The 123,594-nt window shown below is 49.3% G+C and overlaps 3 protein-coding genes and 1 long non-coding RNA gene across 9 annotated transcripts; 1 reads left to right on the plus strand and 3 right to left on the minus strand.

Annotated features, from left to right (window-relative positions):
- Positions 1–1,820: 1,820 nt before the first annotated feature.
- Positions 1,821–78,421, minus strand: Brd4 (bromodomain containing 4). 4 transcript variants are annotated; one of them, XM_048342463.1, is made up of 19 exons: positions 78,326–78,421; positions 32,350–32,668; positions 29,181–29,318; positions 27,803–27,938; positions 25,768–26,057; positions 24,893–25,255; positions 24,195–24,323; positions 19,093–19,302; positions 18,458–18,657; positions 17,760–18,055; positions 16,573–16,683; positions 8,338–8,390; positions 7,857–8,217; positions 6,489–7,076; positions 4,334–4,702; positions 4,119–4,249; positions 3,815–4,020; positions 3,499–3,733; positions 1,821–3,297 (listed from the first exon to the last, which is right to left on the minus strand). In XM_048342463.1, exons 2-19 carry the CDS (start codon positions 32,632–32,634, stop codon positions 3,229–3,231), a joined length of 4,170 nt encoding a protein of 1,389 aa, XP_048198420.1. In that variant the 5' UTR covers positions 32,635–32,668; positions 78,326–78,421; the 3' UTR covers positions 1,821–3,228. The 4 variants fall into 4 exon arrangements, with proteins under 4 accessions (XP_048198420.1, XP_048198421.1, XP_048198422.1 ...); XM_048342464.1 differs by lacking the exon at positions 78,326–78,421 and having other exon boundaries at positions 4,334–4,496; positions 4,590–4,702; XM_048342465.1 differs by lacking the exons at positions 32,350–32,668; positions 78,326–78,421 and adding an exon at positions 28,521–28,648 and having other exon boundaries at positions 29,181–29,306.
- On the plus strand, positions 39,875–41,196 carry LOC125348871. Its single transcript, XR_007210414.1, has 2 exons — positions 39,875–40,463; positions 41,153–41,196. It is a non-coding gene; the product is annotated as an uncharacterized LOC125348871 (long non-coding RNA).
- Positions 78,422–83,021: 4,600 nt separating the features above from the next.
- Positions 83,022–97,671, minus strand: Akap8 (A-kinase anchoring protein 8). Its single transcript, XM_048342485.1, has 14 exons — positions 97,503–97,671; positions 95,911–95,949; positions 94,139–94,171; positions 93,531–93,810; positions 92,633–93,149; positions 92,052–92,181; positions 91,840–91,886; positions 90,635–90,668; positions 88,909–88,996; positions 86,886–87,027; positions 86,162–86,255; positions 85,660–85,790; positions 84,323–84,418; positions 83,022–83,699 (listed from the first exon to the last, which is right to left on the minus strand). The coding sequence occupies exons 1-14, from the start codon at positions 97,519–97,521 to the stop codon at positions 83,244–83,246; spliced, it is 2,106 nt and encodes a 701-aa protein (XP_048198442.1). The 5' UTR covers positions 97,522–97,671; the 3' UTR covers positions 83,022–83,243.
- A 182-nt stretch (positions 97,672–97,853) lies between these two features.
- Positions 97,854–121,623, minus strand: Akap8l (A-kinase anchoring protein 8 like). 3 transcript variants are annotated; one of them, XM_048342487.1, is made up of 15 exons: positions 121,515–121,623; positions 113,472–113,546; positions 110,096–110,128; positions 109,810–109,867; positions 109,627–109,707; positions 107,584–108,037; positions 107,210–107,306; positions 107,066–107,133; positions 106,697–106,760; positions 105,777–105,885; positions 104,205–104,346; positions 104,016–104,121; positions 103,200–103,330; positions 98,488–98,583; positions 97,854–98,232 (listed from the first exon to the last, which is right to left on the minus strand). In XM_048342487.1, the coding sequence occupies exons 1-15, from the start codon at positions 121,525–121,527 to the stop codon at positions 97,924–97,926; spliced, it is 1,836 nt and encodes a 611-aa protein (XP_048198444.1). In that variant the 5' UTR covers positions 121,528–121,623; the 3' UTR covers positions 97,854–97,923. The 3 variants fall into 3 exon arrangements, with proteins under 3 accessions (XP_048198444.1, XP_048198445.1, XP_048198443.1); XM_048342488.1 differs by lacking the exon at positions 109,627–109,707; XM_048342486.1 differs by having other exon boundaries at positions 109,627–109,867.
- Between the last annotated feature and the right edge of the window lie 1,971 nt (positions 121,624–123,594).

Genomic DNA, 123,594 nt, shown 5'->3' on the forward strand with positions numbered 1-123,594 from the left:
CTCTGGGCCATATTTAGCATCATTCCTGAACTTTGGCAAAAAAAAAAAATTTTTTTTTTTCTCCTGAAGTCTGCTAGTATTCTACCAGTTGAGCCAGAGTTCCACTTGTTTTTTGTTTGTTTGGGGGGGTGTGTGTGCTTAATTGGATGTAAGAGTGGAGATTAAGTCTCACAGACTTTCTAGCTGGCTTTCAACTGCCATCCTCAGATCTCTGCCTCCTGAGCAAGATTACAGGCATGAGCCACTGCATCTCCATTTAGGGGTGGGGAGACAAGGTTAATCTGTATAATTTACTCGACCTCACACTTTCACTGGTGTTCTATGACTGGTGTTCTATGACTGGTGTTCTATGACTGGTGTTCTATGACACACAGTTCCACTTCCAGCTTTTGATGGTAATTGGAATCCCACCAGGCTTTTCTGCTCAGGCTCTGATCTCAGCCTGCTGAGTAGCAAGGATTGCAGATGCTGTCATCCCAACTTTTCTTCTATGTATTCCACCGGGACCTGAAATTTAGAATCCTCCTGCCTCTGCCTCCCAAGTGCTAGGATTACAGGAGTGCATTGCTACACTGGTTAGGTTTTTGTTATACACCCCCATAACTCAACAGTTAATTCAAGGTCTGATGTTCCCAGGGTTTCTCTTCAGTCCTCCAATCTGTCCACATGGCTGGTGGGTTTCAGAATCACTCTTCTTTCCAGCACATGCACACCCTGTTCCCAACTCCTTCCAAGTCTACTTTCTAAGAGAGAGCAAGTCGCCACAGGAGAGGAACTTTATAATTCAGTACAAATGTTTATTTTTGCAACGAGAACTGCACAAAAAAACCCTTTAGTGTGTAAGTGAAAAGTATGAATTTCCTTCTACAAATATCTAAAGTGTTTAAATACAAGTCTCAGATTCACTGACATAATTACTGGCCAAGCAACCTGTGTATATAGTACAGTGAGCTTGTACACACCTCTTATTCTTGTATAGGACTAAGGTTTCTAGTACTGTGGGAGGAGCTTGAAAATGGCCAGAGAAATTAAATAGATCCCAGTTCTAATTACAACCCAGTTTGAGGAAACACCATCAAGGAAGGTATGGAGGCCATGGCAGAGTTTAAAGTCTTTAGCAGGAAGGTTCAGACAAAGCCATTTCTCAGAAGTCTCTCAACAAAAAGGAGCAAAACCAGGAAGGTGGGATGAGAAAGAAGAAACCACAATGTTGTCCTAACCCAGTGGGGTACCTTAATCCTCCCTTGGCTGAGAGACAGTCAAAGGCTCTTTAAAAAATTTCCTCATTGAAAAAGGGAGATGTGGGCTAATAAACAGGTCTAGAAAGGTCAATGCATGTTTCTGCATAAGTCACACACTTGTATCTTAAGTCCTAGGGACTGCCCCTACGGGTTCCTTCATGGAAACATGTGTGGGTGTGCTAGGGAGGGGAGGATCCTATCAGAGGGGAATGTACGTTTATTTAAGAGCATCTGCTTAAACTAACCCTGAGCTGAGATGAAAGGCGGGGTAAGCAGGATAGCCCAGGCCACAGGAGAGTGAGAACAGAAAGAACATGGGCCTGGAGTTGGTGAGGGGCCTGTTGGGGTCATCACCCCCAGAGGCCAGGACCCATAGGAAGAGCGGGCACCCAGGCTCCATGGCAGCAGCCCTGAGCCGGAAGGGCTCCTTCACAGGAAAAGTCAGGGCCAGGCCACAGAGGAGTTCAGGGTTCTGTGGTGACTGTGGGAAGTTTCTGGGAAGGGGGGGGGGGCATACACCCCGAGGCCTGGCTTAGGCAACAGGTGGTTCACAAAGAAATGTCAGGGAGACGCCAGCAATTAAAAAAGAGAGACGTGTTTATTCCATGATCAGTACAGATGCATGTTCACCATATCCAAGTCAAACCAGTCAGTGACTCCCGAGTTTGGCCAACACTGAGGCACCAGCGTCATGGTGTTGAGTGGGTTCTCATGGCACGCATAACCTCACCAAGGGTTTTGATTATAAAATTTAAAAAAGAAAAAGAAAAAGAAAAAAAGGATGGGAAAGCGGCTGGCCAATCAGACTCAGACAGGGTGCGGGGAGGGGACCTCGGCCTCCCACCAGGTCGCCCCGGGCCCACCCTATCCCCAGCCCCCTTCCTTCCTTTCTTGGTAAAAAAAAGATTTGACATTAAAAACAAAGCCAACAAATGAGGGCAAGGGAGGACAAGAAATCTCAGCGTTTTGATTTCATAATTAATTAAAAATAGACTAATAAAAGTTTGAAACTGAATAAAATATAGGCAGGAGTTTTTTTTGTATGTATGTTTTGTTTTCCTTTTTTTTTTGTTTTCTTTTTGTGTTTTTTTTTTCCTTTTTTATACCAGTTTGGTGGAGTCACCAACAAACTTCAAACAAAGATATGCCAGCTATGTTCACTACACAGTACAGCCACGGTCACGCCCTGGCCGAGAAGACCAGCACACCATTTCCAAGAGAAGCAGTGCCATTGTGTCTGGACAGGAGATAATTAAAAATAAAATAGATTTCAACAACAAAAATATATATAGAAAAACAAAAACAAAAACCCAGCAACACAGGTGGGAAGAAACTGACTTTGGTTGGCGGCCTTGCTCCCGGGGCGAGGCCCGCACGCACGCACGGCTGGCCGCCTCCGTCCCAGAGGCCACGGACACACACACACCTCCACGGCACTATTCCCTTTTGCACAAGCGAACACTTACAGAGAGCGGCTCTCGATTAAAGGCTTGTGGGGGGAGGGGAGGGAGTCTGTTCAAGGCAAAGTCAGTGCCAGCAAGGGGGTGGGCCGGTGCCCTGCCCAGCAGCCCACCGGGCCTATCCGAGCCTCCTGGGGGCGGGCGGCCATGCTGCAGTGTAGGCGAGGACTTCCAATGGGCAGGGCGCCACGGACGTCACGTTCTCACGAACAGGAAACCAGTCAGGGTGGCAGCAACGATGTCTGTGTATACTGTGTAGACATTTGGCGGAGAGAAGGGCCTCTCACCCCGTGCGTGGGGGCGCGGGTCTCAGGTCCTGCCGGCACACGCACACCATTGAGGTGTGCTCTGGGCAGACGTCCTCTGGCTGGCTGTAAGGCAGGCGGGCTCCACGCTCCTCTGCTCCCGCCAGGCCCGCCCCGGGCACAGCATGCATAGGGGCCAGGCTGCCGCTTCCTCCACTGCCCTAACACTATGGAGAGTCAACGTTTCCCAGAAAAATCAAAGTCACAGTCACCTAGGTGCTCTCAGAAGAGGTTCTCTTCAAATATCGACAAGAGGTCGCTCTGGAAATTCATGTCAATCGTGGCTTCCATCTGGAGGGAAAGAGGAAGCAGGGGGGTAGTGAGACAGGGCCTGTGCAGCTGTGCCCATGCGCTGGGGCCAGTTGCTTTGGTGTCCACCCTGGTACTGCGGGATGTTGAAGGGGAGCCACCTCTGCCTCCAGAGGTTGGCTAGGACCACCGCCCCCCCCAGCTGTCAGGACCCCCCTTTGGGTGCCAGGACCCCTGGCTCACCGCTTCCCGCCGCCGCCGCTCCTGCTCCCGCTTCCTGGCCAGCTCCCTCTGCTGATCCAGCATGGACTGGGGCTGGGAGCTCTGGGCCTGGGGGGCTGCAGCTGCAGCCACAGCAGCTGCCTGCTGCTGCTGCTGCTGTTCCTGCCGCTGCTGCTGCTGCTGCTGCTCTTGGCGCCGCCGGGCTTCCTCGTGGACGCGCCGTGCCTGCTCCAGTGCCTCCTCGTCCTCTCGGTTCCTGGGCACAGCAGGACCCCCTGGTCAGCCCGGGCCCCTGGTGTGGTCCTTGAGACCGCATCCCACCTAGACCCCAGCCCACCTCATACGCTCCTGCCGAAGCCGCTCCTTCTCCTTCTCCGCGTGCTCGGCCTGGGCCTTCAGTGCCTTCTCCCGCTCCTCCTTCTCACGGGCCACACGGCGGAACTGCTCGAAGCTCTCACTGGAGGACTTGGCGGTAGAGGATGGGGCAGTTGGATGCTTCTGGACCAGGCTGGCCCAGGAGCCCATGTTCTTGATCTTCAGGTCCTGTGGAGCAGAGGCCAAGGGTCAGTAAGGGCTTAGTCCACGGAGGAGCACCATGGGGCACTAGCAGCAAGGGGGCTCCACCCAGCAAGGGCCTATACCTTTTTGGGTGCCACTGGAGTCTTTGGCTCCTGCTTCTGTTTGTCCTTGTCAGGGGCCCCGGGTGGGGGTGCTGTTTGCTCAGGGGGCCGGATTACGGGCCGCCCGACGTCCACAGGCTTCATCTCAGGCCCTAGAAGACAGAGAGCCCATGGGCAAGGCATGCCCCACCCCGCCAGCCCTCGGCACAGGTCACCCCACAGGCAAAGGCACTTACTCTGTGGCAGGTGGACTGGGGCCTTGATGCTTTCTGGGTGCTTGGGGGGCTCTGGCCGCAGCGAGGGGCTGAAGGGCTCGCTGCGGATGATGGGCGAGTGGGTCTTCTCCTCCTTCACCACCACCAAGGGCTGGGGTTGGACCACTGAGGGCGGGCGCAGCTCCTGGAATGGCATAGGATCACAGCCGGTGAGGTGGCCAGGCTTCCCAACTGTAGCCTGGCCTTGATGCCCTGACCCCGCCCACTGGCCTCTTACCTGCTTCTTGGGCTGGACACTTTGCTGGGGTGGAGACTGGTGGGCGAGGCTCTGGAACTGGGGCATCTGGGGGGAATGTATCATAAGCGGGGAGGGGGCTTCACGGAGGTGACCTAGGAGAGGGAATGAGCAGGGCGTTAGGTCACCAGTGCTGGCCACCTGGGCCTTCTGAGAATGGCAGGGGAGGAAAGGACGAGTGGGATGGAGAGCCCCTAACCCTAGCACAAAGAACAGGTTCAGTGATGCCAGCGCTGACTGGGTGCAGGCTTCCTGGAGTCCTGCATGACTTTCTGCATGCCCCGTCTCCGCCAACTTTGAAATATATACATCTCATCTCATCTCATACTTTGGGTCTGATGTGGGTGCCAGAATCTCTAGTAGATTGTTCTAAAGTAGGATCTGTCCCTATGCAGCCTAGGCCAACCAGGGGCTTGCAGATCAGCTGGGGCCCAGCTCCTGGAGGGGATGGGGTGGTGGTGGGTCCTCAGGATCCTGCCTATAGTTGTGTTCCTAAGCCAGCCTGCTTCCCCTGGCAGAAACTTGGGACCTGCTCCTATCTGGGTGGAGCAGGGAGTCAGGGCCTAGGGCCCACAGCCCACAGCCAGCCAACAACCTGCACTCAACCAAGGGTGTAGGCCCAAGCACCTAGAGCAGCAGTTGGTGCTGCTATAGCTGCCTCTCTGCAGCCTTGGTTTCAGGTCTGCCTCGCACCAAGCAACCTAACTCAGCCCATGTGCCAGCCTTCCACCGCCCTCCTCTAGGCCCTGCCTCCCCAGTGTCCACCACCCACAGCCCAGCCTGTGGCTGTGCCCTCAGAACACCTGACACTGACCCAGACACAGGAAGACAATCCAGACTGTGCTTTCAGCAACAGCCTGCTTAGAGACCAGTACCCATGGCCCAGTGGTCCGGGACTGGCACCAGGAAGCTGGCTGGGTGAAACCTGCTGAGTCTGGGTGGGGCTTTTGGCTGAAGCCCCCAGCTGAGTTCCAGCACTCTCTATCCTTTACATTGAGCCTTTGGCTTCAGGAGGCCCTGGCTCTTATGTCTCCAATCCATCCTCCCTCAGGGCTGCTCAGCCTGCTCAGAGTGAGACGGGCACAGCTGTGTGGCGGTCCAACCTGGCCCATTTTCCCAAGGAGGAGGGGCAGCTGCTCTTGGCATGAGGCAACTGAGAATCTACTCAACACTTGGCAGTCCATGCAGGGCTTAGGAACAGTCATAGCCCTGCTTTGCTACTCAATTTGGGGGCTGGAACTTGGTACTCCCCCAAGCCCTGGGTTCTGCCCAAGCCTGGGTGCTGCAACTGTGCCCCTCAACTACCACTTGGTTACACAGACAGCAAGGCTGGGCCAGGACATTCTGGCTTCACACACTTGAAAGATGGAAGTGAGTGGCTTGGCCCACACTGCCCATGGGCATGGTTTTGGGGTTGCCATTCAGCTTTAGCCCCAGTGTTCCCCAGGAAGGTCTTCACACTGTTGGAGGGGGAAGAGGGCTCTAGATGCTAAAAGCAAAAATTGCCTGATCCCAAGTAGCAGGCCAGCATGGTCCTCGTGCTGTGTCCCACATCATGTCCCCTAGGAGACTGACACCAGCCCTGGAAGGTCACCAGGAAACTCCCTCATTCAAGCTTCCCTTTCCAGCAGGATTTCGGTACACCATGAGGCTCCAGAGTGCAAAGGGAGGCCTTACCCTAGACCATCTTGGTTTGCAAGGCAGATAAATGTCCCAAAAGGCATTGCCAGCATTCTCTGGGTGCAGGCCCTCTCGCCCAGGACCCCTGGGGCGTGACTCTGAGCCCACCACAGTCTGAAGCAGACAGCCCACTGGCTTTTCTGCATCAAGACTCCAGGCCCACCACCAGACAGCCCTGAGCCTGAGGCAGGGGCTGCTTACCAGTTGAGTAGGGGTCTGACTTGTGGTGTCGAGGCGAGGGATGGTGCTGGATGACTTGCTGGGGCTTGGCGGGCTGAGGTGGGGGTGGCTGCTGGCCAGGGGGCGGGTGAGGGGGCTGCTGGCTGGGGGGCGGTGGGGGCTGGATGTGGGCAGAGAACTGCATGGGTGGCAAGTGCACAGGCCGGGGTGGGGGCTGTGGCTGCTGCTGGGGTGGGGGCTGTGGCTGTGGTGGGGGTGGAGGTGGCGGCTGTTGCTGGAGCTGCTGCTGCTGCACAGAGGGGTGAGGTGGGGGTGGCAGGGGGGGCGGGGGCTGGGACTGCACCTTCACGGAAGGGAGTAGCGGCGTGGGGGGCTGCACCTTCTGCAGCTGCTGTAGATACAGCTGCATCTGCATGGAGGTGAGGGGCGGGGCAGGGGGCTCTTCATCCTCCAGCAGCACTTGAGGCGGTTGAGCCATGGGGGGCTGGGGAAGTAGGGGGGGCTGGGCCAGGGCAGGTGACACGGCTGGGGGCCGGGTGGGCTTGGGGGGCAGGGCAGCTGCTCGGTTGCTGGGCCGCGATGGCTGCTGGGGCAGTGCATTGTGCAAGGCTGGAGACAGAAGAGAACAGTAGTGAGGCACAAGGGCAGGACCTGTCCTGTCCTGAGACCCCCTTTCCCCAGCAGTCTCTCCCAGAATACTGGGGAGCAGAGATCACACCAGCGAGCCCTGCACAAGCAGGCAGGACACGTTCTGCCCCACACTCTGCAACACCCCTCTAGTGTCTCCCTGTTCTGTGTAGCCCCCTAGTCTGCCCTCTGGCTCTAGTCATCTGTCCACCAGACTGTCCCTGGACAGCCAGCTCATCCTGTCTGGCCAGAGGGTGATCTTTGTCTGGATGACTGCCTGACACCCCGAAACTGTGAATGTCAGAGAGGTCCCATCCTTTTGAACTAATCCAATGCCTAGCTCCACTGAAATGAGTACAGACTCAACTTTGTGTGTTGGTCCTGGGGCTTGAACTCAGGGCCTGGGATCTGTCCCTGAGCTCCACCATCAAATGGAACTCCATCACTTGAGTCATAGCTCCATTCCCACTTTCTGGTGGTTAAGTGAAGATGAGAATCTCCCAGCTTTCTTGCCTTGGCTAGCTTTGATACTTGATCATCAGATCTCAGCCTCTTAAGTAGTTGTTGTTATTACAGGCATGAGCCACCAGCTTTGACTCATCTCCTGACTCAGACACCTACGATCCCAGAGGACCTCCCTCAATTTCCAACATGGCCCCGAGATGCTGTTGACCTCAGCTTCTAAGGCAAAGGGGTTTGCCCAAAGTATTCTTTCATGGCACAGCAGAACCAGGGCAAGCAGGGGGCTGTGCCATGGCTCACCTGGAGGAGAGACAACGGCGTGCTGGTTGAGATGGGGTGGAGTGCCGTGCTCAGGAGGCTGGGGTAGGTGAGGGGGCAGCTCGGGCTGCTGCAGGTGTAGGATGGGCTGGGTGAAGTGGCCGATGGGATCGAAGACACTGCCTGGGAGCTGGGGCTCCAGGACTGGCACCTGGGCGGTGATGAAGGGTGGGGGCGAGGACTTCATGGCTGGCGGGGCCGGCTGCGGCATGGAGGGCGGAGGTGGTGGGGGTGGGGGCTGCTGCGGCTGCGGTGGTGGGGGCGGTGGAGGCTGCTGGGGTGGCGGGGGTGGCTGTTGGGGCGGTGGGGCCTGGGCCGGCTGCGGATGGTGGTGGTGATGGTGCTGCATAGACGAGAGAGACACACAGGCCAATATCAGGCAAGGCAGAACCAGAGGGGGCCAGAGCCCAGGCCTCAGGGCCAGCTGTCACCTAGGGAAGGACATTCACCCTGAGCCACATACCTTCTTCTGGTCCCTCCCAGGGTGCCCCTTCTTTTTGGACTTCGGAGCCATCTCTGCAGAGAAAAGAGAAGGTGGTGAGGCTCTGGAGGAGCAGGTCATAAGCTGGCTTTGGATAAGGAGAAAAAGGCTGCAGAAGGCAGTCCAGGACGAGGGTGGGCGATACTGAGCGAGGACATCCAAGATGGGTTCAGATCAGTGAATAGTGGTTCATCATGGAGGAGAGGGGAGGGAAGAACATGGAGGGTGACCCCCACCCTCTTGCCCCCCAGTTTTCCAGGAGCTGTGATGGGAAATACTCTCCCCTGGCAAGCTTCAGACCACTGGCGCCATTCAAGATGGATCCTCAGGCTACGCCAGAAGCTGAGCTGCAGACAGACTTCCCAATGCCCACCCAGCACACAGGTTGGACATTTGAAACAGCCCTCATTCATTGGAGATGAAAGTGGGGCCCTGAGAGTATACTAGTTCAGGGTTATACTCCAACCAAAGTCTAAGTGATAGGGACGGGTGGCACGGTTCTCCAACTGCATGGATCTTTAAAGCCCTGGCTTTTCCATCTTCCCAGGTGAAGCAGAGCAACTCCGGCTGGGGCTCGCAATAGGGTCCGGCAGAGGCAGTCAGACTCACGAGACAAACAGCCAGAGACCAGAGAGTGGGAAGGTGGAGGACCTGTGTGCATACTTCGGGCGGGGGGGGGAACCACTGCCATAGGAGACACAGGCCACCCTTCAATGGGGAGACAGGCCTGAGGGACACCCTTCTCTGGGACAGATAAGGCAGTGCAGAGAGGCGTAGTGCTCTGGCTGGGGGGCCTGAGGCTTGCTGCTGGCAGCTGTGCTGTGCCCACTCTGCAGCCACATAAGGTTTATGCTAAACTACTTCCACTTGCTGTATGGTCCTTCACCAAAGGGACAGTGTTCAAGCCCAGGCTGGGGAGAGCTGGAATGGGCCTTTGGGACTGCTGGCACTGAGGCACCGCCATGGCTGAGCCTGGCTTTCCCTGAGCTCCCTGTCAGGAGAACCAGCTCTCCATGCTGGTCAGTGGGCAACATCTTCCTCAACACAGCTACTTTGTGGCAAAGGCCTACTAAGTTTCTGTGAGGCGTATGGGCCCTTGAGGGGCAGCATGCCACCTAAAGGGAAGCAACAGGACCCTGTGCTCTGCACGAGCTAGAGACGAGACACTGACACACACCTCGGCAGCCACAGACACACGTCCTTGGAACAAATGGCACAGGGCAGCGAGTGAAGACATCTAGGACATGTGAACTCAAGTCCTGACCTGGGTGCCAGGCTCAGAACCCTCTGGGTGAGACAAAGATCTGTAGCACTGGCTGGAGACCCAGAACTGCAGGGAGGGGCGTGCAGGGAAGGCAAGGTCTCAGAGGCTCCAGGGGAATGGGAGGAAGAGGCTGGGTCTTCTCCCAGCCCGTTCCAGTGCAGGCAAGTGGTGGGGAGGACAGGGTGTGGAGAAGGGAAGCTAGGGGACGGGGCCCAGCCACCAAGTGAAGTCTAAGGAAGGGGCCCAGATGCTGGCTTGAGTGCAGACAAAATGTGCGGTGAGGTGCTTTTCATCTACATAATAGGGTGGTGGCTCCATCCCCTCACCAGAGCAGGCATGGGAGCAAGCAGTGGAGCTGTGGGAATCCAGGGAGACCATCTGCAGCCATGGAAAGGTCAGAGGGGGCATCCTGGGTCCAACGATATTAGGAAGATGGGACGTGGGGCAGCCCCACCTGGCTCCTGAGGCCCAGATCCCAGTGTCAGTTACTAGTAAGAAGACAAGACAGGAAGCTCACAGCTTCACAACACTCCAGCCCAAGACACCCCCACACAAAACTCTCTAGAAAGGGTTTACATGGAGATGGCCTTAGGTACTGTGTGATCTTTATTCCATGACAATCTTCAACTCAACACAAATTGCATCTTTATACAGGATGGTAATTGTACAAAGAAATAAAAAGTTTTTGCAAAATCTGATTTAAAACACTGATTTCTTCCACCCCACCCAGCCCCACTCCAGGGGAGGCCGAGAAGAGGGCTAAAAGGCAGGGCAATGGGGGGCAGAGGGAGAAGAGGGGAGGACCAGTCGCCACTCTGACCAGCTCTCCCACAGGTCTCACAGGTAGCTGGTGCAGAGGCCCTTGGGTGGCACCTCCTATTGCCCAGAGAACAGTTAGCTGCCGACAAGTTAAAATGGTTGCCCATTGTCTTTCTGGCTGTATTCCCAGGGCACCAAATATAAGTGACTTTTTAAATTTTGTGCTGGTACTGGGGTTTGAACTCAGGGCCTCAGGCCCTCTACCACTTGAGTCACGGCTCCACTTCCGGGTTTTGATGGTTTAACTGGATGTAAGAGTCGCATGGACTTTTCCTGCCTAGGGCTGGCTTCAAACTGTGACCCTTAGATCTCAGCCTCCTGATAGCCAGGGTTACAGGCCCGAGCCACTGGGGGTTGGCTACAGTGAGTTTAAGTCTAGAGAGCTTTCAAGTTCTACAGGTCCTGAGTGAATTCTGTCAGCTGGAAGCCTCAGAGGCAAGGAAGACAGGATCCCTGGCCAGCAAGGACAAGAGGACCCTGGCAGGAGGGCTGGCCGGTGGCTATAGCTGGTATGGTGCACCCACTTGTGTGGCAAGGGGCAGGGATGACGTACAGCCTAGACACTGAGAATCTAGGCTGTTGTTTGGTCCAAGACAGCAGAAATCTTCCCAGAAAGATAATGTCAGCAGCTTCCCAACTGTCCTGTGGGAACCTCTGGGCATGAAGCCCCTCATCTCAGCCAAGACAAGTTCACCAGGAGCACGTCAGGCGTAGGCCAAAGGGCAGCTGAAAATAGTCTGTTTGGCAAACGGAGCTGACTGGAAACTGGATGCCTGGAGAGGATCAGGAGCGGCCTGCAAACTCACGAGCACTACTGCAGGGTCCTGCGAGGGTCTGGGGAGGCTGCGGCTTGATCCTGGGGCCACAGCAGGTCTGGGCAGAGAGGAACCCAGGGACTCAAGGAGCTAGGGAGGCAGGAGAGGTGGTGGCATGTCCTCAGCCTGCCTTCAGCCTCAGGACAGAGCAGGCTGCGAGGTGTCCGCTGCGAGACGGCCGGGTCCCCCAGAGGTACACATGAAGTACACTTGAAGCAAGAAAGAAAAACAAAGAGCCAGGCCCAGAGCGCGGAAGCTGCTCCTGAGACTTCTCACACCAGGCTGCTTTTTGTTGAGATGCTGGATTCATGACCAAAAAAGGGCCAATATTTATTTTTAGAGCAAAAAGGGGGAAAAAATAGCCTATTTGGTGTCTGTGGAAGGGCTTAGCTGATGTGCCACCCTCGTCTACCCAGCCAGTCCCAGCGCTGATGTCCTGCTAGGGGACTGAAGACATGGAGGAGGCTGGTGCACAGGGGGACAGAAGGGAGCTGGCCTTTTGTGTCTGCATGTACCTCACCAGCAGCCCAGAAGATACTTTCCCTATGTGACTTGAGGGAAACAGATAAAGAAGCCAGGAAAATGCCCGCCATGTCAGCTTAAGCGTTCAGAAACACAGGGACAGGAGGACTTCAGGAGGCTGCGAGTGGCTGTGTGGCCTCCAGCTGATCAAGCAACCAGGATGGCATCACTCAGCCCTCAAGGGTCGGAAGCGCCCACTCCTGGTTTGGGAAAGCCTGGATGGTCAGAGCACTCTTCCTGAGGCAGAATCAGATCTTCCCTGGGCTAAATAAAGTCACCACAAGGTCCCAGAAGGGAGCAGTTAAGGTCCAGAGTCTCAGACAAAGAGGGAAGGGACCAAGAGAGGAGACACACTCTGATCGGGTATAGCACACAGAGCAGCACCAGAGTGGGCTTGGGGGAGATTGTCATCACCCTTCAGAAGGTGTCACCCACCCAGAGGTCCCAGGCAACCAGGGAGGCTGGGTGGGACAGCCCCAAGTCTTTGTACAGGGAGGCCCAGGCGGCCAGGCAGGCAGCCTTCCCAAAGGTGGGAACTAGGCGTGTGCTGCCAGACATGACTAATCCACCCCGGGGACAGGCCCAGGCCTCTGAGGAATTCCATAACTTGATGGAGTCCTGTCCCTTTCACAGAAGAAAATGGACTTAAGCTATAGCTTGCTGGGAAGGAATCTGGAACTGAAGACCGTTTTATTAAGAGTCCGTGTCCAATGATTAGGCAGGACCTACATAGAGGAAGAGAGAAATCAGTGTGAGAGAAATGGTGTGGAATGTACCATTCAAGTCACAAGAACAGAAGAACTGCAGACGGAGCCAGTCTCTGTGCTCTGATGGCCCAAAGGGCACAGGAGAGCAGCACTAGAGATAGGGAGCTCCGCCCCGCCTGACCTTCCTCGGGTGGGGACAGACCCACCTCCATGGATCCACTCTGCACCAACATATCTGAAACCACCCTGGGCCTGCCCATGATTCCAGACAAACTATGTCCCTTAACAAGCTCCATATGTGTCTGCCTGCATGTGCTCCTGTTCCCTCCACTGCTCCACTTGCCCCCTGCCCTGTCCCACCAGCCAGGTACACGAGGCTCACAATCATCAGGTGTATCTGGTCCCAGCCCTCCCTTGTGTGGTCCAGTCCTGCCATACTGTAGGGCAGGACTTCTGCTGAGGGAGGCAAATGGTGGGGCCTGGCCACTGCACCCCTTACATATTCATCAAAGCACAAACTATAAAGAAGAATTTGTGACATGTAGGTGAGAACAGAGGAAGGAAAAGAGAAGAAAGAAACAAGAGAAAAACAGCAAACAGGTTGAGGAGGAAATGTTTCTCCTCTCCCTCCTTTTCCAGGGGCTCTAGCAGGGCTCCTGGACCAGGGCAGCATTGGGCTGGCTCCCACCCACACAGCAGTGGCGCCTCAGAGTCATGGATGTTCCCCCCCCCCCCATGCCTGGGAAAAACCCGCCCACCCAGCCTCTCACTGCTGGCCACGTTCCACAAGGCTGGCCCTCACCCCAGGGAAGCCCGGAGCCCTCCAGCTGCAAGGCTGGGTGGTGTAATTGTGGGGTTGTCACCTGGTTGTGTACCCCCCACCTTCTGAGAGTACACCATGGCCCTGGGATGGGCTGAGTCCCTCTCAAAGACCCTCAAGACCCTCCATGGAGCCAGGAAGCTGGGGCTGGCAGTGTGGTCAGAGCAGAGCATCCCAACGCATGTCTGCACTTCCCAGCTCCAATCTTTCCAGATCAAGCATTCCTCTTTCCCCTGGAGCTACTGAGGAACGCCCACATTGTTCAGTCCTGGGAAAAGGAAACCAAGAGTCTGAAATAGCTGGACTACATTCCTGGGCAAATGAAAAAGCAAAGCAAAATCTGACGGACCCTCTCCAAACCACCCCTGCCCATGTTGGGAGGCGGGGGGGGGGGGGGGGGAGAGGTATGGCTCCTGACAGGGAGACCACTGTGTGTCTACCATTTGGGAAGAGCCAGCCAGCAATGTGCTAGTGAAGGTCTTCAGGAACTTTCCGGACTGAAGGACGTCCTAGGACACCCTCTGCCCCATGTGCCAGCAGACCTCACATGGGGCTGGGGAGAGCAAGTCACAGCTCTGTGCACAGCGTGCTTGGGGTAACAGCAGGAAGATCCTCTCCACAGATCCCCTAGAAGGTGGGAGTAAGATGGCACCCAAGGATGGTAACTGCCTGGCCCAACACTAATCCCTTGAGCGGCTAGAACCGAAGCTCAATGGAAGATCATACAACCCAAGCAGTAGCTGGGCTTGGTATGTGCTGCAGGGGAAGAGACCCAACTGGGCAAGCATCCCCACCCTCCCTGAGCACAGCTGCCCTAAGCTGATGCTTAGGATCCCAGAGGTACAACCCAGTGCCCTGAGCAGCTCATGGATTGCTGCCAGAGGATGGCCTTTTGTACCTCCCTTCTGACCCCAAGGTTAGTGCTTCTCTTCAGTTTCTTTTGGTGATTCATGTCCCAGGGCCATGTCAGCAGAAATAACCCTTGGTACAAGTGACAAAAATAGGTCTTTGAGGGATTTAGGCTCTAATCCAAATGGAAACACAAGAACAAGGAAGGCTAAACAAGCCTCCAAAGACCAAAGGGAAATACCTTCCATGGCCAGAGCTCCCAGGCACAGCAGCCGGTAACCAGTCACACAAAGTGCAGCTGCCCAAGCCACCCGAAGAGGAGGCGACCACACTCTGTGACATGAGTGTGGGCTGCGGCTCACAGCCTCTCGGTAGGCCGCTCCTAAGTAGCACTGTCCAGCTGGCTGACAGAGCCCCTGCTTGCTCACAGAAGGCGACGGAAAAGCCACAGCTCCATCAGCAGTGCTGCTGGCCAGCATGAAGACAAAGAGAGACAGGCCAAACCCACGTGGGAGGGCATATGGGAAGAGCCCAAGCCAGGCAGCTGAGCAAGTGGCCAGGGCTGGACCGCCTGGGCCTGGGAGCCAGCAGGCCAGCAACTTCAAGGCTGTAAATCTCACCCTCCTCCTTCCCGCCAAGACAGCTGTTCCCAGGGCTCTCAGATTACTCTTTGCACAATCCTCCCACTTTCTTTAAAGGGATGGGGAGGGTTTAAAAAATTCCTAGTAGCAGGAGGGGTGCAGGGCACTTACATGGGAGCCCAGGAGGGTTCCTGCCTACAGCAGACAAGCAGGCTGTGGGGGCCAGGGAAGAGACTACAGCCATAGACTGGCAACGAGCTGTTTTAATGACCAGCTCAGACCCTAAGGTGAACCTGAAATTTGGTTGGCAGGGAAAGGGAAAAGTCAGAGTTACCAGGAATGCTACCACAGACCAAGAGTACAACCATTAGCCCCATCCGCCCTGCACAGGGTAGGCCTGGCCCAGCCGGCCAGGCAAGTGGCACTCCCTACTGGCTGAGGAGACTGAAAAGGAAAGGGTGAGTGGAAGGATGGGGCGGGAGGCTGTAGGCTGGGGCAGCCTCGGCATTCATTACTGTAGAGATGCCACCAGCAACAAGTATCCCAGGGCATAGAATCCTGGGGAGACCCCAGTGTCTGTTCTCCTTGCTCTACTGTGTCATACCTCAGAACTGGGATTTCTACTCCATCATGAGGACCAGAATTTGTTTCCAGTTAAGAGTATCATTGGAGGAGGGGAGACCCACGGAAGAACACATCAGGAATGTTTTTGCCCAACCAAACACACACCTCCCACTGTGGACCCCAGCCCCCAGCCTACCTAGTAGAAGCATGCCAACACCCCAGGGCTGGCTCCCAGGCACTCTGTAGTTTGCTCAGCCTGAGCTGCCCAGTGCCAACCCCACACACGAGCCATATGCCAGGCCTTTCATGTACCCTACATTCCCTTGTGCACATGAGGTGGCACTCTGCTTCCTCCACATCCAAGTCCAGCTCCCAGCACTGCCCCTTGCCCCACCTCTGGCCCTGCAGTTGATGCTCAAAAGGTGGGCTCAGATGGGGTGCCAGTGCAGGCCCACAGAGCTTCACAGGGGAGTGTCCGAAGTGCAGGCCAAACCAAGCCCCAGTGATCCTGTAATCCTAGCTACCTAGAAGGCTGATCTGAGGATCAAAGTTGAAGGCAGACTAAATAGACAATCTGGCAGATTCTCATCTCCAATTAACCACCAAAAGCCAGAAATGGAGGAATACTCTAAATGTCAGAACTCCAGCCACAATAAAAAAAAGTTGAGTGGGAGCTTGAAGCCCTGAGTACAAATCCTGGTACTGGTGTACAATATGTGCACGTGTGCACGTATGGGGGAGGGGGTTGTGTGCGCATACACACATATACAGAGCACAGGATATACACACCCAGGCATGTATGGAGTCAGGGCAGAGCCAGCAGCAGCTGGCACAGCAGGCAGGGCCCGCACTGTGAGGAAGAGCAGACAGGAGCTACAGCTCAGAGTCCAGGTGACAAGCTATAGGACTGAGGATGGACCCCACTATGAAGGCTGCCAGCTGCAGACAGCTCAGCTCCACTCTTGCCAGACATCTGCCAATCAAGTACAGCCCCCGAATGTGGTCCTGCATGTGATTATGGTGGGCTGCACAATCTTCTCTGGGATAGAAGGCTTGGGAGTGGGGGGGGGGGGTCACCTTGTGGTTGATACCACTACCTGGGGTCCAGTCCCATGTCACCCAGGAAGCCTCCGTGGGGACAGCATTAGGGCAGCAGTGGAGATCTATCTCTGGGCTCTCCAGCAGCAGACACAGAACCAAGCTGGTGCTGGTGTCCATGCCAGTGCCTGGCAGACTGGGGAGTTTCTGACAAGATCTTAAACAAGAGTCCCCTGACCTGTTTCCGAGTCTTCACTATCTGAGGAGCTGGACTCGCTGGTGCTCTCTGACTCTGAAGATGAGAAGCCTTTCATCTTGGAGGAGCCGGCAATCACGTCCACTTTCTCAGCTGCAAGCCAAACAACAGGAACAGTGATGACGAGGCAGCTCCTGACGGCCACCGCCTCAGGCCCTAAATGGTTCCAGTTTCCCACTGGTAGCCTACTGCAAACTTCCCAAAACATGGCCTGTGTTTCCACTTCCAGGGTGATCTGTTCCCTTTGGAGGATTTCTCAAGGATGCAAGAGGCCAGGTGGTGGAGTCATTTCCCAGCATGAAGTACTGCTGGTCTTGTGTAAAGCTAACCTACAGCAAAAAGTATGCCTGGGGACAAATAAGGACAAGGAAAGAGCCATAGTATGACTAAAACCCCAGTGGACTTCACCAAAGTGGACCCTGAGGACAGACTCAAGGACATGGCAGCCAGTGTGGGCTAGATAAAGGGAGAGTGTAAAATGTCCTCCTGTAGATAACCAAGTCCTGAAGTCCCAAGAGAAAGGAATGGCTGCAAGACTGTCTGTACCAGCTCTACCAGAGGAGGAAAGACCTCGTGTCATTGCTCCTAAAATCCAGTTATGTCTTCTTCCTGGCAAGACTCTACACAGCAAGTAGTTAGGAACAGAAGCAGCTGCTGTTCAGAGCCAACACTCAAAACAATTTTAGGCTGGGCACAGTGGTACAACCCCAGCTGATTGAGAAGAACATGGCTCCAGACTAGCCAGAGCAAAAAGTCAGCAAGATCTCACACCTCGCTAAGTCAGTCAGGTGTGGTGATGTGCTGTGTGATCCAGCATAGCTGGATCACGAAGCTCATGGTCCAGGCAAAAGCATGAGATCAGAACTGAAAAATAACTGAACTGCAAAACAGGGACACATACATGTCTCTCAAGAGGTAGAGTGTCTGCTAGCAAGCATGAAGCCCTGAGTTCACACTCCAGTCACACAGTCCAGTCAGTCTCTCTCTCACACACACCCCACCCACCAACCACAGAGAGGTTCAGAAAGGCGGCAGAAGTCCAGGGCCTGGTGAGGTGCATTATCTTATGCTTCTAGGGTTACTATGTCAAGGGCAGGGGTTATCTATCTAGAGAAAAGGCCTGATAAGTCGCAGGATGGAGCAGGCCGGTGAAGAGAGCTCAAGCGTACCTTGGGGTTTCCTTTTCTTCCGCAAACAGGAGGTGACATAGCGCTCCAGCTCACGCAGTGTGGAGGGCTTCAGGGTCTCAAAGTCAATCTCAATCTCGTCGGGGTTTGAGTTCTTGAGCGAGGGCTCCCGGGACTGGATGATGTGCACCACTCGGCCCAGCTTCTCCCCGGGGAGCTTGTTGATGTCCAGGCTCAGCTGGCGCTTTTCCTCGTAGGACATGGGCTTGCACTTGTCCTCCTCCTCAGACTCGTATGCAGGTGGGGGCTTGCTCTTCATGGGGGCCGGCTCCTTCTTGCTGCGAAGGGATGAATGGTGCACACCATCAAGAACGGGTCCCTGAGGAAGCCAGGCACTCATCCCTCCACATATGGAGAGAGAAGGGGGACACTTCCCATGTCCCGCCTGGCTGGTCTTCACACCACATTGGACTCAAGGAACACCCTGAGAGCCATGCTGAACTGCGCCAGGGGCTGTGGGAGTTGGGGCTCTGCTCAGGTGTACTCTGCTACCTCTCACTCAACACCTCAAACTCCCAGCTTCATCTGGAGAAAAAAGGCCAGAGAGCACAGTGGCCTGCTTCAGGCACACTGCCCAGCCCATTCTACCCACCAGGCAGAGCTGCTGTGAGCTGTCCTCAGCTGGCCTCTGCACCCCAGCCTCCCTGCCTCCGCCCAGGGCCGACTCTGGAAGCACAGACCTCACATTGCTGTTACTGCTGTTGGTCTTTTTTGTCTTCTTGGGAGGAAGTTCCTTGGCTTTGCTCTTTTTATTCTCCTCTACTTCCTCTTTCTTTTTGTGCTTCTCTTTTTTCTTCTCCTTCTTGTCTTTCTCCTTTTTCTTTGGTTTGTTCTGCTGGGGCTGTGAGAGGGCTGCCAGCTGCTCATGCACGGCTTTGAGCTGTGGAGAAGACAGGCCTGGCTGATGGCGCCACACCACGCAGGACCACACACAGCCCCAGGTGTCAGGGCAGGGGCATGGAGCAGAGGGGCAGGGCCAGCCCTTGGCCTGTGCCCTGCCACATGCACCAGATCCCCAAAGAGCCCAAGGCCCATCTAGTCCCTCAACGCCAGGACTGCAGTGTCCTTTCCACCCAGAGAGCTGCTCAGGCTGACAGATGCGAACCCCAGGATTGTTCCCTCAGGGGCTGGGTGAGAGTACACACAGATGCTAGGTGCCACAGACCTAATGACCGGCAGGGAGGGAGGCTCAGGAGGCACATTCTAGCTCAGTCTCACCCCCGGCATATGCATGATCATGTGCTTGAAAAGGGAGGGCCACATGGGGCTCTGGGAGAACAAGAGTAAGAACACCCGGGGCCTATGGGTGCCCCACCTGCTCCTGGAGCTCGGCCAGCCGCTGCGCTCGCTCCTCTTCAGAGTCGTCAGTGGAGCTGTCACTGTCGGAGGAGCTGTCACTGCTGCTGTCACTGGATGAGGGTGGGGCCACCACCTTGGTGGGGGGTGGCACTGCAGGTGAGGACACAGCCACCACTGGCTCCTCAGGCTCATCTGGCATCTTGGCAAAGCGCATTTCAAACACATCCTGGAGAAGGAAAGCCATGCCCACCACGAGGGTCACCTCAGCCACATCAGATACTGGGGCAAGTAATAGGGAGTGAGAAGGGAGAGAAGGCTGCAAGGCTGAAGACCTCTCTCTGCTACTAATATGGACAGCAAGGGTATGTCTGAGGCCCTGTGACAGTCTTTTAATATGCCTTTCTGAAACTGCTTCTCTCTCCTTGTTGGTTGTGAGGCTCAAACTCAGGGCCTGGGCTCTCTCTCTCTAAGCCTTTTTGTTCAAGGCTAGGGCTTTGCCACTTGAGCCACAACTTATTTCCAGCTTGTTGGTAGTTAGTTGGAGAGAAGAATCTCATGGACTTTCCTTCCTAGGTTGGCTTTGAACCACAATACTCTGATCTCAGTTAGTAGTTAGGATTATAGGCATGAGCTACCAACGCCCAACTCAACTTTCGCTTTAAAGAGTCAGGAGGGTCCTGATGTGGCTGGACACTCACTTCCAGGGGGACAGTGGCCAGGTAGGCTGCAGACTCTCTGAGAGCATTAGTCTGGGGTTCCTAAATGCGAAACCCCAGAAACTCTTCTTTAACACCCTAACACTCTGCTCAGGTCTGCAGCTTGCAGAACAGGAGGCTCTGTGGCCTTTAGTTCCCACTGGGGCAGTAAACAGTGAGGACTGCAGGCTGAGACCTTCCCAGAAGAGGGAAGAGAACTGGCAAAGGAGTGAGAGTGTGCCTGAGAGCACACAGCCAGGTGCTGTCTCTGCACTCCACTGATAAAACAGGAGCACTTTCAGTGAGCAGGGCGGGCCCCTGGCTGCGGCCCCTCCATGGAGCACAGGACAGCAGTGTGGGCACACTGAGGACACAGGGAGTAGTCAGCTGGGGAGGTACAGCCAAGTGAAGCTGAAGCCCGTAGTTTCTAGGCACAGGACTGAGTCGTGGAGCATCCTGAGGCCACCTAACTCTAAGATCCAGAGATCTGAAGTAACAACATGGGGTACGCATGTATGTAGCCAGCCAGCTGGCAGAAGCCCAGGGACTCCATGACCAATCCAATGATGACTCAAGAGGGTATAGGGGCAGAAAGAGTAAGGAGGTTTCCTAGCAGAGTTTACTTGCTTTAAGCATGGAATAGAATGACCAATATAGCAATTCACACGACTAAAGGGACTTCCCCCCAAATCTCAACAATGATGATTCAGAGAGGAGAGCAGAGGGCTGGAGTCTGCTCTAGGATCCCCTCCTGAAAGTTTAATAAACTTATGTGGGCTTCCTCTCCCAGACAGGCAGGAAAGGGGTCTTCACAGCAGGCACCGGGCATGAATGGTGGCACTGCTTTCCTCCCAGGCAGGTCCTGCTCTGTGGAAGCAATCTGGCCTGCCAAGTGCTAATGGACAGTAACTTCCTAGCCAACTCAGAAATAAATCCTTGAGCAGGCTATAGGACAAGGGCAAAGATTCACATGAGGGGTACCTAGATGTGGCCAAGGAAACCAGACCAGGCAGAGAAAAGGTTTCCTTACCAGCATGCAAGTCCCCAGTGGGGGAGCACCTGGTCTCAGGCCTCAGATATGAGCTTCAAGCTTCTGTAAGTTCGGGGGGGGGGGGGAGGGGCGGAGGAGAGGAGGTGGTGCGGGCAGAATGGTCAAATGCGCATGAGGAGGGTCAGGGAAGTAATGGCTCTCCTTCCCAGGACAGAGGTGCTTTGGGCCCCTTGTCTGTCTGTGTTCAGTCTTTCGGCCAACTGTGAAAAGACACTCTCCTTGCCACAAACATATCTGTGCTCTTCTTTCACAGACTGGCTGTTATGCACCTGAAGCATGAGGCCTCCTCCCGTTCCCTGCATGTTCAGGGCATGCTCAAGGTGATCAAGGCCAAGATCAAAGAGCAACGAGTACAGACAGGGGGCCAGGTTTGGGTTTGGAGAAACCTCTATCAGCATCTGGGCTGCAGGCTTCCTGGCTGCATCAAGTTGTGTGTGGCCTCTCCTCTTTCATGGGATGGAGCTCTGCTCAAGCCTGAGCTGGTGGCAGCAAGAGAAATGCAGGATAGCAGGAAAATCTTGCTAAGGGACTGACAGACACACATCTACCCCCTGTGTTCTGTTGTGTGCTAGAGGAATGGTGGGCTCCTTCCTGTCTGCAAGAAACACAGAGCCTGCTGGGAACACACCATGAACTATTTGTTCTGAGTACTCAGGGACCCCAAGTCATGAGTAACTAGAAAGGGAAGATGTGTTAGGCCCCAGAAGCAGATCGCAGGGATGGAAAACAACAACAGGGCAAGTTGTACACAGGGGCTGCTGTGAAGCCAGCAAAACAGAATACTATTGTCTACCAGGGGAAAATGGGGGCCTGAAACCAATTCAAGGTGGGTTCACCTCTGGCCAGCACCTCACCATGCCCACCCCACTCCTCTGTGGTCTGGTCACTCAAGCTTATTGACCTCAGCACAGCACCCTGGTTAGAGAGCAGGAGTTTCTTTGTGCCAGTGTGTGGACCAGCCTCATTTCCCTGTGGCTGCTATCGGATCCAGAGAAAGCACCCCTCTCCACTCAGTAACAAGACAGACATGTTTAGATGCTAGGTGTCCTGCCCCAATGACCCTTTCAAACCATAGCCAAAGGTTAGAGGACACAGCCACATGCTGAGGATGAGGCTTGAGTATAACACGAAATGGCACACACACAGACCTATGTGAGAACTTTCTACCTCTGGGTGCAACACCAGACACCAATGCAATTAGCAGTCTGCTTTTCCTCACTACAAAAACCAACTGCATAATGCTGTTAACTCAATACCCGTTCCTCCCTCAGATAAAAACTCTGGTGCTTACAAGGACTGTAGTCACCAGTAAGCTTCACAATTACTCTTCAGAACAGAGCAGAGGGCAGGCAGCTCTGCACCCACTGCTGTGCTGCCAACCTTCAGCCTGAGCCATTCTTGGGACGAGAACTAGAACATTAGTAGAGAGCCTTTTCTTCCCTCTCAATATAATAGTTCAAAACAGCATTCTTTGGTGCCGATGGAGTGCTTGTTTGGGCAAACAAGGACATGGGTACCCAATGTGGGCAAAGCTACCCCTACCCCATCTTCCCAGGAGAATGGGGGCAGGAGGGTAAGGGAGTCAGGCACGCAGACAATGTAAGGCACTACTGCCACCTGGTGGCCTGGTTCAAGAATTGCAGTAAAACTACAAAGTGCTAACTTTGAATGATGGGAAAGGCACAAAACAAAACAAAAATGGCTTAGAGGCTGTCTTTATGACTACAATACAATACAGACAACACCAAACTGAAGGAGGCAAGGGAAGCGCCCATCACTCATCAAAGCAAACAACAACAAAAACACCCAAAGAACAATAAGCCTTACAAACAAAAGCCTTTAAGAATCCTTCAAGTCTGACAGTGGCTCTTTTTCCTCCTCTCCCTCTCTCCTATGTGTATATCAGAGATTAAAAGACAGGGCTTCTCCCATGCTGTCATTCGGTCATGCTCCCACAACAAGTGGCAGTAAGAACGAGCTCATCTGGTCTCACAAGAAAGTGTTTCTCCCTCCACAGGAGTTGGTTCTCTGAAACAGAGGCCGCCAAAGGCTGCAATACAGTGTGGTAGGAGAAAGGAACCCTGCACAGACTTGGAATACATGTGAGAAGCTATGAGGGCTGGGGTGCAGATAGCGTGTGGGACTCTGGCCCATGCTGTACAGAAACACAGGTCAAAGGCTTCATAAGTCCTCATATCTGAGCAGAAAACACAGGCTGCTTTCTGAGAGAGCCACATGCAGAGGAGTCCTGGGACCCGCAGTCAGCTCTCCTGCACCTCGAGACAGCCGGTCAACCTACCCACAGCCTTAGGGTGAAATGATTGGGAATTCTTATAATCTTACATGGTTCCTTTTAAAGAATTTTTTTTTGAAAAAGCAGACTTTTGGGGGCTGGGGATATAGCCTAGTGGCAAGAGTGCCTGCCTCGGATACACGAGGCCCTAGGTTCGATTCCCCAGCACCACATATACAGAAAACGGCCAGAAGCGGCGCTGTGGCTCAAGTGGCAGAGTGCTAGCCTTGAGCGGGAAGAAGCCAGGGACAGTGCTCAGGCCCTGAGTCCAAGGCCCAGGACTGGCCCCCCCCCAAAAAACAAACAAACAAAAAAAAAAAACAAAAAGCAGACTTTTGCAAAAGCATGAAACTTTAACTTTATTCTCCCAAGAATTTCACTGAGATCTTACTGCTACTACCTAAAGAGAATGAGTCCCTGCTGAGTCAATGTGTGCATTTCCAGTAGCACCACCTAGACCCTCAGCTTGGAGGAAGAGCCTGTTTCACTGAACATCTAGAGACAGTCACCCTACAGCCAGAAGGCAAAGGTTGCCAACGGCTCTGTCTGGTGAGCAGTTACTGTAGCTCATACCAGTATATCTGGCATGAGTATCATCCCCCATCCTGCCCTGTCAGTTGAGACAGCTGTGTTTTGAAGAGATCAGGATATGTATAGCACATGCACAGCACATGCTCTCCAAACAAGGGCAACAGAATGCAGGTAGATGAGGGGGTGGCAGGGGGGAGTGTCCAGTGGGAAAATCCAGAACAAAACCAGTCTTTTTTTTTTTTTGCCAGTCCTGGGGCTTGAACTCAGGGCCTAGGCACTGTACCTGGACTTTTTTTTGTTCATGGATAGCACTCTACACTTGAGACACAGTGCCACTTCTGGCCCTTTCCATTTATGTAGTACTGAGGAATCAAATCCAGGGCTTCGTGCATGCTAGTCAAACACTCTAACACTAAGTCACACAATAATTAAATAACCTTGACTTAAAATGAATGCACTAGCCTGGGGTTATGGGAAGGAAAGCAAGAGAAAAACAATCTGATAAAGCTCACAAGGGGTTTGGTCCACCCTTCTTGCCAGAGCCTCACCTGGAGCTTGCGGGCCATGGCCACCACCTCATGGTCTGGAGGGTTGTACTTGTAGCAGTTGGAGAACATCAGTCGGACATCAGCACCAAATTCCTGAGCATCTCGGTACTCACGGGATTCTAGTTTAGACTGGGAAAACAAGACAGGTCCTGGTTTGCCATGCCTGTCTGTGTTCTACTGGAGGTGGGGTGGGGGTGGGGTGCGTGGCTTGGTATGATGGCCAGCAGTTTTCAGCACCGAGTCTTACTACTGAGATCACCACTATCACTGGCTAAAGAGAGCAAGGGAACACAGAAGCCCAGGAGGCAAAGCTGAGCCAGGACTGAAGAGGGAAGGCAGGAGGGCTAGGCCCAGTTCTCCTGTGCACTGTTCCCTACAATGCTTGTCTCATGTTTGGGTAGTCTTATTCCACTCCCAGAAAGAGGAAAATGAAAGAAAAAACAACAAACAAACCCAAAGGGCTTCAGAACACTTAGGTAAAACTTCATCAAGTACAGGGTGTGCCTCCCACAGGAGACAGAAAAAGCCTTATCACACAGAGCCTGAGAATTCTCTTGGAGAACCTAAGAGACCTCTGGGAGGAACAGAGGACACTACATGGACCCCACGTGTCCAGCAGGGGGCGCTGGGTGCCTGGGCTGGTGCAAAGTTGACCTAGCCACAGTCAGTATGGGGAGGGGGTTGTGGGCTCAGCTCACCTTGATTGTGCTCATGTCCATGGGGTGCTTAATGATGTCGCAGTAGTCATGCAGGCCCAGTGCCTCCACATCCACGGGCTTGTAGAAGGGCCAGGCATAGGCCGCGTGCTTCTTGGCAAACATCTCCTTGAGGATGCCACTGCAGCACTTGAGCTGCTCTGAGACCTTGCTGCTCTTCTCTGGGGCAAGGTGCTGCTGTGAGTCAGGCACGTCCTTCTTTGGGGGCTTTACAGGTCGGCTGCTCTCCCGCCGCGGTCCCAGCTTGGCGGTCTTGGGCTCTGGGGCCAATGAGGGAGGCTCGTGGATGGGGTCAATGGTTGTGGGGGTGGTGGTGTCTGCTTTCCTCTTCACCCCCTTCTTTGTCTGCCAGAAGCAGAGGCACAACAGGCTCAGGCAGCAGTTCTACCAGCTCAAGGTCACCACTCCCTATCTAGGGTCCCAACACTCAGGGGAATTGGGCCCAAAGGTCATCTGCCAGGGGAAGGAGTAGGACAGGAAGACGCTGCTGCTGGAAGGACATCAGCGGCAGAAGACATGAAACCAAGTCCAGGACTTGCTCAACACTGGAGACCTGCCTCAGCTATCCCCCGGGAGGAATGACTCAAGCTAAATGGTACCTACAAACAGGTCCTGGAGACAAAGAAGGGGGCAGAAACTCATGGGACCTACATACCTACATCCCGTTTACACAACACTTGAGCCAACAATGTGTCTACTTGGGCTCTGATATAACTGTATCAACATACCCTCAGCAATACATGACAGTGCTAGGGAGCCAGGATGGGCTCCACACAAGCCACCAGTAAGGCCGGGCCCTCCTAACTTTGCAAGCCCCTGTCCCACTGGCTGCAGCCTGCTGGCGCCAGGATCCTTACCTTCACAGGCTGGGGGGTGGCAGCAATGATGGGTGGGTGGCTCTGCACAGGCTGCGGAGCTGGAGTAGGTGGGGGTGGTGGCTGGGGGGGCACCAGCGGGGGCATCTGCAGTGGCTGGGGGGGCACCACTGTCATGACAGGGGTCTGGACGATGAGGTCTGGGGTGACGGCAGGAAAGGGGTGAGGTGTAGTCTGCACGGGAGGTGGGTTCTGCTGAGGGGTCTGGGTCTGCGGAGGAGTTGATGCTTGCGTTGTGTTTGGTACCGTGGAGACACCTGGCTTTGATGTCCCTAGTGATCACAGGAAGGATAAGGAGTTAAGAGGCTATACCAACACATGCAGACTCACCTTGTCAGACCACCAGCACTTCACACTTCCTGGCCACATCTCTCCTTCTAGAGAAGGGAGACCCAGGACAAAAGAACAGGAAAGCCAGGCCAGTACAGCACAGAAAACGGCCTCGGAGCACCCCATGTCCACAAGCACGGACTCCGGAGCCTGCCCCTGTCATGCCAGCAAAAACCACCACCCTTGCCAAGGTGCAAAGTGGAATAAATGCCCCTGTCTACTGGTCATTAGAGATGGGCAGGCAGTTGCACAGGTGATTCCATACGCCAGCCAATCACAGGAACACCCAATGGCTCCCATGGCCAGAGCTCTAATATGAGCAGGTGGGCCAGTGCACACACACGAGGACCATGGCCTGCCTGCAGGCACACTGGGTTCATGAAAAGGAAACACAACCCAGTACCCTGGAAAAGCAGCCTCCTTCATCTGTAGGCTCCCCACAAGGGAAAAGGAGTTTTCCAGTTTTTCCCCAGGGGGCCCTACTTGGGCTTCTTCTGGGCTTTGAAGCCTTGAGGAGAGGTTACCATGAGCAAACCAAAGCCCTGGTCACTAAGGGTGAGGCCCAGGCCCCTCAGGCAAGATAGGAGACATTCCTCCACATATACATTATCAAAGAGGGTGGGAGCCTTGCAAGGCTGGTTTTCTTTGGCAACTCTGGGCACTGGACTCCCTTATGCCACTGCCCCTTCAGAGAAAGTGGGGCTAGGCTGAAGGCTTCTGGAGAAGCCAGCAACTCTGACCCAGAGTACCTGCCAGCGCTGCACCCTGCAGGGCAAACAGGAAAGGCACTGCTGGAGATCTTCCTAGATAGCAGCATTTGTTTGAGTGAGAAGCTCCCCTTCCAGGTGGCCTTGACAACGGTGGTGGGAGTGAGGGCCAAAATATAGTGACAGAGGGTAAAAATGAATACAGATGGCTGAGTGCCAAAGGAGAGTGTTGCTGACACAAGTGCAGTCAGGGCATGGAGATAACAAACCCCACAACTGTAGGATCAGGACACTGGTTAGAAGTACTTCTAACTGGATTTTTTTTTTTTTTTGTCTTTTTAGTTGGTCATGGGGCTTTCTGGGCTTGGGTACTCTTCCTGAGCTCTTCAGCTCAAGGCTGAGCACTCTACCATTTGAGCCACAGCGCCACTTCCAGTTTTCTGGTGGTTAATTAGAGATAAGAATCTCACAGACCTTCCTGCCTGGGCTGGCTTTGAACTGCAATTCTCAGATCTCAGCCTCCTGAGTAGTTAGGGTAACAGGTGTAAGCCACCAGTGTCTGGATTAAATTCTTCTTAAAAGAAATATCTAGCACGAGACACCCAGACCCAACCTGCACCCCCCTAATACGTGCATGTGCGAGCGCATGCATGCATGCATATGCACACACACACACACACACACACACACACACACACACACACACACACTGAAAAAGCAAAAACTTTCTACTGCACTGACATAGTGAAGATTTCAAACAATGTCCAAACAATTTAGAAGGCACACACTTTCTGACCTAAGTCCATTGGCCTCCCAGGGCCCCACGTGATTCTAGTTGGGAAAGGCCACAGGGTCCGGAGGTGACGGGGGACAGGGAAGGCCTGAGAAGTGGACTGCTCCCACTCATGCGAAGTGCACCAGTCCAGTCCATCATGTCACATCACCTTTCACCTCCAGTCCTGCACACCACAGTACTCTACCTGCTTCTTTCCTCCCACGTCCTCTTCCTTTTGCCTGAACTATCATGATCTCAGTTTCTTCTGTCGGCAGTTCGTTGATTTTCTGCAGGAAGAGCTTCTCCAGAGCTTCTGCCATTAAGACGATGTCATCTCCAGGCTGTATGAGGAGACAGGTGGGGTAGAGCTGGAAGCCCTCCCTGCCTGCCTCTCGTGGACAGGGGACCCAGGCCACCCCCTGCCCAGTGTACGGAGGAGCATCACACTCAGGGTCCTTCCTAGTCTAGACCCTTAGGGGCCACAACAGTTACACGCAGTGTCCCTACAGGACCTGTTGAATGTACTTCCCCTCTGTCATTGCTCTCCCTCTGCTCTGAAAATCCATCCTAAATTTCTTGGATCCTAAGCGTCCACTGAGTTCAGTTAATCCCTGACAGGGACCCTTCTAGCTTTAGGGCCTCCTTGGATACAACTCAATTATCTTTTCTAGAAGTACTGAAATGGCACAGGATTTTTTTTTTTTTTTTTTTTGCAGCAAATGCCTTTGCAGTGGTCTAACAGTGCTCCCCAACATATCCCCAAGGCAGCTCTGAGGGGTTTGGGTGGGTCTCCTCTGACACCTCAGCCAGAACATGCTGACCCCACTCAGCTCCACACTGAGGGCCTGCTCAGTACATTTCACTGCCACCTAGGTAGTGAGAGCTAGGACTTTACAAAACACAGTAAACTTCAAGAAACTCACCTACCCATCTCTTCTGGGCCATTTTACCCACTACACCAGCAGAGGCCAAAAGCTGAGTTCTGTATAGTGTCTCCCTCCAGAGTCGTTCTATTTGAAAGGGTTGGTTTTAATCACATCTGTGGTCTCAACTGTAAACAAATGATCTGGCTTCATGGCACAGCCGAGCCCAAAGGTGTGGCTATAGGGTTAGGAAGTGACCCTCAGGTCTACATGGAAGATCAGGGGGACACTCAAGTCTATGAAGAAGACTGGGGAGACTGTGCCCACACAACAGCTGGGCTCTGCACCGGCCACTGCACCCTCTCTCACTTAGAGGCTCTGTCTGAGCACACCTCCTCAGGACTCCACTTGAAGGTCTTTTCCCTGACAGGTCCCGCCGCTCAATGGATGGTCAGGGTGGCCACTGTCCTCCTTACACCTCTCTTCTAGACATGCTCAGGAACTAACCCCCAAGGGCACCAGCAGCATGTGCTCAGGCTAACCAGGACAGCTTACCATGGACAGAGCCCATCTCCCCACCAACCACACCCTCAGAAGTCTGCTGTGGACTGGAAACCCAGGCTCCAGCAGCCCTGTCCTCTCCCCCAGTTTGTGTGTATGGGGGGTCACCTCCTTCCCTTCCCCAGGATGGCAGGATCCCGATCCCACCCCACATCTCACCTTGTTGTAGATGTAACAATTTGTAAACATAGTGTTGAAGTCCTGGATACATTCCTGAGCATTCCAGTAGTAGTTGTTTTCTAAGCGCTTCTTTATTGTTCCCATATCCATAGGTGTTTTAATGATTTTATAGTAATCCTAGGAAGGAAATAAAGAAGGCCAGAGTTACCTCAGTACGTAGGCCAGGCTGGGCCGAGCCAACTAGCCTGCAGATGTGGGTCTCACTCCTGCTCATTCCACAGGTTAACTGAGGCTCTTCTAAGGCATGAGTGACTCGGGAACCCAGAATACAGTAGATTGGATTAGAAAAGGATTTCAAACTACTGTTTGCAAGATGGAAGGAAAAGATGCAAGCTGCCAGTTGCCCCATCTGGGACCAAACTGTCTTCATCAAAATTGATTACTTTCCTTTTCTGATGTTAAAATAACCTTCCAATTTTAATGAACAATGGGAAAAACTACACAGGCTTAAAAAAAAAAAAAAAAAAGGTAGTTCTGAGCCAGGTGCTGGTGGTGTGATCCTAGATATTCAGGAGGCTAAGATCTGAGGATTGAGGTTCAAAGCCAGCCTAGACAGGAAAGTCTATGAGACTCTATTTCCAATTAATCACCAAAAACCTGGAAGTGGAGCTGTGTGGCTCAAGTGGTGGAGCACCAGCCTTGAGGGAAAAAGCTCAGGTACAGCACTCAGGCCAAGTTCAAGCCTGAAGGCTGGCACAAAAGTGGAGGTAGTTCTTACTCAGTAAAACAATCCATTTGAAACTTCACTTTTCATAAAATGCAAATTCCCACAGCACCAGTGCTGGAGCGCCCCTGCCCCCTCCTGCCACCCCTCCCTGGGTCTTGTGTCCTTTGGAGAGCTGTGAGGGCACACACCTCTCATTCAGTCTTTCCACATGTTCTACCACCAAGGATCATCAGACCACTAAATGAGGAAATCTGGACAATCTTCAGAGCCTTCAATAAACACATTTCAGCACACTCAATCCTAAGCCTTCAAATCTTGTTGTTTCCCCCAAATGCCAAACTCATTCTAGGCAGCAGTGTGGATGCCTTGGGGCCTTCAAAATCAAACTGCTATTCTCACAATTCCTTTATTTTAATCTCAACTATTCTAAAACAAAAGACTTATTTTTCAAAACAAGAAACCTGGAGATAGACTAATGGCCAGCAGCGGCAAAGAAGACTTCTGAAATTAAGCATGTATTGGCTATGAGAACCATCTCCAAGTTCAGCAGCTGAGTGGGGGCAGAGAGGCTATCAGAAGGAGGAGAGAGCAGATCATCAGATAGCAGTGGTGGGGTAAGGAAAGCCACTGCTAGCACAAGTCAGTGTCCTATTGATATGGGCTACATGTTACCCAGGCAGGAGGCAAAGAGAGGGCCTCAAAACCAAGCCGCACACTCTACTGTGCTCTGACCTTTCTCAAGAGAGCCAAACCCCCAACATCAAGCCCTGTGGAAATATAAATTTTATTGTATAGCCACAGGACTCAGAACAGTGCTCAGTGTATGGCACTGGCTATAGTGTCAAGTGGCCCAAGGACAAAGAGAGGTTAGGATGAAAGCAGAGTACAGGGTAGAGGCGAGGACAGTAATTTAGGCTAAAGCATAGGTAAAGATCTGAAAGGCATCACAAGACAGAAAAAAGGGTGCGGGGAGAGATACCTGGGGAGCTCTTCAGCTCCTAGAAACACAGTGTGATAAGGCACCAGGGGACCAGCATCCCCCCACCCCCGGGGCAGCCCACAAGGAGAGCTGCAAGGCCATTCTGACCTTCACAGTTCCTCTCTGAAGACACTGGGTCAGTGCCACTGGTGTCCAGCTCCTGCTCAAGCTACATCTGTCAAGGGGAACATAATAATCACAGAGATGGGTGTGCCTCACTGAGCACACACCTGTGTCCCACTGGCCAGCATGACCCCTCAACCTCACGCCGGGATGCTGCATTTAAGATGCCTGTCTGCCCAGCTCACCCTCGTAGTCCTCCAGGCCCCCATCCTCACTACAAACGACCCCCTCTCCTCTACGCTGCTCTTGATACTTTCTCGTCAATCCCAAGTTTCTTCAAATTGCGGCTTCACATCCTCGCCTTCTTGTATACTCTGACTGCAAATATGACTTCTACCCCCAGGCCAGCAGAGTGGTAAGGTTGGAATCGGCATGTCTATGGCCTCTCTGTAGCTTCTCATGTGGAGATGTAGGGCACTGTGGTCTGGTGCAGCTCCTGTATCCTTTCTGTAGGCCTCCCCAGCTTCCACTCCTCTACGGTACACGGGCCCCACAGTCAGCTGCTTCCACTCCCCATCTTCAGTGGTTTGTGGGCCCCCCTCCTGCCTGTACCCTTCTGAGCCAGTTCATGGCTCAGATGTGTGAAGTCCCCTTGCCCCTCTCCCCTCCCCAAAGGCATACATATGGCACATATTTGGTAGGCATGCAAGCACTGGACAGTTCAAACATATATGTAGGCGTCCAAGAATTTGGACTTGTGAACTAAGCCACTCCTCCTCCTCCACACAAGTGATTCCAGCACCAAAAGCCAACCTGGATCTGTTACACTGCCACTCACTCCACTTGCCAGGGGGCAGGGACTTGGCACACAACAGGGGGTAGTAGAGAGACTTAAGCAGAAGACTTAAAGCATTCCAATTGCTCCCTGAGGTTCAAAATTAGGGAGTTCAGCTTGCAGAGCTGTCTGCTAGGCATGTAGGGAAAGAAGTGGCAGTAAGAAAACAATAACCCAAACCAAGAAACCAAAAAGAAGCCAGTAGGGCTGTGGCCCCACAGAAAGTGGGCAAAGCTGCTTCCTATGAGACTGCAGCCATGGCATCCTCTCCCCGCAGGCCACCTCTCTCTCTGGCCCCACGCTCACTGGGAGAGGACCTGCAGCTTGCTATCCCACACAAGCTGTCCCTTTCCCCTTGTTTCCATCCTGGATGATACAATTTCCCCAGGATCCTAAAAGCTACAAAACCAGTCCATATTTTAGCCAGTTAGTTTGTTTTTTCTCGTCCCTGAATGAGTTTGACTTCTTAGGACGCCTGATAAATGCTGTGATGCTAGTGTTCTGAGCTCTGTGTGACTCAAACCCATGTGCACCTTCCCTCAGAATCTCCCCCCACTAGGAAACACAGGAAGTGGCAGCAAGGAGTGTGGCCCAAGCTACTCACAGGGAGGTTCAGCTTGACGGCATCCACAGGCTGCTGGAAAGGCCACGCAAACTGGTGTTTCCATAGCGTCTTGAGCACCACGCGGAGCAGGTATTGCAGTTGGTTGGTCAGCCTCTTGGGCTTATTGGGATTGGAGGTCTCTGGGGGTGGGGGATTGGTGCTGGCTGCATTGGCTGGCTGGGGTTGGGCCTGCGCCTGCGTTGTAGACATCTGGGAGGTTTCTAGTCCATCCCCCATTACTGGTAGATTTCTCAATCTTGTCCCAGGGCCGCTCTCCGCAGACATGCTAGTGATCCCATCACATTCTTCACCAGGCTGTCTACAAGGAAGAGAAAAGTCTCGTCAGAGACCAAGCAGCAGACAAGCCACACACAAAACCACACAGAACACTGGCTTCCAGCTCCAAGGGCCCAATGGCCCCGGTAGTGACAGGCAGGTGAGCCTGCACAGGCTATCCATGAGCTGACAAAAGGGCTCCAATGTCTGTTCTGCTCCAAGCCTCCCACACAGCAGCCAACAGAAATCCAATACTGTGGTATTGGCCATGGCAGGGCATGGAGAGAAAAGTGGAAGCCAGCAGGGGCACAGGGCACTACTAGAAACCCAGGTTTCATACACCTGCATGGTCCTTTCCATATTGGTAGGTAAAACTTTCAGGAGATGATGCATCTGGCATTGCCAATTCTTGGGGCTTGAACTCAGGGCCTGGGCACTGTCCTGAACTTCTTTTTGTTTAAGGCTAGCACTCTACTACTTTTGAGCCATACTGCCACTTCTGGCCCTTTCTGTTTATGAGGAATCGAACCCAGGACTTCATGCATGCTAGGCAAGCACACCACCCCTAAGCCACATTCCCAGCCTGACATTCAAATTCTTATATGTAACATTCGGCCAAGTCAGCAATTCCCAAGCAGGGTGGAGAAGAAAAGAGAGGCCTACCCTCCTGCGTGGGCTTCCCACACAGCACTCTATAGAGTGGTCAGGGCACAAGTTCATGCAACATCATTTTCTAGGTAACTTAGAAGGTTATTACTGGGGACTGGGAATATGGCCTAGTGGCAAGAGTGCTTGCCTCCTCTACATGAAGCTCTGGGTTCAATTCCCCAGCATCACATATATAGAAAACGGCCAGAAGTGGCACTGTGGCTCAAGTGGCAGAGTGCTAGCCTTGAGCAAAAAGAAGCCAGGGACAGTGCTCAGGCCCTGATTCCAAGGCCCAGGACTGGCAAAAAAAAAAAAAAAAAGGTTATTACTGGTAACAAAATGAGCTAGGCTGGCTGGCTGTGTGGCTGGCTCACACTTGTAATCCAAGCTACTAAGGTGGTGGCAACCAGGAAGATTACAGTTTGGGGCCAGCCCAGGCAGAGTATTACTGAGAGCCCTATCAATCAATAAGCCAGGCATGGTGATCTCAGAAACTATGAAGGTTGCAGGGTGCCTAGCCCTAGGCAAAAACACAAGACCCTACCGAAAAATAACTAAAGCAGAAAACAAAATGAGCTGTGTGTTCTGTGTCATCAAGTGGCAGAGAATGTAACCTACCAAATATGAAGTCCTGAGTTCAAAACACTCCAAGTCCATTATACTGCCAAGAAAAGAAAAATCCTGACCTACCATTTTATTCACCAGAATGGAGCAACCTCTGTGACAATACCTTGCCCAGCACTCAGCATTCTTCCAAGCACCCCTTTTGGTGCCTTCCCTTCCAATGAGTGACCCCAGCTGCAGACCAAGTCTGGAAACCTTGTAACAAACATTTCCAAAAGCCCAGATCTGTGCCCTGTCCAGTTTTTCCAATGGGACACAGGGAAGACACACATGAGCTAAGAGATTCATAGTTTTATTGCAAAATGCCCTCAAGAACCCAGAGCTCTTGTGTTTTAATGAGAAGATACAGATAACTTTGCAACTTTTTTTGTACATTTGTATGCTTATTTGTGACTGTGTGTGTGTGTGTGTGTGTGTGTGTGTGTCAGTATCAAGATTGGAGAGCTCAGGCTACTACTGCCTGAGTTACCCCTTCCTTAGCCTTCTTTTGGCTTATTTTTCAGATAGTGTCAGGCCTCAATCCAAGATTTACTTATGTCCCCCGTGTAGCTGGGATATAGGTGCTTGCCACCACACTTGGCATGGTGGTTGAGATTGGGAAGAGAGTGTCTCACTAAGTATTTATCTGGGCTGGCTTGGGTATTCCCACAATCTCTACCTCCCAACTGGCTGCAGCTCTGGGTATACATTTCCACTCACTGTTTGTGACAGTTTTCTACTGTCCAGAAAAAAGTTCAAATTGCTTTAATTCTACTCTAAAGTAACCAAGACTCTAAGCTGGGGTCTACCTGCATCTATATGAATGACAGTACAGTTCAGTAAAGTAAGGACACCTTCCTGGATGAGAAAGTCGGGCAAGGCCATTAGGAAGAGACAAGTTTTAAGACCAGAGTGAGGCAAAGACAAGGCAGGTCAGGGGAAGGCTGGCTGGCTCTGTCAAGGTTTTAGGTTTTCATTCTGGAATGTACTTAGTGAATCTAGAAACAGCTTTATGCCTAGGCACTCTGGTAGCTACTTCATAGTCCACAGGTAATTTAAACCAAAGTTCCTACAGATTCTTTTGTAAATACAACTCTGGCAAAATATTTTTTACCCCCTTTAAGCACCAATGGACAACTTGTGACAAAGCAACTGGTGGTTATGAGGCTCCTGGCCTTCCAGAACTGGGGCTACCAGGCTGGCTGCCTCCTACACCAACATAGGTCCTGACTATGGGGTGGGCCTGAGGGCTGACTAGGCTGTTTAGAAGAGCAATTCAGACTTCCATGGTATTCTGGCTGATTGTACAGGTTCAGCCATCACCTAGCTAGAGAATGTGCTGGACAGCACATGGAATAATGTAACTCCGAAGTCAAAAAGTGATGGGGACAAGGAACACACTATCCTATGGACCTGCCAATTTGGGCTGAAAATGGAATCCTTGTTTAAGAGCTCTAGCCCCTCAGCAATTCCTCTTACCCCCAGTACAAAAATCAGAGAGTAGTATGAACCAAAGTGCACAGACGTGTACATGTGCACAGCACACCCACACCCAGTCCATTTAGAAGATCAGGTGAACAGCAGGAATGTAAGTCACGAGGGGGATGGGGCTTAGCCATGCTCATCCCACAAAAAGGATGCAACTCCACAAATTTTCCATTAAGTGGTGACAGTCTGGAAGTCTTCAAGCAACATTCCTGAGAGAGGATGAAACCAAGGCAATTAATTTTTGGAGTTACTGGGCTTGGTATTCTCTTTCCAAAGGTTCTCTGTGCTCTGGGCCATCACCTACTTCCACTCAGCCCCAAGCACACATACTGGGCACCTAAGGGCAGGCCCGTCTTCACAGTAACCATTCTAGCACATGCCACGAGTGCCTTATGACGAACACCCGGGGTCTTCCAGCTTCATCTCAGAGACCTAGATAAGTAACTCTCATGTGGACAACACAGTGACAGCCAGGCTCAGCCATCCATAGAACTGATGTACCCCTCAGAGCCACATGCACACCCTTGGAACTGAGAAGTGAACAGTTTCCTACAGAAATGATTAAGCAATACTTTGCTGAACACCAAAAAGAAGGGCAGGGCTGTTCTAAACATGGACAAGGAGAGGGGGACTTGCACTCACCTAGAGGGACAGGGGAAGCAGCATCCACGAGGAGAGATAGGAAGGACTTACAACTAACATAGCAACAGCACAGGCAGTGGTCTAGGCCATAGGACACCAGCCTAACAGGACAGATGGGTATCCTATGGCAGATAAGACATGACAACGACGACGACAACGACGACGACAACCTGGGGCTTGAACTCAGGGCCTGATCACTGGCTTCTTTTTGCTCAAGGCTACCTCTCTACCACTTGAGCCACGGCACCACCTCTGGCTTTTTCTATATATGTGGTGCTGGGGAATCGAACCCAGGGCTTCATGTATGCAAGGCAAGCACTTTACCACCAGGCCATTATTCCCAGCCTTAAGACATTTTCAACTTAAACAAAACAAAACAAAACACTAACAACAGAAAGACACTGTTCTTTTCCCACTTTCATGTGACCTGTGCTCAGAGGTCTGATCTGCACTATATTAAGAGTTAGGTGAAGGTCGGGTCAAGGGACAGTAAGAGAATTCCACCTGTTTCCAGCCAAGAGGCTGTAGGATCTAACTGGATGCCCCATTTCTGGATCTACCTCCAAAGAAATCCTATGTCACGCAATACCAATTCCAGAGGAGGAATAAAAAAAAAAAAAAGATGGAGCAATGGAGCCAAGGGGCCCTAGGACACCATGGCAAACCCATAGGGGCACTGTAATATATCATATCAACATTAGATTCCACTACATTCCTGTGCCACAGCTTGCAGAGCCTGCTGTTGATTGAGCAGAGGCTGTGAGAAAGGGCAGATACCACTTAAATCTATGTCAATGGGGAAGCAGCAGGGGGTCCAAGTGGTTCTAAGGATGAGGAGTTGTGATGTCCAGCACCTGCAGACAGAGACACACATTCCATTACTCTAGTTTGGAAGGATCAAATAAGCTTATCCTTGCAATTTACTTGCCTTATTTTTTCAGCAGCTACATAAGTAGTTGGGACATTAGTACTAATTCAGTTTATTTTACCTATTTAATAAAAGTGATTTGCATTTCCTTTGGAAATGCAAGAGCATTGTGGAAAGTATGTGACTCTTAAGGATGCTGTGAACCAAAAAGTCAGGAACCTCTGGGTTAATGAAATAAAATTTTGTTTTTCCAAACTTCATAGACCTATGATAAGCTTGCCTGCTTTTCAAAAATATTCTCTACTATCATTTCTTTCTTTTTTTTTTTTTTTTGGCCAGTCCTGGGCCTTGGACTCAGGGCCTAAGCACTGTCCCTGGCTTCTTCCCGCTCAAGGCTAGCACTCTGCCACTTGAGCCACAGCGCCGCTTCTGGCCGTTTTCTGTATATGTGGTGCTGGGGAATCGAACCTAGGGCCTCGGGTATACCGAGGCAGGCACTCTTGCCACTAGGCTATATCCCCAGCCCCCTCTACTATCATTTCTCATCAAAGTGATGGGACTATTTTTAAATTTTATTTTCTGAACCGCAAAAGGTTGTGCAAGGGGGCTACAAGTAAACATGTCCATCTATGTGTCCAGTGCTGCTTCATCAGAGTAACCCCCCATGAGACAACTTTCTGATATTTTTTTGCCTTATTTGTAATCTAGGTAATAAATAGTCTGCACAGCTTACAAAAATCTCTAGAGAAAAATTTAAGTAAGGCCAAACCAAGTTCAGGAAGTTTGAGTGTTTTCCACAATACAGTCCCTACTTGTAATGCAGGTAATTCTCCCACTAGGCTTCCTCAGCAGGCCACAGTTACCCACTGCCACCCATCCCAGGCTCCTGTCCTGTGCTGGGCCTGGCAGGAACATGGGCTTTGTTCTGAGAAGAGAATCAGGAGGGAAGGACAAAAGGAGGAGATACAAACAATCAAGAGAAGAGAGAGATCACAAACTGCCCAGAAATCACCTGATTTCTAGAGCCGCAGTTCCCACTTTTATCAGGTGTTGACCAGCTACACACTTTGTTCTGGCTGAAGTCCTGGTACCTCGGCCCAGTGACACCACCTCAACTATGTCCTGACACTAAAGTGACAATGCACTAACAGCAAGATGGCAGAGAAGGTTGGAGCAACTGTAAAGATGAGTGCTAATTGAGACCTAGGCTTCCACTAAGTGCAATCCGCAATAGAGAAAAACAAAAGTATGGTTAACTGAAAGTTTTCTGAATTTCCCCAGAAAATTTGGTGACCATGCTTTCTGGAGCTATATAGAAGCCATTACTACATTGGTTTGTACAACTTGCCAGCAAGTACCTATCACTTTCTGAGCTAGTGTTCAGGTCTGTATCGCTTAGTTCTCCTAGCAGCCCTATTTAAAGCAGGCAGTGGTATCATCATCTTTACCATCATCCCCATGGCAACAAAGAGCACAGTGGTCACTTGGAAAAGAATGACTGGCATGCTTACTCAAGGACAAGGTGTGTGTGTGAGGGGAATGGGGGCAACATTGGTGAAAACCTGGCAGTTTTCAATACTAACCAACTCGCAGCACATCTTATCCAGTCCCTACAAACATCTTTGCTGAAAGATTGCATGGCTTGAACATCTGAAGGCCTGATCCCCTCTGGTCCCAGAACAGCAGCTACTTTACATTCATGACCATGACTGTTGTGCAATCTGTGTCAGTGGGGAAGCACAAACAGGATCACTTTCCATCTGACTGGCTCAGGCGGCTGGTGAGAAGAGCACTCATGTCATCAGCCAGACAGTGGTACTGCCGGGAGCCAGGCCATCAGGCATGCTCCTAGTAGCTCTTAGAAGTCTTAATCTTCTTTTTCCAGCAACTTGCATGTCCCTGCCCCTTGGACCTGCCAAGCAGGGGCCCATTATCTCAGACTGCAATACCTTACACTTTGCAGCTCACCTTGAACCAGAGGAGCCAAGGTAGAGACAAACTGGCCTTCCTGCCAGGGGAATGTGAGACATACTCAAGGTCGCTGCTTCCTACTGGGGGACACAAGCCAACAAGGGTCTTGTAGCCAGGAGGACCAGAAGTCAGGCTTGGGCCAGCCATAACCTTCCTAGCCAGAGTGACAGTCTCATTCCTTTAGAAAGCAATCAGCAGGTCAATTACAGTGTGAGCAAAAAAGAGACACGGTTTTCCCTTCTTCTCTAAGGAAGACACTAGCGCTGGAGAGATTGAGAAGATCAGGTACAGTAAAGGCTCTGCTATTACACATGCATTGTATCATGGAGTTGACTTCTAAGTCTGGGCACACAGATTCATGAGTTTATAACGCTCCTCTGAGGAACAAGCAGTAAAAAGCAAAGCAAACACTTATGTGGACAAGATCATACCTGCTGAGCTGAACACATTCTAGCAGGGGCAGGTCGGGCTAACTTGTCTTAGAAAGGGCCAGAAATCAACAGCATCAGCTGTGCAGGACATATAATCTGTCCAAATAATCCATTTTGCAGTCATGAAACCACAGACAACCAAACACATAAGCCTGAAGATAGGCCACACAAAGATGATTCTCTGGCAGGCCATAGTTCCATAGATTCCTGAACTTGGAGGGGATCTATGAAGGAGATGTGATCAAATCTTACATTACACAGAAAGGTGTTAAAGAGCAGGCCAAGGGCACAGAGAAAAAGAGTGATAAAGGAAATTATTCCGACTAAGATGTAATACATGCACATGTAACAACATGCCATGGTGAAACCTCTGGTCACAATATAGATACAATGTACTTCTAAAAAAGAATGAAGGGAAGAGTAAAACAGGTTTGTTGGGGGATGGGTATCAGCTAGCAGAAGAGAGAGTGAATGAGAATGAATATAGTATTAAAGTATTTTACATTCATTCATGTACAAAACACAATGATGAAATGTTGCTTAGGGCGGGGACAGGCTAGACAGGCACTGCCACTTGAAGCCCACCTCCAGTCCTGGTTTTTGTCTTTTACCTGTCTTCACATCACACTTTTGGCTCTATTCTTTAAACTGACCTGGTGTGAGATTTGTCACACTGAAGTCAGTTTATACTTCAGTATGAAACACAAGACTGTTAATTCATATAAAAACTGCTTCAAAACAGACTCCAAGCTGAGTGAACTGAGGTTCCAGGCCAGCCTGGACATAAAAGTAATTCCTGAGACTCCATCTCAACCAATGGCTGGGCGTAGTGGTGTGTGTCTATCAACTCCAGCAACATAGGAAGTTAGTTAAGTAGGAGGATTGAAGTCTATTTAGGCTGACCCAGGCATAAAAAGCCAGGTGCTGTTGTGGTTCATTGTCCACAATCTACTTAGGAGGCTAAGGTCTGAGTATCACAGTTTGAAGCCATCCCTGGGCAGGAAAGTTGGTGAGACTCATTTCCAATTAACCACCAAAAAATTGGAAGTAAAGCTGTAACAGCTTTGAGCACAAAGCTCATAGACAGCACCTAGACCAAGAATTCAAGCCTCAGGACTAGTACAAAAAAGGGAGTTGGTGGCATGGCTAAAATGGAAGAATGTTGGCAATGAGCAAAACAAGCTGAGGTAGGGGGCTGGGAATATGGCCTAGTGGCAAGAGTGCTCGCCTCATATACATGAAGCCCTGGGTTCGATTCCTCAGCACCACATATACAGAAAATTGCCAGAAGAGGTGCTGTGGCTCAAGTGGCAGAGTGCTAGCCTTGAGCAAAAAGAAGACAGGGACAGTGCTTAGGCTGAGTTCAAGGACCAGAACTGGCACACACACAAAAATAATAAGTTTTAAAAAAAAATGGCACTAACGGTGGAGCAATGGTGATGTTATTTCTCTCTCTCTCTCTCTCTCTCTCTTTTTTTTTTTGCCAGTCCTGGGCCTTGAACTCAGGGCCTGAGCACTGTCCCTGGCTTCTTCCCGCTCAAGGCCAGCACTCTGCCACCTGAGCCACAGCGCCCCTTCTGGCCCTTTTCCATATATGTGGTGCTGGGGAATCGAACCAAGAGCTTCATGTGTAGGAGGCAAGCACTCTTGCCACTAGGCCATATTCCCAGCCCTGGTGATGTTATTTCTCTTGCTAAGAAAATGAAAAGCATTCATGTGCAGATCAAGGCTATACATAAGAGCTCAAGTAACACTGAAGAGAGAAAATATCCTTCTAAACAAACTAAAAAGGGGAAACCAATCCTACAGCTTCCATTCTGAAACAAAGGATAACTAAGTTAGCAGAACAAAAAAACACAAAAAAAACCAAGCTGAGGTAAATCCTGAGGCACTGAGTTCTACAACCTTGGAATCTGAACAGCTCCTGAAAACGTGATTTTTCTTGTCTCTTTGCCTTGCCTGTCAGCAGTTACACATCAATGACAAATAGCATGGGGAGGGATAGCAGCACCCTTTGGAAGCGATAAAGAATATGATGACAGAAGATGAACATCAAAACCGGGAAAAAAGAAACAAATGAAAAAAAAAACAAACCCCAAAACCCCAAAACACCAAGTCTCCAGTTTTCTTTTTTTGCCAGTCCCGGGGCATGGACTCAGGGCCTGAGCACTGTCCCTGGCTTCTTTTTGCTCAAAGCTAGCACTCTACCACTTGAGCCCCAGCACCACTTTCCACTTTTTCTGTTTATGTGTTGCCTCAATCAAATGCAAGGCAAGGCAAGCACTCTACTGCTAAGCCATATTCCCAGGCCCAAGTTTCCAGTATTCAAAGCAAGAATAGACCCAAGACTCAACGATTACTCATCACTGAAGTTGGAAGTTTCTAAACTGCCAGGAACTGCCACCTTTGCATCCAATACATACCAAGGGTACAAAAGGCCAATCTTACATCTTCACCAAAGCCTTTAATAATAGTCAGTATGGCCCTAGATAAACTCACAAAAGGACCCTGCCTTCACTGTGTCTTAAATTCCTTTCAGGCTTGATCTCAACCACCTCTGTCCACATACTTCCAGGGACTACATGGAACCAATGTTCCATGTCTACCCAAGTCAGCCTGAAAGAATGCTTGGATTTAAATAATCAATACATTCTTGATCTCAGCAACCTTCACAGTACACAGGAATGGGGACAAACCCTACTCATTTCAGATAAGAGTTAAGGAAGCAAAAAACTTGGCAAGGGGGGCTGGGGATATAGCCTAGTGGCAAGAGTGCCTGCCTCGGATACACGAGGCCCTAGGTTCGATTCCCCAGCACCACATATACAGAAAACGGCCAGAAGCGGCGCTGTGGCTCAAGTGGCGGAGTGCTAGCCTTGAGCGGGAAGAAGCCAGGGACAGTGCTCAGGCCCTGAGTCCAAGGCCCAGGACTGGCCAAAAAAAAAAAAAACTTGGCAAGGAACTATAGTAAGAATTGATGTTGCTGTCTGCCATCAGTCCCAAGGTGGTCCACAGAAGTCAAGAACCCCAACTCTGATACTAATGATGATAGAGGTGCCAGAGAAAAAAAGGTAAATGACACAAGATATGTCTCATCTCACAAGACTGCCTCTTCCTCCTGCCTCCAGCCATGCATGCAGGCAAACACCAGGGGCAGAGACTCTCTCTGAGTGCTGCACACAGGGCAGCCAAGTTGGCATTTCATAGACTTGAGTCCATGCAGACTGCTCTCATTTGTCAGGTCAATCAGAAGGCAAATCATCCACATGAGGGGTGGGGGAGGATGGCCCAAAGAAAACAAACCCAGGGAACACACTCAGATGGACCTGCAACAGTCCCAGAACTCATCACCTTTGTATTAAAAGCCCAAGCAAACAAAACTATGAAAATAATGTTTATCACATAGGAAACTTTAAGTCAGGGTCTATTATACAAAATGATTAAATAAAGGAAATATGTACACAGGTATATTCCAGAGTAGAAAAGAGACTGGAAGGTAATATATGTACCTTTGACTCATTTTTCTTTTCTTTTTGGTCTGAGACCAGGACTCAAACTCCATACTGAGGCTTTCACTCACTGGCTAGGGCTCTACCAACTGAGATACTCTCCAACTCCAACTCATTTATTTATTTTGTTGGTCATGGGGCTTGAACTCAGGGCCTGGGCGCTGACCCTGAGCTCTTTTTGCTCAAGGCCAGCATGCTACCATTTTAAGTCACAGTTCCACCTCTGGTTTTCTGAGTGGTTGCTTCGAGATAAGAGTCTCACGGGGACTTTCCTGCCCCTGCTTTGAATCACAATCCTCAGATCTTAGTCTCCTGAGTAGCTAGGATTACACGTGTGAGGCCATCAAGCGTCCAGCACTTGACTCATTTTTATATTCTATTTGATACATTTCCATTTTTCAAACCTCTTGAAATGGCACGTGTATGGCATCTCAATAAAGAAAAAAAGAGGGAAATACTTTTAAGGAGGGCTTAAATGGCAAGAGCTGATTGGGGTCTCATCAGGACCCCCCCCCCCCATGTCTTACAGAGGAGGAGACAACCTTGACTCCAATTCCATCTTAGCAACTCATTCCACATCTGTGCCTCTTCAAAGACCTGGGGCCAAAGCCCGATGGTGAGACTTTCTCCCATGTATCCAATAATACGGGACCTCTCACCCCGGCATTACCAGGTAAGAGATCCAGTGTCTCTCTTCCACCAGCTTAACACTTGGTGAAGAGCCAACTCAGCATTATGCCAAAAGACTGGGCACAAAGGACCTTCACAAGCAAGAGGCCTCATCAGAAAAAAAGAAGCTAAGAATTCACCAAAAGAAACAGACCCAAAGACTTCAGGAGCACTGAAAGGGGATTAAGGTCTGGTAGAGAGGAATGGGGGGAGGGAGGGGTTGTTACAGAGGAAGTACTCTTCTGTGTGTATCCAACAGAAATCTAATGTGCTGACCTATATAATTTCTCGGTGCTAGTACTGGGGCTTGAATTCAGGGTCTTGTGCTCTACCTAAGCCTTCTCTATTCAAGGCTGGAGCTCTACCACTTGAGCTATGCCTCTACCTCAATCCTCAGAGCTAAGCCTCTTGAGTAGCTAGGATTACAGGCATAAGCCTCCAGCTCCTGGCAATGACTAGTGTAATTTCATTTTATTATTTTTTAAATTAGTGTGTAACATGAAATTTCACCGTAATGCTGTTTGAGTTTGGCTTACCTCACTCAACATGACCTCCAGTTCCATTTTCTTGCAATAATGTATTTCCTTTCTGTGTCTCTCTCTCCCTCTTTTTGGCCAGTCATGGGGCTTGAACTCACTGAGCTCTTTGCTCAAGGCTAGTACTCTATCACTTTAAGCCATAGCTTCACTTCCAGTTTTCAGGTGACCAACTGGAGATAAGAGTTTCATGGACTCTCTTGCCCAGGCTGGCTTTGAACTATAATCCTCAGATCTCAGTCTCCTGAGTAGCTACGAGTACAGTCATGAGCCACCAGCTCCCAGCAAATAGTATATTTTCTAAAGGACATATTAAAAAGAGGTATATATGCTTGGCCAACCCCATCTTTCAACAAGTGTTCACACTTAAGACATCTCAATCTGAAAAAAATTTATTGAAAATATCTGGTTTGTGTTTAGCAACCATACAACAAACAACTGTTTACTTTTAAAAGGTAGATTCAATGTCAAGATATCCCCAACATCACCAAGAGTTCTCTCATAATTAAGTTTAATAATTCAATAACACTTAAAAACCAGCTCCCCAGTAACACTAGCCACATTTAGTACTCAAGAGCCCATGAAGTTGGACGTGGTGGCTTAATTCTGTAATCCTAACTGCTCAAGAGCCATTCAAAGAATCACAGTCTACACAGAAATAGAGGAGCACAGGGTGAATAAATGCAGCAGTGGTATTCACTGGACACTATGCTGAAAATGAACTATACAACTTGTGGGTAGGGATGAGAGGGAAAAACTGAGAGCAAGGGGTAACACTGTTCAAAAAGAAATGTACGGGGGGGAAGGGAAGGGGGAAATGAGGGAGGAGGTAACAAGTAGAACAAGAAATGTACTCATTGCCTTTCATATGAATCTGTAACCCCTCTGTATCACACTTTGACAATAAAGAAAAAAAAGAAACATACTCATTACCTGACTTAGTACCCTGTACATCACCTTTATTTTTATTAATTATTTTATTTTTGCCAGTCCTGGGCCTTGGACTCAGGGCCTGAGTACTGGTCCTGGCTTCTTTTTGCTCAAGGCTAGCACTCTGCCACTTAAGCCACAGCGCCACCTCTGGCCATTTTCTATACATGTGGTGCTGGGGAATCGAACCTAGGGCTTCATGTATAAGAGGCAAGCACTCTTGCCACTAGGCCATATTTCCAGCCGTATATCACCTTTATAATAACAATTAAAAATTAATACAGGGGGAAAAAAGAAATCACAGTCCAGGCTGGTCTGGGCAAAACATAAAATTCTCTTTAAAAAATAGTCAAAGCAAAATAGGCTGGGGGAGTAACTCAAGTGGCACCTGCCTAGCAAGCACAAACCCTTAAGTTCATGCCTAAGTAGTGGCACAAAAATTAAAATAATAAAATGAAAGGGGGCTATGGGTGTGGCTCAAGTAGAAGAGAATTAATTAGTAGAATAGTAGCAGCAGTCAAACTTCAGTACTGAAAGAAATACCTACATAATGGATGGATAAAAAAGCAAGGAAAAATAGCTTAACTTGAAATTCAGCAGTTGCTTAAAAGAAAAGGCCAGTATAAAAATAACCACAATGAAAACATCTCTGCTGGCTACATTTGATTTGCATAAAGGAATTGATTAGCACCTAGTGAGACTATGGGAGTTAGAAGGCTCTGCTCCAAAGAGGATACCCCAACCCCCCAAGTCACATCACTTAGGGGCCATGTATGAGCTACCTTGGGAATATTGTTGAGGGGATGGAGAACAAACTTAGCTTGGAGGCTGCAACAGCAACCAAACCAACCACCACCCAAAGAGGAAAGCATGAGGGAGTAGGTCAGTGGTAAGACCGTTTGCTCATTATATGTGCAAGGCAATAGGTTCAATGTCCAGTCTGCTCCTTCCTCCAAAAGGAGGATGAAATCAGACTCAAAGACTGAGTCTCCATTGTGAAGAACAAAGAAGGATGATCTATGTTGCTCTCAAGTGCCCACTGCTCTCTCTCACACAAAGCAGAGCATAGTAGCAGCTGACCAAGACATGTAGGAAAATATGTACCCAGAAGAACATGCCTGAAAAAGAATCAAGTAAAGTCCCTTGCAAGGACGTCACTAAGAGGACACAGGCTGTGAATCAGGAGTGAAGACAAGAGGAAGGGGGAAATGAGTTTACTGTGGAAGAACCAGCCAATCCAACAAAGGAATAGAAACCACTCTAAAAATGTTACAGGAGGAAGCCAGCAGCCCAGGATGGCCACCAGAGCAGGAGGGCAGGCATCTCTAGCAGAGGGAAGGCAGAACACTGCACACTGCTCCACGAATGGCATGAATGAGTTCTTTCATTGCTGGAAGACACGCTACAATACCAGGGGACAGAAAGGCCATAGGAACAGGAACTGATTCCTCCATCCATCACAGCCAGGCAAAAGCCAGTAGCCACAACCCCACCTTTGCCAAAACGACTAACTGGTCATACAGGCACAGGGGTCAGGGAGGGATTCCTAATCAAGTTTCCAAAATAGGAGGAACCCACATTTTTGTTTTAGCTCTTGGAGAGAGGTTTGCTTTCAAAATGGGACAAAAAGTTTAAACCACCTCATCCTGTAATGGTAGTACAGGCCAACTTGGGGTACACCATGTATACATAGCAAGACCTTCCCTTGAAATAAATACCTAACCCTCTATAAAAAATTGGGGGGGGGTGCTGGGAACATGACCTAGTGGGTAAAGTGCTCACCTCGTACACATGAAGCCCTGGGTTCAATTCCTCAGCACCACATATATAGAAAAAGCCAGAAGTGGCACTGTGGCTCAAGAGGTAGAGTGTTAGCCTTGAGCAAAAAGAAGCCAGGGACAGTGCTCAGGCCCTGAGTTCAAGACCTAGGACTGGCAAAGGGGGGGGGGATTAGCCTAGGGCCTCAGCCTCTAGAGTGTTAGTATTAGAGACATTCGTCACCACTTGGAGCAACAAATGTGTATACTTTCAAACCAGAGAATGAAGTCACTAATGACTTTACAGAGGATCTACTTGGGATTAAAATAATCTTCCATTATATCCTTTCCCTACAACTCTCATAACATTTAAAACCGAGACTAAGTTTAGGAGCAGGTGTACTATTAGAAGAGTACACAAATGGAGTCAACTTTCAAAACTGAGTGCTGGGCTAGTTGGATTCTCTTCAAAAAGCAGCACTGACTGACGTGTGCATTCACCAATCCTGTTACCACGATAAACACAAAAATAGAACTTGTTTCCTTGGAGTTCACTAGTTGCCATAGAAATGGCAATGAAATGCACCATATTGAAGAAGAAAAACCCTTACCAGACCTACTGAATAATAAATGGATGTAAGTAAACTCAGAACACCACCCACACCATACTCCAAGCCTGGGGAAGAAAGGAGTCTCACTCAAATCATTTTCACATACAGAACACCAATCCAGGGCTGGGATGTAGCTCAGTGGCAAAGCGCTTGCCTAGCAAGTGCAACGTCCTGGGTTTGGTCCCCAGTACCAAAAATGAAAAGACAAAAAAAAAAAAAAAAAGAACACCAATCCCTGGAGGATAAACAAAAAGTGTGTGTGTGTGTGTGTGTGTGTGTGTGTGTGTGTGTGTGTGTGTGTGCCATCCACCCCTCCACAGCCAACCACATCACTGCACTCATGCCTCAGCTCTGCCCCCAGAGGGACTGGGCTCACAAGACACACCTCTCTCCCTGTCCAAACCTACAAATTGTCATGCTTCTGCTTTGTTCTACTCTCATCCTGTAAGAAAAGCCATCTCTTCTATCAAAGTGGGTTGCTTTCTTTCAGTCAATCTTGTGAGAATTATTTTTCTGAAAAGTTCCTGCTTTGGCCAGGAACACCTGTTACATACTATTCCCACTATACTTTAAGACACCCAGTGACAAACTCCTTGAACTTAAGTTACAAACTGTTCCTCTTAATTAAGACATCCAGTTCCTGTTAAGCCACATTCTGCTAGAGACTGTGGGCTTGGACAATCTGGGCAGAGGGGTAAGGGCTAGACTGCATTAGGGATAAAAGGGGAGCTTTTCTGCTCTGTGCGCTTCCTTGACATTGGCTAGTGGCACACCTTTCTGCAGAAATAAAATTTGACCTCTTTCCAGTTGGTGTCCTTATTCCCATGCAACAGCCCAACATTCTGAGGATTATTTAATAATCCTAACCCACATTTATGAAAACTAAGTCTCTTCTTTCCCAAGTTCCCTCATGGGTTGAGTTCACCATCTCTAATGGTAATGACAAACATTGCCTATTAGATCTGATTTCAACCCAAGAAGTGATCTGAGGTTGAAGAGTACTCTTGGACAAGACATGTAACAGCGATAGAGTGCTTGCCCTGCATGCATAAGGCCCTGTCAACCTCCCTACACACACATAAAACTGAAAAAATGTTCTTTATGAAGAAAAAAAGTATCATATTACAGAAGAAGATGGTCTATCTGGACTCAGCAGGACAAGGATGGGGAAATTGCCCGAACCAGCTACGTACTTTAAGTTTAGTCCTGGGGTGGCAAATGCTGTTTGCTGGCCCCTCTCATTACATCACCCTATTTTTTGAGCCAGTTCTAGTCATGAACTCAGGGGTCAGGGCCTGAGATCTATCCCTAAGGGTTTTTTTTTGTTAGCCCTCTACCACTTTGAGCCACAGCTCCAACTTCTGGTCTTATGGAAATAAGAATCAAGAATCTCACAGGGGCTGGGAAGGTGGCTTAATGGTAGAGCACTTGCCTAGCATGCATGAAGTCCTGGGTTCAATTCTTCAGTACTACATAAACAGAAAAGGCTGGAAGTAGTGCAGTGGTTTAAGTGGTACAGCACTAGCCTTGAGCAAAAGCAGCTCAGAGACAGTGCCCAGGCCACGAGTTCAAATCCCAGCTTGGCAAAAAAAAAAGAATCTCAAGGACTTTCCTTCCTGGGCTGGATTCAAACCAAGGCTCACTAGATCTCAGCCTCCTAAGTTGCAGGATTATGGGGGAGAGCCACTGGCTCCCAACTGCTTCTTATTTCCAGTGCCCTCACCCACCCTTTATGAGTTGGCAAAAAGATTTTAAAAAAAAAAGTAGCTACAAACTAACAGCAACACACTCAAAACAGTGACATCCAGACTGACAGACCAAGCTAGGCAAAGGGGTACAAGCCTGTACTCTCAGCTACTTGGGAGGCCAGCCTAGGAAACTTAATAAGATACCCGCATCAAACAAAAATATCTTTACATAAAAACAGGCTTATGAACCTCAGGTGTCCACCTAAGAATGAAATGGGAAGCAGACTTAACACTGCTTCCTACACCACAGAGAGTCGCTGAGGGGTTCCTGGCTACTGTGCCCTCCCAAACCACAGTTTCCAAGATGGTGACACTAGATAAGGCCACCTCAAAGGATGGAAAAGCTTATCTTAGTGCCCACAACACTAGGCTAGAAGCAGACACAGGAGCAGTGTAGTGTGTAGTGTAGTGTAGTGTGGGGGTTTAAAGAGCCATGGGGGTGGTGGCTGGCAATCTGGTAGGAGACAGCCAAAAGAAAAACCACTCAAAGGATGCAAAGGGCAACAGTCCTGGCCAAACTAGGCAGGCACCATGCCTTGCTATCTATGATCAATGGTAAGTAAGGCGTTCCCCCAAGCTAGCTGAGACAGTTCACCTCAATTTTTAAATATTTGCTTCTTTACTGTGATAGAACAGAGCATAAAATTTACCACTTCACCACTTTTCAGTGTGCAGCTGACCAGCATCGAAAGCATTTACGCTAATGTGCAAGCACCTTCCTATCCTTTCTCTAGAACTTTTCAAACAGAAACTATTGCCTCTCTACTGCCGCTGGGAGCCACTAGGCAGTTTTCATTCTCTAGGAATTTGACTATTTCAAATATTCCCTAAAAGTGCAACTATTGTGTCTGGCTGCTTTTACTCAGCATACATAATGTGTTCAAGATTCATCTATGGGCTGGGAGTATGGCCTAGTGGCAAGAGTGCTTGCCTCCTACACATGAAGCTCTCGCGAGGTTCAATTCCCCAGCACCACATATATGGAAAACGGCCAGAGGGGGCGCTGTGGCTCAAGTGGCAGAGTGCTAGCCTTGAGCAAGAAGAGGCCAGGGACAGTGCTCAGGCCCTGAGTCCAAGGCCCAGGACTGGCCAAAAAAATAAAAAAGAAAAGATTCATCTATGTTGTAGGCATGTGTCAGTGTTCTTTTTTAAGGCTGAACATTCTAGTTTATGAGAATATGTTACATTTTGCTTACCCATTCATTCAATTTATAGATGGACATCTGGGATTATTTATGTTTTGGACCTTTTTCAGTGGTATAGGAGTTAACTCAGATACTCGTTCACTTAAGCCATACCTCCTTCTCCATTCCTTTTGCTTTTAATTTTGTTTTGTGGATAGTCTTGAGCCTATTTTCCCCAGGCTGGCTTCCACTTGAGGAGGAGTGGGCAAGATGACATAATCCTCCTACATCTGCCTCCCAGTAGCTAGGATCTGTATAGATGTGTGCCTCAATGCCCACCTACCTCAGGCTATTGTCAGTAGAGCTGCTATTAGAACCGGTGGAGGCATACTCATGTGAGTGCTGGTGGCTCACACCTGTAATCCTAACTACTCAGGATGCTGAAATCTGAGGACTGTGGTTCAGAGTGCCAGCCCAAACAGGAAAGCCAATGAGATTCTAATCTCCAATTAATTAACCACCAAAAAGCTGGAATTGGAGGTATGGCTTAAGTAGTAAAGTGCTAGCCTTGAGTAAAAAAAGAAGAGACAGTGCCCAGCCCGAGTTCAAGTGTCAGGACTGACACACAAAAAGATTTGTCAATTTACTTCTCTCAGAAAATTTTCCACCTGAAATGACTAGCAGGTTAGAAGGTAGTCAGATTCTCACTATCCAGATTTCATCAGGCTCCACATATAGCCAGTCAACTAGGCCATAATAAACTAGGCTACTCTTCTCTTCAGCCTTCACCTAACCCAGTAGTGCTCCACAATGAACAAGATTTCAGGAGCAGGTATAAAAGTTTCACAAAGCAGGTAGAAGAGGCTGCAACTTGTGCAATACATTTCTCCTTACATGACAGTGCAGCTTCTGGATTCTTAACACTTAACTACAAAGCAGGGGTACAAAAATCACAGTTGGAAGCATACAGGATACCTTAACAAAATAAGATGCTAGGCTCTCACCACAGATGCAACAGGTCCCTAGCAGGTGCCCAAATATTGGGACTTAACTTTGAACCACTGCACAATCAAGAAAGAGAGCTATGCCAGAGCATACCAAAGGTCTATGCAGTTTGGCCAACATAACTCACAGCAATCTTCAGTATTCAGAGCACCAAAGTTCTGGCTCCTGGCATTTCTTCAGAACTGTTAAGGGTCTAGAGGTGCAGTTTAGTGGTGGAGGAAGACTGGTTCAATCTATGCAGTTACTTGGGAGGACTCTCACCCAGGGCAGATTTCCAGGGACTGTTTCCTCGCCAATCAGAAGCCAAGAGTACAAGATGAGGAATGATGGATGCCTGTGGTTTTGCTGCCAGCAATGAATACAACTGAAATTTGGCCACCAGAAGTGTGCAGGATGACACAGGAAGGACTGGCCCAGAAATCCAGAGCTCATATCTTCTCTCTCCCCTTTTCTATTGCTTTTGCAGAAGTATTCTCAGCATGACCACAGGCAGCCAGCCTCCTAGGAAAGGCTAGTGTTTCCCATGGCTCCCCAAGCCAATTCTTGAGCATTTCTGCCAGGTTCCTAGTGAAGAATGCTGTAACGGGATGGCTCAGTGCCAGGACCATCTAAAATGAACAGGTTCACAGATCCCTTTAGAGCCTGGGTCTCTAGGGTCTGGCAGATATCCAAGATCCCTGGGAGGCTGAGCCACTGGGAAGCATTGGGGTCTGAGTAGTGAAGGGCATGGCTGGCATGGGTAGTGAACAGTGAATGAGGAGGCAGTCCCACGCTCCACGCCTGAAAGGCCATTCATTCACAGAGAGTGAGCTGCCATGCCCAGCTCCAAAAAGGATAAAGCTACACTTTAGTCATAACTGGTTCCCCAATGTTTCAACAGTCAGTGCCATCTTTGTGCTTCTTATAATTCTGAGTCTGCTACCAATTAAAGGTTCCATGAAAGGAGACAAACCAGGTGGTGAAAGCTGAACCTTGGAAGAACAGCCTTCTGAAGGAAGCCATGCCACATTCCATGGCAGCCTGGGGCTGTCAGCCAGACACGTGTCTGGAGTCTTTGTAGACTGTATCCCTGACAGCTCAAGGCACCTGGCACATGGCAGGAGCCCAAGGACTCTAGCCAGGTTTCCATTTCTCTTGAAGAGATGCTTGCTATGAGATTTCTTAGTATTTTTACTTTTGAGGGGAGCAACAATGTGGTTTGAACCCAGGTCCTCATACTTACTAAGCAGGTGCTCTACCACTTGAGGTATACCCTCAGCCCTTCATTGCTTTCATTCATTTTCAGATAGGATCTCATGGTTTTTTTGCTTGGGCTGACTCCATCTTAGCCTCCCAAGCAGATGAGATTACAGACATGAGTAACAGGCCTGGTTCTTTCTCTGCATATTCTGTCATGCAACATATCTCCCACCTGCCCACCTCAAATAGCCATCCCAACTGTTCTAGACAGATTTTGTCCTATCATAATCACAAGTTCTAATTTAATAGCAAAAAAACCAAGATGCTCTACCCTTTACAATCTGGGACAAAGTATTTTTTTTTTCTTTTTGCTAGTCCTGGGCCTTGAACTCGGCCTGGGCACTGTCACTGAACCCTTTTGCTCAAGGCTAGTTCTCTGCTACTTGAGCTTCAGCACCACTTCTGGCTTTTTCTGTGATTAATTGGAGCTAAGAGTCCTGTGGACTTTTCTGCTTGGGCTGGGCTGGCTTCAAACCGGTACCCTCAGATCTCAGCTTCCTGATGTGAGTCACAGGTCCCTGGCTCAAAGCAGATTTTTATTACTGGAAGTAATAACAAAATTAACAAACAGAAATCAAAGGGATATAAATTGTATAGAAATAAAACTGTGTTTTCAAATATGGTAATCTATGCAAAGAATTCCAAGGGGGGAGGGATGAAGGATCCTACAACTAGGAAGGAAAGTCACAGATACAAAGCCAAAGCTAATTCAGAGATGTTACCCTTCTTTCTTACAACCAGCAACAAACAACTGAAATTTTAAGTTACAAGCAACCACAGAGTCTTTCATACTGTGGCGGCACTGATATAGTGCTTGCTCGTCTTCATCCAAGTTCATATGGGTATGTACAGCACCAACTGGTTCATTGCCTGGCAAGTGAAAAGGTCCTAAGGTTTATTTGAAGGAGGCCAGAAATTAATCACAATTAAAGGCTGTAACAGAGAGGCCCCTGGCCCTAGATCAGAAGACGATTACAGCCCAGCCAGTGAACCCATAGCAGCGGCTGGGAGGGGCGGGATGGACTGCCAGACACCAAGTTACATAATTCCTTCTGGGCCAATTCAGACTTCATTGCTAAGCAATGGCTTTTGGTGGACTTGGTCAAAGATAAAAACCAGGATAGATCTCCATAATCAGAAACACTGACTACAAACCACTACTAGAATATTTGATGTGTTTTTGCCTGAATATCATCTAAATCTGCACAAAAATGTGGTCAACTTAAATGGCTCTCAAGAAAAGAACCACAGGATGCTTTCCTTGCACTCTTAACATTAAAATAATTCAAGATCACATCACTTCTCTCTATACCTTCCTGAAAAAGGAAGAAAAGAAATTCTACATCACTTTCCAACAAATGGTTAACAAAACCATAATTGAACAATCTACCTCCTACAACCAGAAAATCAACCTAATGGAAATTCATCAGTCCAATTTCACCTGAAGCCCAAAGAAAGGAAATGGACTCCACACAGAGATCCGCAAGCTACCTAGACTAGTTTCCTGGACCCTAGCATGTGGGTTAGAGATGTCACCTTGGCGGGTCATGCCCTGAAAATACTACAGTAACAACAGCTTGTGTGTGTGCCCAGAGCACACACCATATTGATTCCTGCAGATGTGGAGACACCTAGGCACAAGGCACTTAGTTATCATGACTGCTCACTAGACTGGGGAGCCCCTCCCCCTTTGTAGAACAGAATAAGTAATATGTCATCTATTCTGGCCAGAGGAGCCTCTTCTATCAGATGTTGTCTATTTGTAACCAGAATAAAAGGGTGCCTTGGCCTGGCCCTTTTGCTCAAGGTTGGTGCTCTACCCAGACATCCGAGCAACACCTCCATTTGTTTTATTTTGTTTTTGTTTTTTGCTAATGAATTGGAGATAAAAGATAAATTGGAGATAAAGAATCTATCCACACTGGTGATCCTCAGATTTCAGCCTCCTGAGTAGGGGTGAGCCATAGCACTGGGCCAGTTAATCTTTTGAACTGAATCAATTGTGTTGATAGAGCCAAGCTGCTGCTGCTGTCTAGAATATTTTTTATACTAATGTTTCCTGGAAGACCTTAGCCCAAATTCAAAGTGTTAATTAAATCTCAAACTATTAAAGATAGTGTGTGTGCAGGGATGAGGACTCCTATGCAGTAAAGTACCAGAGGTCCAAAATCTCTCTACAGGCCCACAGCAGACCAGCTTCAGTTTCACAGTAAAAGCAGTGTTAACCAGACAATTCTGCCTGTGAACTGACTGCTTGTGACTAAAGCAAGCAACTGTCATTACAATCAAATACAAAAGCTGGCACGCTAACTCACACCTGCAATCCCAGCTTCGTGGAAGGCAAAGATCAGGAGATCCAGGCAAAAAGTTGTCAAATCCCCACCGCAACCAATAAATGGAGTGTGTTAGCAAACACTTGTCATCCCAGCTACGTAGGACCCAAAAACAAAGAAAATCAGTTGCCAGAAGAAAAATGTAAGATTCAATTCCAAAGATCTAAAGTAAAAAGGTCTAAGGGTATGGCTGAAGTAGTAGAACACCTCCCTGCAAGTATGAAACTCGAGTACAAATCTTAGCACCCACCCCAACAAATATAGTACTTTATATGAATGTATGAAAAGAGAACAGTGAAACCTGGTGAAATTGTTTTAAGGGGGGAAGAGCATGGAGTAAGTTTGTTTGGGATACATTTCATGTATGTATGGAAATGTCACAATGAAATCCTCCTTATACAACTAATATATGCTAATAAAAATTCTAAGGTAGTAATAATAAGGCCACATGGCATCATGGTATCTATTTCTGTCACAGCCACAGGGTTACTTATGACCAAATTCCCCTCCTCAGTGTATTTTGATGGGTCGCGGTGTGTACAGACCTCACCTATCACCTTTGCTGTGATGTGACATCTCCTGCCCCAATACTTAAGGTCACACAACCAACCACTCCCCAAATGTTCTGTGTTGGGATGTTTCCAGTTTTCAGGTATGGCCATTCCAGGGTGAAGAAAGGAACAGGCACTTTTTTTATTTTTCATTTTTTGCTGCCAGGCCTGAGGGTTGAACTCAAGGGCAGGGTGCTGTCCCTGAGCTTTTTGCTCAAGGCTAGCATTCTATCACGTGAGCCACAGTTCTACCTCTGGCCTTTTGGTGGGGTAATTGGAAGTAAGACTCATGGACTTTCTCTGCCTGGGCAGGCTTCAAACCACCACTCTCAAATCTCAGTCTCCTGAGTACCTGGGATTACAGGTTGAGCCACAGGCACCCAGCTTGAGGGGTAACTACTGTGCTCAACAACCCCACTGTGAAAAGCACAGGATAAAGCCCTAGCTTGAGATGCCCCCCCAAGGCTGGGCACAGTGGCAGGCATAGTACCTGTAGTACTAGCTATTTAAGAGGTAGAAGCAAGAAAATTTTGAGTTCATGGCCAGTCTGGGCAACATAGACTTTGTTCTCCGCCCTGCCCCCTCCCCCACCCCCCCACATACAGAGCAAGAACATCCACAACAGACTCCATTAGTGAGTGACCCTTTGGCATCTGAAGCCCACACTCAGACATCTAACTACCAAAGCAGAATAAAAGCGCTCAGGGCACACAAATATTCTTTTGTCCTTTATGGTCATCACTCTCCTCCAGAGAAAGACTCAAAGCCTCTAACTGTCTATATCTCTGTGCCTACCACCACACCCTCCCAATCCATTTATCCCTGGAGTCCTTCAAAGGCACGCTGAGACACAACCACCAGATCCCCCACTGTTTGCCCACAGGAGCACAGTGTGTCTGCACCTATGCCCACTGGTAGTCCTTACACAAAAAGTGTTTCTGCCCCCAGGAGGCTGAGCTCTCTACTCAGTGCTTCAAGTCAATGGTGTGTAGATTCGGCTGCAAGACTGCAGTAGGGGTACAGTACAGGTGTGCCTAAGCTAGCACATGAAAGCAACCCCAGGATGGAGCCCCTGCCTATACTAGGCAGGCGAGCTCTACATGCAACATTTTGTTCAGCCACCAGTGAGTGCCCTTCCAGGAGAGTCGCTGAAGAACCAAACCCACTCTCACCATGATGCCTGTAGTAACAGCCAATGTACTAGCATCAACTTCCCAGTTAACTTTCTCATCAACTTCCTAAGTTCCTGCATGCATGAGAGACTCAGCTGGAATCAGACCAAGCTGCAATTATAGATTGTCTACTGAGGCATGAGAACCTAGGATCTAAACTATTAGCTGCACAATCAGGTAGGCTGTATAGAAGAAAACAGTATTTCTGTAGTTACACAACCCTTGAGATTTGGAATCTGCAACGAACTACTCACCTTATACCCCCAAAACCACTTTTAAATGCATAAATGCCACAAAATGAAATGCAAAACTTCACACATTTTAGAACACATAATATATTTGATGTGGGGCGCTAGTGGCTCATGCCTGTAATCCTAGCTACTCTGAGTACCACAGTTCAAAGCCAGCCCAGGTTGGGAAAGCCATGAGACTCTTATCTCCAATTAACCACCAGAAAATGGAAATAGTGCTGTGGCTCAAAGTGGCAGAACGCTAGTCTTGAGAAAAAGAGCTCAGGGACAGTGTCCAGGCCCCAAGTTCAAGCTCATGACCACACACACACACACACACACACACACACACACACACACACACACACACACAGAATATTTTTGACTCCAGAATACTGTTCTAGACACAAAGCAAAAATTCACACACACAGAGAATATTTTTTACTCCAGAATACTGTTCTAGACACAAAGCAAAAATTCATTAATTTCCAAACAATTAAAATCAAGATCTTGATTTGGAGGGACCAGTTGCAAATGTGGTGAGAAGGCTGTGATCTGGAAGAGCAGATGAACCTGGAAGAAAAGGAAGGCATGGCTCAAATGGTGGAGTAGAAGCCATGATTAAAAAAAAAAAAAAAGACAAGCAAGAGCATGAGGCCCTAAGTTCAAGCCCTAATACTGCCCACCCACCCCCAATACTCTAATAGCTTGTAACCCTAGCTGCTAATCAAGAAATGTCAAGGAATGAAGTTTAAAGCCCTCCATAAGATTGCACCTTCAATTAACTGGTCCCCACCCCCATATCTGGTACTCAGTAAAAGAACTGCAAATCAATTAAGAAAAAAAAAAAACCTAAAAGATAAGCAAAAAACAGGGACAGGCTTTTCAAAAGCAACAGCAAATAAATGCAAGAAAAGATTCTCAGCTTCATTAACTTGTATTTCCCTGTAACTCAATGACATCATGTATCAACTGACATAAAAATTAAGTCCATTAATATAATAATAGTGAAAATGATGTCCAACATTTTAGAATGTGGGAAGGTAAATTGCTACAACAAACCATTGGGCATTATGCAATCTGCTGGCCCAATAATTCTATTCATGGGCATTTGCTGAGAAATGTGTACTTGTTTCATGTACATGTATACATGCACACACACTGCTCATACCACCACTGCTCTGGTGATGGACCCTCTTCTACCTTCATACTGCGCATTGGTGCTCACACGTGTCATCCTAGCTACTCAGGAGGGGGAGATTTGAGGATCATGGCTCAAAACGGGCCAGGGCAGAAAAGTTACTGTGAGACTCTTTTATCTCCAATTAACCACTTAAAACCCAGAAATGGTGCTGTGGCTCAAAGTGGTAGAGTGATAATCTTGAGCAAAAGAGCTCAAAGATAGCACCCAGACCCTGAGTTCAAGCCCTATGACCAAAACAAAACAACTCCAGCTAGTTGCCAATGGCACGTGTGTAACCCTAACTACTCAGGAGCCTGAGATCTGAGGGTTGTGGCTCAAAGCCAATTGGGACAGGGAAATTCATGGCACTCTCATCTCCAATTATCCACCAAAAAAGCCAGAAGCAGAGATGTGGCTCACATGGTAGAGTGCAAAAACAATTCCAATGAGGCTGGGAATATGGCCTAGTGGTAGAGTGCTTGCCTCATATACATGAAGCCCTGGGTTCAATTCCCCAGCACCACATATACAGAAAACGGCCAGAAGTGGCACTGTGGCTCAAGTGGCAGAGTGCTAGCCTTGAGCAAAAAGAAGCCAGGGACAGTGCTCAGGCCCTGAGTTCAAGGCCCAGGACTGGCAAAAAAAAAAAGCGCAAAAAACAAAACAAAACAAAACAATTCCAATGACCCAATCAATGCCCACAAAAAAAAAAATAAAGAATAAACTGCTGCTACATTTGCAAGCTTCAGTGAAAGTGAGTTCTATCTGGAGCAGCATGACTGACTTTTTTCTTTTCTTTTTTGCCAGTCCTGGGGCTAGAACTCAGGGCCTGAGCACTGTCCCTGGCTTCCTTTTTGCTCAAGGCTAGCACTGTACCACTTGAGCCACAGCTCCACTTCCGGCCTTTTCTGTTTATGTGGTGCTGAACCCAGAGCTTCATGCATGCAAGGCAAGCACTCTACAGCTAAGCCATATTCCCAGCCCTGGCTGACTCTTAAACAAGGAAGATAGTATGGCACAGTCTGCAAAAATGAGCTGTCACTGATATAAATAAGCTCAAAAGAACCAAGCAATGCATTGTTCAGAGATACATACAACTTGGTGAAAGGAAAGCAGCTAGTGAACTCAGTATTCAGAATGTCAAGAACACAGAGAAGAGGGAGGCATCTGAGCTGGTCAAATCTCATCACACCAATTTCATCACACCTCAAGGTCTCAAGCACTTTGCTGCCTAGAAAGACTAAGAAATTAGCAGGCCAAACACGGTAGCACACATGTAGCCCCAGCGCTGGGAGGCTGAGGCAAAGGAAGAGCAAAGCACAAGAGAGTGAGACCCACTGTCCACACAAAACAAAAAGTACTACCAGAAATTTTCTAGCTTAGGGAAGGTTTTAGAAGAATTTGTGCTGTAATCCCAAAGACAAGTATTGGGCAAGGAAGTGGAAAAACTGGAAACATCATACACTGCTGATGGGAGCATTCACTATGGAAGATAGCCTGGCACAGTTTCTTGAAAGTTTTCCAGACACAGGTACTATATGATCCAAGGTTCCAACCCTAAGTAAACACACAAGGGAAGGAAATCATAGGCCAGTGTTCAAAAAATCATCCCCCATAAGTCAAAAAATGAAACTAAAATATTCATCAGCTGATTAACAGATGGTCTGGTCTCATTTGTAAGGATGTAATCAGACTTATCTGGGAGGGGGGAAAAAATCAAAGACACATTCTCCTAGGAAGCAAATTGTGTGCCATAGCACCCAGTCCCGAGGCTCCATGATGCCCTTCCAAAGATCAGTGTACAGTACACCAAGAATCACTGCGCAGAAGAGGAAGACAAAGCAATAAAAACCATTCAGGGAAGTCACAGATTTGAGGCAAAAGGACCACTGGAAGCATTCTCTCCACTCCCCCAATTTTTTTTATTTTTGGTATGGACTCAGGACCTGAGTGCTGTTTGTTACTGGGTTTGTTTGTTTGTTTGTTTTTTTGGTTTTTGCTCTAGGCTAGCACTCTTGAAGCACAGCTTTACTTCTGGCTTTTTTGAGTAGTTAATTGGAGATGAGAGTGTTATAGATTTCCTTGCCTGGGCTGGCTTGGAACCTTGATCCTCAGATCTCAGTCTCCTGAGTAGCTGGGATTATAGGCATGAGTCACCAGTGCCCATCAGCATTTCAAAATTTAAGTCACTTTATGAAAATAAAACAATGAAACCTATTGAAATTGTTTTGGGAAGGAATTTTTGAAGAGGCAGGACTGACTGGAACACATTGTACGCAGGTATAAAAATGTAGCATTGAATTGCGCCCCCCCCCATAACTAATGTAAGCAAATTAAACTTAAGCCATTCTGATCACATTGATACAACATATAGAGGAAAGTCAAGTAACTGATTCTACAAGCCTTTTAAGAATGAGGTCTGCTGAAAACCATAACTTACTTCTTGCCATGGATATTGCTGTATAAGACAGAATCCCGAATCAGGAAAAGAAAGCAGGTTTGTGATGTTATTGGATGGCTAAGACCCTGGGAGGTGATGAAGGGTGAGACCTAGATCATCTTTAACCAGTTGTCTTCTTGTTCTTTCCTGTGCTGTCTGTGTATGACAGGCAAACATTCTTCTACCTCTGAAATATATACCATCCCCCAGTTTTTTGAGTCTCACTATGTATTCCAGGCTGACTTCAAACTTAGGATCCTCCTGCTCTAGCCTCTTCAGTGCAGGAATTAGAGGTGTGGACCAGGCACTCCTATCGCTGGCTACCTACGTTCTTTTAGGCTACCGATAGACATGTGGCTAGATACACCATAGCATCACTGTTTGAACCATCTCCTTGGCCCTTGGGTCTACTTTTCACAGCTACCCAATAAATCCCCAACCTGAGTCAGTGTTGCTGTGAAGGAAGGGTAGAGGGAGCTTCGTACATGATACACTTCCACAAGCAGGATCTCGTTCACAAAGTAGACAAGTGGCTATTCATGTACCCAGCATTATTCATAAAGAAAATGTGACACATTCCTACAATGTAATATTATTAAGCTTTAAGCGGAATAAAATTCTGACACATGCTACAACATGAGCTAATATGGAGAATATGCCAAGTGAAACAAGTCAGTTACAAGAAAAAGGTGGGGGCTGGGGATATAGCCTAGTGGCAAGAGTGCCTGCCTCGGATACACGAGGCCCTAGGTTCGATTCCCCAGCACCACATATGCAGAAAACGGCCAGAAGCGGCGCTGTGGCTCAAGTGGCAGAGTGCTAGCCTTGAGCGGGAAGAAGCCAGGGACAGTGCTCAGGCCCTGAGTCCAAGGCCCAGGACTGGCCAAAAAAAAAAAAAAAAGAAAAAGGTGTAAAAAGAGGGTGTTGGGAAAGGGGAGATAGCAAAAAGTAGAGGTTGAGATCAAGGGATGAATATGGATAGAAGCACTTCATACACATGTAAAAAACAGAGTAATGTTCATCTTTCTTACTACCCCCCCTTTTTTAATAGGGTGAATTTGATCAAAATACATAATACATATATATGCAAGTATCTTAAAACATCTTTGTACAATTAATGTACGCTAATGAAAAATACTGACTGAATCTTGGCCAGGTTCCTGTGGCTCACGCCTGTAATCTTAGCTACTCAGGAGGCTGACCTATGAGGATCGCAGTTCAAAGCCAGCCTGGGCAGGAAAGACCGTGGGACTCTACCTCCAACTTACCACCTGAAAGCCATAAGTGATACTGTGGCTCAAGTGGCAGAGTGCTAGCCTTGAGCTGAAGAGCTCTGGAACAGCACCATGCTCAGAGTTCAAGCCCATGACCAACGACAAAATAAACAAATAATACTGATTCCAGGGGCTGGGAATGTGGCTTAGTGGTAGAGTGCTAGCCTTGAGCAAAAGGAGCTCGGGGATAAGTGCCCAGACCCTGAGATCAAGCCCCAGAACTGGTGAAAAAAAAAACAAAAACCGATTCCACTTTGAAATAATCAGGACATCAAATTCATAGAAACAAAAAGTGAAAGGTAACAATATAACATGGTGAAAACAGGAGCTGTTTAGTGAATTTAGATTCCGTTTTGCAAGACGAGAAAGTTGGAGAGGCACTGTTTGCCACTTTATGCAGTGGTGACCAGAGGGATAATAACCAGATGTAGAATACATCCATCCCATAGAAAGTTCTACTGGACAGAGCTTCTTTAAGAAAATTAGGTCAATGAAAAATAAGTCACATCCAGAGTGGGTTCTGAAGGATGTTTGGCTAGGTGCGTCTGGAAGATGTGGGAAGGAAGCACAAAATGGACTGTGACAGCAGCAGTCTGTCACAGAGAGCCCACAGGATGGGAGCTTGCACTTTAGAGCAGAGGAATTACATAGCAGCAAATGTACGCCATCTTGATTATGAGCTTTTCAATTAACTTAGTAGTCAAGTTTTACACACAGCTTCTTCCGTTGGTTCAACCACTTTCTGACACTGAGAAAAAAATTCGTATTACTGAATGTCATTTTACAATGTCAAGTAAAAGTTTCTAAAGTAAAACTAAAATCCCTCTGGACATGCCTGTCTGTTAAATGAATTACCACCTATCCAATGTTGAATAGCTGGCCCCTAACTGGACCTCAAAAGGCAGTGCTTCAAAGTGGAAAGGCTCCTCAATCTCTTGAGGATCAGCCAGGCCACACGTGCTCCAGTTACCAGCTTCCCCAAGCCTTTCAGTAGAGTGTCAAAGGAAAACACGGAAGGGAGCTTGGTGCCCTCGTGGAAAGTTTTCAAGATAAGGTGAAATTCCACTCACATGAATGTCTTCATGAGCCCTAAGCAATGTGGCACTCTTTTACTCATCTGATGCCTGGATGAAACGATTTGCCTGTCAGAGTTGTTCATCCTTTTCTCACCTCCCAGCTTGACAGACCAGCCTCCAGGGGTACTCATTCCCCCCACACTCAGAGCTGGAAGGTCTCTCTCTCTCTCTCCTCAGAGAGATGGACTTCCTTCAACCACAAAGTAGAAAACAGCCATCCAAAGCTTGTGGCCTCTAGAGCCATGTGCTGCTGACCAGCTCTGTGACCAAGTCCCGGAGCAGCACAGGTGCCGCCTTTCTTGCCAGGAGGCAGAGATAAAACAATCTGTTCATAAAATTGTTTTCTGAGACCTTTAGAATGAAATAGCAGCCTGATGCTGGTAGTGCACACCTGTTTCCTAGCTGCTCAGGAGGCTCAGATCTGAAGAATCAGGTCTGAAGCCAGCCCAGGCAGGAATCTCCAATTAACCAGCAAAAGGTCAGAAGTAGAGCTGTGGTTCAAGAGGTATAATGCCAGCCTTAAATGAAAAATCTAAGTGAGCAGGAAGCCCAGAGTTCAAGTCCCAACAATATCAGCATACACAACATATTTACGTGCATACAAAAAGAGAACCACATAGCAAACCACAAGTACAGGACCAGGCCACAGTAATTACTCAAATATTCACTAGAATGGAGCCATCAGTGATAGTGTGCTCAATCTCACAGCCCAAGGACACAGTATACAGTGGTTTAGAAGAGGATTAGGACCCAAAGCCCAGTACCACACAGTAAAGCAGACCCAGAAACCACAATGTTTGATGTCAGGCATTGCCTGTTCAGAACAGGTACAAAGTAACAGAGGAAAACAACAAGAGAAGTCAAGCATTCATTTGGAAAAGGTAGTTCTGAAATTCAGAGGAAAGACCATTCACAAGGTTTTTGCTAAAACTCTTGAACCTTCCAGAGTAACGGGAATATGCACTGTGGTCAGGAAAACGAAGGGAGTGGGGGACTGGAAAGACAGGGTGCTACGGACTTGCCTAGGTAACCAGCTCTGACACACACACAGACACACAGATACACACACACACACACACACACACACATCAATCCCAAGAGCAGATGGGCCATGGGAGATGTCCTGTGGGAAGACACAGGGACAGGCAAGCTGCAGGCAGTATGTGGTGCAATTCAAATAGTCCCAACAGAGAATCCACTTCACACTGCAATTCAAACTGCATTCCTGTGAGCGATCATCTTGAAATAGATGAACAAGAAGGCAGGCAGTGTTGTTTCCAGACAGCTTATCTGTCAGCTCAAGGGCTTCCTAGTGTTAGAAGGGAAACAAATGGACATACACATACACACAAATCTATTACCTAGCAGGTTTTTAGAACAAAAGAAACATACACAGACAGCATCACCTCAATCATGTATGTTGTCCTATTTCTCTTAATTTCAGAACAGAAAAGGGATTAATGAAAGCCACCAATGGCAAAAGGAAGCAGGAAAATATCCACCAGTGTACATGAATTTCATCTTCAAACTTCAGAGATTAGGAAGTGGCAAGTAAGTGTGTAAAAAGCACTTCTCGGAGCAAAATGATGTTCCACCCTGACTCAATTCACCCCAACCCAAGTATGCATTATTCAATTGATGATATTGTGTTTCTCCTCCTTCCACCAGACAGGGATGAAGGGAGTGAGGGTAGAATGGCATTTGGGTACCACCTGGCACAGTATGGGGATATTCCTGGCTTTAAGTATGCTATGTTGAAGACCAGCACTTTGGGGGCTGGGGATATGGCCTAGTGGCAAGAGTGCTTGCCTTGTATACATGAGGCCCTGGGTTCAATTCCCCAGCACCACATATACAGAAAATGGCCAGAAGTGGCGCTGTGGCTCAAGTGGCAGAGTGCTAGCCTTGAGCAAAATGAAGCCAGGAACAGTACTCAGGCCCTGAGTCAAGCCCCAGGATTGCCCCCCCCCCCCAAAAAAAAAGAACAGCACTTTGTCAGCTTTCATGTTTAAGGGTCCTGTGTGGAGAGCAGCCCTAGGTCTATATAACAGACCACAGCCATAAATCTTAGTTTATGCTCTACCCACATCCAACACCACCAAATAAATGACCAGACGAACAGAAGCTCCAGCCAGATCCAAATACTGGGGACCAAGTTCAGAAGAACAGCAATTTGGGAGAACTATCTGAACAACTGTTTGAGTGCACAGGTTTTGAGTCTGAATCTCCACAAGAGGACAAATTGAAAAGGTGAGGGAGGGAGGCATAGGGCTCTGGGCAGGTTTAGACTACTGACACACAGGTAACTTGAGGACCTTTTAAGAGGGTCTGGTAGAGTGGGTACTCACTGGTGGCTCACACCTGTAATCCTAGCAACTCAGGAAGCTGAGATTTGAGGACTGGGGAAAAGGCCAAAACAGGCAAGTTTGAGAGATTCTTACCTCCTATTAACTAGCAGAAAAGCTGAAACGAGAGATGTGACTTAAGTGGCAGAGTGCTTGTTGTGAGTAAAAAGCCCAGTGAAGTGTCAGGCCCTGAGTTCAAGCCCCAGTACCAACACAGAAAGAAGGGAGGGGGGAAAAATAAAAAAGCTCTCTCTGGTGGGAGTTTTACAAGGACAAACCCAAATGGATTTTACATGGCCATTTCAGTCAGAACAGGCTCAAAGTAACTATTCCAGGTCAGTTCCTTAACTTTGAGCCTAGAGAAATATGATGATGAAAGTCTTCAAAATCATCAAGAGACTTAACTAAAACCACAAATTTCCTATCCTAGGTATAAAACTCAGGAAATCCATTCTGGTACATCTCCTTAAGACAGCTCTGGGGGTTCACAGTATGTGCACCTGCACTTTCCAGGAGAGGGTCCACAGCTCTCCGTGGCAAGAACTGCTGTCCTAAGAGAAGTGGACTTCTCTCAGTGTTGAGCTCCTTTAAGACTGGGTATTCCAAACACTGAGAAACAATTACTAGAAAACAACTAAAAAACAATTACTATAACACAACTTGACGCTGGTTTTTGATTATGGAAATCTGAGTGGGGCTTTTGTCATACTAGAGGAATGCAGTAGACTTTCAAAGAACGAGAATATAGAAACAGCTTAGTAAATAGCAAACTTAAAACTGTAGCTTTTGCAAGCATGGAAGACAGCTGTACCAACCTGACACACTAACAGTCCTGTTAGAATGTCACGCACGCATTTATGGAACCTTTTTTTTTTTTTTTGCCAGTCCTGGGGCTTGGACTCAGGGCCTGAGGACTGTCCCTGGCTTCTTTTTGTTTGTTTTGTTTTGTTTTTTTGCCAGTTCTGGGGCTTGAGCTCAGGGCCTGAGCACTGTCCTTGGCTTCTTTTTGTTCAAGGATAGTGCTCTACCACTTGAGCCACAGCGCCACTTCCGGCCTTTTCTATATATGCGGTACTGAGGAATCGAACCCAGGGCTTCATGTATACGAGGCAAGCACTTTACCACTAGGCCATATTCCCAGCCCCCTGGCTTCTTTTTGTTCAAGCACTCTACCTCTTGAACCACAGTGCCACTTCTGGCTTTTTCTGTTTATGTGGTGCTGAGGAATAGCTTCCTACAAGCTAGGATGCACGTACAGCTAAGCCATATTCCCAGCCCTATTTAAACTTTTTATCTGGCTTTTTTCTTATTCCCAGCTCCCAGCAGATTCAGCCAGCTTCCTCCCAGCAGGCCACCCCACAGCGTATCTCTGGTGCCTGACAGAAGATAAGCCATGTCTTTCATTTCTCCTTCTACCAACAGATTCAGGTAGGACACATAAGTCCATTACCATCCACACTTTAACCCCTCCTTGCCTTTTTTGGAGACAAGGTCTGTGTGTCGCTGAAGCTGACCATAAACTCATGATTCTCCTGTCTCGGTCTCCAGAATGCTGGGATTACAGATGCAGACTACTACTCCCAGCATGACTTTATTTTTTTCATGAGCAACTTAGTCTCAACTGATTCCAAGTAGTTCTGGTTTGTGACCTGCTGTGGCAAATGTTCAGCCACCCAAAGTTTCTTCCTTTTTTACTTCCACTATAGGAATGTCCCATACAGGACATTCAGAGTAATGAACAAGATGCTGTCATAACCTACTTGGGATGGGAGTGGAGCAGAGACCAGCAAGAGGGCTCCACATTTCCACTCTGCACCAGACAAGAATGGGCAACAACCCACCCACCCAGAGTCCTTGGCCATCAGAGGGCTACAGGCATGCACAGCCCACAGGTACCCTCCTCATGCTCACTTATCAGAAATACAAAGGCATCATTTGAACCTTTGATTGTGATGTACTGGCCTTACACCAAACTTCATTTGCTTTAAGTAGTGATGTTATTTATATAAAGACAATTAAACTAATATAGCTCATTCTAATTTTTTTTTTTTTGCCAGTCCTGGGCCTTGGACTCAGGGCCTGAGCACTGTCCTTGGCTTCTTTTTGCTCAAGACCAGCCCTCTGCCACTTGAGCCACAGCTCCATTTCTGGCCATTTTCTATATATGTGGTGCTAGGGAATCGAACCCAGGGCTTCATGTATATGAGGCAAACACTCTTGTCACTAGGCCATATTCCCAGCCCCTCTATTTTTTTTTAATGTGAGGAAAATAGCTGAGAAAAAGGACAAGTACCTTACCACACGTGTGCCACAAACAAGATATTATCTTTTTAGTGTCAGCACTGGACTTGAATTGGGGCCTTGCAATGTCACTTAGCTTTTATGCTCACCACTGGAATCATGCTTCTAGTCTTTAAAAAAAATTTTTTTCACCAGTTGTGGGGCTTGAACTCAGGGCCTGGATGCTGTTCCTGAGCTTTTTCAATCAAGGCTAGTGCTCCACCACTTTGAGTCATAGCAGCACTTCTGGTTTCCTGGTGTTAACTGGAGATAAGAGTCTCATGGACTTTCCTGGCTGGGCTGGCTTCAAACCATGATCCTCAGATCTCAGCCTATTGAGTAGCTACAATGACAGGCATGAGCCACTGTCAGGCTCTAGTCTGGTATTTTGCTGCTTTCCTGGAGATGGGAATCTAGAAGACTTGTCTGCCCAGACAGGTTTCATCCGAAGATCTTCTGGGTCTCAGCCTCCTGAGTCGCTTGGAATATAAGTGTGAGCCACAATTCTCTGGCACAAAACCATAATAATTTTTAAAACATATATGCTAGTACTGGTGCTCAAACTCAGAGCCTAGGTGTTGTCCCTTAGCTTTTTCACTCAAGATTGGTGCTCTACCACTTGAGACACAACTCCACTTCCAGCTTTTTGCTGGAGATGAGTCTCATGAGACTTCCCTGTCCAATCCAAGCTAGCTTCCATATCAATCCTCAGATCTCAATCTCCTGAGTAGCTAGGACTATAAGCATGAGCCTCCAGCATCTTATAAATACTGTTTGAAAATGACTAAACTACTTATACTTACTACATACTTCTTAAATCTTAGTCACCACATCCAACAGCAACTAAACATTTATATTACCCAACACTAGAAAGCTTATTTTGAACGCCACCCTCAGAAAAATAATAAACAAACAGGGGGGCCTACATGCATTCCCATCATTTCAGCTACCTGAAAGGGATCTAATCCAGGCACCTAGGTAAAAAAACAAAAGACTGCACTTGGAAAACACATACACACACGGCTAGGGATGTGGCTCAAGTTGTGTGGCACCTACCTAGCAAGTAAGAGGCCCCAAGTTTAAAATCTCAATACTGCCCAAAAGAAAATACTGCAAAATGTCTCTTAAAAAAGAAAAAAAGGGGGCTGGGAATATGGCCTAGTGGCAAGAATGCTTGCCTCATATACATGAAGCCCTGGGTTTGATTCCTCAGCACCACATATATACAAAAAGGCCAGAAGTGGCGCTGTGGCTCAAGTGGTAGAGTGCTAGCATTGAGCAAAAAGAAGCCAGGAACAGTGCTCAGGCCCTGAGTCCAAGCGCCAGGACTGGCCAAAAAAAAAAGGAAGGAAGGAAGGAAGGAAGGAAGGGAAGGAGGGAGGGAGGGAAAAAAAGGACTAGGAATGTGGCTCAGCGGTAGAGTGCTTGCCTAGCATGCATGAAGCCCTGGGTTCGGTTTCTCAGTACCATATAAACAGAAAAAGCAGGAAGTGGTACTGTGGCTCAAATGGTAGAGTGCTAGCTAACCTCCAGCCTGGAGAAGCTTCGGGACAGCACCCAGACCCAGAGTTCAAGCCCCAGGACCAGCAAAAAAAAGAAAAAGAAAAGAAAAAAAAATGCCACCAAGTAACATCAAAACAATGTTATTTATACTTCTTTGGCAGGCCTCACAGTAAGAAACACATTTAATCATGCAGCTACTGGTAGGATCAAAGCAAAAACTTTATGAACTAGTCCTGAAATGTATGTCATCCTCTGACTTTTCTTTTCTTCCTCTGAACAGCTACTGTAACACACTAAATTAATTTTATAACACATAATTTCCGAAACATAGATATACAAAAATTACTTTCTTTTAAAAATCCACAGACTTGCTGGCACCGATGGCCTCAAGCCTGTACTGTAACTACTCAGGAGGCTGAGATCTGAGGATTGCATTTTGAAGCCAGTCTGGGAAAATTTGTGAAATTTGTATCTCCAATTAACCATAAAAAAAAACCTGAAGTGGCTCTGTGGCTCAAAGTGGTAGAGCACTAGCCTTGAGCAAAAGAACTCAGGGACAGCTCCCAGGCAGAGTTCAAGCCCTGTGACTGGAAAAAAAAAAAAAAAAAAAAACAGACTTCAAAGTTCCCTGAAACTCAAGCTATTTACCCCATTTTGCATATGAAGAACTGAGACTGGGAGGGTACTGGCAGGTCCAAGGCCACACAGCAGATGAGGTCTGCCCACAGAAGTCTGGTATCATGACTGTGCTGGCAAGTCCTATGTTCCAAGCCATCATTCCCTTGCTTCATTCATCCTTCCTGATAAGGATGTACTCCCACAAATGTGTTTCCTCTAACTCTAGGGAAAATGTTTCAAGTTAAAGTCTTCAAAATTTAACTCACTCTCTTCCTGTTCTTTTATTTAAAACCACACAACCTCAAAGGTCAACCACCCAAAGGTACATAGCCTTTATTACTTGAGGTAGGACAAGTGGGGACATTAGTCATACTCAAAGACATGGGAATTACTCACTGGTGTTGCTGGAAATTGCATAAGACAAACTCAACAACACCTATCTCCTGGCACTAGCTCTACTCTGGGCCCATATCTCTTGATGTAACAAGAGCTAGAAACGAATTTCAGCTTTGAGCTGAGACCAAGAGGAGGAAGGAAGACTCTGCTAAGCAGGAAAGGACTGAACCACAGCCCTCCCAAGCCCAGTCCTTTGGCAAGCAAGCAATCCTGGTTCCCACCATCCCCAGCCTCCAGGCATCTTCACAGCACAGTAAGATATGTACCACTTCCCCTCCCTCCCCCACCTCCAGTCCTGGGGCTTGAACATAGGGCCTGGGCACTGCCCCTGAGCTTGTTTTTCCCCTCAAGGGAGGGGAACTGAACCAGGGCTTCATGCATGCTACTTCATGCAAGCATTCTACCACTAAGCCACATTCCCAGCCCTATGTACTATTTTTGTCACCTTCAAAGCTTAGGAATCTTGATCCCATTTTACACAAGACAGAAGGGGGAGGGGCTGGACATAAACCCTGACAATGAACTCCTCAGCTCTACCCACGTCCAGCCAATCCTGCTGGCAACAGCCAAAAGTCCTACATCCTCCAATGGGCACAACAGGCTAACACTTTCCTTCAAGAGAAAGATTACAAAATAGCCTATACCTAGGATCAACTTAAAAAAAAAAAGGTATTTAAAAATATTTATAATCACAAGTAATGTATCCAATGCCTAACATATGAAACTGTAACCTCTCTGTACATCAGTTTGATAATAAAAATTTGGAAAAAATATCATGTAATGGATATTTACATTCATGTGATGAATATGGCAAGTTTGATTCAAGTTTTCTCAGTATGTGGTTTAGATAACATCCAGTATCTAACCAATCTCTAGAAGAAATACATATCTGTACTGTATTGTACACATACCAAAACCATCCCTCCAGGAACTGAATCTCCTAACTCCTCCTAGCAGTAACTGGTACCAATAGTTCTGGTCAAAAGGCTCAAAACTGGGCTGGGAATATGGCCTAGTGGCAAGAGTGCTTGTTGTATACATGAAGCCTTGAGTTCGCGTCCCCAGCACCACTTATATAGAAAATGGCCAGAAGTGGCACTGTGGCTCAAGTGGTAGAGTGCTAGCTAGCCTTGAGTAAAAAGAAGCCAGGCACAGTGCTCAGGCCCAGAGTCCAAGGCCCATGACTGCTCCCCCCCCCCCCCCCCCGCCCAAAGGCTCAAAACCCAATAGTAGAGCCCCAGTCTCCCACTCTGGAACTCCACCCAGCTGCCTGGTTTACCTGCCAAAGCCTTCCAGAAAACTTTTACCTAGTCAAGATGTCAACAGAATTCAGAAGCAGGAGCCAAAGGAGGCTTTGCTGGTGTTCTACAAAATATTCATTCTCTTGGCTCTTCACACTTTTGTTCAGAGAACACCAGGTTTTCATAGAACATATTACTTGTTAGGTTTGCCCATGCTGGATCATTTCCCCACACACTTCAACAAATGTCCAATGGATAACCATTAATCCCATTATCACAGTTAATCTCATCAGATAAATGGAAACCAATCCACTGTATTCACCTCCTCTAGAGGAAGAAACCCTTAAGAGGTACCTGGGAAACCTTGGTGGCACTTGGAAACATGCCTGGAAGCCAACCTGAGCACCAGTGGGTACACATCCTGGGCTGCCAGAGGCTCTACTCTCTTATCTGGTATCTTCTTCCCACTTCTATTCTTCACCCTAGACAATGACAGATGATCTTGAGAGGGCAATGCTGTGTGCTGGCTTCACCTTCAGCTACCAGAGGTGCAAAGGAAGCTCAGGGAAGGAGACCAAAGGTCACACAGTGGGCAACAGGGCCAAGAACCAAAATGAGTCTGTGCAGAACACTCTTAGCAGAGTCCGTAGAAGGGGACAGCAAAAAAAATGAGATGGGACTGGATGCCCAGGAGCTGCTCAAGCACTCTGCAGTCACCCTCCCCAGAGAATTCGAGCCTTGGATTCTTAGCCCAGGGTCAGGAGACTTGATTTCAGGAAACAAAGTCCAACTAGGCAGAGGAGAGGAGAAAAAGGACAAAGATCAAATGCCAGAAACACTTTTGTTTCTCAGAAGCCCTCAGTATACATTCAAGACATTCTGTGGAAGAAAAGTTAAATGAGACATTGTCAACTCTGTCTAAAGAAATCGAAGTTCAAATCTGTATCAAGCTTTCAAAAATGCATACTCTTTGATCTTGTGATGCAGTTCCTAGATAAGAAAATATAAAAATTGTGTCCAAAATTAGAAATTATGGTACATTTATGTGATAGTTGGGCATTTACAGTTAGAAATGTTCCTAATGTAGCTGGGCACTGGTGGCCCACACATGTGGCCATGCATGCTAGGAAGCGCTTCCTCCGCTGAGCTACTGACCTGTGCCATCCTTAGCCTACTCAAGAGGATGAGCTCTAAGGATGGAGGCTCAAAGCTAAGCCAGAAGACTTTTATCTCCAATTAACTATTAAAACAACAACAACAACAAAAGCTGCAAGTGGAGCTGGTATACAGCACTAGCCTTGAGGACAAAGGCCCAGGGGCAGCTCCCAGACCCAACATGCACGCACACGCACACACACACACACACGGTCACAATATTAATATTTCTTTTTGGTAGTACTGGGATTTGAACAAGAGCTCTGAGCTTGCTAGACTGGCACTCTTGTCACTTGAACCACATATTTAGCCCTGCCTTGTGATAAGTCTGTCTGTCTGTGTGCATTCGCCAATCCTGGGACTTGAATTGAGGGCCTGGATGCTGTCCCTAGGCTCTGGTGCTCAAATGAACCACTGCTCCCCTTCTGACTATTTGGTTGTTAACAGAGATTCATGACTTTTCTTGCCTAGATTGGCTTTGAACCCCATGATATTCAGATCCCAGCCTCTTAAGTAGCTAAAGATAACAGGTATGAGCCACTGGTACCTAGCTTGTGCTGGTTATTTTTGGAGTTAGAGACTATTCAACTTTTCTGTCAGGGTTTACCTCAAACCTCCATCCTGGAGATCTTGGCATCCTGAGATTAATTAGGATGATAGGAATGAGCCACCTCCCCCAGCTACAATGTATAATTATAATAAAGCAAACCTAAATGAGCACAACTCAATTCCGTTACACAAGTATAGAAAAAAAGACTAAGAAAATGCAGATGGGATTATGAAATCAAATGGTAGAGCTGGCTGGCTTACAGGATAACTTCAAATCACAGTATGCCACTCTTTCCCCACCCCCTAAAAAATGACAATCGCATTTTCAAGGGCTGGAGGAATGGCTCCATGATCATACCAGCCTAACAATCTCATTTCCAAAAGATGTGGACAAATGCTATGCCCTTTCACCACAAGGTGAAAGGTCAAGAACGGCACAGGTCAGTAGCTCAATGGAGGAGGCCCTTCCTAGCATGCATGAATGAGGTCCTGGGTTCCCTTCCCAGTACAACACACACACACACACCCTAGTTCCGCTTTTACCCAGACAGTAGGCTCACATTTCATTTCTTCAGAATGAAATACATCTTTGGACTTGCATTAGGACATGAGAATGCAATTTTAACAAGCTGACGGTCTGTTTAGACAGAAAAAAATGAAGTTTTTTGAAAATCACCTTTTACAATAACAGAAGTTCAAGTTTAGTACACTTTCCAGGCTGTCTGCAAAACACCAGCATTCCAAACTGTTAAGTATGCACCAGCAATTTTAAGAAAGCAAATGAAGATCAAAATAGAAGACTAGGGTTATTAAAGGCAAGGCCAATGCTAAGAACACTGCCTGATAAGTGTGAGGCCTCCTGCTCAAATCCCACTACTGCCTCCTACCATACACCAAACTACAACAGGTGTACAAACTGCCACTTTAGGCTTCTATTTCCTCATTTAATTACCCTACATTCCAAAAATTTTCCTTTTTGCTCTTCTATAAAAATAAGTCAATAGGGCTGGGGACATGGCCTAGTGGCAAGAGTGCTTGCCTTGAATACATGAAGCCCTGGGTTCAATTCCCCAGCACCGCATATACAGAAAATGGCCAGAAGTGGTGCTGTGGCTCAAGTGGCAGAGTGCTAGCCTTGAGCAAAAAGAAGCCAGGGACAGTGCTCAGGCCCTGATTCCAAGGCCCAGGACTGGCAAAAAAATAAAAATAAATAAAAAGAAGTTAATAGTGTTAAATTTAGTGTGTATCCTCCAAAGGCTAAACAATTACTACACAATCTCACCAAATAATTGTCCACTAGTGTTTAGAGCAGCACATTCACAACAGCCAAAAAGTGAACATCACCCAACAATTCACTATTGATGAATGGGTAAGGTGTGATAGATCAGGGCTGGGGGTTGTGGCTCAAATAGAAGAGCTCTTGCTGAGCATGGGGTTCAATCACCAGCACTGCAAAAAGGGAAAATAGAAAATGTGGTATAGCCACAAAATATCCAACAGAATTACTCATTCATAATAAAAAAGGAATGACACACTAATTCATACTACATACACACCATGGGCTTTCTGAAAATAGTTGACAGCAAAGGTTATATACTGCTACGTGGACAAAGAATCCAATGCAGACAAATCTATAGACAGATATTAGAGGTTTCCAGGGATTGTGAGTTCAAAGGGAGAGCTCAGAGTAACTGGTAATAGAGGCAAGAATTCTTGAGAGGGGGAATATCCTAAAACTGGTTGATTGGACACACATTTCTATAAATATGCTAAAACTGGATAATATGGTCATGCATGAATTGTCTCAAAGCTATTACTAAGAACAGAGAAAGATATGATAGCATCTACATTAAGGCCATCCTCAAATTACATATAAAATTGATAGTCAATAAACAGGTGAGGATGTGCATATTAATAAGACTACATACAAAAACCAAAATAAAATTTCTGTACAAAGTATCTTTGCCTTGTCTCTTACATAGTAAGAGTTCAGAAACAAATTATAGAGACAGACTGGTTTATCATGCACACATAAAATCACAAGATTAAAATGTTAGTTGTCTTCTTTGGTTTTTAAAGCAGAACATGTCTGGTTCCTGCCTGTAAAATCCTGCTGCTCAGAAGGCAGAAATCTGGAGGATGGTGATTTGAAAAGTATGCTACACTCCATCTCCAAAATAGCCAGCAAAGTGCTGGGCAGGAGGAACAGTTCAAGTAGAAGAGCACCAGCAAAGCAAGCATGATGCCCTAGTTCAAACTCCAGAACTGAAAAAAAAATTTTTTTTAAGTGACCACGTTTCTGCTGACAACATGAGATCTGCATTAAGAAATATTACCAATGTGTTATTATTACATCCTTCATTTTCCTCTTAAAATAGGTTTTGCAGGTCAGAGTTGAATCACAGCGCAAACCCTCTCACCACATTGCAAACTGCCAAGTGAGGAAAAACAAAAGAAAAACACTACTAGACAGTGCATGGAAGCAACCATATGCCATGCTGCCTGGACCACAATAAGTTCATGTAATTCCTAGGGAACACCAAGGCTATCTTATCTCAGTTAATCCTCACAATTCTTAGAAGTCACTATCCAATTATGTCAAGAACTTTATTCCCCCTCTGGAGAGTGTCCACACAGGGGCTTGAACTTGTTCCAGGTTTTTGTTGTTTTTTTTTTTTTTTGCTGGTTCATTGGAGATTTTCCAGGATTTGTCTGTTCAGGCTCACATCAATTCTTGATCCTCAGATCTCAGACTGCTGAGTAAGTAGCTAGGATTTTAGTAACATCTTTTTTACATGAATAATTTACATTTGGTATTGTGGGCATACCAAATTTGTGCTCAATTACCTCTTCATTTTATTGATAGACCCTAACATGCTCTTCTAGGCACTGAGGATACAAGAGAATAAGAAAGGCAACAACACCAACAAAACCCTGCCCTTGTGAAACTTACGATTTTCAAAAAAAGTAACTTAGGAAATACTTTCAGAATGTCCTATGTATTAGATATTAGCAAGTAATTCTCCACAAATTTTCACCTTCCAAATGTACTGTCTTCCAAACGCTAAAAATCAAAGATTATGAAATATTAGTTGCTATTTCCAATGACAAGCTTTTCTCGAGTTGGGAGGGTCACACTATGCTGCCCAATATGGATTCAAACTCCTGATCCTCCTGCTTCCACCTCATAAATGCTGGGACCTGTTATAGGTGTGCATTTAAAACCAATGTGATCTATTTTACAAGATCACTCAAAATATTTTATGACACATCAACTTGGCAGATGATTACAGTTGGTTGTTGGAAGCAGGTTCAAACAAACAAACAGCCAAGCATCTTTAAGTCAACGAGGCATCGAACAGTTTTTGCTTAAAAACAATAGCTCCAATCTTTCCAAAATCCATACATCTCAAGTCATTTAATAACCTGAATTGTGCAACTAGAAAACACTGTGTTCTCCCCCACTTTCAAAAGCAAAAGTGCAATTTTGTACAAAGATCACAAAAATCTGGCTCGAAAAAGTTAACTTTTGGAAACAAAGTCTAAATTCCCTTAAACAATTCGATAATCTAGTGGAAATTTTACTAAGTGGCCCAAGATTCCCTGGCAATTTTAGCTTATTTTTTTACCTTGTTGCCCTTCAAGCAAGACATAAACACCACAGAACAAACTATTTTTAGTCACTTTTGCATTCTAACTTTCACCAATGGGCAGTTCCTTATCTTCAGCTATTTGCCTATGTAGAATGCATGCAAGATACTACAAGGCCTGTTCCATAGCGTGAAGACGAACTAAACCCAGCTAACATCTCAAGTTAGAGACATAGAAGAGGAGGCCCAGAAGGCCTTGTCAAGAGTTACAGTAAATAACAGAAGCAAAGAGTACATTTTGTACCAATTAGGCTTTCCTTCTGGATTTGATCAGGGAAACAATTTAAGAGGTTTCTCTTCCGCTGGCTGAAGGTTTTGGAGGGAATGTGTTTGGTTGGCTACCTACAATGCCTTGGTAGAAAGGTAATCTCTATCTAAATTTCAACCAAAAAAGAATGGTCTACTAAATTATTGGCAAGGCCATCCAAGAGCTATCAAAAACCTTCTTGAAACACACTCATAAGTTCTCTTAATTGAGCTCGGCTTTCGCTGCAATTTCCAAGGTCTACAAAATTTCAAGGACTAATGATTTAGGAAGCTTGACAGCTCCATTCATTAAAAAAAAAAACTCACAAATAACACAACAGCACGGAAAAAGGTACACCGCCACTTTGTTTCTATTTTCTTCAGTAAATGAGGAATAGTTGAACCCTCCTCTACAAGGAGAGCAGACATTTCAATCCTCAAGAATTTCCCAAGAGGTCACTACATCCAACATGTATACAACACCTGCACAAGTGAACGAAGGATCTAGTCTGCAGAAAATATCAACAAGTAAAACAAGCAGATGAAAGTAACACTTAGAGAGCGTGATCCTGAGTAAAAGGGAGGTCAAGGTGCTCAGCCGAAAGCACATGACTCATTCACAGCGTCCACTACCCTGAAGTGGGATTTCCCATGTTCAACCAGCATCACACTCAATGAAGTTGTGCTATTTCCGTGTGTGTGAGATGGAAGGGGGGGGTTCATTTTATTTCGCTGAATCACAATTCCACCACATTGCCACTGCTAACACACAACAATGCAAACACAAGAGGCTGTGGCAAAGATGCCAGTGAACAGAGATCGAGAAAAATAAAAAGAAATAAAGAAAGCGCCCAGCAAGGAAAGTCCAGTCTGGGAGAGGGTGGGCCAAGAGGGCCCAGCTTGCCCCAGGGTCACCGATCTCCCCATCTTTTTTCGGGGTGGGGGGGCTCTGGATAAGCGAACGGCGACAGTCCTTTTCTCTGGCTAAGAGGAACCTGCCCTTTTCTCCGGCAAACTCGGGGGAGGGCCAGAGAGCTAAGGATCTGGGGGCGCGGGAGAGCTGTCCTCCGAGGTCCCTGCACAAGGACCCAGGTGCCGGAAGGAGAGCGCCGGGCACGATCCACGTGACCGCATGCAGGCCCGGCCCGGCCCGGCCGTCCTCAGCGGGCGACCGCGGCGCCCACGGCCACCACCCAGGCCTGGGACTTACCCGGGCCGGGCGCACACCGGACCCGCGGCGACTGCTTCCTCCTCTCTCCCTCTCCACCTCCTCCTCCTCACTTGACAAAATGGCGGCGGCAGGAAGTGCCGGACGGCTCGGCCCGCCCCCCGCCTGCCCGCCCCGCCGCGGCTCCCGCGCCCCCCGCCCGTACTCCCACCCGGGCCGGCCGGACCGACCCAGGGGATGAGCGGGGAGCGGGCGCCGGTGCCGACGGCGGGGCGCCCCTCGAGCACCCCCCGCAGGCCAACGGCGCCTGCGGCCACGGCCGGGCGCGAGCAGCGCGGCCCTCGGGCCCGAGCCCGCGTCGCCCCGGCCTCCCCGCCCCCGCGCCGCGCCGATGGCGTAGGTGGTGGCGCACCGGTCCCGTTACGCAATGCAGGTTACGCGGGCCGCGTCGCGGGGCTCCCGGCTGCCCGCCGCGGGTCGCCCGTCGCCCCGAAGGGCACCCGGCGCTTACCTGAGATGCTAGGCCGCACGCCGCCCCCGCCGGCTTCCCGCGGCCGCCGCGGCCGCCGCCGCCGCCGCCCCCCTCTGTGGGCTGCCTGCGCGCGGCGCCGGGGCCCGCCCGCCCGCTCGCCGCGCGCGCCGCTCCGCCGCACTCCCAGGCCCCGCTAGCCCGCGGGCACCGCCGGCAGCTGCCGCCGCCGCTGCCGCCGCCGCCGCCACTGCTTCGGCTCCTTGGCTGCGGGAGAGCTAGAACAAACAGCCCTGCCGCCGCCACTGCCGCCGCCGCCGCCGCCAGCGCACTGACGTCACCGCGCACGCAGCGGGCGCGGTCCTGTGCGGCCGCCGCCGCCCGGCGTGCGCGCTCCACCCAGCCCGCGGCTCCAGACTGCGACGAGACTGTTGACGGAGGGAAGCCTAGTGAGTGCCCGAGCCCTCCCTTGTCAGGGGTCTGGGGGCGACCCTGAAAACCACAGGGGGAGGCTGCGGGGATCCTAACTCCTGAGGAGGGGAGCCGGCAGACGAAGCGAAGAGACCCCTCCCTGCACAGATTGCAGGAGGGGGCTGAAGAGCCCCCCAAAACCAAGAGGAGACCCATCTCCAAGGAGGAGGCCAGAAGGAACCTGAAGACCGAGTGAGGCACCCCCACCCAAAGACCCTCAGACCCCGGAGAGGGGTCTGGGAACCCCGACTGACACTGCAAGTGGTCGTGCAGCGGGGTTGGAGAGCCGTGGAAGCCACCCTCGGACGGACGGCCCGGCCAGGGAGGAGAGATCCGAAGACCGTGACGGACGCGGGAAATAGGGGGCGGAGAAGATCTGGCAGTAGAGGGTGGGATGGAGAGACCCCAGGCACCCACGGAATCTCAGTCTCGGCCCTGGAGGATAGCCCCGGGGCAGGAACGCTGAGGGCGGGACTCGGGTGTTGGGGCGTTTAGACTGTAGGTGGACGGGGAGGGTGAGCTCTGGGGCCTTGGTGAGCCGGAGGGAGGGAAATAGAAAGCTGTCACCCGGCAGGCTGCGCTCCGTAGAATTGAAAATTGCGCACTGCTCGTCTCCAACCACAGGGGGCGCTCGTTTCTCTCTCTCGCTCTCTATTTCTCTCTCTCCCTCCCTCCCTCTCCCTCTCTCTCTCCCCTCTCTTGTCTCCTCTCTCCTCTTCCCCCCCCCCCCGCCCGTGTCCCTTTCCCTTCTACCATTCTCTTCCCCCCTCTCTTCCCTCTTCCTCTCTTCACTCCCTTTGCCTCTCCTTCTACATTTCCCCTACCCTCCCTGGATTAATCTCTCCTTTTCATCCTTAAGATTCAGTAAGTCGGGCTGGGGATATGGCCTAGTGGCAAGAGTGCTTGCCTCGCATACATGAGGCCCTGGGTTCAATTCCCCAGCACCACATATACAGAAAACAGCCAGAAGTGGCGCTGTGGCTCAAGTGGCAGAGTGCTAGCCTTGAGCAAAAAGAAGCCAGGGACAGTGCTCAGGCTCTGAGTCCAAGCCCCAGGACTGGCCAAAAAAAAAACAAAACAAAAATACAAACAAACAAAAAAAGATTCAGTAAGTCTCTCTGCTCGGGAGGCTGAGACCTGAGGATTACAGTTGCAAGCCAGTGGAGGTAGAGACCTGAGGATTACAGTTGCAAGCCAGTGGAGGTAGAAAAGTCCATGTGACTCAAGTCCAATTGACCATCAAAAGGCTGGCTGGGCATCGGTGATTCACACCTACAATCCTAGCTACTCGGAAGCCTTGAGCTGAAGAGCTCAGGGACAGCACCCAGGTCCAGAGTTAAAGCCCCACTACCTCCCCCCTCCCCCCCAAAAAAGGCTGGAAATGGAGCCGTGGCTGAAGTGGATAGAACACTAAATAGCCTTAAGGAAAAAAAAGCTGTGTCCAGGCTCAGAGTTCAAACCCCAAGACAAGTACACTCTGTCTTCCCCCTCCCCCCCCCCCACAACCTGTCTTGAGAATAACATTGCTCCTGGATGACCGCTCCTGGATGACCTCTTTTAGGATAATTTTTGATAGAATAATTGATACATTTTGACACCAGAAAAATCATTTCTTTCCTGTCATAGTTTTTGTTTGTGAGTAACCAATCATAAAAGGGTAAATAAATCATTAAAGGGTCCTAAGCAAAGTGAAATTAAATGTTTCATGTTCTTCTAAGTATGAGATAAATGATTTTTTTTTTTTTGCCAGTCCTGGGCTTGGACTCAGGGCCTGAGCACTGTCCTTGGCTTCTTCTTGCTCAAGGCTAGCCCTGTGCCACTTGAGCCACAGCGACACTTCTGGCCATTTTCTGTATATGTGGTGCTGAGGAATCGAACCCAGGGCTTCATGTATATGAGGTGAGCACTCTTGCCACTAGGCCATATCCCCAGCCCCTAAATGATTAATTGTAAGAAGTCAACTGACTCTTAAAACGTCCTTCTAGTCGAATTTGAATTTTATATTGATGGTGTAAATTAAACTATATTGGTCTTCAATTAGTCTGTATTACCCCATCATAATAATTATTATCCTTTTAGGTCTATGCACAGTCTTCTCCCCCAAATACCTTTTTCATCAAATCTATGGCTATAAAATGCTGAAATTGAGCTTCAAAGAAATGTGTCAAGTCAGGGGCTGGTGGCTCTCTGAAGATCAAGGTTCTAAGCCAGCTGGGGCAGAGAAGACTTGAGACTCTTACTTCCAATTAACCATGGAAGAAAGCCTGAAGTGAAGCTGTGGGAAGGTGGCAAAGTGCCAACCTTGAGTGAAAACACTAAGGGACAGCACCCAGGCGGAGTTCAAGCCCCAGCACACACAAGCCTAAGGCAGAATGTGTGGCAGTGGGTCAGGTGAGACTGCTTTAGCTACCAGAAAGCGTCTCTGTGGCATTTGCTCAGCAGGGAAAGATTTGTTGCTATGGCGGATCATCACCATTGTTGAAACCAGAGCCTGTTTTGGAGGATGATGCAACTAACTTAAGTAACCCATTTATAGGCCAGTTCTGGGGACTGGCTTCAAACCTGGATCCTCACACTTCAGCCTCTAGTAGCTAGGATGGTATATGTGAGCCACAGGCACCTCCCCCTATCTGAATCATGACCTCAGTCCCATTTTTGCATAGAAAGTAAGCTTAAGCCAGTCATGATGGCACACTTCTGTAATTCCAACACTTAAGATGCTGAGACAGCTTGGCTATAAGGTGAGGCTCTAAACTTTTTCCCTTTTGGTCCCAAGGGCCAAGCCTGAGATGTGGCTCATTTGTAGAAGGCCTGTCCTATGTGAAGCCCTAAGTTTCAACAGCAAAACCCAACAGCAAAACCAGTCAATTTTCAAGACATGTTCAGCCTGTGATTACAGATTGTTGAGCAGAAATGACTGTGGAGGGGGTGGGAATGTGGCGTAGCAGGAGAGTGCTTACCTAGCATGCATGAAGCCCTGGGTTCGATTCCCTAGCACCACATAAACAGGAAAAGCCATAAGGGGTGCTGTAGCTCAAGAGGTACAGTGCTAGCCTTGAGCAAAAAGAAGCCAGGGACACTGCTCAGGCCGAGTCAGAGCCCCAAGACTGGCCAAAAAAAAGGACTGTGGAGGCAAGCGCTGGTAGCTCATGCCTGTAACCCTAGTTACCCAGAAAGTAGAGATCTGAGGATGAAAGTTCAATGCCAGGCTGGTCATACAAGCCAGACTCTTACCTCCAAAAAAGCAGCAGATAGCTGGAAGTGGAGCTGTGGCTCGGAGCACCAGCATTGAGCAAAAAAACTCAGGGACAAGCCAGGCACCAGTGGCTCAACCCCTTAACCCTAGCTATTCAGAAGGCTGAGATCTGAGGATTGTGGCTCAAAGCCAGCCCCAGCAATTAAGTCCATGAGACTCTTTATCTCCAACCACCCAAAAACCAAAGTGGCACTGTGGCTCAAGTGGTAGAGCACTACTAGCCTTGAGCTGAAGAGCTCAGGGACAGGACCCAGGCCCAGAGTTCAAGCCCCATGACCAAAAAAAAAAAAAAAAAAAGCTCAGGGACATTGTCCAGGGTGTTTATAACCTAGTACCCACATATACATACACCCCCCAAAAATTGAGGTGGCACTTTGCTGATGCATTTATTTCCATGATTAGTTTTAAGATTGACATCTCCCACCTTCAGTCCACCTCTCTGAGCACATGCCCACCATCTTTAGACTTTGGTCACAAATGAGCACCCAGAACAGGACAATCTTGTGATTATAGTATACCAGATGTGCACTGCTCCCATTGGATGTCAGCCTTCTTTTCTCACTCAGAACCTCCAAAGGAAAACACTTGTCTAAAATGCAACATTATTGCTTATGCACACTTATATTGCTTGTCCATCTCTGGGATGTTTTCTTGAGTGTTTAATTGAACTCAAGATGAAAAACCCTGCAGTAACAGGTAGAACACAAATGAGGTGATGGGAAATAACCCTTCATGAGGTCAGGTGGGTGTGTCCAGTGCAGCAGCTCCTGTCATGACAAATGTGGATGGGTCCTGCCACACCATGCAGAACAAACCATGCAATGCCATAACTCCACAGGCTACATGGGACCCTATCTCAAAAGCAAAATAAAAACAAAAGGGCTGAGTGGTAAAGAACAGGCTGGTGCAAGGCCCTGGATTCAGTCCTAGTGCACAAGGAAAGCATAAAGCCAATGCTATTAAACGATGGCATTTAGCTATTAGCTGAATTCAACAGGCAAAGAATCATGATCTAGTTACCAAAATTTTATTATTCTAAGTGCAGTGTTAGGAGTCCACTCAATGTGGGAGAAATGCTAGGGCCAGACTTCAAAGAGGAAGGCCAGCCCTGCACGAAAGGAAATGGCTGGATTGCCCCCAAACCCAGTACAGCATATTCCAGTAATACAAGCCCCACTGCCTAAGAAAAAAGGGGAATGCATTCTGCACCAGATTCCTGACGGCACATGGAGGTCATGCTGTGAGGATGGCATCTTTAGACTTGGTTTGTCCTGCTTCGGCATCTGCGGGAGCCGGGATGGAAGCAGCAACCGTTGTGGCGCTTTCTGTCCCAGCCACTGGTGTCACCATCTCACTTCCAGCCTCAGGTGCCTCACTTCCAGCCTGGTCTTCTTCAGTGTTCCCCTTCTCAGAGGCTGTTCCATAAGAGGCATGCTCTTCTGGTGGCTGCTCAGCAAGGGGATGGCTGATGGCCTCTACCATGTCCATGGGGCCTTCGCCTTGAGCCAGAACCTCAGTGGTGTCTCCCACTGGCCCTTCTTCACCATCCACAGCCTTCACTGCTGCCGTGATAACCTCCGCCAACACAGCTGCAGCTGCCCCTTCCGGTGTCTCTTCCTTTTCCTCCCCACCCACGTTGTCTTCATCCATTTCAGGATCAGTGGTTTCGCTGGTAAAAGGGTCCTCTCCCTGGACGGAGACACACAGATCAGCACCAGAAAGGAGGCCTAAGGAGTCAATCCCTCCCATTCCTTCAAATTTTTTCTCTTGAACTTGAGGCCTGGGCGTTGTCCCTGAGCTCTTTTTGGTCAAGGCTAGCACTCTATCACCTTGAGCCACAGAGCTACTTCTGGGCTGGCTTCAAACCCCAATCCTCCTTCCTCAGCCTCCTGAGTAGCTAGCATTACAGGTGTGAGACACCAGCACCTGGTTCCTATTAAAATTTTTACTATGAGACAGGTGTCCCTCTGTTACCCTTGTTAGACTCCCTTCCTGGGCTCCGGCAATCCTCCTTCCTCAGCCTCCAGAGTAGCTTAGAGTACAGGCATGTGCTACTGCAACTGGAATGGATGACTTTTAAAAAAAGCACTTCCCCCTTATTTGTTCACTTCTTTATGACTACACACGCAGTTTCTTTCTCATTGTGAGAGTCAGCACCACAGCACTACAATTCAAGCAATTTCCCATTGCCAGAGCTCCTAGCCAAGCACATGAACTATGGAAATCCCAGTATGCCTGACGTACTCTGACTCCCTAAATTTTAATACCAGGACCCTTCATTCCTTTCCTGCCCTGGACCCACAGGCACAAACCTTGAGGTATTTCTCCAGCATTTTCACTATGTGTCTATTGTTTAAAACACTCTTGGCCACATGGAGACTTGTTTTCTTGAACTGCTCAGCAGCCATCTGCAATGACAACCAAGGTAGATTTTTTTTTTTTTTGGCAAGTCCTGGTGCTTGGACTCAGGGCCTGAGCACTGTCCCTGGCTTCTTTTTGCTCAAAGCTAGCACTCTGCCACTTGAGCCACAGCACCACTTCTGGCCGTTTTCTGTATATGTGATGCTGGGGAATCGAACCCAGGGCCTCATGTATACGAGGCAAGCGCTCTTGCCACTAGGCCATATCCCCAGCCCCCCAAGGTAGATTTTTTAAAAGGCCACGTGGAACAAGACTGGCCATGCTATCCCAACTAGTCCTGACAGACTACCACCACTTCATAAGGCAAACGCCAGGCTCTCAGAACCAGAGCAATGGGCACCAGGGGACCTCTGGAGCCAACACAGTGAAGCCAAGTGAAAAAGCTAGATCATAAGGTAAAAGCAGGGCCCAAACTGACACCACACAACATGTACATCGAGCCACTAAACCCAGAGGAAGCAAAGCTGGGCAGCTTTCCCAACAGGATGAGGGTTACATTCACACAGACATTACACTGTAATCTCAGCATCTGGAAGGCAAGGTAGGAGGACCAAGAGTTCAAGAACAGTCTGGGCCATATGGCTAGACCCCTTGTGCATATTCCAATGCCATGCTTCTAGACTGCCGACCTTTTGTAGAATGAGCAGAGGGAGCTATGCAGAGAGGTGGGTGGGCAGCTAATGATAAACTCCCATTAGAAGCTGGGTAAACTAGATAGAGATGCTGAACCAGAGAGCTATGTGCAGCCACACCCTCTAGCAACGGTCACATACTATCGGAGCCCTCAGGGCCTGCTTGCTAGGATAGGTACCCAGCTGCCCTTGGTGTTTTTTTGTTTTGTTTTGTTTTGTTTTTTTTGGGGGGGGGTGTCCATTGTGAGGTGTAAACTCAAGGCCTGGGCACTTTCCCTGGGCTCTTTCACTTAAGACTAGTGCTTTATACTTTGTGGGGCCCACAGCCCCACTTGCGGTTTTCTGGTGGTTCATTGGAGATTTGATTCTCTCAGACTTTCCTGCCAGGGCTGGCTTTGAATCTTGATCCCCAGATCTCAGGCTCCTGCGTAGCTAGTATTATAGGTGTAAGCTGTCAGCGCCCAGCAGTCTTTGGTGTTTTTGAAACAGGGTCTTGCTCTGCAGTCCAGGCTTGCCTTGAACTCATGACCTCCTGAATTCTGGAGTTACAGGTGTGAGTGAGCACACCCAACCCACCATCCCAGTGGAGGGCTCACCCTGCGGTTATGGTTGTGGTCTGCGGAGTGCAGGTGCCGCTGGAGGAGCTGGTGCTGTGCAGGAATGAGCATGTCGCAGGCCAGGCAGTGTGCTGCTTCGATCTTCTTGAAGAAGTGTTCCTGGCCAATCCCTGTGGAAGAAGCAGCCAAGGGATGGTCTTCCCACCCCACAAGACCTACACCTTCTCCCTGGTTAGGACTGAGGCAGGAGTGGGCCATCCTGGAAGGGTGTGAGTAAGGCTGAAGTGTACACACGTTGTACTCTAGCTATCCTCTCTCCTTCACACCAAGGGGAAAGACACCATAGCCATACATAAGCTGCCCTGTGGCACCTCTACCTGTTAATAATGGCTAGCAGTCTGTGCTAGCTCTGCAGTGTTTACAAATGGACTCAAAACTCATGCATGCCAGGCGAGCACTCCAGCACTGACCCACATCAGCCCCTGCAGTTTCTGGTGCCTCAGGTGTCCAAAATAATGCACATGCAGGATTCATCCCTCACCTCTGAATGGATCTGGTTTGGGCTTGGGGCTTTCCTTCTCCATCAGTTCCTGCCGCCGCTTCTCAATCTTCTTGTTCCTATTTATGATGTATTCCTACAGGGATGGGAGATGGCAATGAAGGAAAATAGCAGCCAACCAGCTCACCAGCACACCCCTCCCCCTAATCAGTGGCCACCACTAGGGGTAGTCTTGGGCCTTGCCCTAACTCAGGCCAGCCGTCCTACAAGCCACCATCCTGTGGCTACTGCCTATTTCAAACAAACCAATCACAATCTGAAAAACTGCCTAAAGGGAGAAAAGGGGAAGAGGGACAACAAAAGCCTGGGCCCAAAGCCATGTGACAGTTCCCCCTGTTCATTCCTCACTGTTCATTCTTCACATTTCCTCTCTGTTAAATCAACTCTTTACTACTTTACTCTATATGGTGCCTGCTGTGCCTGGTTTTTTTTTCTATGCTGCCAGAAAACAAGATGCTAGCAGGGTCCTGCATCAGCACCATATAAAAAGGAGAGTAGGCTAGAGTGCTACTTTCCCCTTCTGCACGACAGGAAGATGTCACGGGAACAGACAGCTACGTGGGCAGAAATCATGGTGGCTGGACTGAGAAAGACTCGGGATGTGCACAACTGTTTACATCTGGGAAATGAACCCTGCTCACGTACATTTAGTGCTCCCCCCACCCCCACCCTGCATGCAACCTAGCGTTTGTGGGGAATACCTCACCTGGAGAAACTCCACCGTCTTGTCGGGAAGTTTGGTACTTATAAACCGCAGCGTGTCTTTATGAAATTTGCTCTGCAGATGGCTCTGGATTTCCTCATTTTCGAAGCTACGAAACTTGCACACAGAACAGGCAAACTGAATCCTGGAAAAGGAAAATGAGTAAGGAAGAAACAGAGGGGCCAGTTACATGCTTGTAACCTTAGCTACTCAGGAGGCTAAGATCTGAGGATCACAGTTTAAAGCCAAGCCAGGCAGCAAAGTCTCTGAGACTCCTTTTCTCTAATTAAGCACCAAAAAAGCAGAAAGTGGACTGTGACTCAAGTGATAGAGCACTACCCTTGAGAAACAAAAAAAGGTCACACACACACACACACACACACACACACACACGAAGAGTAGGGAAGCAAAAGAATCGCCGTTTCTGAGCCAAGCCCTTTGGTTCTCCCAGGAAGCAGAGGAGCAGGTACGCAAAAAGAGTAATCGGGTGCATCCTTACCAATACCTCAAAGAAAATGCTCACACAACATTCCAATGGCACTCCAGACTCTCTGGCCCCAAAGCCCAAAGTCAGAGAACTTTCCATTTGGTGACTCCCCCAGCCCCAGTGACTGCTCCAAAGTTCAAGTATTTAACTCCATATCTCAAATAATTTCTCTCTGCAGCCACCAAGATGGCTTTCTGGAGACCTTTTCTTTGTTTTGTTTTTGTTGCCAGTCCTGGGGCATGGACTCAGGGCCTGAGCACTGTCCCTGGCTTCTTTTTGCTCAAGGTTAGAACTCTACCTCTTGAGCCACAGCGCCACTTCCGGTTTTTTTCTATATATGTGGTGCTGAGGAATTGAACCCAGGGCTTCATGCATACGAGGCGAGCACTTTACCACTAGGCCACATTCCCAGCTGGAGACCTTTACTTATGTGGGGGAAATTCCTGAAGCCTCACACTCAAAAGCAGTGCTCCCTCAGACTCAATGGAAAGAAAAGGCAATGACATAGAAGGCTTGTCAAGTTCTATTTATTTCTGTGGTGTTTGGAATGGAACCCAGAGCCTCCAGCATGGCCCTCTACCATTAAGCTACATTACTAGCTGCTCCAGGCACGCCCAATTATGACTAAAAGCAAAGGCTCTATGGCTCTATATTCTGGCTTTGGGGGTGGAGGGTGGGGGGGAGGGTGTTGAACTCAGGGTATTTCTTCTGTACATGCTAGGCTGGGTTCCTACCACTTGAATCACACCCCCAACCTAGCCTTTTGTGGTTATTTTGGAAATGAAGCCCAGAGAACTATTTTGCCTGGGCTAGCCTTGAACTATGATCCTCAGATTTCAGCTTCCTGAGTAGCGAGGATTACAAATGGCAGGCAATGTCAGCAAGGGGGAGGTTCATATGCAAGGGGGCACTGCTGCCCTGGAGCTCAGCTCTGCTCTTCTGATAAATCCATGACACACCTAGGAAAAGAGGGCAGCGGTGCGCAGGCATATCAGGAATACACTGCAGAGGTGCAGGGACACAGTTCTTTGCAAAGTCTCCACTTCCTCTAAGACAGCAAGTTCTCAGTGATTCTTTCTCATTTGCAGAATCCCAAGACACCTCTGTGTGCACACATATTCTCCGATGTTAAGCTCTGCTGGACAATGGGGCACACTGCTGCCAGCAGTGTGAGCTGAAGGTCACTTTCTGAAATGCCTAATGCTATACTGGGCCAGGCCACCCCACCCCTCAGCCTACTGGGGGAACAAGGGAGCCCCCTGCTGGGCACACAGGATCACACTGACCATTCAGCAAAGAAAGCATGGAGGGCAGAGGCCCATTCTTTAAGCCAACACAGAAACCTCATGTCACCCTTCCCCACGCACTTCCACCTCACTGCTCATGTTCTCTTCCTGCCTGACTCAGCTAAGAGTTCTCAGCACATGGAGTCAAACCAAGTTCCTGTGCATTGAAGAGAAAGGAAAAGCAAGCTGGGGAGAGCCTGGAGTGCGCCCAGATCTGACCACCTTCCTTGGGGGTTCCCTGCTGGCTCCTGACCTGTCAACTGCTCGGTCCCGTGTCCTGTCTCTTCTCCGTTGCTTTTCCCGCCTCTTCTTCCCATCCTCCTCTTCATCATCCTTGTCTCCTGTAACAGAGAAGTCCCTTGGAGATGCTGAGCTGCGTGGGAGCTGAGCTCCAGGGCCATCTCAGGGGCTGAGGCTGAGCCAGCACACCCCATACCCGGCCTGTCTCTACAGATGGCAGGCCCAGGCCACCTCGAGGCACTGAGGGGCAGCCAAAGGCTTCTGTTGAACCCAGAGGAGTCACCTGTCTTCCCGTGGCTGGAGAGAGCTGGGACAGGCCTGGCCTGCCTGCTCCCACGGCAAGCTGCCAACCTTCCAGTCCAATGTGATGCCCTATTGACTCGCCGCAGGCAGAGGCAGCAGCTGGGAGGCCCCGGAAGTAAAGCAAGCTGCTTGACTCCCCTCGGTCCCACCTCTAGGCGGGCCGTGCTGACCGTCTGGGTGGCCTCCTCTGAACCAGGGCCTCAGCAGGTCTCACAGTCCGTGCTGGCCCGGCCTATATCTTCCATTCACAAAAACCGCCAACCTAGCTAGGGCTTTCCCAGAGCTGCATGGGAAGCAATCCTAGAAACAGATGAGAAGAGACCAATTGGTCCTCCCGTCCATTCCCTGGGGCCGGGGCAGGAGCTCTGAGAGCTGTGCCATGCACCGGGTGACCCAGCAGGAGGCCAGGTGGGCCCCCAGGCTCAGGGCCAGGGCTGGATGCTGTAAACAGGTTGGATAAGCATCTGAACTGTAACCCCTACCCCTGATGCCAGTCCCGAGACTGTCCCACGAAGATGGCGACCGGCGTGCGCTGCTCAGAAGCCTCTCAAAAGGACGTGTGGGACTTTTGGCAAGAGGTCACTGCCTGAAACTATGACTGCTGTTTAATAGCAAAGTCATCCGGGGAGGTAGCAGGACCTGCGCGTAACAAACACGTCACCTTTGCTTTAGCATTTACCGGGCTGCACGGGCTGCTGAGTGCTTGGAAGATACTCGACTGCTTGCCTTATAAGGGTGGGGGCTTTGCAGGGTCAACTGAACCTGAGAACCAAGGGCCAGACTGTGATCCTTGGGGTAACCAGCTTGGATAGATAAGGGAGGAAACAGGTGGCTTTGGGACAAACCCAGGGCCCCCGGAGCAGAGGCAGCTTCTTCAGCCTCTCCCAGGGGTATTGCCTTGTTCCCATCTTGCTACTTACTTTGGGGTATGTGTATTTTTGCCCAGGAGCTGATGAGACCTGCTGGCCAACGACTGCCTCTCCAGATCCGGGTCTGGGTACATAGGGTACAGGCAGCCCCCTCACTTCCTGGCTCCCAACCCCACCAGATAATCTGCTTCCTGTCCCCCATACAGACGCTGCAGCCGTCCGTATCCCCAGCAGAGGCCAAGCAAGGCTGGCAACTAAGGAAGAACTAGACATTACGAAGCCCAGGTGAGAATTCAGGAACCTGCACTGGCTATAGAGGGACAGAAGATCGGCCCAAGGGGCATCTTTTCTCTACCTCCCTTCTCTACTGTGGGTGGCACTCAGATACCCAGAGATGGGATCAAGTGAGGCAATGCCACAGCAAAGCCCAAGGTGATTGACACAGCTTAGGCCCACTGGGGAGCCGCACGCAGCCCCTCCACGCAGGCCTCCAGCTTTCTTAAGCTGGGAGCAGGACCAGGCTGAAACAGGCACAGGAAAACTGCAAGGGACATGGGCGATGCCTACCTCTCTGCTTCCCAGAGTCACAGAGTTCATCCTCCTGAAAAAGAAAAAAGACACACATAGCTCTACAATGCCCCAGCCCAGCCTCAGGTGGGTAGCTTCACCCTAGGTCTTGGCTGTGAGCCAAGGAGTCAGGATAGACTGCAGAGCACAGACCAAGCACTTGGTTATCACTCCGCCCTTCAGACTCTGTAGAATGACGTTTTTGGCTTTAAGTCACATACTGGCTTATAGTCGTATAGTTCCCCTGTAAAGCCAGAGGATTCTACTGACAAATCAATGCATACTTGTGGTTCTACAGCCCAAAATGTCAACAGCATGTCCACCTGAGGAAGCCTAACTCTGGCATTCTTGATGGAAAATGGACTTTGATAAACTTCCAAGCACTTGTTCATATTTCATCAGTGTTTTAACTCATCAGGTGTATTTAAAAATGATTCTGGGATGTTTTAACCAAGCTCATGCCTTAGGCAGTGTCTAAGATTAGGGTAGCAATGTAGAGATCTGAGATTCCCAGTCTCAAGATCTAAGCCAGCAGAACTGGGGACAAGTAACAGTCTCAGGAGTAGGGACAGGGTTCAGTGGTAGGAGCACCTGCCTCTACCCACTCCCAGAACTGCTGGGGGAAAACTAAAAGCTGAACAATTGCTGCTCCCTGCCCACCTGTCTGTACAACAGAAACACCTGGAGGAAATCTTCATACACTGGGTTCTTCAGGCTCAAATCAGAACCCACAGGAGAGCAAAGTACTCTCTATGAATGACGGATGCAAACCCCAGCCAGCTGCACTGGCAGCCAATGAACATCCTGTGCATGTGGCCAGCCGGGGCCTGCACAGCCTCTACAATGACAAGCGCATAGGAGCAATGGGGGTGAGGAGGTGGGGAGAGTGTTTAGGGAGAGGATGGCTGCTGCAGCCAGAAAACTATCAGCCAGAAAACTATACCTATTTGCCAATCAGGGCACAAATCTATTCAGAAGGAGACAGACTATGCCAGGTGCCAATTCAAGCCTGCAGTCTTCGATACTCAAGAGCCTGAGATGTGATGATCACAGTTCAAAGCCAGCCTGGGCAAGAAAGTCTGTGAGACACTTGTCTCCAACAATTAAAGAGCAAAAAGCCAGAAGTGGAGCTGAGGTTCAACAGGTTCAAGTCCTAGTACTGGCACTGAAAAGACAAAAAGGCTGATTCATAAGGATGGACTTACACCCCTGAAGTCTTCATCTCCTGACCGGAAGTCACCAGCTCCATCATCTGCCATACACAAAGAAACGGGAAATGTCAGCCCCTGGGCTGTGGCCCCAGTTCCCAAGGCAGTAGGAGCTGAAGAAGCATGGGTAAAATAGACCAGCCCTCCAGTTTTCAGTGGGCAACTGAGTCACATCACACCCACCCTGCACACTGACCCACAGAACATACCATTTTCAGAAAAATCTCCTTCGCTCTCAGCGCGGGCCAGTTTGGCATCTGGCTCCTCATACATAAAAAACGGCTTCCGCTTTCTGCCCATGCTTTCTGGTCCAAAGCGCTCGAACCCTCTCCTCCTGGGCTAGAGACACAAGCATATCCAGTGTACGGCTTACCTGGGCCCACCAATGCCCACAAAAATGAAGATCAGATGAGAGATGGGAAATCCGAGGTAGGAAAAGATCTTTGAAGAGAGTGAGCATGCTGAAATTCACAAACACCAGGTTCCAAGAAAGAAGTCAAACACAAAGACCACATGGTATGTGGCTGGTTCCACAGCAAATATCTATGGTAGGCCAGTCCAGAAACAGGAAGCAGGTGAGCCATGAGGACAAGCCGGGGGAGGGGACAGCAATGGCTGCCAACTCCTCAGCCTTGAGTACTAAAACTGGCTCATGTCCCTAACTGTACAATCCTGTGCTGTACACTAAAAGTGCAATTGTACACCTAAAAGTGAGTGGATCTTGCAATATACATTGTACCTCGGGAAAGCAGTTAAGAAAAGCCAATGCCCAGTGCTCTTAGAAACTTACCCGATCCTGCATCCGAGCCTGTGGCCGACTACATCCGTAAGGCAGGGTGTTGTCAAAACCACCCACCCCCTGCATGCCCATCATGTTGTAATTGGGAGTCATGGATTGGGAGAAGAGGGACGAAGGGGGTCTGCTGGAAGAAGGGCCTCCCAGGCCACGTCCACCCGTGTAGTTCAGTTCACTCCAGGATGGAAGGAGGGACTCAGAGGAGGCCGAGGGTGGCATGAAGGAGTCACTGCGCAGGAAGGTGTTGTTGGAGCTACTCCGGTCTTGGAAGCGATCCTGGAAGCGGCCCAGGCCTTGGCCTTGGCCTTGGCCCTGGCCCCGGCCCCGCATGAAGCCATCTAGGGAGCCCTGCTCTCGGCCTGCATCCCGGCAGTCACCATACTGCCCACCAAAACCACCATTGCGGTCAGTCCCCAGCTCATAGTCATAGCTGTAGTTGGGGCGATAGCGGCTGGGCTCCAGCAGGCAGGGCCTGGAGTCGTACGACTCAAAGGCCTGGAAGCGGAAGGAGCTAGAAAGGAAGCAAAAGCCATCAGGGGTAGCCAGCCACCTAGCTGTCCACCTGTCTCCCTTAAACACAACAAAATTGACCTCCCTCCAACATTTTGAACAGCAAATCAAACCACCCTGGGCCCCACACCTAAGTGATCAGAAGAAACCTACCAGTGCTCTGACCCCCCCCCCCCCCCCGCCCCGGCCCCATGAACACTGCTCAAGGAGAGACAATCAGCAGTCACTCTACTGAGTCACGCCCTGCAGCCCACACAGGTACATATGATGCTGTCTCCTCTCCTCATTTCTGGCACATCCAGGAAGGTGAAAGACAAGGGAGAACCCTCTAAGAGTGGGTGCTGGGAAGATCCCCTGGGAAGAGCTCAAGGCCCATAATCACCTCTCTCGGTCTTGCATGCCCTCCCCACCGATCGCACTCCCGCCCCTTCCTCCTTCCTTGGACATCATATCCAGTCGTTGGTTGATCTTGGCAATGAGAGAGTCCGAATTGTCAGTGCATGGCTCTGGGCCGTAGGATGTCAGGGGCATGGCAGAACCCCCCGCTGCCAGGCCACCATCACTGGCCTTGGTGGCCTCCCAGGAGGCTGGGCCGTAGTTATAGGACGCTCCTGCAGGGACACTGGCATTCTGGGCACTGTAATAATTGTAGTTGTCGTAGCCTATAGGAAGAAAGAAGAGCCAAGTGAAACCAGCCGCAAGGCAGGTCTGCAGGAGCAGCCACTGTTCACCAGGAAGGAAAGTGTTACCAGCCAAACACTGCTGGTATCCTCCGCCCTGAGCACATGCTCAGAAAGGAGGCAGAAGGAGGACTTCGTGGTCCTCAGCTCTGAGCAGCAGGATTTCTGGGCCAGACCCTAGGAATACTACAGAGTCCTGAGGAGCCACAAGAGGATTGGGGCTCCCATTACAAACCCACCCCCTCACATCCAACAACCCCTTGAGGCCAGCCAGGCCTTGATTCCCAGGCAGAGCCTTAGAAGAGTTTACCTTGCCAGCCAGCCACGCCACTTCCATATGAACCTTAGGGAAAACAGAAGCATGGAAGAGGTTTACTGCAAGAACAATGGCCCTATAACACTCCAGAGAGACAGGTGTCTCTTCATTGTACCAGAGCAGACACTGTCCACACACTACACCCTTGGCACGCTCATTTCCCACAGAATCAATACAAGCCAGCAATAAAAGGTCCTCTCCCCCAGGCCAGCCCACATGAGGGGGTCCCGCTGACCCGCAGGAAGCTGATCTGAGAGGGAACCAGCTGAGTGACCAGTCTGGCTTGGGCCCCAGGGAGAGTCCTTAAAAAGGTCTGCACTTACACCAGGAGTAAGAGCCCAGACATTGCCAATGGTACCAAAAGGACATGAGAAAATAATCATGTCTTCCAACTCAGCAGCACACAGGCACACTGCGTGCAGTGAATGACCTGGGAGGCCTTCTGGGACACAGGGAGATGGGCAGAAAAGTGGCCCTGTTCCTGTGGTGCTAGACAGGCTTCAGGCTGAAAACGAAGGAAGCCTTGCCCCTTGCACACAGGCCATTTGAAAGCAAAAAAATGGGGGGGGGAGAACCAAAACAAAAACTTTACCTCATTACCCCAGAACAAATTCTGGTCCTCTGAACAAGCTAACCTCATAATCCAGCCTGTAGAACAGAGGTGAGCCGAAGACCCTGGGACACATCTAACTCATTGCTTACTTTTTGTAGATCCCTTAAGCTAAAGATGCTTTTTACTACTACTACATGGTCACAGAAAAGACATTCCAGAAGAATATTGAGATGAACACAAATTTGACAAGACATGTCACTTAAACTGATATACCAATACAACACCTGACTATAGTTAATATCCTGGTGCCTGGAATCCTAGCAACTCAGGAGACAGATTTGAAGGATTCAAACTCAAGGGCAGCCCAGGGAGAAAAGCCCACAGAACAGCAGCTCCAAAATTACCAAAGGAAAGAAAAGGGGAAGAAGGGAGGGTTGGAAGGAGTCAGGAGGAAAGATGGGCGAGCAAGGGGCTGGGCAGAAGCATGGCTCAGTAGTAGAGTTCCAGCAGAGCAACCAAACAAAGCTGGTGAGAGCTAGTCTTGGGTTTAAAGCCTTGTACTAGCAAACACACAAAAAAAGTAAAAAGCAGTAATTTAGTAATGTGTCAGCTCATTAACTGTAACAGATCTATCACAGTAATGCCTGGTGTCTCTACATTGCATTGAAGTTGATGATGGACCGCCTCTACCCCAGGCCCTCCTGCATGTCTAAGCACACACTTCTCTACTGCTTTGTTTTGTGGTGCTGGGGTTTGAACTCTAGGGCTTGAACTTGTTAGCCCAGTGTTCCTGAGTGATATCCCCAGCCCTACACTCTACTACTACTACTACTCAGCTATGCCCAAGCCCTTTGGACAGATCTTACTAACAGAAGAAATGACCAGAAACTCCATGCTTCTGTAAAGCCAAAGCTATGCTGGAGAGCAAAGTACATCAAATACAGCAAAGGATAAACGATAATTATGTCCTCAGCTGCCAAGAATACTAAAAAACACATGAAACAAGATTCAAATTCTAGTGTCCACATTGAAGTATTGGTATAGCTGTGCCTACTTCTCTGTATTATCTATGGCTGCTTTCGTACAATGGAGAGTGGATAGCCTAGGAAACAAGGCATTTATTATCACTAGGGACTGCACTTGGTACAGGCCAGCACTGGGATTGGATCTGCTGTGTTGGGGGGTCTTACCCCCCAAAATAGGACCCACTTACCCTGGGTGTTGGCAGATGCTGCACTCCATGCCCCGTAGCCTGTGAAAAGAAGACTCTATCACACTCCACCACAGTGGCTTCTGAGGTGCCCTGTGGAACCTAAAGGACCCTCTGCAGAAGTCAGTGCCAGCTTTATAAGAAAGCACACACATACACACACCCAAAGGCTACCTCCCAGCTCACTGCTTCCTCACACTCCACTGCTTAGATACAAGCAAGAAAATTAAAAATTAAAAAGGGGGGGAGGAGGGGGGCACAGGACTTGGATGACACTAGACAGGGCAGCTCCCTACCTATGTCTCTGAGAAACCAGCTCAGACTGCTGCTAGAGGTACCTCATAACTGGTAATGAATTTGGAAATCCAGTGACAGACACTGTACCCCTTTGCGTTACTAAGTTACTTTAACTCTAAGTTACTTTAACCCCTGCAATGCTCCCTGTAGACCTTTGTGTCCAGAGCCCCGGCCTGGGCCCTGTGACATCGACAGAGGGGTGTAATTTTCAGTCTCTTTCCATGAAGACCAACACATGGTCAGGGGTTTATGCCTGTAATCCCAGCTACTCAGGAGGGTGAGATCTGAGGCTTGAAGACAACCCAGGCAGTAAAGCCTATGATATTATCATCTCCAATGAGCCACCAAAAAGCCAGAAGTGGAGCTGTGTACACGGGCACAAGTGGGGAGAGCGACAGTCTTGGGTAAAAAGTTCAGGGATAGCACCCAAGGCTTGAGTTCAAGCCAAGACAGGCACAAAAGGAAAAAACAAACCAACAACAAAAAATAACTCGCCCTGCAGCAAAAACTGAAACTAGCAGTGGGAAAAGAGCATTTTCCCTGTCACACAGCTTCTTGGTCCCTCCAGGCCACCACAAGGAACAACCTGGAGAAAATTCTGTCGTCTGGGTCCGAGTACATCCAAGTTTCCAGCTTTGCAAAGAGCACCCATACATCCCTCAAAGTTTCATCCGCGATCAGAACCAGCACACATCGCAGGGTTGGCCAAGTGACCCTTGAACCACGGGGTTGGTGGGCCAGAGGTCGGAACCAGCCAGGCCCAGATGGCTGCTGGCGCTCCGAGCCATGTGCGCCCCTGCGGAGCCCGAGCCCGGATCCAGAGCGGAGGCCCGGAGAGGTGGGGGCCACGCTCATCCCGCAGCCGAGGGCCGACCCCAGGTCTTAGACCAGGCCCCAGAATCCCGCGCAGAAGCCCCGCCCCCGACGCCATTTTGTGGCGCCTACCGAAAGGAAAGGCGGGACTGCGAACGCTGGGAACGTTGGGGTCGCTAGGGCCGGGGCGCGCCCGACACCACGCGGGTTTCGGGGCTGAAACGGCCCAAGGCACCCCCAGAAGCCCACCTCAGTGTCTTCTCACCGGGCCTCGCCCGCCCGGGCCACCGGCCAATCCGCTCGCAGGGGTCCAGGAGCGACGGCGCCGAGGCCCAATGGGCGGCCCGCGCGTCCCAGCCGCCTCTCCTGGAGCCAGGCTGCAGTAACTGCGAACCAGAAGCAGGCCCCGAGCCGTGGGCCCCTACGCGGCGGCGGCTCCCTGCCCGCCGAACCCTCCCGCTCTGCGCCCCTGAGAGTACACTAACCTCCGTAACCTTGCTCCATGTCTCCGACGTGGCCCGGCAGCAAACCCTTTTTCTAGCTTTCCTCAGAACGCATGCGCCCCGCGCACCTCTCGCCGCCCGCTACTGGGAGACCAGTTGTTCCCGTCAGTCCTCTCGCGCACCGCCATTGGCTGGTCTTTGCGAAGGGCCCGCCCCCGCCGCCCCACCCAGCCTTCTGGGTCGCTAGGCCGCCCGGCCCACGGCATCTCGGGAGTTGTGGTCGAGCAGCGGTGCCTCCAAGCAGGCTCGCGGGCCCGGCCCGGTGCGCAGGCGCGATACACAGTCCCAGCCCGGCCTCGCCGCGCCGCCCACTGACCACACAAAGCAGAGCTGAGGCGGGAGAACTTTATTAGTCTCGACCTCCGGACGCGGCCACGCGGGCCCCGCCCATACGGGGTCTGGGTTACGGGGCGCCCCCACCACCCTCCTCGTCGTCTTCCACATCAAGGCCCGGGATACCACGGATCTGGCGCTGCAGCGCCCCACCCAGCAGGGGTACAGCGCCCTCTTCCTCCTCCGGGGGGGGCGGCGGTGGCGGTGGGGACACAGCCCCAGGAGCAGGCTCCGGGGGTACCGGAGGCGGCACCGGCACGCCCTCGGTCCCCACCGGGGCCGCGGTGGTTTCGCTGGGAGCCCCCTCATCCAGGGCGCCTCCCTCCGCCTCTTCCGGCTCCTTTTCCTCCTCTGGGCTGTCGGTGAAGGGGTTCTCGCCCTGTGGGGAGGGGCGCAGCACTGAGGGACCAGGCAGGGACCACACCACCAGGGGCAGGAAGCTGATCTGAGGATCACAGTTCGAGGCCAGCCCAAGCAGGAAAAGCCTGTTATTCTTATCTCCAGCTAACCACCAAAAAGCCGAAATAGAGCAATGGCTCAAATAAAGGCCAGGCCTTTGGTTCATGACTGAGGTCTAGCGCGCACGCACACACACACACTCACACAACTGGGATAGCCTTTGTCTTGGCCTCACCTTAAGATAGCGCTCGAGCTTCTTGCTGATGATCTTGTTGTTGAGGATGCTGCGAGCCACCATTAGCGAGGATTTCTTGGACTGCTCCATCATGAGCTGTGGGCAGGGCAGGAAGGGCTGGAGGGGCCATGGGGAATCTGGCAAGCCCAGGGCTCAGCCCGATCATGCATACCCGACCACGCAGACTTGGGGTCACAGTGTACCTCACCTGGCACTTTACAAGTATGGACTCCTGATTGAGATGAGCTTCCTCAAATGTACTGTCCTTCCAATCATACTGTATGTCACTGCTTAATGACACCTATATCTTTACTCCTGTATCAGAAGGCTGATTTACTTACATAAAATTCTTCAGTGGGCCAGGCATGGGTGGCTCATGTCTAATCCTAGCTATTCAGAAGGCTAAGATCTGAGAATTGTGGTTCCAAGCCAGCCCTGGCAGGACAGTCCAGGAGACTCTTATCTTCAATGAACCACCAAAAAGCCAGAAGTGGAGCTGTGGCTCAAGTGGTAGAGAGCACTAGCCTTGAGTGAAAAGCTCAGGGACAACACCCAAGTCCTTGAATTCAAGCCCCAGGACCAGCACACAAACAAAAGATATGAGAGTCTGCATTCCACGGCTGAATCTTTTTTGGGAGCAGGTGGAGGATGAGATCTTCACTACGGAGACCAGACTGGCCTTAACTCTGATCCTCCCACCTCAGCCTTCTATGTACTGGGATCATAGAAGTATGCCAGAGGAGTTTTGTTTGTAAAGATTTACCCAAGCATGGCATATCATTGCTTCAGTGTGGGAATCATCTCCCATTGATGAAAAGATGAGGATAGAGCTGATTTTATTGGTGTGGGAACTCTGAGCCCCCAAGCAAATGGCTTTGCATGCTTCCAAAAGGCCATGCCACTTGCTGCCTCTACTTTTCCCACATATACTTTATTATTCACACATTCACACAGTACACAAAGTAACAGCCAGCATGGCAAACAAGTTGCTGACAAGTTAAGGACATAGAAGACACTAGAAACCCTGATCCGTGGAAAGCCCAGCTTGCCTACCCATTATCCTTCTCCCCTAGGGACCCAGAGGTACCCAGACAATTGCTTCCATACTTTCCACACAACCAAAAATATAACAACTTTCACAGGTTGATGTTTTGAATTCTAACCAAACTGTTTCCAATTACTCTGAAGTAAACATTCAAAAGCAAATCATGCTTCCTCTATCTGCACTGAAACAATGACCTTTTCAGAGCTGGTAGGTTAACTGCATAGCAAGCTCAAGTCTTGAGTTCAAACTCTAGTATCTGCCAAAAACCAAAGCCAGTGATCTTTCTACCACTCAGAAGGCCAAGACAGGAAGACAGCAAGAGTTCCAGGCCAGCCTAGGCCACACAGTGAGACCTAATCTCAAAAACAATGAAGTCGGGGTGCTGGTGGCTCCTGCCTATAGTTCCAGCTAGTCCTAGAGGACCAAGGTTCAAAGCCAGCCCAGGAAGATTTGATCAGCAAAAAGCCAGGCTGGAGGCATGACTCAGATGGTAGAGTACTAGTCTACTAAGTAGAAGTCCCCTGAGTTTAAACCCCAGTACTGTAAAACAAAACAAAACAAAACATTAAAATCTTTGGAAATGTCCCAAAGAACATATAGCAAACAGAGAAAAGATACTAAAACCCAGTAAGAACAGTCATGTTTGTATTTGAAACATGATCTTGCCTTCCAGTTCAGTGGGATAAAACTCCCCTCAGAGAGTAGGCCCAGGAACACAACCCTCCCCAGTCCTCCACCCCCACTCTGTACCTAAGCACAATCAGAAGCTGTAGCATCTTCTCAGGAGGAAGAGGATGTGACATTTCTCATTCAGCTACCAGCTGCTGAGGCAAACTTCTGGGCAAGTACAGCTAAGCGATGACATCTTTTCTTTTGCCCATACCAAGTCCCCCCCATGGCATTCTGGGAATCGGGGTCCACCTAGCCCATGCTTTGGAAGAAGGCTACATACAGCCCACACATCTTGCCCTGTCTATCTTCTCTCAGAGAAGAGCCTAAGCTCAGAGATGCAGTTGGCCTTATGAGAGTGAACTAGCTAGAGGAACTGCCTTCATCCCCAAGAAGGGTAGGTAGTATAAGGCCAAGGGATCTTTCAAAACAATGGAGGTGCCAAGCAGCAGTGGCTCACACCTGTAGTCCTAGCAACACAGGAGGCTGAGACCTGAAAGAGCATGGTTAAAAGCCAGCTGGGGCAGGAAAGTCTATGAGACTCCATCTCCAGTTAACCAGCAAAATGCTGGACTGGTGGCATAGCTCCAGTGGTAGAACACGAGAATGCTGCAAGAGACCTTGAATTCAAGTCACAGTACAGGCATACACATACACACACAAAACAATGATGGGCATAGAAGTGGCCCAATACTTGTGTTTACAAATGTAATTCCCATTACATAGGAGAAGCAGAAAGAAGTATTTGAAGAAACTTGGAGTGGTGTTACACGCCTGCTAGTCTTGCCCAGATACTTGGGAGGTGGGGACAGGAGGATCACAGTTCAAAGCAAAGAGTTAGCAAGTTCCTATCTCAAAAACAAACTAAGCTAGAGGCCTGTTTTCAAGCTCCAGTTCCTAAAAAAAAACAAATGGAAACAAAACAAATAAAAAAAACTAGTTGCAGGGTACAGGTAGTTCATGCCTATAATCCTAGCTACTGAGATCTCAGGATCATGGTTCAAAGCCAGCCAGGGCAGGAAAGTCTGTGAGACTCTTATCTCCAATTAAATCACAGAAAAAGCTGGAAGTGGCACTGTGGCTCAAATGGTAGAGTGCTAGCCTTGAGCAAATGAAGCCCAGGAACAGCACCATGGCCCAGAGTTCAAGCCTCAGTACCAGCAAAAAAAAAAAAGTATATGCGGGGGGGGGGGGGGTGTGGAATTGGAGGAGAAGGTGGAAGGAAAATGAGGGAGGAGGTAACAAGTTTGACAAGAAATGTATACTCATTACCTGATGTATGTAACTAACCCCTCGGTACATCACCTTGGCAATAAAATTAAAAAAGCCAAAAAGCAAGCATGGTCATGGTAGTTCACATCTGCAGTTCCAGCTACTCAAGAGATGTAAGAAGGACTGTGATCTGAGGCCAACTTGGAAAAAGTTAGTGTAAGACTATCTGAAAAATAAACTAAAAGCAAAGGACTGAGGACATGGCTCAAGTAGTATAAACAAAGCTCTGAATTCAATCCCAAGAACCAAAAAAAGGAGAAGGAAGGGAGGGGAGGAGAGAGAGAGGGACAGAAGTAGGGGAGGGAGAAAGGAGGGGAGGGAAGGAAGGAATCTATGGCAGATAGGTAGCTGTAAAAAAAAGGCTGGGAAAGTATGAGGACTGTGGGTAGGTGATAACTAAGCAGTATATAGATTTCTTTCTAAGTGGTGAGAGTGGCTGAGAGTATGGCTGCAAAACTCTATTAAAAAAAACACACAAGTGTCCATCTTGAAATAAGACAATTATATAGTATTATATTTCAATAAAGCTAATAAAGCTAGTTACTAATACAATAACTAGAAGATTTCATTGATTTTTAGAATCTGGCAAGGTTTTAGGCTGTATTAAAATCATCTCTATATGGGCTGGGGATATAGCCTAGTGGCAAGAGTGCCTGCCTCGGATACACGAGGCCCTAGGTTCGATTCCTCAGCACCACATATGCAGAAAACGGCCAGAAGCGGCGCTGTGGCTCAAGTGGCAGAGTGCTAGCCTTGAGCGGGAAGAAGCCAGGGACAGTGCTCAGGCCCTGAGTCCAAGGCCCAGGACTGGCCAAAAAAAAAAAAAAAAGAAAAAGAAAAAGAAAATCATCTCTATAAACCAACTACTTCAGATACCTTCTAAGTATTTTCCATCCCCTTAGTTCTAACTTTAACTGCCTCTGGGCTCCTTCCCTTTTGGATCAATTTCTTTGGCTGATGGCCAGGCCTCTCTTTACCCTATACCTGAGCTAGGCACCTCACTCATCCCCAGGAAGTCCTTCCAAGCACCACTTGATCTTTAACAGCTACCTCCAGCCCAGCATGTCACCCATTCACATGTTCCTTTTAACTCACTCCATTTTGCTGGCATGTGACAGGGCCTCACTAAGTAGCCCAGGTTGGCCTCAAACTCCAGGTCCTTCTGCCTCAGCCTCCCAAGTGCTGGGATTACAGGAATGCTGCACCATGCTTGGCTCTCATCCACAATATTAGCAGTACCAATTCTACTCTGTTACCAGAGCCAGACATCTTAAGTCACCCCAGACCTCAGGCTGCATCCACAGCTGGCCTCCAGTGTCTGTTCCCTCCTCCTCCTCCTCTCCGATCCCAAGCTAGAGGTATTCTAAGCAGTAGCCTACCTCCCTCTGCAGCAGGTGCCCCAGGCCACAGTGCAACATCAACTCTAATCTCTGTCCCACTCGGAAAACCTTTCTGACATACAGAAGCCAGCTAGGAGCCCACAGAGCAGCAACTCTTCCTCAAGCAACAACTGAACTACAAGCTCCTCTCAGTCAGGAACTCATCCAGCCATTGGCTTCTAAGCCCACAGCACACTGGTCTTAAAGTCCAGCTCACTGTCACCTTTTCCCCAGCAGAGCCCTCTCTCTGAAGTTACCTGGATTGCACTAGGCAAAAGTCACAGCCCCAAAAACCTCCCTCTGGCTTCCCAAGGAGGGGAGGGAAGGGGGTCCCTGCAGCCACTCACCTTGCGATTTCGGTTGTGATCCATGGTCTTCAGGTGCTTCTGGATGATCCCGAACTGCATGGGGATGAAGAGATCACAGGCCGCACAGTGGGCGGCCTCCACTTTCCTCACAAAGTGCTCCATGGCAATCTCTGGAGGGAGAAGGAAGGAGTCACCATTCATCTCAAGTGCCAGACACGCCCAGATTTAGAAAAACAGAAAAAATCAGAGCAAAGCTGGGCACCACAGTGGCTCATAACTGTGAGCTACTCCGGAGGCTGAAATAATTGAAGGTCAAAGTCAGTCCATGGAAAAATCCATGAGACTTTTATCTCCAGTTAACCACCAAAAAGCCAGAAGTAGAGCTGTGGCAGTGGTAGAACACTAGCCTTGAGTGAAAAAGCTAACGGACTAAGGGCTGGTGGCTCATGCTTGCAATCCTAGCAACTCAGGAGGCCCAGATCTGAGGATCACAAATGGTTTGAAGCCAGCCCAAGCAGCCCAAGTCCATGATTCTTATGTCCAATGAACCAACAAAAACGCAGAAATGAAGCTATAATTCAAGCGGTGGAATACTATCCTTGAGCAAAAAAGCTCAGGGACAGTGCCCAGGCCCTGAGTTCAGGCCCTAGAACTCGCACCAAAAAAACAAAACCCTAAGGACCAGAGCTCAGGCCCTGAATTCAAGTCTCAGGATCTGCACAGAAACATTAGACCAGTCCTTCAGCTCGCCTTGACATTTGTACTTGGGCCTGTGGCTGAGAAATAGCCCTCCATGGAGCAGCAGAGCAAGGGTGGGAAGGGGCACTCCCTGGCACAAGCTGGTGACCACCTCACCTTGGGTCAGGTCCTGGTCCCGATAGATCTGCTGGATTAGACCATCAAGATCCTCCACAGTTTTTCGGAGCTCCTCTGTCTTCTTGGTTTTGTTGGTGACATATTCCTGCAGGGGACACAGAAGGTCATGCTGCTACCCTGTGTCCCCAAGGGCCCTGAGTGACAGGTAGAGAGTGGCCACGGGCTCACCTGCAGAAAGTCAGCTGTCTGCTTGGGCAGCTTAGTACCCACATACTTAAAGTGCTCCTTGTGGAACTTGCTGTCCAGGTGGCTGGTCATCTCATCCTCATAGAAGGTCCGGTATTTGCAGAGAGAGCACACAAACTGGATCCTGCCATAGGAGGAAGACAGGAGGCTGAGGTGACAAAGAGTCCCAGAGGACAGTGCCGGTTGCCTCACCCAACCCAACTGCAGGCCCTGAAAACAGGCCTGGCTCCCAGGCCTGAGGTGACAGTAGTCCCAGCCAAGGGACAGGCTGGGACCTGTAGGGTGGGGAGCAGAAAGGGACAGAGGCTGCAGTTACGGCAATGTAGGGGGGGCAAGGGAGGAGCTCTTGCTTCCCACGGGCAGGAGGCCGAAGCCCCAGGCAGCAGCAGCTGCAACAGGCCAAGGAGTCGCTGGAAGGTTGCTGGAGGGTCTCTACTGAGGCCGAGCTTGTGCATTTGGCCCAGCTGGGGGGCCGGAAGGAAGAAAGGAAGGAAGGATGCCCTGGCGTGCAGAGTGGAGAACGCAGTCCCGAGGCAGGGCCCGAATAGGTGCTGCCATCTTCCTTTCTCAGGTCTGGGGGACTCAAAGGCCCAGCCCATCCTCTGCTCGGAATGCTTGGGGGGTGGTGTCGGGAGGGATGGGAGACGAGCAGGCCTGGGCACCTGCTGCCTCATCTTCCTCTTCCAAGAAGAGACCAGTCTGAGCTGGCAGGAGGGCGCCGGGCTGGCCTGCCAGAGGACAGCCTGGAGTCACCGGGCGAGGTGCTCTTGTCTGGGCCTGGTGTCCACAGCAGAAGCCTGGGGTCTAGGGCCTGGGCTGGAGCAGGCTGCCATGGCAAGGGGCGGAGGAGGCCAGCTGCCACCGCCACCGAGGCCTCGGGACGGGTCCCTACCTCTGCCGGACGTCCTTATCTGGGCCACGGGGTCAGCTTTGTCTGGAGAGCCCAGGGGCCGGGCGCCGGCGAGGCTGAGGAAGGTCCAACAAGAGCAAGAGTCTGAGGCGGAGGAGGAGGAGGAGGAAGAGGAAGAGGAGGAGGCAATCGCCAGTGCGGGAGCCCTGAGGGCAAACAGACCCGACCAAGGGGCGCAGGGCTCAGCCACAGACAGGCCCAGCTGGCGGGGCCCACGGCAGGCCCAAGGCTGCCGCAGCCCACAGGTGCTGCCGTCTCTCCTGGGCATGGCGGCGGCCTCTTGGCAGCTAAAGTTGGGGTGACACAGGCGCCTTGGACCTTGAGTCTCTGACGAGCTGGCCCCCTCCCTCGGGGGCATCAGGCCCCCCGTGAGTGACCGAGCGCCGTAGCTTCTGGGCAACGGTGCCGAGCAGTGTTGGGTTGCAGGCCCCAGATGCCAGCAGTCGCCAGGCGGCCAGAGGGGCAGGGGACGAGGCAGGCCTTAGGAGCAGGGCCTGGTGGGAAGCAGGGTCCATGCACGGCCGAGCAGGTAGACAGGCTGGCCGAGAGAGGCCAGAGGGCGGCGCGATGGCAGAGCTAAGGCCCTGCTGTGCTGGCAGCAGCCCCGTGAGGCAGAGCCAGAGGGATGGAGGGAGGCTGGTTACCTTTCCACCATGCGGTCACGCTGCCGCTTCTTCTGTTTGTCCTGGCTCTTCTTGGTGGCCTGTAACTTGCGCTTGGCCTGGCTGCTCTCATCCTGGCTGGTCAGGACCCCTGGAAACAGAAAGGCCCAGTCACCAGCTTGGCTCTGCCAGCTCAGGACAGGCCCTGTGGCCTTTGGCTGAATCACCTGCTGCCATCCACTTCATCTGAGAGCAGCTATCCACACAAGGCCGTAGGCCATGAGCTGGGCAGGAAGTGGGTTTGGCCCAGGCCCCCAGAAATGGGGGGTTACACACTGAGCCCTCCACTCTCCAGGACACCCTCACTCTGCAGAGTGGGCTCTAGGGAGGCCAGAAGGCAAAGACAAGGAACCTTGCTGGGAATACTGGCGTGGGATGCTGCACACGTGGCCCTGCCCACCCCCCACCGGGCACCGCGGCAACAGTGGGCTGAAGCTGGATTTACTGTTAGATACCTGCTGGCGCTCATCACTCAGGTGGGGGGACACGGACTCCCAACAGGGGCTGGAGAGGCGCTAAGGGAGAGGACACGCAAACCAGAGCCGTAAAAACTGCACCAAGGGTCCCAGCTCGGACACCAGCCACTGAGGACTTGGAACTGGGTGTTACTGAGGGACCAAGGGGCAAGGGGTATGCCTGGGGTCTCCCACACTTTTGCCTGCTGCCCCCACCTGAAGGTACACAAAGGTGCTGGGCAGGGCCACTGCCATCCACACCCTCTGCCTGAGAGGACGGGAGCAGAGTGGGAAGGAAGGGCCAGGGAAGAAAGAGCCCCTGCCAGCACATACCCCATCCCACAGAGATGTCTGGAGCAGGCCACATGTGGCTACAACCCTGCCCTTGGCTGGCTCCCTCCCACTGAGTACTTAGGCCCAGCACCCAGGCCCCCGCAAAAGACTCACCCTTCTCTGAGTCATCTTTGCCATCTTCTCTCCCATCCTCTTTTCCCTCCTCGTCCTCTCCTTCCTAATGCACAATTGGAAAGACCAGCTTTAAAAGGCATACAGTTAATGATGAAGTATCTAATAGACAGAGCCCAGGCCCAAGATCTTCCATCATCACAGCACCTGGCGCACATACGCTGGGCATGCATGGGGCTCATGGTCCAGTTTCCCCCAAAGGGATGCAAGCCCCTAGTTAGTGGTCTGCATGCCTCCTGGTGCTGCCCACCCACCACCCAAGCCATGTATAACCAGGACTCCTGAGGCCAGGGCTCTGCCCTCCCAGGCCCCACTGCAGAGAGAAAGTGCCTAGCACCAGGGGCCACTTACTCGAGAGCTTTTTTCCATGGGCTCAGTGCCTTCTGTGCCCTCAGCAGCCTCTCCCTCGGTGCCTTCATCTAAAGGGGAGAGGAGATAGGCTCAGTCAGGGGCTCCTGGGGGCAGGGCTGGGGAGGGTGAAGCCATTCCTCTCACCATTCTCTGAATCGCTGTTGTCAGAGCAGTCTGTCCTGGTGGCTTTGCTGTCTGGCTCATCAGGACTGCCACCCTGCTTTCTTTTCTTCTTTTTCGTCTGGGCCATGAAGAGGATGGTCAAGTCACAAAGGGTGGCTCCATGCCCACAAGGCCACAAGGGGCCAGCCCATGCCTCACCCACCCGGCAGTGGGCCTTTGCCCACTACCCATGGAAGTCAGCTTTGCCCATGCTCCATCCACCGGGAAGTCAATCTTTGCCCGTGCCTTGCCCACCTGGAAGTCAGCTTTTACCCATGCCTCACCCATCCGGAGGTCAGCCTTTGCCTGCTGAACTGCCCACCTGGAAGTTGGCCTTTGCCCACCACCTCACTCACCCGGAAGTCAGCCGTGGTCCAGGTCTTCCAGGTCCGCCTCATCTGCTTCATGCCATTGCCGAAGCCAAAGCCAAAGCGGGCGCTGCCTGGGAAGGCACCCCCACCACGCATGCCCTGGAACATGCCGTACTCGGGGATGATGTTCTGGGAGAAGAGGGAGGGCAGCCGGGAGGCACCTGGCATGCACTGGCCCCGGGCCCCCATGGGGTCTTCCCACATGCGCCCATAGCCCGAGGCCATTGGCCGGCCGCTCCGGGCATCCCGGGCCCAGCCCTGAGCCCTCGGACCGAAGGTGTCGCCGCCACGCATGCGGAATTGGTCACGGTAGGCATCATACTGGCCCTCATAGGCCATTTCCATCTCAGGGTCAAGGTCGCCATAGTCATAGCCCGACCGGTAGAGGTCGCGCTCACCCAGGACGGCCCTTGTGTCACAGGCCTCATAGGAGTCATATCTGCAGAAGGAGGGGGTAGCCATCAGCCAGAGTTCAACAACTACTTCTGTCCTCTACTCCCCTCCCAGACCTGGGGCAGCAAGCCCAGCTCCAGCACCCACTCCAGGCCCTGTTGCACAGGTTCAGTGATCAGAAATGCCAAAGTGCAGCATCATACAATCAGGGAGGACCTCTCATAGGGGACCCACTTCCCCAAGCTTGAATATAGCCTTGTACCAGACAGGGGCCTGGCAGGAAGGCTCTAATCCTGCCAGTTTCTGGGGGAAACAAGGCCATCCCACAGCTCCATAAGAACAGCAAGTCACAATGTTCAGGGCTGCTCCTGGAGGCAGAGACAAACACCCAACACAAGGAATGCTTAGCCATTGTGGTGGATAATACCCACAGGAACAATTCTAGCCTCATTCCTCATGACTGCAGGAACCCCGAAACACTCTGCAGCCTTTCTTCCCCCCAAACAAGGGAGACAACAGAGAGGATTTCTCAGGAGGCACTATGAGAACAAAACTTATAATCCCTACAACTCAGCCACAGTGTGGGCCTACACCAGGGGTCTCAGCTCAAAGCTCAAGTGGGAGGACTGCCTGAGCAACAGAGTGAGACCCTGTCTTGAAAAACTGAACCAGGGGCTGGGAATGTGGCCTAATGGCAAGAGTGCTTCCTCATATACATGAAGCCCTGGGTTCGATTCCCCAGCACCACATATACAGAAAACAGCCAGAAGTGGCGCTGTGGCTCAAGTGGCAGAGTGCTAGCCTTGAGCAAAAAGAGGCCAGGGACAGTGCCTAGGACTGGAAAAAAAAAAAAAAAAAAAAAACTGAACGAGGAGCTGGTGGCTCATGTCTAATCCTAGCTACTCAGGAGGCTGAGATCTGAGACTTGAGGTTAGAAGCCAGCATAGGCAGGAAAGTCCATGAGTCTCTCATCTCTAATTAGCCACCAAAAAGCCAGAAGTGGGGCTGTGGTTCAAGTGATAGAGCACCAGCCTTAAGCAAAAAAAGCTCAGAGACAGCACTCAGGCGCTAAGTTCAAGCCCCAGGACTGGCACAAAAAAGAAAAAGAAAAAGGATAGTACCTGAGCCCCAAGTTTAAGCCCCAATATCAGTGTACACACACACACACACACACACACACACACACACACACACACACACACAGTGATCCTCCCTATCCCTAAGTAGCTGGCATGACAGCCGTGAGCCACCATACCTAGCCAGGCTCACATTTATAAGGCTCTTCAAAGCGGCTAGGAGGTACTCAGCCTGCCAAGGTTGGCTCCACCCCTACAACCAACACCAATCTGTCCTGCCCTGATAGTAAATGGCTGTCCAGGAAGGGAAGGGGATCTGGACACTTCTCCTGAGGAGCCATGCTGTGGTGCTGAGAAGTCAGCCCATGGGGGCATGCCCTGCAAGGGGGTGGAAGACACAGGGCTGAAAGGACCTTAGCGGGAGCATGGTATACAAGGGACCCAGATGGGGGAGGGAGGAAGGAGACACAGTGCTCAGGGCAGAGGGAGCACCACCACAGGCGGGAGTCGCCCTGGCACAAAGCTGAGTTATCTCAGCCCTGAGGTAGCCTCTACTCACCTTTCTCCACCTGAGCCATACATGCTTCCTTGCATCATGTCTGTCTCCAAGTGCGGCACCATATCTAAGCGCTGGTTAATTCTGGATAAAACGGAATCAGCACTGGTGCTACCCGAGGTACTAGGGTTGGCATTTGTGTCAGAGCTAGGCATTTCCCAAGAGTTTGATGTGGCCATACCATACCCATAATTGGTGGCGTTATCCTGGCCATAGCCATAGCCATAGCCATAGTTCTCGTAGCCTGCATCAAGGGAGACAGAGCGGGGACAGAAGGGGAGGCATACAGAGTTAAGTATACAAAAAATGGTGTCTTCTGTCATAGAGACAAACGGGGGGTGGGGGGTCTAACCACCCAAAGGTGAGTGGGCCCACACCATTCCAGTGAGCATCTCCCAAGAGTGAGACCAAGAGCCTCCTGGCCATGCTGGGCAGTGGCATGCTAGAGGAAAGCAGACATGGGAATACTTGCCTCTGTTTGTCCCAGAGTTCCAAGTTCCATATCCTGTGAAAAGTAAAAAGGCAACAATTCTACCCACAGTTCCTCCCAGTACCACGGGAGTTTCGATGAGCTAACCTCCCAAGTGAAAACTTCCTCTCAGTACCTGATTGCCTAGGGCCACCTAAATGTCCCATAACTAAGATAACTAAGCCACTCACAGTTGGCACCAGTGGCTTATGCCTGTAATCCCACCTACACAAGAGGCTGAGGTCTTAGGATCCCTGTCTAAGCCAGCCACCAGCAGGAAAGCCCGTGAGGGTCTGATCTCCAATTAATCACAACAAAAGCCAGAAGTGCTGCTGTGGCTCAAGTGCTAGAGTGCTAGTGTGGAGACAAAGCAGCTCAGGGACAGCACCTAGGACCTGGGTTCAAGCCCCAAGACTGACACACACACAAAAAAGGCAGAAATGTAGCTGTGGTAGAGTGCCAATCTTCAGTGAAAAAGCCAAGCCAGAGCACAAATGTCTGAATTCAAACCCCAGGACTAGCATATGCACACAAAAAAGATGCCCCAGGCTGGGAAGGTAGCTTAGTGGTAGAGTGCAAAAGAAGCTCAGGGACAGTGCCCAGGCCCTGAGTTCAAGTCGCAGGACTGGCAAAAAAAAAAAAAAAAGAAAAAGATGGGCTGGGAATATGGCTTAGTGGCAAGAGTGCTTGCCTCGTATACATGGAAGCCCTGGGTTCGATTCCCAAGTACCATATATATAGAAAATGGCCAGAAGTAGAGCTGTGGCTCAAGTGGCAGAGTGCTAGCCTTGAGCAAAAAGAAGCCAGCGGCAGTGCTCAGGCCCTGAGTCCAAGGCCCAGGACTGGCAAAAAGAAAAAAAAAAAAAAGAAAGAAAAGAAAAAGTTGGCCCACATGGACTGTCACCACACATTCACACCAGGCCACTAATCTGGTGCCAGGTTCTGAGCAGCTGGTATTTAAAGAGCCTTCTATGGTTCCTACACTCCTCCTTTGCAGAGCTTCAATTACAAGATGACCTCTCCATCCCTGGCTAAACATTAATGAGAAGAAGAGGATAACTGTTAATAGTGCATGCCTCAATGCTTGCCTGGAGGCCCAGTGCTGACACACACACACACACCAGCCTTTTCTACAAGAAGCCTGGAAGAGTCCATATCCACAATTAAATCATGTCAGCCAAGGTAAAACAGGGAAAGGACCATTGAGACCCTTCCAAATGTCTGCCTCAACAGAGAAAGCCAATGAGGCTTTCAAATGCCAGGCTGTGCAGAATGAGGTCATAGAAGGATCTGGAGCAGGAACTAAACACATGCTGGCTTTGATCGTCACACATGGGAAAAGTTCATTGCTTCAGGAGAGTAAGCCTGATGAGAACCAATAAGGTGCTAAGCCAAATGGAAACAGAGTCACTGAGGACATGACATAGGTCCTCCCCAGAGAAAGACATGGGAATAAAGGTCCACTTTCTCCCAGGTCTCTAGTGAGAGCCCTGGTTGCTTCCAGTGCCACATCATCTCTGCTCTGCAGACAAAAGATATGCTCATCTCAGGGCATGGGACCAAAGGTCAGTGAGAACCAGAGAAGAAAAGCAATGTAAGATGGGGACTGTAGCATACACCTATAATTTTAGCTACTCAGGAGGCTGAGAACTGAGCATCAGCGTTTGAATCCAGTATGGGCTGAGAATTCTATGAGACTCTTTATCTCCAATTAACTACCAGAAAGCTGAAAATGGAAGTGTGGTTTAAGTTGTAGAACATTTCCTTGAGTGAAAAAGCTAAGGGACAGCACCCAGGGCCAGAGCTCAAATCCTATTACTAATACTGACACACACACACACACACACACACACACACACACACACACACACACACACACACAAAACAGCAGAACCACCACACAGGAACAACTATTAAGACTCCAGCCTCATGGCCTTGTGCATACTGCAGATCTGGAAGGAGACAAGACTGAGTAGTGAAGGCAGACCCTTTGTGGTGCTACTTGTCAAGCTGTTACCTGGTCACCCCAGCTGGGGACCTTCTGCAGCAGTGTGGGCAAGCACATGAAGGAAGGGTGGACATCGACTCTGTAAACAGCATTTGATGCATCTAGAACAGGCAGGTGGCACCTATGACAGGGCTGCCACCAGCAGTCAGGACGCCTTTCTAGCAAGCCCTAAGTGCCTGAGGGACCCTCTAGCTGAGTCCCTCGGGAGGAAGGCCTGTCTAGACTGTGGTATTCAGGGACTCCAAGAAACCTACCTCTTCTGAAAGAACATGTAAGTCACTCCTGTCCCCTGGAGGAAATGAGGTCATGGTTGGCAAAAGGAATTCTAAGGACAGAGATGCTAGGCTGGGAATGTGGCTTAATGGTAGAGTGCTTGCCTAGTTTGCATGAAGCCCTGGGTTCAATTCCTTAGTACCACATAAACAGAAAAAGCTAGAAGTAGCTATGTGGCTCAAGTGGTAGAGTGCTGGCCTTGAGCAAAAGAAGCTCAGGGACAGTGCTCAGGCCCAGAGTTCAAACCCCATGATTGACAAAAAAATAAATAAAAAAAATGAAAGACAGTGATAGATCTCCACAGTAAGCAGTAATTATAGACCAAAAATACAGTATAATTTAAGGGTAAAACTTAAGGATACTAGTCTACCTGCTGAGTGAGACATCGGATGGACATAAAACAATTATGCCTTGTGTAGCAAGAGGAAATGCTTAAATCAGCAAAATAAGGCAGGACACACAATCCTATCCACCTATAAATTAGTCAACAGCATAAAACAGGTAAGCTGACAGATTAAATATTAAAATGGTCAGATCCATGCTGACCTATTTTTTTTAATGGTATGTAAGTACTGTTAATTTCCCTTGTACTGTCAGCCACAAGGGAAAAGGAAACATTAAAACATCTCTTTTTTCACAAAAACATCTCACTAGGTACTAACGGCTCACACCTGTAATCCTAACTTCTCAGGAGGTAGTTCGAAGCCTGCCTGAACAGGTAACTCTGTGTAGAGTCTTATCTCCAATTAACCACCAAAAAGCCAGAAGTGAAGCTGTGGCTCAAGTGGTAAAGTACCAGCCTTGCGTGAAAAAACAAAGGGACAGCACCTAGCCTCTGAATTCAAGCCCCAGGACTGGCACTAAAAGAAAAAAGTTAAAGGGCCAAAGAGTCCTTTAGGGCTAGAAAGCATTACCACAGCTGACCAAAGGGAAGACCTAGCTATTCAAATGATCCACCACCCCATTTTATGAACATTTATATTTAGTAAAAGCAAGACAAAATGATAGGAATACAACAGGCAACCCAGAAGGCCTGAGACCACTAGGCCAAGAGGAGGTAGAGCCCTGGGTTCCCATCGGGGCCCACCCTGCACTTACCATAATCACAGGTGGGCTGAGCACTGGTGTCTGAGTATGTCGACTGCAAAGTAGTTTCAGATCCCTGGACAAAGCCTAAACACAGGCACAGGTGGTTAATCTCCTCACACAAGCCACCGGAAAATGACTAAGACTACTTTTGTATTTAACTGGCAAGCAGGCTCTTCCCAAGCTGGCAAACTACCCAGGCCTTCTAGATCAATTGAACACTTTAATTAGATCTTCACCACATACTTACACCAGCAGAAAGATAGGCAGCATTTTACTTGTTACACCGGGTTGGGGTGGGGGAGGGTGTGTGTGTGTATTATAGATCATACTCCAGGGTTTGAACTCAGGCCCTAGGCACTATACCTGAGCTTTTCTACTCAAGGCTGGCACCCTACCACTTGAGCCACAGCTCTACTTTCAGCTTTATGCTGGTTAACTGGAGATAGGAGTTTCACAGACTTGTCTGCCTGTGTTGGCTTTGAACTGTGATCCTCAGATCTCAGCTTACCAAGTAGCTGAGCACCAGGCACTCACTTTGATCCTACTTTGATCCTACTTTAATTCCACCTCTACAACATACTTACACTGGGAAGGCAGGCTATGATTTAACTTGCTACACGAGTGGCTAAATAATTTTGTGGACGGGAAAGGGTAAATGAACACACAGACTAACATAAAATTACTGTCAGAGCCAGATGTTGGTGGCTCACACCTGCAATCCTAGCTACTTAGGAGGCTGAAATGAGAATTGTGTTTCAAAGCCAGCCTGAGCAGTAAAGTCCATGAGACTCTTATCTCTAACCACTAGAAAACCAGAAGTGGAGCTGTGGATCATATTGGGAGAGTGCCAGCCTTGAGCGCAGGCCCAGGCCCTGAGTACAAGCCCCACAACAGCAGAAAAACAGTCAGAGAAGTTATTTTCAATTGAAACAAAAGATGGAGGTGCATTTTGAAACAATGTTAACACAGATAATACTCTATATCCCAGGTTTCCACCCAAACAGAAACTGTATTGTACAGTTTCCAATTAAAAGGTGAGGTTTCGGTTTGTTGTTGCTGTTGTGTTTTTTTTTCCTCCAAGGGATTGAATTCAAGACCTTGCACAAGCAAGGCAAACATACCACCACTGAACTATATTCAGGTATTTCTTAAATGTGATTATTTGGGCAGGAATGTTTATATGGAGACACCATAGGCAGATTGAGCATTCCCCCACTCTGAAATGTGAAATGCTCCAAAGTCTGAAACTTTTTGAGCCAATAAGAGGCCACAAGTGGAAAATTCCACACTTAGCCTCATGTGACAATGTGCAATCCAAACACAGGTACACCACAAATACAGACAACGGCCAGAAGTGACGCTATGGCTCAAGTGGCAGAGTGCTAGCCTTGAGCAAAAAGAAGCCAGGGACAGTGGCTGGGGATATGGCCTAGTGGCAAGAGCGCTTGCCTCGTATACATGAAGCCCTCGGTTGATTCCCCAGCACCACATATACAGAAAATGGCCAGAAGTGGCGCTGCGGCTCAAGTGGCAGACTGGTGCTAGCCTTGAGCAAAAAGAAGCCAGGGACAGTGCTCAGGCCCTGAGTCCAAGGCCCAGGACTGGCAAAAAAAAAAAAAAAAAAAAAAAAAAGAAGCTCAGGCCCTGAGTTCAAGCCCTAGGACTGGCAAAAAGAAAAAAATAGACTATGACACTAAAGCCTAGGATCTGATTTGTTTATATGTGTGTATGTGTGTGTGAGTGTGAAGCCTAGGGCTTGAACTCAGGACCTGGATGCTGTCCTTGAGCTTTTTGTGGTTGAGGTTGATGTTCTCCTCTTGAGCTGCAGCTCCATTTCTGACTTTTGGCTGTTTAATTGGAGATGAGTCTCATGGACTTCCCTGCTTAGACTAGCTTCAAACCATGATCCTCACATCTCAGTCTCCTGAGTAGCTAGGACAAAAAGTATGAGCCATCAGCACCCAGTAGAAGCCTGAGCGTTTTTGGGTGTTTTTTATTTCATGACCAACTAGGCCATACTCCCAGCCCCTAAAATACATTTTTAAATGATTTTCTTTGGCACTGAATTCTGACAGGGAGGTAATATTTGCCGCCTCTTAGTGGTACCTTGACATGAAAATTAAGCTTGCTGTGAAAATTAGAGCCCAGACCCTCTAATAGGTTCTTTACAACAAAAACAATTGCCACGCCCTTGGGTGGCACTTGCTGACCAGCTACTTTATAAGACTATAGCAAGAGCCCGGCATCAGTTAGCTCACACCTGTAATCCTATTCAGGAAGCTGAGGGTTGGTTGCACTGTGGCTTCAAAGACACCCTACCACACCTTCACAAGAGAGGAGGGGTGAGGGAAAGGAGTGGATGGAGAGAACATCCAGCAAATCTATGGAAACTTCTGAAGTCAGCCGCAATCTCTATTCTGTCCTTCCTGTGTTAATATCCAGTCCTACAACACAACTTTACAAAGCAGGCCTTTCTTTTCCCCTTTGTAGCTATGTTGAATAAATTCTTATCTGATTCATAAAGTGTATTCTTCTTGCTTCAATTTTCCAGCCCTGGTTGGTTCAATAAAGCTAAGGGCCAATACTATGGATTTCTTTTTTTTTTTTTGTAATTTATTTATTAATTAAACAAAAATTTTTTGACAAGGTGTTGTGCAAAAAGGGTACAGTTACATAGGAGGGCAGTGTGTACATTTCTTGTTGTTTTTTTTTTTTTTTTGGCCAGTCCTGGGCCTTGGACTCAGGGCCTGAGCACTGTCCCTGGCTTCTTCCCGCTCAAGGCTAGCACTCTGACACCTGAGCCACAGCGCCCCTTCTGGCCGTTTTCCATATATGTGGTGCTGGGGAATCGAACCGAGAGCTTCATGTGTAGGAGGCAAGCGCTCTTGCCACTAGGCCATACTTCCAGCCCTGTGTACATTTCTTGTGATATCTTACACCCTGTTTTTCTTTCCCTTCCCTAGGTCAGGTAGACATATATACAATATACAATGTACCAAGAACATATACAGTAGCGACATGGCCTACGCCCAAGAAATGGATTTCTAATTCTGTAGTGTAGCCTCTCCTTTTTAGAGAGCCTCTGTCAATTTTGGGTTTTGTGCCAGTAGTGGGACTTGAACTTGGGATCTAGGCACTTGTTGCTTAGCTTTTTATCTCAAGGCTGGTGTTCCACTGCTGGCTTTTTGGTGATTAGCTGGAAATAGGAGTCTCATGGACTTCCCTGCAGGCTGGCTTTGAACCATGATATCAGCCTCCTGACTAGCTAGTATTATAGGCTTGAGCTACCAGCACCAGGCTTCTGTCATTGTTTTTTGCTCAAAAAATGCAAAGCCATGTCTAGTTTTCTTCTTTCTTTCCTCTTTCCTTGAAGAAATAATAGGATCATTGGAACTAGGTTAGGTGGCTTTCAACCTTGACCATCTGAGCGAGGACCAAGGTGGTGACCAGCCAGCTTTGATGACACTCTTCTCCTGATTCCTAGAGGCAGCCAATGCAGCCACTGAAATGGGGGAAATGATGGCGTGTGACTTCTGAAACTTCCAGCATTTGGTCTGGGGGAAACCAGCCACATTGCCAGGCCTTCTCCAGCAGCCCCACAGTTATACTCATATGGTAAAGAACCAGTGCCAGTATCAAAAGGCCAGACACAGATGTTTGAGTCACCCTGGGGTGGGGCCTCCAACACTAGGCAAGCTTTCAACTGACATCCTAAACATAACCCAAGCTAGATCCATGTGGCTACAACACTTGTGCATTCCCCACATAGAGACAGACACAGTGTGAGATCAAAACAGCTTCTATAAATAGACTGGCAACATTTCAGGACCTTTGTTTGAAGGCCAGATTCTAGATTTTATCTGCTGTTTTCCTTTTGCCACTTGATGCTAGAGATAGTCTCTTTTCCCAAGTATAAATGGAGCAACTAGGTTCAAAAGCTGGAACAATTAAGAGATATATTATCTTAATGATCGTGATAAAGTGTTGTTTGCTTCAAAACTTATCCTTAAAGCAAATTTATCTGAAAGATGACTTTAAATGTCTTTCAATTTAGAACCTGCCCTTCTCACCACCCCCCCTTCTCTTGCAGCATTGTGGGTCGAACCCAGGTCCTTAACAAGTAGTAAGCAAGCACTACACCACTGAACTGCAATAAAACCCCAGCCCTGGTTGCCTTAATTTTCTGTTAGATTTAACTTTTTTTTTTTTCTTGTGGGGCTTGAACTCTGGGTCCAGGCACTGTCCCTGGGCTCTGCAGCTCAAGGCTAGTACTCTACCACTTGAGCCATAATGCCACATCTAGTTTTCTGGTGGTTAATTGGAGATAAAAGTCTCATGGACTTTTCTGCCCAGGCTGGCTTTGAACAGCAATCCTCAGTCTCATGAGTAGCTAACATTACAAGTGTAAGCCACTGGTGCCAGGCTCCTTTCCTTAAAAATTGTTATTATAAAGGTGATGTATACAGAGAGGTTACCATTCTGTAAGTCAGATAATGAATACATTTCTCTTGGGACAATGTCATCCCTCCTCTCTCTCTCTCTCTCTCTCTCTCTCTCTCTCTCTCTCTCTCTCTCTCTCTCTCCCTCCCTCCCTCCCTCTCCCTCCCTCTCTCCCTCTCTCTTTCTCTCTCTCTTACTCTCTCTCCCTCTCTCTCCCTCCCATCCCCACCCTCAAGTTGTATAGTTCATCTTCAACATAGTGTCTACTGAGTACCATGACTGCATTTGTTTGTTTTAGATTTTTAAGACAGGTTCTTGGGCTGGGAATATGGCCTAGTGGCAAGAGTGCTTGCCTTATATACATGAAGCCCTAGGTTTGATTCCTCAGCACCACATATATAGAAAAGGCCAGAAGTGGCACTGTGGCTCAAGAGGCAGAGTGCTAGCCTTGAGCAAAAAGAAGCCAGGGACAGTGCTCAGGCCCTGAGTCTAAGCCCCAGGACTGGCACAAAAAAAAAAAGACAGGGCTGGGGATATAGCCTAGTGGCAAGAGTGCCTGCCTCGGATACATGAGGCCCTAGGTTCGATTCCCCAGCACCACATATACAGAAAACGGCCAGAAGCGGCGCTGTGGCTCAAGTGGCAGAGTGCTAGCCTTGAGCGGGAAGAAGCCAGGGACAGTGCTCAGGCCCTGAGTCCAAGGCCCAGGACTGGCCAAAAAAAAAAAAAAAAAAAAAAAAAGACAGGTTCTTCCTATCTAATCCAAGCTGGCCTCAAATGGGATTTCCTCTTGCCTCTGCCTCCTGAGTGCTGGGATTATAGGAGGATGCCGCTATTCCCTGCTTCCTGGTAGGAAAGAATCATATTATAAAGCTATTGTGGTTTTCAGTTTATCAGCATCAAGGAAAAACTAATCATTACACCTCATTAGCTTAGCCCAGCAAATCCAGAATTATGACCCACAAGATCTGAAGCTGAAATACAAGCTTGGCCATTACAACCCCTCTAGTTCAGTTTCTTCATCTATAAAATAAATGTTCAGGGCTGGGGAATGTAGTTTAGCAGTAGAGTGTGCTTGCCTAGCATGCATGAAACCCTGGGTTTGATTCCTTAGCACTACGTAAATAGAAAAAAACCCAGAAGTGGAACTGTGACTCAAGTGGTAGAGTGCTAACCTTGAGCAAAAGGAAGCCAGGGACAGTGCTCAGGCCCTGAGTTCAGGACTGGCAATCAAATCAATCAATCAATGCTCCATTAAGATATCCCACAGAGTGGAGCACGGATGGTCCACACCTGTAATCCTAGCTACTCAAGAGGCTTAGAGCTGAGGATCATGGTTCAAAGTCAGCCCAGGCCAGAATGTCCATGAGACTCTTATCTCCAATTAACTACCAAAAAGCCAGAAGCAGAGCTGTGGCTCAAGTGGTAGAGCATTATCTTTGAGCAAAAGAAGCTCAAGGGCAGTGCCTAGGTCCTGAGTTCAAGACTCGGGACCAGCATGGGGGGAAAAAAGATATCACATAGCATCTAGCCATTCCCACTCAGCAGCCTATCTCTAACTATCATGAAATTTCCAGGTGCTGGAAGCCTACACCTGTCATCCTAGCCACTCAGGAAGTTGAGATGGCAATTAGAAGCCAGTCTGAGCCCAAAACTGAGGTTCTTAACTCCACAAATAACCACCAAAAAGTGGAGCTGTGGCTGAAGTGATAAGAGTATTAGCCTTGAGTAAAAAAGCTCAAAAATAGCATCTAGGCCCAGACTTCAAGCCCCAGTACCAAAATAAATAAACAAATACCATAAAACTGTCTTCAGTTCCTGGTGAAGACATTACATCTTAAGTTTAGAGGACATCAAAAACCGTCCTACCGATTTTCCTCTAGAACCCAGCAATGCCATACAGCAGGGCTCCCACACAGCTGTCCAAACTCAGCATGGAAGACTGGGATGAGGGAGTTCTTTGGGTGGGGTCTGCTGGGTCTGGAAGGATGCTTGGCAGCATCCCTGGCCTGTATCCACTAGATCCCATCCCCACCCCCAGAAGAGATTCTAAAGCTTGACTCCTGCCGCTATTATATATCCTGGAGAGGGGGATGTGATGCAGGTAGAATCACACTGGATTGAGAACCACCGGGATAAGGAAAAGCTGCTAGAAAAACTGGAGTTCTTGCCTCCCCACTGGGGGTAGGGGTGGGGGGCTGGAGCAGGGAAGAGTAGCACAGAAAATGTAACCAATGGAGAAGCCCACAGCTCAGGCCCTCTTATCAGTCTTTTCTTGGGGGTGGGGGGGGTAGGCAATACTGGGACTTGAACCTTGAACTCAGGACTTGAGTAATGACCCTGAATTTGTTGTTGTTGTTGTTGCTGTTGTTGTTTGCTAAAGGCTAGTGCTCTACCACTTTGGCCACACCTCCACTTTTTTTTTTTTTTTTTTGGCGTGGTTAATGGTAAATAAGTGTTGCACAGACTTTCCTGCCCCTGCTGGCTTCAAACTGCAATCCTCAAATCTGAGCTACCAGTGCGGGCTCCATCGTCAGTCAGACTTGAACATTCTGAGATAGAATACAGGTTACCCAGCAACAGCAAGCTTGAATACCTCCAGCCAAGGAGGAGGCCCAGTGGGGCTGGGCTGGTGGAGACGTTTCATTGGTTGCAGTCAAAGCAAATCCAATCGGCCCTGGCAATTCACCGGGGGATGATTCACAATCACACAAGCTACCTTCCCCCTCCTCTCTATCATCACCCACCTTCCTCTCTCAGCCCAAATTCCTAAGCCGATCAATTCAGTCAGTTCGTGCCTCGGGTTTTTGGTTTGTTTGGTTGGTTTTTTTTCAAAAGGTGCTGCAGAGCAGGCCATCTTTATTCTCTGCCGATTCCATTTGGATCTCTTGCGCTAAACCTCACTTCTTCCCAGAGGCCCCCATGATCTTGCTATAACGGGCCAACCCCTACAGAATACTGATCCCCATCCCGGGCCCTCAGAATACAGGCCGTGCTCCTTTACTTGCCTATTAAGATCTGACCTTGCCTATCAACGTTCCCAGCGCCTGCTCAGCCCCTGACACGGTAAATTGGACAGAGATTGAGCATTGAATACATGTGGAAGTTAAGTCATTCCTCGCCAAGTCTCCATCAAGCCGAGTCCTGAAAGAGGCCCCAGGTCCCTCTCCCCGTTCCCCCAATGGTCAAAGTCTTCAAATATTTACTCATAGCCTCTCCCTGCTCGTGAGGACGGGCGATGGCGACTAGAGCCGAGCCCCCCTGATCGATCCGAAAGGCAGACAGCCAACAAACCACGTCTGTCAACAAGGAGTTACAGAGATGGAAGCTGGGACCCCCAGGTGCCCAAACCCGGGACCCAAGGACATGCGGACAACGGGAGTCTGAGCCCTCCGACGACCAGGGGCCGGCGCGGCGAGCCGAGGGGCAGAGGCCTATGGGGCGCGACCCCGAGGCCACCAGCCTGCGGCGCCATTTTGTCACAGCAGCTGCCGGCAGTGACCGGGACGCCAAGGGATGGATGGCTAAGCCCGGCAAGGCCCAGGCCCGCACCTGCTCTGCCCTCCCCAAACAACCCCACCCATAGCGAGACCCCTGCCCGGCCCGGCCCACCTGTGTAGCTCATGGCGGCGGCGGTGTCGGGAAGACACTACACGGAGTACTACTGCGAAGGGTCCGGCATCTGACGCCTAGGCAGCCGCAACAATCCTTAGGCTCCCCCGCCTCTACACACATTCCAGCCCCACCTCCAGACCGCATTGGCTCCTGAGAGTCACGGACTTCACAACTATTGGGCTATGTCGCCATCTATCCAGGTGTTTCGTCATACAAGTGGCTATGTTTGCTGCCAATCTCCTGATCCCCCGCCTTCCGTTATGACACATCGCACTGATTGGTCGAGAAGAGCCAGCGGAGCGATAAAGGGGCGGGGCTATGCGCTACGGAGCGACCCAAGGCCCAATCCCCAAACCTGAAGAGACAGTAACAGTGCCTTGGGGACCCGCCAGAGGGAGCCGGGACGAGGACACAGACTACCCCGGGTTCTGCTTTGCTCAACTCAAGGGCCGGTCCAAGTTTCTGCACCAGCCTCCAGTTCCAAAATGAGCAAATGGTGGAATGAGAAAGCCAAGACTGCCGAAATGCTGGACTCACGCAAACATTCCATTAACTAATGTAGAGAACCAGTCAGTCGGGGCGTCAGGGTTTGAACTCGGCCTTCGCTTGTTGGCTCTGCAGGCGCTCTCCTTACTTGAGCCACGCCTCAAGCCCTGCTTTTTGCTGATGGTTTTCGAAACGGAATCTCCCGGATTTTCCTGGCCCCGGCTGCCTTCTCAACCTCCTCCAGTTAGCTAGGATTACAGCCCCTGGCGCCTGACATGTTTTCTTATTAAGTTATTATACAATGATCAATCAATATAAGGGCTGGGGGACGTGAGCTCAGTTGGCAAAGTGCTTGACCGTCAGGCGTGATGTTCTGGTAAGATCCCCAACATTGCCACACACATTTTTAAATCTGTATATATGATATGTTGTTATTAATAATAAATCTACCTATATTGTGTATTACCTAAAATGCTCTCAAACCTACAAAGAAGTTTTTTGTTTTTTTTTTAAATCTGAGCATGATGCTACATTCTTTCTTTTTTGTCAGTCATGGCACCTGAACTCTGGGCCTGGGATCTATCCCTGAAGCTCAAGCTCAAGGGTAGCTCTCTACCAATTTGAGCCACAGTGCCACTTCTAACTTTATGGTGGTTAATTGGAGATAAGCCTCATGGACTTTCCTGCCCAGGCTGGCTTTGAAGCACAATCTTCAGACCTCAACCTCCTGAGTAGCTAGAATTACAGGAACGAGCCAGGCAGTTTTTCCAGAGGCCGAGTCAGAATCTAGTTTGAGTGCCTGGGCAATTTAAAAAAATTTAAATACAGGTTTCAAGGCTTGAACAGGGGCTCTGCTCTCTTGGCTTTCTTGCTCACAGCCGGTACTCTGCCACTTGAGTCACAAATCCAGTCCAGCATTTTGCTGCTTACTTGAGAACTGGGAGTCTCAAAGATTTTTCTTTCCAGGCTGGCTTTAAATCGTGCTCTTCCAGGTGTCAGCCTCCAGTGTCACTAAGATTACAGGCATGAGCCACTAGTACGTGCCTTAGCCTAAACTACTTAGTGAGACTCCATCTCAGAATAAGATTTGAAAGGTCTGGGTTTTCTAGCTCAGTGGTGGAACACTTGCTCTATTATGTGGGAGGCCCCACCCAGCACAGGGGGAAAAAAAAACTCAAAAGAAAACAAACTATTCATGACTTGTTCAAGGTCCTTGAAGTGTTAAAAGTGGAACTTTTCTTCTAAAACCATCTTGGTTCATTATGGACAGATCCCATGACAGTATGTGGGGCTCGGGAAACTAAGCACTTGCTTAGAATGCATGTTCCTCCTCCAGCACCACACAGACGGAGGTATAGGGCTAATCTAAGTAGCTCCCCCCCTCCCCCGCCATGTGTACAATAATTGTTGTGTGCCAGTACTAGGGTTTAAGCTCAGGGCCTGGGCTCTGTCCCTTAGTTTGTTTAACTGGCCCTCTACCACTTGAATCATACCTTCTGCCCCACACCCATGTGGTGGTAGTTAATTAGAGATAAAAATCTAGGCTGGCTTCGAACCTGGACCCTCAAATCTCACCCTCATGAGTAGCTAG

This window comes from Perognathus longimembris, chromosome 3 (genome assembly GCF_023159225.1).
Source record: "Perognathus longimembris pacificus isolate PPM17 chromosome 3, ASM2315922v1, whole genome shotgun sequence".
In the NCBI taxonomy this organism is placed as follows: Eukaryota; Metazoa; Chordata; class Mammalia; order Rodentia; family Heteromyidae; genus Perognathus; species Perognathus longimembris.

Coding starts and splice junctions, on each gene's coding strand:
- Akap8l (XM_048342486.1), bottom strand. Junction 104,347..105,776: donor CGTGACCGCATGGTGGAAAG/GTAACCAGCCTC, acceptor CTCCTATGGCAG/GATCCAGTTTGTGTGCTCTC. Junction 98,233..98,487: donor AGCTCGAGCGCTATCTTAAG/GTGAGGCCAAGA, acceptor CCCTCCCCACAG/GGCGAGAACCCCTTCACCGA.
- Brd4 (XM_048342463.1), bottom strand. CDS start 32,634: ATGTCTGCGGAGAGCGGCCCTGGGACAAGATTGAGAAATCTACCAGTA. Junction 27,939..29,180: donor ATTGTTACATCTACAACAAG/GTGAGATGTGGG, acceptor CTCCTCATACAG/CCTGGAGATGACATCGTCTT. Junction 8,391..16,572: donor TAGTGAAGACTCGGAAACAG/GTCAGGGGACTC, acceptor TTTTCTCTGCAG/AGATGGCTCCGAAGTCCAAA.
- Akap8 (XM_048342485.1), bottom strand. Junction 93,150..93,530: donor GGCATGCAAGACCGAGAGAG/GTGATTATGGGC, acceptor CTTCCTTTCTAG/CTCCTTCCGCTTCCAGGCCT. Junction 83,700..84,322: donor TGCTGGAGAAATACCTCAAG/GTTTGTGCCTGT, acceptor GTCTCCGTCCAG/GGAGAGGACCCTTTTACCAG.